At 48.4% G+C, this 140,277-nt stretch overlaps 4 protein-coding genes across 6 annotated transcripts; 2 read left to right on the top strand and 2 right to left on the bottom strand.

The window, feature by feature from the left end:
* Positions 1-9,817: 9,817 nt before the first annotated feature.
* MMGT1 (membrane magnesium transporter 1) lies at positions 9,818-12,707 on the bottom strand. Its single transcript, XM_080624685.1, has 4 exons — positions 12,584-12,707; positions 12,061-12,113; positions 11,009-11,112; positions 9,818-10,117 (listed from the first exon to the last, which is right to left on the bottom strand). The coding sequence occupies exons 1-4, from the start codon at positions 12,663-12,665 to the stop codon at positions 9,955-9,957; spliced, it is 402 nt and encodes a 133-aa protein (XP_080480811.1). The 5' UTR covers positions 12,666-12,707; the 3' UTR covers positions 9,818-9,954.
* Positions 12,708-13,888: 1,181 nt separating this feature from the next.
* Positions 13,889-33,155, top strand: SLC9A6 (solute carrier family 9 member A6; the record flags this gene model as incomplete). Its single annotated transcript, XM_080625101.1, has 16 exons — positions 13,889-14,165; positions 19,488-19,687; positions 20,048-20,125; positions 20,752-20,828; positions 21,703-21,815; positions 23,231-23,336; positions 26,358-26,499; positions 26,725-26,830; positions 27,041-27,129; positions 27,335-27,448; positions 28,963-29,074; positions 29,826-29,979; positions 30,152-30,182; positions 31,313-31,392; positions 32,003-32,108; positions 32,645-33,155. 16 exons carry the CDS (start codon positions 13,889-13,891, stop codon positions 32,918-32,920), a joined length of 2,061 nt encoding a protein of 686 aa, XP_080481227.1. The 3' UTR covers positions 32,921-33,155.
* A 32,770-nt stretch (positions 33,156-65,925) lies between these two features.
* Positions 65,926-75,589, top strand: FHL1 (four and a half LIM domains 1; the record flags this gene model as incomplete). 2 transcript variants are annotated; one of them, XM_080624397.1, is made up of 6 exons in its annotated part: positions 65,926-65,986; positions 72,525-72,706; positions 73,267-73,444; positions 73,880-74,049; positions 74,505-74,691; positions 75,432-75,589. In XM_080624397.1, the coding sequence occupies 6 exons, from the start codon at positions 65,965-65,967 to the stop codon at positions 75,587-75,589; spliced, it is 897 nt and encodes a 298-aa protein (XP_080480523.1). The 2 variants fall into 2 exon arrangements, with proteins under 2 accessions (XP_080480523.1, XP_080480522.1); XM_080624396.1 differs by having other exon boundaries at positions 65,965-65,986; positions 75,435-75,589.
* Positions 75,590-78,216: 2,627 nt separating this feature from the next.
* Positions 78,217-121,251, bottom strand: MAP7D3 (MAP7 domain containing 3). 2 transcript variants are annotated; one of them, XM_080624983.1, is made up of 19 exons: positions 121,135-121,251; positions 108,829-108,924; positions 107,933-108,013; positions 106,341-106,504; positions 103,020-103,134; positions 102,069-102,101; positions 97,750-97,851; positions 95,658-95,756; positions 94,810-94,908; positions 91,436-91,581; positions 90,557-90,687; positions 89,753-89,997; positions 85,206-85,341; positions 83,960-84,140; positions 82,661-82,765; positions 82,362-82,415; positions 81,678-81,771; positions 81,063-81,261; positions 78,217-80,152 (listed from the first exon to the last, which is right to left on the bottom strand). In XM_080624983.1, the coding sequence occupies exons 1-19, from the start codon at positions 121,217-121,219 to the stop codon at positions 79,843-79,845; spliced, it is 2,475 nt and encodes an 824-aa protein (XP_080481109.1). In that variant the 5' UTR covers positions 121,220-121,251; the 3' UTR covers positions 78,217-79,842. The 2 variants fall into 2 exon arrangements, with proteins under 2 accessions (XP_080481109.1, XP_080481110.1); XM_080624984.1 differs by having other exon boundaries at positions 91,436-91,557.
* Between the last annotated feature and the right edge of the window lie 19,026 nt (positions 121,252-140,277).

Raw genomic sequence — 140,277 nt, 5'->3', positions numbered from 1 at the left:
ATCCAAAGGTAACTTTATTATCACAAAACATAAAGAAGACTGGAGCAGCTCCATGTAATGATTTTTTTCCTTTAAAGCAGTACCATGCAGTAGTAAGCGGCTCTTCTGATAATTGTGTGTTTTCAGTTGTTCACTCCTAACATCCTCTAACAGCTTTCTTTTAAAGACAGGTTGAAGTTGTGCTCATGTTTACTAGGTCTTCACCTCCTACTGCAAGTATCCTGGGGGTTTTGATTGCCTAGCCAGCAGACAAGAGGCAGGGAAACAGCGTTTAGCTGGTGAGCCTGTACTTCTTCAGTCCTTACAGGTATTTTTAGGACTAGCCAGCCTGTGAGACAGCTTTTCCATCCGCTCTCAAGCAGTGGCCTTGTTTCTCTGGAAGATGCATTTCAAGCATTGGGATTATACCAGTGAAATTCAAGAAGGAAATGAAATCCAGCAACAGCAAATCTCTGTGGCGGTCTTATGTAAATGAAGTGACCTAAAGAAAGGCATTACTGTAAACCTGCCCTCATTCTTCTCCTAAAAACAACTTACTCATCTGTAGACTTGAACACTTAAAGAAGAATTGACACAGCAATACGTTGGAATGATGCAAAGGGAGATTCATTCCTTCAAAACTTAATGTGGAAGCTGTACGTCACCATGATAGGCCTCCCATGCCTAACGCTGGATTCTTACAAGGGAGTTTATTTACAGAGGGTCAGATACACTGTTGCATACCTCACTTTAAAAGAGGCTGGTTGCATGCATCGAGTTGCATGTAATAGGCTATTTTTGCAGTGGTACTGGTAAGAGGAGACAGCTTTCTTCCGTAGAGTTAATGGCTATTTAATTTTCTTTCCTGATTCCAGACACTCACTTGCTGATAGTGTGTCTGAGGAGGGGCTGAGGTTTTAACTACTGACCTTCTTAGGTTGTAAACCTGCTCTTTGGACGTGATGCAGTTGGCTGACAAATTAGTTACAGGAAACTGCTGGTGCCTTTCATTGTCTGGAATCTTCTGTCTCAGAAACTAGTCTATTCAAGTACAAGCAGTGAGTTTTCCCTTACCTCGCCATTATTTGAGCTGAACAAATTGAATTAGCATCAGAATATTAGAAGGGAAGAAACCTTGTAGTGAACTGGATGCGAGTCTTTGTAAGAAGAGGTGAAGATAAAGGAGCAATAGTAATTCATCTGAGTGCACACAGCCCTGTGTCCCACGTGGAGCACAAAAGGAACATTGCTTAAGAAGTAGTAAATGTTCCATGACCATGCTAAGGAGAATCTTAATGGAGACAACTCATTGCAAGACAAATTGCTGTGTTGGATCTGGTGGAACATGCATTGAACAAACAGAGCACAAGCCTTGAGTGACACACTTCACTCCAGCGTGCAACTGGGATGGCCAGGAGAGGTTACACGGGTGTCAGGACTTGCCTTTCCTGCATGGAGACCATGACCCCAGAGGCAGTGGCTGTGTTACTGAGCACACGTCCAGTCTATGTGACAGATGAACCTCTGCACAATAGGAGTGCTCCTCAGCAAGGGCCCTGGAAACAGCACAGCTCCACGGACACCTATGGATGTGTGGATGGAATTGGGAAAGCTGCACATGCTTTGCTTAAACTTAGATTTTTGAGCCTTTATCTAAGGTTGAAATAGTTTGGCACAGTTAAACTGGAATGTTGGCTGTTTCCTGTAAGGAGCATTGTTTAACAATCTGAACTAACAAATGAAGTGCTTATTCCTGCCATGGGCAGAAGGATTGTGTGGGACTTTGGAGGTGGATACCTGTATATATCCATTTGCTGACTCTCACTTAAGGAGGTATCCTCGCTGCTCATCAGTATTTTTTCCCGTGTAAGCATGAAGGAGTTTTCCTCTTCAGGCGAGCCCAGAGTCCTGGAGCTCCAGGCCTGGTCACTCATGGCAAATACCTGTTAGGTGCTGCTGTTCCCCATTTGTCTGCACAGTGCATTTACAAATGGGTTAAGGATATTCTTGCGCTGGTTTAACCAGCATCACAAAGTGATGGGCATCCTTCAGGTTGAAAGCCACCCAGGCTGTTACTGTGCTGTGCTGTGCTTGGCAGTGGTCAAGCAGTTGTGTATCTTCCTTTATAGGAAACTCACATAAAACAACAAACCAACCTATTTTTATGCCTTTTTCCCTCTTCCAGAAGTTTTCTGTAGGTTCTGCCTCTAACCTGGCTGCCTGAAATGGCAGCAATGCAGGGGCTGGAGTTTTCTGTCGCTTAATACCCACTAGGAAGCTTCTGCTGGAGAAATAGGAGTGGAAATGACTTGGCTAACAAACCAACAACGAAATAAGCTAAACTACTTCATACCAGCAACATGGCAACATCACACCTTCAGCAAATGGACTCTAGAGTGCTTGACTTGAAGAATATGCAGCCTAGTTAAGCTGAAAACAAGGCCAAAGACACTTCAGATCTGGCAGAAAGGAGGCTTGGCAGAGATCTGAAGGAAGGATGTTAGTCACTGGATTTAAAAGGAGCTGCTGCTTTCAGGTCTGCAAAAACAAGCTGAAGTCTGTCTGAAGTGGAAAAGGAAGAAATTGGAGAAGAATAATGCCTTGGGATTTAGCAAAAATCTTGTGGCCTGGAGCAATTCTTAAGCTATGCTTGTAAATGTGAATCTTGTGATTGTTTCAGGGAGGGAAGACTAAACTGAACAGGTTGGACTTGCCTGACATTCTGCATTCCAGTTCAGCTGCAACCTGGTGTATTGTTTCATCCTTCAAAGTAGACCCTTGCCTTGGCTTTAGCAGTGGTGTTTGTGACTGTCTCTTGGTGGTGGGAACCCTGTTGTCCATCAAGCAGGGAGCACAGGTAGGGGCTGTGGATAGTGCTGGTGGGACAGGCAGCCACCGCTTGCATGTGCTGAAAGCTGGTTCAGCTTCACCTGATCCACTTCAGAGCCTTCGCTTTAGAACTGTGTGAGATGCTCCTCGGGGCTGGTAGAGCAAATCTGGTAACTCGGAGTTCAGAAGGAGAGTGTGCCAAGGAAGGAGTTAAACTTGGTGCAGCTTTGTGCTGAGCTCACCAGTGGAAGAACATAGGTGCATGTGCCTTGTCTGCGTTGGCAACCACATGGGTTTGCCAGGAATGGTGACTGCTGGTGGCGTGTAAACAACATCACTTCTTAAGTACCATGAACTGGGAAGCTATTGAAGAAGCTGCAGATGCATTAAGATTCTGAGCTTGGGCTGAAGCTCTGAATTCACAGTGAAGCCCAGAAGAACAGTTTGGCCTGGGCAAGGCAGTGGAGTGGAAACCTCCAATCATGCCTTTGCTGAAGATTTATGTGTGTTTTTGAGAGCTTGAGGAAGCTTCATCTTCACATCTGCAGATGGAATTTCATGGCTGTTTCTTAGCCCTGGATCAGCTCCAGCAGCAGTGGAAGTAGCCGGATCCTTGGCATTTATATATGCTTGCCGTCGTCACTGTCACTCTGCTAATGCAGTCTTGCATAACATCCCTTAAAATATTGGGCACCTCTGGCTATTTGCTGTATCCCAACGCTCCCGTTGCCACTGCTGAGCAGCTGGGAGGAGGGATGGAGCTGTTTGTGAAGCATCCTCATGGTGGGTGCCCATTTAAAATACCTACAGGCTCACAGGGAACAGGAGGTTTATAAAGCATTACAAGGGCAACGCTCTTATTTGCGCAGTGAGATGATTTCTTGTCATTTTCTCCCAAACTGTGAGCATATTTTGACGTATTTGTAAATAGTTAATGCAGAATATATCAAAGAGAGGTTGAGCCTCTTATAAAGGACGGAGTTGGAGGGTTTTTCCCCTCTTGCTTTCTCATGCAGCTGTGACCCCAGCTTGCAGAGTCCTTGCAGAGAAGGATGCTGGACTTTGGAGCCGTCCCAGGTCCTGGGTTTGTGACAATAGGCAACTGCTTCCTGCTAGCTGGAGCTGGACTTTGGCTGGCTGTGTAGACAGGCACATTCCATCTCTTGAGGTGGTGCTGCTGTCCGGGTGCAACTTCTAAAGCTTAGAACCCTGGCAGTGTAATTGGATGTGAGTATAGATGGCTGAAGGCGTTCTAATGAGTGTTCACTGCTGTAGTAGCTGATCTCCTGGTAGTGGGTGCCTCAGGATTCAAGGGTGCTTTCATGAGCAGGACACAAACGCAAATGTGCCCTCTTCCCCAAGACTGAAAAGTGATAAAAGCACTAAAAAAAAGGGCATTTTGCTGATTGTAGATGGTTACGATGCAGCTGCTCAGCAGTGACATCCCATAGAAAAATAGCTGTTTCCCAGTCTGTACAGTGTATTAAATATCTTCACGCACAGCTGGCACATTTAGCTGTGCTGATGATGTTGGAGGGACTGATGCAAGAGCAGCCTGGATCCCAGTTGCTTGCAGAATGTGAAAACCAGGTTGTTCCAATTCATCTGCACTTGGTTCTTTCGGAAGCGAGACAAAGCTATCTTGAGGACTGGTAGGGCTGCTAATTAAAGTCTTGTGGCACTCCTCTGGGAGAGCCTTTAACGATGGATGGACTTATCCAAGGTCGTGCGCTGTGTCGCTGGCAAAGGTGGTTATAAAATCCATGCCCTAATTCGGTCTCTAACATTGAATTCTCTCCCTGGTGCTGGAAATCCCACCTCAACTCTCTTGTGTGTGTGGTGGGCTCCTGTGTTCCCTGACCAGCCTGGCTTTGGCATGTGGGGAGCATGGGGCTCCCTAGGGCTTGTTTCCATGCAGGGGTGATTGAAGTGGGTGCCTTTGGCTGGAAGTGTGCATTTGGAGCTGCAGAAAAGCAGGAGCTTGGAAAGAGGGAGTGGTAGGGCTTGTAGAGAAGTTGTGTTAAGCGAGTAAGCACTTGTGGTGGTACTGCCTTGTCTTTACAATGGAGTTCTGGCTTCTGACCTGAGCTGCTGCAGCGCCTTGCCTTCCTTTCTTAGCTGTGTAAGTGTATTTAAATGGCATCTTGGATTCAGGGCTCCTGCCTCCGCACACAAGGAGTGGGCAGAGCATAGAAGCTGCTATCCAAAGTGATGGCCAGTGGCAAAGGAGATGGTTGGGGGACTCATGAGCTCTGCAAGAAGCTGTTTTAAGTGTGTGACATTCAGACCCTCCTGTGGGAGCGTTGCTGGAAAACAAGGATCTGAACGTGTGGCACTTGCAGTGCTGCAGCAGCAGCATGGGGCTGGCAGGGAGCTGGATGCAGGAAGGGCATGCCGGGGCTCAGCTGCCATGGATGATGCTGCTGTGGTCAGGTCAGACCGGGTGAGAGCAGCTCCTGGGAACTGGCCCTGGATTCCCCTGAGGGAAGGCGGCTGCTGGTGAGTCACAGAACCCCAGCCTGGTTTGGGTTGAAGGGACCTTAAAGCTCCTCCAGCTCCAACCCCTGCCACGGGCAGGGACCCCTTCCACTGGAGCAGCTTGCTCCAAGCCCCTGTGTCCAACCTGGCCTTGAACACTGCCAGGGATGGGGCAGCCACAGCTTCTCTGGGCACCCTGTGCCAGCGCCTCAGCACCCTCACAGGGAAGAGCTTCTGCCTAAGAGCTCATCTCAGTCTCCCCTCGGGCAGGTTCAAGCCATTCCCCTTGTCCTGTCCCTACAGGCCCTTGTCCCAAGCCCCTCTCCAGGTTTCCTGCAGCCCCTTTAGGCACTGGAGCTGCTCTCAGGTCTCCCCTTCAGGAGCCTTCTCTTCTCCAGGCTGCCCCAGCCCAGCTCTCTCAGCCTGGCTCCAGAGCAGAGCTGCTCCAGCCCTCGCAGCAGCTCCATGGCCTCTTCTGCCCTCGCTCCAACAGCTCCACGTCCCTCTTGTGCTGCTGCCCCAGAGCTGGATCAGGGCTGCAGGGGGGGTCTCCCCAGAGCACAGCAGAGGGGCAGGATCCCCTCCCTCAACTGCTGCTCATGCTCTGGGGGTGCACCCAGCACACGGTTGTTGTCTTCCTGCCTCCTGTGACCTTGCATGGCCGGCCCTGAGCTGCTCCAAACGCACTCCAGAAACACCCTGGGGAAGGAGGGGGAATTTTTTCTTTCCCTGTTGTTTTGTTCCCAAGTGCCTTTGGCAAATCCCGGGGAAACCGGTTCATCCAGCCGCAGCATGGAGGGCACTGCCCAGCAGCAAGGGCTATACTGGGGACTAAACAGCCTGTGGGGGGGTCTGTGGGTGCCCCGGGATCACCAGCATAGGGTGAGCCCTTGGTTTGATGAGCCAAATGTCACCTTTGTCATGGTTTTCTCTCTCCTTTCCTTGGGCAATGGCCTGTAATCCATGACACAGCACAGCCTTCGCCCCTGCCAGGGCGCCCTGGGGCTCTGTCCCAGCTCCTGCTGCTTCCCTGTTCCCTGAGCTCCTGTTGGCCTTCCTTGGCAGGAGAAGGGATTAAGTTAGTGCAGGGAAATGAATCGGCTGCCATGTTAAGGATGTAGCTTTTGTTGCACTCTGAAGTGTTTTGAAACGACATTTGATTGCTGAGACCAACCTGGGGCTGATGGAAAGGCTTTGTACTTGCTCCAACACCAGATTGACTTTCGCTGTGGTTCTCCCCCAGGTGATGACAGCTTCAAGGTGAACCTCAAGACCAAACCCAAGGAGCGCTTTGCCTTCGCTGCCCTGGAAAGCTGGTGCCAAAGGTTCTTGTTGCTTGTTTAACAATCAAAATCACCTTTCCTCCCCCTTCCCCTGCGCAGGCAGTGTGCCAGGGCCAGCAGGGAGCGAGCTGCAGCTTCCCTGCCCTGCCAAGGCTTGGGGCTGAGGGATGGGGGGCTCCCCACTGGTGCTGTAGGAGAGCCTGAGCCTTCCCCAATGCCCTGGGGGAAAGCTGCTGCCTTTGGGTGCAGGTCCCCCCCCCAAGGAGGAGCAGAAATGGTGCTGCTCTTGAACAGGGAGGGCTGCATCCAGTTGGAAATGTCCCCATAGGATTTGGCAGTGGAGATGGGAAAGGTGAGGGAACCTGAAGCATGGGAAGCGAGTGATGAGGAAGCCAGAGTTAGAAACAAACGGCCATTCCCTGCTTTCTCCAGGGAGGAGGCTGTGTTGGTGCTCCAGAGCACTAGTATGAGGCCATAAGCCACCAGCTTTCCCAAGAAGCTTGAATCCAGCACTGGGCAGCAGTGGGAAGGAGACACACAGGCTTGGCAAAACTAATGCAGATTGAGGCAACAAATGCAAGCTATCAGCACATGTATTTTCTGTTATTTAATGCGGTAGGAACCTCACAGCCTGGAGCCACAGTGGTTCGAGGCACCATGGTCGTGAATGCTGTTGGGTGAGGCTGCAGACTTCCTCTTCAATCTAACCCAAGCAGCTCTTGGCACAAGCGGTGTTTTGCTGCTGAAGAAGGGAAGCTCCTCTGGACTGCACATTGCACGGTGAGCACGAGGGAGCTCTGGTGCTGGGGAAGGTGCCCCTGCCCTAAAACACTGATTTTTGGGGGAATTTTGCACCCTCATGTTCAGTGCTGGGTGCTGCCAGAGCACAGTGAGCACAGGGTGAATGGTGCAGTCATGCTGGATGCTGTAACGCAGCAAACTTCCCTAGTTCTTTGCTCACTTTTCAACCTCCCCCAGTGGAAAAGCAGAGCAGGGAGTGGAGAGTGATCCTGCTTCACAGACTTTAACCATTTCCAGCCCTGTGGGTAGGCTGAGAGCTTCCCCCAGCAACTGCTGCAGTACCACACCTTGCAGGAGCCTGTCCCCTGGGTTCGCAGGGGATGAGCATGTGATAGGAAAGCTTTTACTATGCTTAAATGGAAGGCAAAATATATCAGATCTGTTGACTAACAATCTTAAAGACACGCAGATCCCCAGTAACACTTCCCTCCTAGATGTTTTGCTTCCCTACTTGTAGGGATTTGATTCCTCTCTGTGATCTTTACCTCCCAGTAATGAACGCGATCGCTTCATGTCAGTCCTTGGGGGTCACTTTTAAGCACTGAGTCACCAGGGGTTTGCTGCAGCAGGCTCCAGGCTGCTCAGAAATAAGCACAACAACTCCCAACCACTTCAAGGATATCCATTTTTATTGGGCATTGTGAGATCCATAAGAAAAAATAGCTTGTACAGCTCTGTGATAGAACCATTGCTGCTGGAGAGACAGGTACATCTTGAGAAGAGACCTGATGCAGCCAGCAGGACCCGTGCTGCGGTGCAGGTTATGTTCTCCACTCACCCTGTCCCACAGCAGCAGGTCCACCCAGCCTTACGGTAGCACAAATGGGGCTTCTTAGACATGAAGGGTGAGCCCTGCCCCAAGAGACCCTTTGCCAGCTCCTGCCAACCTCAGCATCAGCCTGGTACAGTGGTACCTGACCTTCTGCTTGTTTCTCCTTCAGCTGATTCCTTCCTTTGTGCCTCCCAAGGTCACCTGGCCAATGCTCAGCCCCTTCCTCCATGCAGTGGCGGCAGCAAGCAGCTCTCTTCCCCAAGGAGAGAGCTGTCTGCAGCAGAGGGGACCTGATACTTGCTATTTTTGAGGCCTTTGGTGACAGCAGCTGGTTTGTGACAACCAGGACACCTTAGGAAGTAAGCCGGCAGCTCAGCCACTTTCAGGTGGCAGAGTAACCCTCTCTAACCAAAACCAGATGCTCAAGAGTGACTGTGGAGCAGCAGCTACAGATGTTGCTGTAGCAATGGGGCACCCACTCCATAGGACGGGCAGAGTTAGAACAAGAGGCTTCAGTTTATGCAGTATTTTTGTTAAGCCCTTTGCCTTTGACAGTTCTTAACAGGTTAAAAAGCAAAACCAGATGTTAGACAAAAAGCAGCAGCGAGACAGCCTCAGACCAGGCACAATTCTCACTTCCCCATCAGTATCTTGAGCTACCCTCCCTTTGCCATGCCAGGTAGAGGGAATGACAGACCAAGAGAGATTGTAGCATCGATTCAGCCCCAAGGGGAGGTGAGAATTGAGGCGTCAGTAAGAGTTAAAGGCTGTGTTATCTGTCCTACTACATGAAATCAAGACAGGAATCAAAAAGGGCTCAGCTGGATAAAAAAATCAGACTGAAAGGCTCTGTTGGCAGAGAAGAGGGTGGCTGTACAACTTGATTACCTGTACCAGTGCCAACAACCAGATCTGGCTGCTGGCCCCTACCCCTGGACCACAGCCAGAATGGGTATTTCTTATTGATACTTAAATACAGCTCATAGAAGACGACCTGGGACTTGTATCTGGTGCCAACAAAGCATTCAGCTGTCTGATAAAACACCCCTGTATTCACAACCAGAGAGAACAGCATTACAGTGGGCAATCAAGCCAAGATTATCTTGTGTGTATATATATCTGTATATATCATGATATATGGTAGATTATCTATGTGATCAGATGTGCGCTGCCTCCCCCAAATCAACAGCCCCATCCTCGGCAGCTTGAGGCAGCACAGGCCAGTTTACACTTAACTGAAGGAGGGCAATAAGGAGAGAATGTGATAATGGATAAAAAGCCCCAAAACCTTCACACAACTTTCTCAGCATTGTAGAAAAATAAAGATGAAGCAATCTCTTTGACTCCCCCGCCCACAGTGTGCAGGGCGCGCAGAGCAGGAGATGCTGCCCCTTTTCCTGCTGTTCACACAGTGTTTCTGAAGGCCTTCCACAAACTGTAGTGCAAGCAGAGAAAACAACCAGCACTCCACCATTCCCTCTTGTCAAAGAGCATTAAATGCAGTGCAAACCAGCGTGCTTTTTTTGTTGTAACTGGAGTTAAATCAGCTGCAACTTGATTTAATAGAGGGCAATGGGAAGGTGGGTTTCACAGCATAACTGTCGAGTGATTTACACCGCGTGGCCAATTCACAATGGAGTCGTTCTCATTAATCAGTGTACAAAGGTCATTAGTTTATATATATATATATACTTTATAAAGTCTGGAAGATCAATATAAATACTGCTCCAGAAATTAAAAAAAGTGTTTACATCCCCGACTTGAATATTACATCTCAGTGTCCTGGGTTCACCATCAGCCCCTGGGAAAGCCTCAGCGGCGCAGAGCTTCCAGCTTCCGGAATTTCAGTGCTGAGCTGGATGACAAAGCATCTTGGTTTGAAGAGGAATTCACTGTGTCTGGGGACTGGAACAATACTCTACCACGATGATTAAATACGTAAAAAGATGGATGGTTCCTTAATGTGTCAAATGTCCTTCAAAATAAAGGTAGAGAGGCAATGTTAATACTCTTTCAGACTCTTGCTCTCTTTTTATGCTTCCTAAACAAAAGCACAGAGGGAAATACAAAGGCAAGCATGAAGAACTAGTCAACAGTGAAACTAGATGATCTTAAGGTCCTTTCCAACCCTACCTATTCTATTCTAAATACTGACTGCAGAGGTTGGACAAGCTTCACTTTCCTTGAGTTCTGGGGCAGGTCTGTGGATTGCTGTCTGCAGCACCAAACGTGCCAGCTTCAGTCCAGCTGCCCCTTGTGTTAACACCTTGATGCTCTTACTGGCAGCTTTCCCTCCCTTTCTGTGCCTGAAGCTATGGGGTTTAGGTAAACACTATGAAATACAACACTGGCAATTTGTTGGCTTCCCACCCTCCCCTGTGCTCTTGGAAACAGCCAGACAGGCCATGTCTGCCCATCCAATTCCAAAATCTCCATTCCAACCCCCTTATTTTCCTCAAGTCGTTCTGAGATTCTGCCTTGAATTCAGTGTGAGATACAAATAGCTCAAACTCGTGTAAAGAAGCCAAGGCAGAGGGAGCCAGGCATACTGCCCACAGGCTGAGACCACCTCAGGACAGCTGCTTGTGGCTGCTGAGCTCTGACTTCCCATGCAGACATTGCATTCCTCTTCCAACTCTGCACAGCAGAAGTGTGGATGAGGGAAAGCAAGGAGGTGATTTAAGCTCTTCTGGTTATTGATATTGATATTATTGATATGATATTAAAGACACAGCTGGCTTTCCCAGGCGTGACTGTTCACAACATGCATTTAAGAAGAACCAAGCAGCAAAGCTCTTTGAGTGCTCAGTGTGCACAGAGAGCAGCAGATACATGTGGTTCATGAAAAGAAGAAATGAAAACATACTTATTTTTTAGTTCTGAAGTGGCATCCATGTCTTTAAACTCTCCTGCGATGTGTGCTATCCCATAGCATGTAACTGCAAAGGCTAACAGGGTCTGAAGAACTATCTGTAACAGAGGGAAGCACAACACAACACATACTTTAGAGTCTCTTTTCCTACATTACTTTCTATAATTAAATATATCTTTCAAACAGTCTTGTGCTTCTCATCCCATGCTTTACAGGGGTGGAAATCTGAGTAGGAATCAGGTATTATGGAAAGCAGTAAGAATATCTGAGTAAAATCTCAGCAGGGAAACTGAGGCACAGGAAGATGAGATACCCCCATCTATTTAGTGTGGCAAAACGGTGACAGAGCCAAGAAGAGCTTCAGCTGCCTGACAACTGGATTGCATTGCATGAGCTGAATGGATTCACAGGGCTCCTCAGTGAGCTCCTTAGAACAAACCCCTGGTTCTTGTGTACTTAAGGATGTAAATGCTCTCTCTGAGAAGCGAGCTGGCTGCCAGCACATGCTGTGCAGTGGTGGCAGCTGCTGCTCTGTCCTAATGCCATGCCCAGTTGTGGGTATTTGACTCCCCTCCCTTTCTGATTAAGCAAAACTGGAACAGACAATAATTGAAATGAGGTTCAAACCTCCAAGAAACTAAAGCAAATGAAAATGAACCCTCCCACCCTTCCTGAAGCAGGTTGCGCAGGCACACAGCCACGCTGAACACACCAACAGAAGCCAGAGGGAGGAGGATGTTCATGCTGCAAAGCAGGAGATGGAGGTGAAAGCTCTCTGGGCTAAGTTCAGGGAATTCCTGGACAAGCTGCTTCAGGGGAATGCTGAAGAAGGGGAGCAAGGTCTGTACCTGGGGTTTGTTCTGACAGACAGAACACACCGCTGGGAATCGGGATGGAAAACAGGGTTCTTAGGGTTCAAGTGAAAGCGCAGTTTAAAACCTGATTTACCTTGTATTCATGCTTATCACGTTAAAATAACAAAGCAACTGAGGAAGACTGAACAATCCACACAGCACCTTACCAACGTTGTCACAACTGAAACTTACATCTATGGGCAGCGTTTCATCTTCCTTTTCTGTTAACCTCATATAGGAGCGATCTACAGAACAGAAAGGCACACGTCAAACGCTCTGTGTAGCGAACACACAGCAGCGACACGGAGCGCACAGGGACCCGCTGCGGGGCTTCGACACGCGTCAGCCCCCACCGCACCCGAGCACCGCTCCGATCCCCAACCCCGAGCGGTCCCGGCCCCGCTGCCAGGAGGGGAACGGCACCGCGGGTGGCACATGGAAGGGGTGAAGCCGCGATCGGGCGCTGGGTTGTCCTTCCGTTCCCTTTCCCCTACCCCTTTCTCCTTCCCTTTCCCTTTCCCTTCGACTTCCTTTTCCCTTCCCGCCGCTGCGGGCCTGCCCGGGCCGAACCCCGCGCTGTGCCGGTGCGCGCCCAGCGGGGCCCAGCTCCTCTCTCCCGCACCGCGGGCGCGATGACGGTGCCGCCGCCGCCCGGCCCGGCCCCGGCAGCTCCCCGGCGGCCTCCCCGCCCGGCCCGTGCCCGCCGGTCACTCACGCTGCGCCGCTGAGAAGGCCGCGTGTGCGAGCGCGAAGAGGCCGAGCCCCACCAGCCCCTTCCACACCGAGCCCGCCGCCATCGCCGCCGCCGACAGGGGACCCCCCCCCGGCGCACGCTGATGGCGTCAGCAAGGGGGCGGAGACAGGCCGCGCCCGGGGGCGTGGCTTGCGCGGCAGGGGCGTGGCTTGCGCGGCAGGGGCGTGGCCGCGCCACCACGTTCCCAGGCGGGACCGAGGCCATTGAGAAAATCCTGGGGCGGTTTGTGTTGAAGGGACCTTAAAGCTCCTCCAGCTCCAGCCCCTGCCACGGGCAGGGACCCCTTCCACTGGAGCAGCTTGCTCCAAGCCCCTGTGTCCAACCTGGCCTTGAACACTGCCAGGGATGGGGCAGCCACAGCTTCTCTGGGCACCCTGGGCCAGCGCCTCAGCACCCTCACAGGGAAGAGCTTCTTCCCTATATCTAACCTAAACCTCCTCTGTTTCAGTCTGAACCCATCACCCCTTGTCCTATCGCTACAGCCCCTGATGAAGAGCCCCTCCCCAGCACCCTTGTAGCCCCCTTCAGACACTGGAAGGCTGCTCTGAGGTCTCCACGCAGCTTCTCTTCTCCAGGCTGAACAGCCCCAATGGTCTCAGCCTGGCTCCATACGGGAGCTGGTCCTCGTGGCCTCCTCCGGACTTGCCCCACCAAACCCAAGGGGTTGGGGTGACCTCGGGAGCCAGGCTCGTCCCAGGGGGAAGTGGACCAGCAGTGCTGGGCCGGGCTGGTCCTTCCCAGCTGAAAGCAGAGCACAGGATGCCAGGGATATTTCCCACTCTCTACATGCAAGAACAAGGGTGTCAAGGGACACCCAGGTCAGGAGCCTGATCCCAGGCCTTCCATGCGCCCGAGGTGCGCGGATGAGGGCCACAGAAGCAACTCCTTGAGGGTATCTCCTACAAATCTCCTTCCAGCTGATCCCTGTGGTGCTTAGCGCAGCCCTCACCGCCCCGCTGCACGAACCCTCCTTGTTCACCCTGACCCCGCCTCGGGGCAGGCAGACGCAAACCTCCCTGTGCTCCGACCCCCTTCCCCTTTGCACCCCCTTTCCCCGCGCTCTGCCCCCCCGCGCATCCCCTGCCCTTGTGCCTTTACACCCTCTCCCGCATCCCGCTGCCCCCGTCCCGCCGGCTTCGCTCTCCCGCCCCAGCCCCGTCCCTATCCGGGCTCCCGGCAGCGCTGGTCCCCGCCCCGCAGCGCCTGCGCCCAGCGCCGCTTCCTGGTGGTGGCGGCGGGGCCGGGGCCGGGACCGGGACCGGGGCGATGGCGGGGCCGGGGCTGGTGTTGGCGGCGGTGGCGGCGGCGGCGGGGCTGTGGGCCCCGGGAGCGGCGGGCGGGGAGGTGTCTGCGGCGGCGGCGCGTCCCGGGGCGCTGGAGGAGGAGATCGTGTCGGAGAAGGCGGCGGAGGAGAGCCACCGGCAAGACAGCGCCAACCTGCTCGTCTTCATCCTGCTGCTCACCCTCACCATCCTCACCATATGGCTCTTCAAGCACCGCCGCGCCCGCTTCCTGCACGAGACCGGACTCGCCATGATCTACGGTGAGGGGCACCGGGCATCCCCATCCCGCATCCCCCCCCCCCCCATTCCTCTGTCCGTGGGCATCGCTTGCTCGGAGCCGGTCCCGCTTTGCGTCGGGGCTGGTCCCCACGCACCGCGTCCGTGGTACCGGCAGCGGGTCCCTTCTCCGGTGGCCTCTTGCCGAGGGGGCTCGTTCCGTGGACACCCTCCCATGTGGGTGCAGGGGGGCACCCATATTCCCTGCCGGCTGCATCCCGGTCCCGCTCGCCCCGTGCTGAGCGTTACCCGGGGCTGCAGCACTGGTGAAGGTGGTGGCATCCGGGGCTACCATGTGCCAAGTGGCCTCGCAGCCGTGTCACTGAGCACTGCTCCGGGGCTGAGAGCGAGGACTCGGGGCAGCACAGACCAGGCTTTGCCCTGGTTGAGAGCCTTGTATGTGCACGCTGGGGCTGGAGGTTGCGTTTCCATCCTGTGCTTGGAGTGCCTGCGTTTCCAGAAGCTGTCCAGGAAGAGTGGAGAGGCCGTTTGGGGAGATGCTGTCACCCTTTGCTGTGCTCAGGGACCCACCGGCATAATGTCCTGCTGCTCAGGGAGGGACCTGTGTGCACGAGCTCCTACTTTTGGGGTCCCTGCTCTTGGTGAGGTGCTCCCACAAGAAGGGGAGCGGGTCTGTAGCTGGTTGGGTTTTAAGGATGAGCTGTGGCTTACTGAGGTGATGTGGGCTTGTGGAGTGGCCTGAAGTTACTGCATGGAGATGCCGTACATGGCTCTGTCCAGGTTATCTTGCATGGCTTCGAGTTCCACCAGAGCAGGGGTGGCAGTTGTGCCGGGGCAGTGATTAACACAGCCATGGATCCTCCTTCAGACAAGATGTGTTGAGTTCAGGACTGAAGAGGTGTCTTTGCTGAGCGCTGTGGTCAGTGCCTGTTCTCTGTGCCCTGCCTTGGTAGTGGTGACCAGGCTTGATCAGAGCAGTGATGTGACCGAGTCCCCTGCCCAGCAGGAAGCTTTGCTCTGAAGGCATTGACCCGCTGGGCCATTGGCTTTTATGATCCTCAGTTCCAGTTAACTGGAAGAGCCCTTCCCAATGCAGGGGAGGAGATGCCTGTGTCAGCCCAGAGGCACAGCGCAGTGCTCTGCCCTTACAGACTCCTGCAAGCCACCGCTGAGGCACTGCTGGCCTCCAGCCCAGGGCAAGGGTTGTCACCTCCCCAGGACGGGAGCACGTGCTTCCAGGATGGAAGGTCTTCCTTCTCCTTCCGCCTGGAGCTTGTCGACGCGCGGCCGTTCTATTCCTTTCATGCTTCCAAACTTGTTCTTCTCCTGGAGTTTTCTTCCTCTTGGTGCTCTGTTCTCCCTGACCCACCTGGGTGCTCCCCTTGTTCTCAGGCTGTTTGGGTCTCCTGCTGGTCTGTAAAACGCCTCTTTTCTGTCTGCTCTTTTGCAGCCTGTGCTATGGGAATTGCTGGGGAAATGTAACGTCACCCAGCTGGTCATGCAGAAAATCCCCAGCTTTCCCCCTCCTGCCAAGGCTTTTGGCATCTGCTTCTCAGGTTGTAACAGCTGCCGTAGGAAAAGGGATGTGTCATTTCCCAAGCAGGGCCGAGGTGCTGTTGCTTTAGAGTGACAAAAGCTGCAGGGAGCAAAGCAGGCGCTGCTTTGCTGTCCCTCATCCCCGGCGATGCTCTGGTCCCCTCTGTGATGCTCTGATCCCTCTGTGATCCTCTGGTCCCCCTGTGATGCTCTGATCCCTCTGTGATGCTCTGATCCTCCCTGTGATGCTCTGGTCCCCTTGGCGATGCTGTTATCCTCTCTGTGATGCTCTGGTCCCCCTGTGATGCTCTGATCCCCCCTGTGATGCTCTGGTCCCTCTGTGATCCTCTGGTCCCCCTGTGATGCTCTGATCCCTCTATGATGCTCTGATCCCCCTGCTCTCAGCCCCAGGGCAGTGCTGCAGCAGGGAAGCTGCAAAACAGACCCTGAATTCTGGGCAAGAGAAGCAATGTGTAAAAGCTTGGCTTTTTCTAATTAACCCTCCCCCAAACAACAAAATAAACCAACAAAACTAAGTCAAATGGAACTTCTGCACACATCTTCCTGCCAGAATACATCAGTGTTCCCTTGGTGGCTGTGCTTTTACTCTAAGTGAAAAGCTCTTGCTCCAGGTGGATTTATAGCTTATAAATCACCCTGTCAGCTCAGGGCTGATGTTCAAGAGCTGTATGGAAGCCAGAGTCATTACACAGTGACAGACAATAGGTGTTTAGCAGCCCCAGAGCTTCATCTGGGTGTTTAAAACGAGGCCCTCACCATTGAAGATGATTAATTGAACCACTGTGTTTCAGTTCTCGTTGGGCTCTGGTGGTGGATGTGGCAGGAGCTTCTCTAGAAGCTGTTTCCTTGTTCCCACTCGGCCCCTGGCTCACACATGTCTCCATTGCTCCTTGTCAGGATGAGTTCAGCTGCTCGCTACCTTTTCCTTTCCTCGCCTGGGGATGCTGTGTGCTTCCACTGCTGTTAAGTGCCTGCATGGCAATATATTAGTGTTCATTTAAAACCTTCCCTCGGAAACGTCCAGCAGCACCTAAAAAGTCAAAAAGAAAGCCCATGGGCTCTTGTTGTTTCTAATGGAGTTGGGAGGAGCACAATGGAAACGCGCCCTTTGCATGAAAGAACTCAATTAATTGAGCAGCTTTGCCTTTAGCTTCCCTGCTCCTTGCAACTTCTGCCTGGCAGCTTCCTCCGTGTCAGGTTCCCTGCGCCCAGCTCCCTCCCAGGGCTCAGCTTCGTGCCACTTTTGGCTGCAGGAGCATGTCCACACTGGCAGGGAGGGTCAGGGCTTGCTGCTGGGGCGGCCCTGCCAGCGCCCGGAGAGCTGGAACCGTTTCCTAATGGTTCCTTACCTGGTCCCTTGGGCTCGGGCCAGGCAGCCTGAGCCCAGCGCTGGGGTTGGTGTCTGGAAATCCTTGGCATCCGAGCTGGGTTTGTTTCAAGTGCCTCCAGCGAGCATCGTTAGATGGGGAGGGCTGGTTAGGGAGATGCTGTGGTGGGGGCATCTGCATGGGGACAGAGTGACCTGCGTGTTACAGGGCAAGGGAACATGTCTGATGTGGGGAGCCCCAAGCACAGTGCTCTTGGCAGATATTGGAGCTATCAGTCCCTTGTCTCTTATCCCACTGCAAGCCAGAGTGGGAATTCAGCTGTATCCGGAGCGTGGCTGGGAGCAGCTGCCTGGGTGAGTGAGACAGCGAGGACAAGCAGGGGTGCTATCAGATGTAGCTCTGCTTTGGGATGGGGATTAAGAGCAGAGGAGGGTGAGTCAGGATCTCTTCTGAATTCCCACCAGCAACATCCATGTCCATCGTCCCTCCTTCCTCCTACAGGGCCTCTCATCTCAAAGTGCTGAGCCTGGGCAGTAAAGGGGTCGCTGGATGGGTTTCCATCTGGGAACAGGCTCCAGCAGCTTCCTGTGTGAAAGGAACGCAAACCCAGCTCTTTAAAAAGACTTTAGAAGGCAACGGGTGATGGGTTCAAACTGAAACAGAGGAGGTTTAGGTTAGATATAGGGAAGAAGCTCTTCCCTGTGAGGGTGCTGAGGCACTGGCACAGGGTGCCCAGAGAAGCTGTGGCTGCCCCATCCCTGGCAGTGTTCAAGGCCAGGTTGGACACAGGGGCTTGGAGCAAGCTGCTCTAGCGGAAGGGGTCCCTGCCCATGGCAGGGGCTGGAGCTGGAGGAGCTTTGAGGTCCCTTCCAACCCCAACCAGGCTGGGATGCTGTGATTCTAAACCACCCCAGGGTGTGCTGCAGGGGCAGAGCACGGTGTGCCTGGTGCTGCCTGCTCCTTAGGAGCAGAGGAGCGGTTCTAAGGGCAGAAGGCAAAATCTGGGTGGGAGGTTGGGAACTGGCTGCAGGAGATGCTGAATGACTCCATGGTCTCCTGCGCAGGCTCTGCTCCCGGGGGATGGTGGCAGAGGGAGAGTTCAATGTTCCCTTCAGTCAGGGAAAGCACAGAGCATGATTTTAACTCCGAGTGAAGAAGCAGGAGTGTCCTGGGAGGCAAATGGAGAAGCCTTCTCAGCGCTGCGCTCTCTGTTTAGTCCCCACTTGTCTGAAGGCTTCTCAGGAGCGTACGGTGCAGAGGTGGGATTGAGACCCAGGATTTCTGCGGTGAGATGGGGTTGAGGATTTCTGTGGTGCCTCAGCGCTGCCTTCATCAAGGAGTTTCCAAACCCTTGAAGGTTGAAGCTGAAGGCTACGTGGAAGGGAACATTGTGGGACATCCCTCCTGCCCAGCCTGCGGATGTCAGGAAGCTCTGCCAGGAGAGCACTCTGCACAACAGGCGGGTGAGGAGCAGCCTGCACCGTGGGAATGCCATTAGTGTGGATGGGAGAGCTCCCAGCTCATCAGCCTGCTGGGAAAGTGCTCTCTGGATTGCTGGCTTGCACAGTAACCCCAGGATACCCCTGCGCAGCAGCGGGGCTGCCCTAGGGCTGCTGCTCGTGGTGCAGAGCTGAGGCTCCTAGGGGGTGAGGAGCAGACCCGGGTGCTTGGCCTGGATTGGGGAACTTCCATGGGTTTTATAGAGCAGGGATCGCTGCTGTTTGCTAAGGAAGCTCCTCAGTGCAGGAGGAGGTGGGATGGTGCTGCAGCATCTTCCGAAGGATGCTCGCCGTCCTCAAAGTGTTCGTGGTGTTCCTGGGTATCATTTTTAACCCGCTACCAAAATGAAGGGTTTCATGTATTTCTGTAGTGACAAAACGTGGTGCTGGCAGGTTCTAGGTGCAACATGCACAGCTTAGGCAGACGTAAGCAGTGCCATGCCCGGTTCCTCACCTGTGTGCCAGCAATGCCCTAAGAAAACCACTGTGCCTTCTGTGTCTGCAGTTTGCTGCTCTAGAGCAAGGGGGTCTGACTCATTGCTGGGTAACCAAAAACCTTCAGGACCAGTCCATGGCCAGGGTCACAAAGTCTGCACGAGCGTTTGCAGCTCTCCTGGAGGACACCCAGGGTTTTGTAGAATCGTGGAATCATCCAGGTTGGAAAAGCCCTTTCATCTCCTCCAGTCCAACCGTTCCCAGCCCTGCCAAGGCCACCACTACCCCATGGCACTGAGGCCTCGTCTCCACGGGCTGTGAACCCTTGCAGGGACGGTGCCTGCAGCCCTGCCCTGGGCAGCCTGTTCCAATGCCTGAGCACCCTCTGGGGCAGGAATTGTTCCTCAGCTCCATCTAAACCTGCCCTGGTGCAGCTTGAGGCCGGTTCCTCTTGCCCTATCAGAGCCTGGTCCGTGAGACCTCAAAGAGGCCATGGCTTGTCTCACTGTCACGTGTCCCTCCGCAGGGGTCCTGGTCGGCGTGGTCCTGCGCTACGGCATCCACGTGCCCAGCGATGTCAACAACGTGACGCTGAGCTGCCAAGTGCAGACCAGTCCTGCCACGCTGCTGGTGAACGTCAGCGGGAAGTACTATGAGTACACCCTGAAAGGGGAGATCAGCGCCCAGGAGCTCAATAACGTCCAGGACAATGAGATGCTGAGAAAGGTGAGGGAGCCGGTGACCGCAGAGGCGAGCGATGGTCACCTCTGTGTGGATGCGTCCTGTAGCTGCTGGGTTAAGGGGTTGTTTTCTCTCTATAATATTTAACTTCAATCAGATTATGATCAGCTATAACTTATAATTAGAACACAATGTAATGAAACTCCACTTTCAGCTGATCTTAACTTAAGCTGGTTCAGCTCTGCACTATGTCTCCAAAAGATCCCAGGGGCATCCTCAGAGTTGATCCGACAGCATCTCCTCCGGTGGGGACACAGGCTTTCCTCCGTGTGTTTTATGTGACATCCTTATCTGTGTGTTCTTGCAAAGCATTTGACTGTTGGGTTTTTTTCTCTCTCTTAACAGGTGACTTTTGATCCTGAAGTGTTCTTCAACATTTTGCTTCCTCCAATTATATTTTATGCAGGCTACAGCTTGAAAAGGGTACGTGCCTTTGCAGCTCCTGTCTTTTCAGTTCCTCTGCCTCCAGAGCATTCTTCATACTTGAACGTGCTTTACTGCTTGCTCAGCAGGCTGTGAGATGGGTACAGTTTTCCTTGGTACATGTGGGATTGTAGGAAGCAGGGCTGAGAGTACCCCAGTCCATCTTGTCCATCCCTGGGAAGGGTCAATGACTTCAACCTCTCCCAGCACGGGTTTGGCAGGGGTTTGGAGGTCAGCTCTGGCCCGTTTCAGCCTCTGAAACACATCAGAAGGTGGGAATTCAGCAGCTCTCTGGAATGCTGATTTGGAAGCAGAGGAGAATGATCCTGTTTAGCTCGCGGGGGAAGGAAGGAGGAATGCTGCTGGGTTAGGAAATCAGTTCCCAGGACTTAGAACAGCACCTTATTACGTACATGGGTATAAGAAGATGATGCATTCATGTCTATTAATGCTGCATCAACATCTGCTGGTCTGGCAGTGTACACTGATGGGCACCATTCAGCCGTGTTGGTCCAGCTCGTGGTGTCTGAGCAAGGTCCAAGTAGCTACAGAGCCTCTGTGGTGCCTGTGCAGGCTTGAAGGAAACTGTTAGCAAATGTAACTCTTCATTTTAATCCTCCTTCTAGAGGCACTTCTTCAGAAACCTGGGATCCATCCTGGCTTACGCCTTCCTTGGCACTGCAATTTCCTGCCTGGTGATCGGGTGAGTAACTGGAGCTCGTCTGGTTCTTGTGGAGGGCTTTGGAGGCTTCGAGAGCTCTGGCTGCTGATCCCAGCCCTGAAGGATCACACAGGCTCTCTGCCTCTTGCTGCTCAGCAGCAGCCAATAGTACTATTCAGAGGCCAAGCGTCTGCTGTGTGGACAGGGTGATTGCTGTCTAATTGCATAGTGCTTTCTCAGCATCCCATCTGGAGCAGTTACACACCTGGCAAGGGAAGTTTCACACGTCTCTGAAGACTGCCTTGAATCAGGAACTTCAAACTGTTGAGAGCAGAGCCCTAACAGGGAGTAGCGGGCAGGATCGTAAACTCATGTCCTGTCCTTACTTGCTGGAAGCAGGTGCCTGGTGAGCACAGATGGTGTGTCAGATTATTCATCCCTGTGTGCAGAGGGAGCTGGAGGATTCCTGCTCTGAGCAGCAGCACGCAGGCAGGTGGAGGGGGTTTTACGCTGATGAGTCCAATGGATTCAAGCAGACTCAGCGTCTGCATTACCTGTTCTTGCTGAGAGTTTCGGCCATTTCAAAGTCAGGCCAAGGTCACCCCACTGAAATGTGTTCACGTGAGACACTGCAAAGAGATCAGGAGATGCTATGAGCCTGGATGCTCCTTTTCCTGAGCCATGTTATGCTCATGGAGGACTTTCCACCCTGGCTCCTCGAATGGACGATGTACGCGCTCCAGTGTGTGATCCATGATCATGGCCCTGGGGTCTCACCATGCGCAGCTCAGTTCTTCGGTGCTCTGGCACTTGGATGGCTTCAGGGGTTAATCTGGCAAATTCAGGGGAATTGAGGCCATTGGGATGTCATTTTAATGCACTGCAGGAATGAGTAATTGCCTCTTCTAATCACCAGCTCTGTTGTCTATGGCTGCGTGGCGCTGATGAAAGTCACTGGGCAGCTCGGGGGAGACTTCTACTTCACTGACTGCCTCCTCTTCGGTGCCATTGTGTCAGCTACTGACCCAGGTATGTTAGATGAGGGTTTTTCCCCTCATTTTACCTACATTTTGGTCTGGTTTGAGTTGTGCTGAAGAGGGGAAGAAAGTCTTAAACACCTGCAAGTGTCCTCCTTCTGAATGTTGGAGTTCAATTTCTGTGTGACATTCTTAGAGGTCACATTTGCCTCCATGCCTTTTGATTTCCTTCCAATTACATGTACTAGACCTTCCAAACCTCTGCACTCCCGAATCTTTGCTTGCAGTGAAGTCCTGGCCAGTCTCTCTCTTGACTTCACTGGGTGTTGGGACAGGTCCACCATGTCTCTGCCATCCTGTGCCAGCAGCGGATGCAGCACAAGCACATGCGTCATGTTCACTTGGCAGTTTTAGTTAGTTTAGTGATAATCATAGACTGGTTTTGGGTTGCGAAGTGGGGAGCACCTCGTGGGTGTGATGGTGGTGTGGTAGACCTGATGGCAGATGGGCAGAGGGCAAGGACCGCAGGTAGAAGTAATGCCTAGAAGTGCTGTAGATGAGATGTTGGCATGGTATCCCTTCTTCAGGCTTCACAATAGGAACGTGAAGATTCCACAGGTACAAATGGAACGTTTCCCTGTGCATAAATGTGTTTAAACTCCCTTCAGTGTGCACAGCTGAGTGCCTGGATGCTATTTTAAAGGGCTATGATTGGAATTAGCTCAGCCCTCCGCAGCAGCCTGAGCTGTGCACCATGCACCACGTGTTACATCTCGCTTGCTCTAGATGTTGTGATGCTTTTGCAAGGCTGAGGCACAAAACCTGCTGTGTTTTTGTTCCCTTCTTGGAGCTGCTGGATCACGGAAGGGCTTGAGGGTTCTGTGGTCTCTGCCATGTGGCTGTAAATCACAAGACACCCTCTAATGCCTGGCTTCCTCCAGTTGGGTCTGAAATGTTCACACGTCTGTGCTGGCATTTCTACTGTGTCAACCTGTGTTGAACCCAACGATTTCCCTTGGAGTATCAGAGATGGAAGGAGGAGACAGGCATCATCCTGGGCAAGCCTGCATCCTCCTGGCCTTCTGAAGGTGGAGGATGGCTCGCCCTGATGCACCATGCCAAAGGCATCATGAAAGCTGGGTGGCTTGTGTTAGTGTGGTACTGTGGCCCAGTCCCTGAGCTCAGACCTTCAGCAAGCTCCAATTTTGCTCGTGTCTGCCTGCTAAAGACTCAATAGACCCAATGGCCAGGATGTGTTTAAAAGGAGCAGGAGGGAAATGATAAAGCAAATCCTCATCTGAAAGGGCGGAAGGAAGACTTGGTGGGAGCAGGAGGGGTGGCTGGCACTGTCGCAGCAGTGGCACAGATGTGCAGGAAGGCAGCTTTCTAAACCAGGGCGTTTTGTCTTTGATTGCACCAGAATAACGGCGCCTTTTTGAATGTCTCTCTTGTTTTTCTATTTGTCAGTGACTGTTCTTGCCATATTCCATGAGCTCCAGGTTGATGTTGAGCTGTATGCCCTGCTCTTTGGCGAGAGCGTCCTCAATGATGCCGTTGCCATAGTGCTGTCTTCGTAAGTGTGCTCTGCTTTTACTTTTAGTTGTTATCCGTGGTACGTGTCAGGTGCTGGGGAACCTCCTGAATAGGTGTTTGCAAGAGCAGCTTTCCATTTGGAGTGTCCCCAAAAGCTGTAGTGACCTCTTGACCACATTGGAGACTGCAGCTTGGGATTGCGGGCTGTCCTTACAGCTTCCCCCTGCATGATGGATAGTTTGGGTTTGCTTTTATGCCTGGTTGACCCAGTCAAGAGGAAGCTTTTCTGTCCCTCTGAAATGGAATAAGCACCAGATCTGCTTTTAAGCCCCACTGAAACTCCTTGCTGATGGCTTTGCTCCTCCCTGCCTGCCTTCCCATCCACAAATACCTGGCTTGGGTGAGGTGGGGAGAGTTTCCTTTCTCTCCCCACTTTCTGTGCATCAAGAAGATGGTGTTTCTTACCGAGTGAATACCCTGCACTGAACACGTGCTGCCTTTCTAAAGAGTATTTGCTATTCTTTAACATCTTCTGTCCTCTGCATGCAGGACGCATTTGATCTGCATTTTCACTGTGTAGTCATCGTGACAATTTGTTTGGCACTGTATAATATCTGCAGTGGTGACAGGCTCACGTATAGCTCAGACTAATGCAGGAAATAGTCCCGGAATACTTGTCACTCCAGCGTGCTGCTTGCGTGGGTTTTCCTAAGGTGGAGGCAGCAAATAGCATCTTGTGAGCTGCGTATCCCCACCCGCACGAGTTGTAGGCACCGAACTGAGTGCTTCTGTTGAGGTTTCTGGAGCTGTTTGTATTGCTCGCTCTGGTCTTTATGCTGAATGTGTCCCCACTGGGCTGAGGGTAGATGCTGCACGGCCAGGTTGTGTTGAAGAAGGGATCCCAAGTGAGGAAGGGATGGCATCTTCCAGCCTGTGCTGGGAGGTTCTGGGTGGGTTTAGCACCAGTGTGGTGCATCTCCACACATGGAGGGGATTTGCCTCTCGCCATGTTTCAGTATCAGCTTTGTAGCTGTTGCTCTGATTTCCTGCCTTCCTCTTCCCACAAGCTGAGTTCCATCCACCCCCTGCCTGAAATAGGTAATTTGCACCAAACCAGCAGCTCTGAGCTGCAGGCTGCAGCTATTTTGCTGCAAGGCTTTAGTGCAGCCCAGCCCAGCAGCATGCTGACCCCTCCAGGGCTCCTCACCAGTTAACCTGTGCCTGTTTCAGAGCTTGCCATGGTCTTTGTCTTCAGGGTCACTTTAAGCAGCATAGGGCAGCTCCATCAGCACGGTGGGTATTGGTCAGTGCAGGTGTCTCAAGGACAGCCTCGAGTCACTTGGGCACAAGCACATCTTGGGTGCAAGGAGGAGAGCTCCTCCAAGAGCAGTCCCTGTGCCAGGGGAGGACAAGGAGCTGGGACTCCTCCATTGCTTGTGCCAGGAGCTGGGTGCCCACAGGGCTCCTCTCCTCCCTGCTTGCAGTCCTGGACAAAAGTCCGGTCCTGTATTTGGGGAGCAGGATCCGCTGCTGGTTCCTGCCTTTCTGGTCCTGCCTCGTGCTGGTTTCGTGGCTGGGAGGTGGTTGCAGGATGAAGAGGAATTGAGCACAGAACCGAAAGCCAGCGGGCAGTGTGGTGCTGGGGATGCGGTTTGGGAGCAGGGAGGTGAATGCAGCTGCAAGGTCTCTGCCTGCTTCTTCCCAAGGGAGGTTTCACAGGGGCTGAATGCCACTGAGACCCCCGTGGGCAGGGACAGGGGGAATAAAGCTGGCAATGATGTCTTACTAGTGATGCAGAAAGCAGAACCAGGAGGAAAGCTGTTAAGAGGTAAAAACACAAAGCCAACATCCAAACAGTCGGTTACGGAGGGGAAATGAAACCAGTCTGGGTTTATAAGAGCAAAACCCCAAGCTCCAGAAGAAGAGCATGTTGGTGAATGGGAAGTGTCAGATGGGAGTGACAAATGCAGTTAAATCACAGTGTACATCTTGCAGTGTAAAAGACAATGCAGAAGAAGGAAAGGTGTTAAAATCAGGGAAGTTGAGCAGGGGAAGTGACCCCTGACGCTGGTGTCTAGTTAGGGGAGAAAGCTGCAGGATATGGGCATGAGGCAGTAACTTCCCGTTCCAGCAGAACTCAGGAGGTTAAACAGCAAAGGTTTAAAGTTCACATCCAAGAGTTTGAACGGAGCTGGCTGAGGGATTGCAGACTGCAAGTTAATGTTTTCTGTAAGCTTACATCCAAGAAAGTGATGTGAGGAGTCCATAAATGGGATTTAGAATCACAGAATGGTTTGAGATGGAAAGGACCTAAAGATCATCCAGTTCTATCCCCATTTAGGGGATTTAGCCCCCCTGTATCTCAACCCTTCCAAGTAAAACAGTGGGAGGGCTCAGCTCACCGGAGCTAGGAGGGAGCAAACCCATTTGCCATCTCACCACGAAGGCCTTCTGAAGTTTGGTGGGTGAAGATGAGCGTGCTGCTGCTGTGAACCAGCCCTGTGCCCTTCGACTTCCTACCCTGCCGTGTTTCACTTCAGAACTCAGAACAGTGCCAGATAAATGCAGTGCATGTTAAATGTGGTAAAACCAGAATAACTTATAGCTCTCCAGGGGATATTCACATCAGCCACCTCTGTGGAGTCAGTGGAGGCTTCCCACTGGAATGCTTTGTGGTTGCAGAGTGCCTGACTTTATAGAGCTGGTGCCAAACCCCCCAAATCCCATCATAAATGATGGACTGTCACTTAAGCAAATGCATTTGCAGGAGATCGTGCAAGAGATGGGCTTTGGTTTGATGCTCTCTAATGTCTAGAGCGAGCAAATGCAGAGCTGTGCCTAGGAGGGGTGGCTGAACAGCAGAAAGCTGGTCAGGAGCGAAGGGGATCCCAAATGCCCTGGGATAGGGTGGGAATGCTGCGATCCCAAAGGAATTGCAGTGTGGGATTTGTCTCCCTGGTTTCTCAGGGTTGATGTTGGCTTCTGTAGCTTAGTGGAGGTGCCTCTCCATCCAGACTAAGGGCTGTTTTGTTCTTGTGTGTGCTTTCCCTCTCTCTTGTAGCTCGATTGTTGCATACCAGCCAGCGGGTGACAACAGCCACACATTCGATGTCACAGCGATGTTCAAGTCCATCGGGATCTTCCTGGGGATATTCAGTGGCTCTTTTGCAATGGGAGCAGCTACCGGAGTCGTGACAGCTTTAATATCCTTTTGTTGTGTTTTTTCCGAGTGTTTGCAAAGCAGCTTCTGTTGCTGTGCTGCATCTCACCCAGATGCAGTGTTGCATGGTTCTTTGCCTTAATTCATCAAAGGCAGTGCCATAGCTTCCTTAAGGGCAGGCTGTGTAGTGCTGCTGTGATGCACAAGTGGGTTTGGTGTGCTTTTTAGCCTCCAGTTCCTCTCCAAATTGTCCTTAACCATCTGCAACGTCACCAAGTTCACCAAACTTCGGGAGTTCCCATTGCTGGAGACGGGCTTGTTCTTCTTGATGTCCTGGAGCACGTTCCTGCTGGCTGAAGCATGTGGCTTTACAGGCAAGCTCCAGCACAGCCCTGTGTCCGGGATGGAGATCTGCAGGGATGATGGGGCTGTTGAGTTCTGCTTCTCCCAGCATTGATTGCAGCCGGAGCTCTCCCTCTGCTTTATTTATTCTGGGGTTATTGCATTAAATCCCCTGTGCCGCTGGGGTGCAGCTCAGCTCCCTTTTCATGATCAGGAGTCTAACGCGATGCTCTGCTCCCCAGGTGTCGTGGCTGTCCTCTTCTGCGGGATCACACAGGCCCATTATACCTATAACAACTTATCTACAGAGTCCCAGCACAGAACTAAGCAGGTGAGAGCTCTTCACCCTCTCTGAGTTTCCAATCCAATATCTTTTCCCCCTCTCCAGCCACAATGAGGTGCAGCTGTCTTGCTACAGATGGGTTTTATGAGGGTTGCATCTGAAGAAGTATTTACTGCGCGATGGATGGGCTCCTGCGTGTTTCGTGTTAAACCTCGGTTGTCTCACTCCCTTTTAATTTGGTTTTCTTTTTCAGTTGTTTGAGCTGCTGAATTTCTTGGCAGAAAACTTCATCTTCTCCTACATGGGACTCGCACTGTTCACCTTCCAGAACCACGTCTTTAACCCTACCTTTGTGGTGGGGGCTTTCGTATCCTTTGGAGCCCACTGTATAAGATATAAATAGGAAAGGGAGGGGTTCCTCATTCCCAGGTTGTGTTTTTCTCTCCAGTGTGTGGGGTTTTCCTCAGTCAGCCTGGCTTTACGTTTAGAAGGGGATTTCTCCCATGGAGTGATGCATGTGCTGCTTATCTGAAGGAGATGGAGATTATTCTGGCAGCTTTGCTTTTCATTCCCCTGTCTTCTCTCCCTTTGTGGGCATTCAAATCAGCTGCTGCAGGGACTGGTGTTGGATGTGAACATGGTCCAAAGCTCCAGACTTTGTCATGCACCAGGAGTGGCTTTGAGAATGGGGACTGCCCATTGCAGCCATTTATTTCCTATTAACGGCTTGGTTCACCCTGAAAAAAAAGCCTTTTTTTGGTCAAATAGTACAGTTAAGGCTACAATAGTGATGTTATGAGGAAGGATTTCCCCTTCTACAAGCTGATATTAATGGAAACAAACTCTCAGCCCTGGTATGTCTCAGAAACCCAAGGATTTTGAAGGGATGTTTTCCATACCCCAGGGAAGCCAGTTCAGATGTGCAGAATGACTTGCACCCTTTGCCCGCCCTGAGGTTTATGCTGCTGAGCGTGACGTTGTTATCTCTGCCAGTGCTGGCATGTAGGCTTGCAGCAGGGTCTGCTGGATTCCCCCGGGAGCCTGGGGGATGGAGGGAGTGCAGACCATGGGGAATGCCATTTGGGTGGTTGGGCTGAAATTGTGTCCTCTTCAGCAGGAACTGACTCACTGCTGAAATAGCTCGTTCATGAGAGGGATCATGAAATGCATCTCTTATGCAAATTAACGATGCTCAGGACAGCAGATGAAAGCTGGAAGCATTTTCCATATTATTGAGGGCTGCTCTGAATACTGCCTCCAAGATTATTTTTGCCATCTGGGTGCTGGTATTAAAAGAGCCAGCTTCAGAGATAAAAAGCAATATGAAGGGGCTGGTGCTTCTCGTATCTCATGGGCTATGAAAACAAAATGGTCTTAGATTCCCTTTTTTATCCTTCTCAGCTGCTGCTGCTGCTTTCATTTTGCTGAATAATCTTTTGGAATGAGACTTGGCTTCAAGCTTCAAACCCAGCTGTGAAGTGTGGAGTGCCAGGGACTGTCAGAGGGGTTGTGGTAGCGGTGATGGCCTGAGCTTCACAGAGGACAAATAATCCTTGGGGTGGAAAAAAGCAGGGGGAGCAGCCGATGGGGAATGGTGTTTATTGTCTCCTCTCACTCCTCTATCCTGTCCTCTCATCGTTCACTTGTTTATTTGTGCTTGTCTCCATGTGATATTCCTGTCTTGCAACGTGTGCTTTGCTCTGGGGAGGCGGCAGCACGTTCTGCCCACTCTGCTGTAGCACTCAGAGCAGGGTGGTTATCTTTGCAGCCAGAGGACCAGTGCTTCTGAGGCTCCCCAGCGTTTCCGTCTGCTCTGTGTGCAGAGGTGGGTTGCGATGGGAGGCACAGGAAGAGCAATTTCCTTAATGTGTGCAAATGCAGCTTGCTATCTTCCTAGGAAGAGCTGCCAATATTTACCCACTGTCATTTTTACTGAATCTGGGGAGAAGAAATAAGATTGGAACAAATTTACAGCACATGATGATGTTTGCTGGTACGTTATCGCATCCCTGCCTCCGACCGCGTGGCCCATCTGCGCTTCCTTGTCCCTGAGCGCCTGGAAGTAGTCCTTATTCAAGTCTAAGTCTCTCACGGGCAGTGTCTGGAGAAGAGGCTGGGCAGGAAAGGGTTCTCTTTGGCTGGGTGGTGTGAATACCTTGTTTTGAGGTGTAGGAATGAGCTCTTCCTGCTTTGTGCTTCAGTGCACAGCGTGGGGCAGGAGGAGGGGTTGCCTTTCTGGGCTGGGGGTAACCCCAGCTTCACAGCGAATGCTTAAGCTTAAATCATCACTGTGAAAGTGCTGTAGTCTCCTCCAGTGGTGAATGTCACTGAATCATGGAGTGGTTTGTGTAGGAAGGGACCTTAAAGCTCCTCCAGCTCCAACCCCTGCCACGGGCAGGGACCCCTTCCACTGGAGCAGCTTGCTCCAAGCCCCTGTGTCCAACCTGGCCTTGAACACTGCCAGGGATGGGGCAGCCACAGCTTCTCTGGGCACCCTGTGCCAGCGCCTCAGCACCCTCACAGGGAAGAGCTTCTGCCTAAGAGCTCATCTCAGTCTCCCCTCGGGCAGGTTAAAGCCATGCCCCTTGGCCTGTCCCTACAGGCCCTCGTCCAAAGTCCCATCAGAGGGGTAGAACCACTTGTGGGGCAGCATCGATGTAAGCCCTGGGTGGGGAAGCCTGCAGTGGGGGCTGCTGTCAGTGCTGTGGGCTCACGCAGCTCCTCCACCATCCCTTCCCTGGCAGGGCTGCGAGGAGCCATGGCATTCGCCTTGGCCATCCGCGACACGGCCACGTACGCCCGGCAGATGATGTTCAGCACGACGCTCCTCATCGTCTTCTTCACTGTGTGGGTTTTCGGCGGGGGCACCACAGCCATGCTGTCCTGCCTGAATATCCGGTGAGTCTGGGGCTCTCTTGCTGCAGCACATCCTCTCCCTTGTCCCGCTCTCACATTAAAGGTGCTCAGTTCTAAGAGATGGGAGGAAGGACACGATCCTCCTCTTGGGACCGCAGCATGTACCCACCTGGCATCGCCTGTGCTAACCCTGTGCTTGTTGTCTCCTCCACAGAGTCGGTGTGGATGCGGATCAGGAGAACGTGGTGAGTGCGGTGCTGCTGGGCAGCCTGTGGGCAGGAATTGGCAGGGGTTACATCAAGCCTGTCCCTGCTCCGCTCCCTTCCAGCTACAGGGGACTTTTTAGCTCCTCTGGTGAAAGAGTTTGCGGTCAGTGGGAGTGAGGACGTTTCTGTGCTCTCTCTGGTTATAATGAGCCTTTCTTTTAGTCTCTTGGAAGGGAGGGCAGAGAGCAACCCTGGACTTTTTAGTCGACATTACTGCTGGGAGTAATGCTCCCACGTTGCAGGGAGAGACTGCAACAGATTCAGTCCCTCTCTGGCTGGGTTTGAAATAAACACCAAAATATGCGTGACGTGGAGGCTCTCTGCCTCATCCCAGTACCCAGAGCAGTACAGAAACACCATTTACTGCCTCATTTTATGTAGCATCCCCCCATGTTTCCTGTGGGTAGCTATGTGGCAGTTCAGGAACCACCAGCCACGCTGAGATAAATGCTGAAGCATCAGCATTTCCCTGCAGCCTGGTCATGCTGTGGCTCTACTTGATGCCAGCGTGAGTTCTGCACCTTGGAGGTGCCTTTTATTCAGAGCCATTTATTGGGCTTTTCACCTCCTGGGCAGAAAGCATCAAATGCTGAAGGCAGCCCAGAGCCATGAGTCTGAAAGCCAGATTTCTGTGGAATGTGTAATTGCGTTCACAGTCCCCTCCAAACCGTTCTGCGTTCTTTACTCTGACTAAAAGGAAGCCAGAGGTCCCCATCACACGCGGTGATTTGCATACTGAAATCTCAGGCGAGGTTTAATGGAGATTGGACCCGTCAGTCACTATGAAATGTGAAGCCTGGATGCAGCCCCTGGCTCCGAGGCACTTTAAACCTCAGGGCCAGGAACTGGAAGGCTCTAGGAGAAAGAATGCTTTGATACCACCTCCCTAAGGCTGCTCTGTGCTGCTAAATGCAGTGTGTGCTGGAAGCACCGCAGCCTGTTGTGGTGTGAGCATCCTTACGCACCCTGCAACCCGTGGGTTTCTTCTGAAGGGGTGATGGAAGGTGTGTGTCTTCCTCCATCCCCCTGGGATAAGCTGGAGCCTCCTGGCCCTGATGGAGGTTGTGGCACGTTTCCCTGCTGCTGTTTAATGTTTGACTCTCCTGCAGGGTGTCCCGGAGAGCGAGAGGAGGAGTACGAAGGCAGAAAGTGCCTGGCTCTTCCGCATGTGGTACAACTTCGATCACAAGTATCCTTCAGTGGTGGTCGGTGTGTGCTGGGTCAGGTCCTGTCTGCCCCAGCAGCTCTGCTGGCCTGCAGCATGGCTCGCTCCCTGCTCAGCAGAGGAGCCAGCGTTTGCTTTCCTGTGACACTGCTGGGTTTTGGCTTGCGCCTTCTTGTGTGGCTGTGAGAAATGGCCATTCCCATCCACCCTTAGTGGCGATGCAGCAGCAGCTCAGGCCAAAGCTCGTGTCTGCAAGGCTGGAAGCCCATGGGACCCTCGATCCTGGTGGCAGGTGGGCAGGAAGGGCAGGGGTCCTCTTGCTAGATCAGTTCCCTCTTCCCTTTCAAATGCTTTGCCATCAATTAGTGGAGGAGCAATTTGCCACAATGAGAGGCATGGGACAAGCGATGCTGCGGGGCCTTTGCTTACCAGGACTGTGTCTGGTCCACTCATGTCCCACTGTGGTTATATTCACCTTGCTCATTCCTATGATTTTTGTGCTTCCAGGGACTTGTTTTTCTTTCCTCCCTGTGATTTCCTGGTGACACGGAGTCCCTCACTGCTGCCCCTGCATCCCACCCCTCGGCTCACCAGCATCGCCCTGGTCCTCTTTCTTCCTTAACCCCCTCTGTAGCTATCTGAAGCCTCTGCTGACACACAGCGGGCCCCCGCTGACCACCACACTGCCAGGGTGCTGTGGGCCCATTGCCCGGTGCCTGACGAGTCCACAGGCGTACGAAGTGAGTCTCTTGGTGTCCTTTCTGTCATGGGGTGGGTGGGCTTCGGCATGTTCATATTTCAGTGTAGCTTTTGGATGCTGCCCTGAAGCTTCGAGCTTGGAGCCTTGGTAGGGAGGCCAGGGACTGGTGCTAAGGGGTGAGCTAATACATCGAATCCCAGCCTGGTTTGGGTTGGAAGGGACCTCAAAGCTCCTCCAGCTCCAACCCCTGCCACGGGCAGGGACCCCTTCCACTGGAGCAGCTTGCTCCAAGCCCCTGTGTCCAACCTGGCCTTGAACACTGCCAGGGATGGGGCAGCCACAGCTTCTCTGGGCACCCTTTGCCAGCGCCTCAGCACCCTCACAGGGAAGAGCTTCTGCCTAAGAGCTCATCTCAGTCTCCCCTCTGGCAGGTTCAAGCCATTCCCCTTGGCCTGTCCCTACTTACTCCTATTAAAAGCCCCTCCCCAGTAGGTTCCCTTTAGGCACTGGAAGGCTGCTGTAAACGTGAGTACTCAGGAAGAGCTAACCAGCACCTTCCCCCTGTTTGTTGCCCAGAATCAGGAGCAGCTGAAGGACGATGACTCTGACCTCATTTTGAACGACGGGGACATCAGTCTGACCTATGGGGACTCCACTGTCAACACCGACTCCGTGGCATCCAGCGGCACATCCCGGCGCTTCGTGGGAAACAGCTCTGAGGATGCGCTGGATCGGGAGCTGGCTTTTGGGGACCATGAACTCGTAATACGAGGAACACGCCTGGTCCTTCCCATGGACGATTCAGAGCCACCATCAAACGTCCTGGATAATGCAAGGCACGGTCCAGCATAAGGTTGCTTGGTTTGATTGACAGTAATAGTTGCATATATGATCAAGAAATATGTACTACCTAAAGTCTAATGCATGTCTCGAAATGTCTAAGCTGTATAAATATTATTTATATGGTGTCAGAAGAATATAAATATTCTCTGCCAAGCACTTGTAAAGAACAAGCTGCAAATTTAAGTTAAAACTGTGTTGACTGCACTGTGTAGGGTGGAACTGTTTTAGCATAAGAGTCTTTTGCACACAGTGAGCTTCTTTAATGTGTGATTTGACAAAGGGTTTAGTTCCCACCGGGGTGAGTGAAGGAGCTGACTCCCTGTTCATCCTTTGAGGCGGGCAGAGGAGGGTAGGGGAGAGGTGAGCGGTGGAAATCGCTTTCTGTTCAGATGAGGCTTGTTAGCTTTTATTTTGGTCTCAGATCTTTGGGGAGTCAACGTTTGATGTTTGAGCCGGGCAGTAGCTGGTGCTCAACTTGTTACAAACTTGTTCACTTTGTGGGAACCTGAGCTGGGATGGGGAAACCTCCTGCTTTTTGGTGCCCTGCTGCCCAAGCCCTGCTTTATTCAGCAGGCTAATGGCACGCACTGGCCAAAGCTGATAGCAAGGGCTGTGAGAGCCTGGCTGCTCGGATGCGAGCAGGAGGGGGGGATGGTTTGTGCCTGTGGTCGTGTAGAGGAGAAGGAGCTGATCCCACAGATGTTAGGGCTGAGTCCATCTTTCAGCTGGGGCTCAACCCACCATCAAGTCCTCAACCGGCAGCGCCATTCCACACTTTGGGAAGCGACCGTGTCTTTGTGTGCGCCAAGCTCTCCTCCTGCAGTCACAGGTGTAGCTGAGATGTGCAGAGCTGCGCCCCAGGGCTGTGGAGCTTGGCCAGCCTCAAACACAAGCTTTACAGCTACAGATTGACACGGTGCCTCCGGCCCTCTCCAGAGGCATCCACTGAGCGTCGAGGTGGTACTTGAAGGGGAGTTGCCCATCCGTCCTCCTGTAGAGTCAAAAACCAGTGCACTTTGTGTCATAACTCCTTAGCATGCTGCGTGTCTGCAGTGCCCACCTCATCTCGCTCGTGTCTCTTACCATTGAATGAGAAATGTTTGCAAGTTGATGGGTTTGGGTTTGAGTTTTCGTTTTAATTCTTCTTTTCCAAGGAAGAGCACGGAACGATTGGCGATTCCACACTCGTGTTGAAGGATTTACTCTGTCGCTATGGGAAATGGCTAAAGGTGCAGTGAAATTAACCCTGACGTCCTTCTTTTTCTCCTGACAAGGGGGAATCACAGCAGTCTCCTGTATGTAATGTTGTCTGGTTTAGCTCCTGTTTGGCTATACAAACCAGTCAGGGTTACCGGTGCACTAGAGGCCTGTTCTAGAGTTAACCCTTTCCAGAGGGCTTCAACGGAGCTGTTTAAAAAGAGACTATATGGAAAAGAGGCGGGCAAGTCCGAGCACTCCCATTAGGTTTCCTTGGAACAAACTGCACCTCTTGGGATGTGACCTTGAGACCTCACAGCAGTGTCCCTGTGGCTGTTTTCCCCAGCACCACCTGAGAGCTGGAGGAGACAGGAAGTTTCAAGTGTGTGTGTATATATATATATATACACTTGAGATGTATATATATGTATATATACACACTATATATATATATATATAGTTGAGAAAAGAAACTTACACTTTCTGTTTGCTTTTTCATTTTCTCAGGTCTCAGTAACATTGCCTTAAATTGACGGATGTGAAACTGAATGATTTTGGCAGTTTAACCCCAAGAAAATGCTTTCTTTTTCCTTCGGAACAAAACGTCTCAGTGTTGCCATAGGACTCCTCTAAAGAAGGGGGGAGGCTCTGTTAATATATAGGTAGGGCATCTTCCTTGCACCGGTAAGCGGCAGTCTCGCTGTTAACATAGCTGTTGGATTAGTGCTAGCCTCTTTGTTTCCTACTATGCAGGAATTCCACAAAGTGTGTGTTTTCTATGATGTCTGTAACTTAACTTCATGTGTTTAAAAAAAAAAACAACCCAGAAAAAAAAAACCCAAAAAAGTAAAAAAAACCCCAAAAAGTAGAAAAAAACCCCACCGTAGGTACCTGTTGCCTTTAGGTTCACTGCATCACTTCGACATCCTTTTCCTTGTTCGTTTTGCCTTTTCACAGAGGTATGATAAAGAACTACCTCTTGGTTTTTCCTGGAGCATCTGGCTGTGAATTCCATTTACAAAGCTGGCGCTGGTGCAGGATGGTTCTGCTCTGGTTCTGTGAACTTAGATCCGTAGAACCAGGACTGTTGTGAATAGTCCTGGTGCAGGAATGAATCTAAGCCGAAATTCAGGAATGATTTAATAAATGACTTGAATTCCTCCTCAGCTGGGTATTTTCTTTATCCTGCTGCAGCAGAGAACACTCGAGTGCCTGATTTCCAGAGGCACTGATGGGTTGTGCTGCAGGTGAAGTTAGGGGTACCTTGAAGACCTTTTGCCAAATGGATAAGACAGCCCCGAGGAGGCAGTGACAGCACCCACAAAGAAGAAGGTGCCCTTCTGTAAATTGAGTTTTCATGGCTTTTTGCACATGAAAAAGCATTGTAGGCAAAGTTCTGATTTGTCCTGGTACTGTCGATGTGTGTGGTAATGGCATTAACTCCGTAGTTGTGGTGTTTGTGCAGCTGATGTGTGATAGCTGATGATCACTATTGGACCTTCTGTTTACACTGACTAAATCCTTTCCTGTTGCGTTGTACTGTGAAAGAAGGATTATGGGCTATAAAAGATGATGATGATGATTATTTTTTCTGGAATTGTGTGTACAGTTTCATTAATTCCCACGGAAATAAATCTGTAGCAAAGTGATGACGTGCTGCTTGGCCTTCTCAGCTCTTTGTTCACGGCCTTTGGCCAATGGGTAAGGCAGAACATAGGGTGTTTGCAGGCTCGAGGCTGCTGAGCTCTTGTGGGCTTTCATGTCCTGTGTTCTTGTTGAATTTGTAGGTGGTTCCAGCCTCATCTGAACCATCCTTTTGATGCTATGGGCTGTCAGAGCAGCTGAAGAGGTTAGTTATACAAATGCTTTACAATCCTTCAATATAGAAGGCACCTAAACCTGGTTTTGAGGCCTGTGATTCAAAAAGGACAACTTCTGGCGTTTGGATGGTGTAAAAAGACATTGTTCGTGGCTCGGTATCACTGCAGCAGGATAGCCCCTGAAACCTCCTTGAACACTTGTCTCCCATCCATAGCAGCAGACAGTGAGGGGGTTCGGTTCTGCTTTCCAAAGGGACTGTGGTCCTCATGTGGGAGGCTGAGTCCTGAGCTCTCAGGCTGGGCTTTGCCAAAGCCTTGGCTGCAGCTCACAAAGGTACCATGAGTCTGCGAGCGAGAAGGGCTTGTCCAGCATCCTGCTGGTCATGGGTGCTCTGTGCTCCTCAAGTCACAGGAGCGGGACAAGAGACAACGGTGTTTATCTTATACTGTTAAATGATGCTAATCACACACCCCAAAACCCTGGCAATCAGGGTAAACACCGGTAATCCTGCTGCACACACACTGTGCGTCGTACTTGGGCATGTAACTAAACCAAGGACCAGAGGATGCAGGCAGGTATCCTCCGGGATGGGCTTGCTGTGCCCATGTCATTTCAGCCAAGGTAAAAGGGTTCTGGATAGGTGCTGTCCAAAGGCACTGGAAGAAGGAATGAGGCAGATCTCTGCATACCCTGGGGAGGGGATGCACTGCAGGTTGGTGGGTAGAGCCGCCACTCGCTGACTCGTCCCCATTACATCAGTTCAGTTGAGGTTGAGCTGATGAAGGACAGCTTGCAGTCAAGCTATCGCACCACGTGGTTCATGTGGGGATCACTAAAGTGCTGGGAAATGGGAGAATGCTGGGTATCTATAGCCCCAAAAAAGCACAGGGCTGTTTCTAAAGCGATGCTGTATCCTCACACCAAAGGCACGGACAGCGTTTGGCTGCTCTCTGCCTTTGTGATGTGCTGGGGAAGCATTTATGGGAGGGAAACTAAAGCAGCAAGCTTTTGATTCCTCTTCCTTACCTCATGCAATGAGCTCTTGTCCTTGCTAGCTCCTCTAGGTGGCAATATTGGAGAGGACAGTAGTTGTCCATCACCACCGTGTCCCTGCAGGCCCTGTGTCCACCATCCCGAGGCCTCCTCCATCCCCTCCATGTTTGCTCTGCCTTACACACCATCCATCTCAAGGCTTTATCTGCAGAAAGGAGAAGAGACCCTGCTGCCCCTCTGACTGCTCTTCCACCCCGAGCCCCTTTGCAGCCACAGTCTGGAGGCAGTTGAGATGATCTTGTGTCAAAGACTGTACCTAGGGATCATAGAAGAGTTTGGGTTGGAAAGAGCCTTCAAGGGTCATCTAATCAAGGTGTGTATGGATGACCATAGCTGTGGTGCTGCAGCTCAAGAGAGCAGAAAACAGGAGACATGCAGAGTATTTGAACAGGAATTGGGCCTATATTCTATATTCTTTTGCCATTTGCAGCATCTAGATGCAAACTAATGAAGCAAAGGTCCTATCCATGCAACCAAAATGAGGACTGAGCAAGGAGAAAACTAAGGACATCCCCCCTGCAATCCTGCATTCCCCTTTAAGGCCAGCTGCTTGTTGGTGTTCTTTCCCCACTGTTAGGCTTTCAGAATCAGGAGTTTAAGGTTAGTGGTCATAAGCTCATTGCAGGAACAGTTTTAGCCCCTCAGAGGTGAGCTGCAGCCCTTGCTGGAGGTGCTGGTGGATATCAGAGCTGATTCAACCCTCACTCACAGCATCAGCATCAAAGAAGAGATATTGCTCTTATTGACAATCATGACAACATCAGCACCAAAGGTGTGCCAAGGTCTGCCCTTGTTCTGGGAGCCAGGGGCTCTGGAGCATGTTATCTGGGACATGCAGCCCTTGTACAGCTGCATCTTGGTGCTCTTCCTCACTCCATGCTGGGCACTTAGAGCCTGAGTCAGAGGCTACAAGATCCCTTAATGACTGCAGGAGACTCTGTAAGGGTTGGGACCCTGGGGTAGCAGAGCCTGGAATTTGCTGTCCAATATTGAGACGTGCACATATACAGAAGGATTTGGTCTCCATTAATTGGCTTTTCATAGGGAATTCCAGCAGCTTTCCTCCTGCCAGCGATGCTCCAGCCCCAGGAGCCCATTTATGGTTGCAATCTCCTATCCCTGCATGGTTCACAGCATAGTGTGGGCACAGCTGCTCTGAAGGACACGTGTGAACGTTGCTCCCTTTCCTGCATGCATAAGCTCCCAGGAATGCAGACAAAGATAAGGAGTTATAAGTTAAAGCCGTCATCTTCATGCCTCCTCTCAGCTCTCCCACCTGCAGCAGCAGCAGGGTTAGTTATTGCAGCTACACACACGGGCACTGTGCTGAACTAGGAAGGCACCACAGTGCAAAGGATGCTTTGGGAATAGGAAAACACCACCCGGCCGAGCATCAAAGTGTTTTGCCATGTAAATGTGCCCAGGCTGAGGCAGCAGCAGATATATTTTCCCTTGCCCTATAAGCACGTGCTAAACTATGTCCAAGAGCTGCAGGTACCCTCAGCCCTTCTTGTCCTTCAGCAGCCTGAATTCTGCCTGATCCTTCTGCCTGGGACATCTTTTCCCTCCTACCTCCCTCTGTGTCCTGGTGTCCACAGCCCATGGTTAGCCCATGGATGGCTGAATCTGTTCTCCTGTGATACGGCTCCTGAAACTCCCAGGGGCACAAGAGGAAGGAGAACAACAGATGCAGCATCACTCGCTTTTCCCTTCTCCCAGGCAGTTAATATTAATCATCAGTGCTTTTGGATATATTGTGTGAATTCTCCCAGCCTTTGAAGTTTTGGAGATGTGTATTAAGAGGGAATTGGGAATGCCTCTGGCTCTCAGTGACAGAAGGGCTGGATTTAATACAGATTTCTTCCCTTCTCCAGAGAGTCTGGCATGGGTTTTAGCTTTGGAAGAGACACAAACATCCTCAAGCTGTTTAGCTAAATCATTGCGAGGTCTGAGGTCACTGTTTGCATTGGTGTCCATTGCTCAAAGTGCAAAACCCTCTGATGAGGAGGATCAAGTGATACAGCGCTGCAAATGCACCAGGTATGTCTGGATCCTGGTTTCCACCCTGGAGCTTCAGAGCTGTGTCTGCTGCTCACATGAGAAGGTCCAAATCCTCACTAAAGGCAAATGGGTTTCCTTTGTGACTCCGTTTCTGCTTTGCATGGGCCGGTTCCCCAGCCTGAGCTTTGCTGCTGGGAGATCTGCTGTCGATAAAATGCCTTTGCTCTGGGTCAGATGCCTTAAAGGGCTCAATGCTATTGTCCTGCCAGAGAGAAGCCAGGGCTGCTTGGCACGGTTACACGCCTGAACTCAGCTCCCATCAGTGACTTGATGCTTCAGCTGAAATCTGTGCTCTGATGGCAGAGCTGATAATAGACGGATGGCACTCGTGACAGGGGTGGAGGGGTTGAGTAAATATCCCCTGGAAAAAATGGATCAGCCTGGCTTGACAGACACTTGATTTGAGATCCCATTGCCAACACTGGGCCTCAGCCATGCTTGCGAGGCTGGATTTCATTGCCCTAAGGAGGAGAGTCCAGCTGGGGGCCTGGCACTCCCGTCAGGATAACATGGGAGCAGTTGTGTTTGCAGCAGCACAGAGCTTGGCTGGGCTACAGAGCTCTGCTGATGGGGGAGCGGAGGGCAAACCTAACCCTGCGGATTCACCCGGACCAGAGCAGGATGTGTTGGCACCATTGGCTGGGATAAGGATCATCCGTTGCCCCCCGGGAGTGGATCTGATCCAGGACACTGAGACGGTGGGGATTATGGAAGTCCTGGACCACACCAAGCAGCACAGTTAATACCTGGACTCATGGGGCTGGCCGGGCTCCTGGTGCAGCAGCAGGAGTAAAGCCGAGGCACAGGGTGTAAATATTTATAGCCCAGTTACCAGGGTTCGTGTTTGGCTCCTACCATTGATGTTTGTGGCTCCCAGTTGCCAAGGACACTCATGGCATTGCTCGAGGGGCAGGAGCCTCTCTGAAGGGAGGCAGGGGCATCACTGAGCAATGGGTCCAGCCTGGCAGCACCCAGGCAACTGGGTTGTGTGCTTCAGCAGGCAGAGCTGGTCCTGGCTGTGCCCTGTCCCCTGCGGGATGGCTCTGGGCCCCCTCGCTGCTGTGTGTTGCTCTCTTGAGAGGCTCCTTCCTCTGTACCTAAATCTCTTCCTAACTCTCGTGTTCTTCCTCACATCCAAAGTCTCTAATGCCAAATATTTTTCCCCGCTGTTGGTTCAGTTTCTTCTGTTCCCAACCCTTGCTGGAGCTGCCAAGGGGAAATAAATACCTTTCAGTTTGGAAGTGGCAGGAACACAGCTTCTCTATAGCCAGAGATACAGAGAAGAGATTTTCTCTTGGGTCTCTTTCAGCTTTGCTTTCAAACCATCTTTGAATCCCTTTTCTCCAGCAGAATTCAGCAGTGAGCGCTCTCATTTTCACCTAAGGAATATTCCCAGCAAGCTCAGTTTAACCCCAAAGGAAACACACCCGTGCTCCCTTCGTGCCAGCTGAGCTGAATCCATTGAAAATCCCATCTGCTATGGAAGGAGGGCGAAAGTTCAGCCCAGACAAATCTCCTCCATAGCTGGGTATCGTGTCCAAAATCTTTTAGCACTGAAAGCTGCCTGACAGCTATTTACTGCAGCCCCTCCAGCACACCCAGCTCAGGAAATTGCATTCATCGTTTCCTTAGTGCCAAGCTGGTTGTAATGTTCCCATGATGATTCCTTTCTTTTGTTGTTTGTGAAACAGAGCTTTTTTGAAGCATATGCAGGTTTACTTCTTGCCTATGAAGCTAACACGAGCATACAGCTTAAGGGGGTGCTGCTCACTCGATGTGTTTGATACCGGGTGACAAAGGCTACCAGGAAGAGCATTATCAGTTTACCCCAATCCTTTTTAGCAAAGGGAAAATGGATCTGACAGAGAAAGCAAAACCGCTGTTGGACACAAGGAACAAGCAGAAGAGACAGAAAGGTGTGAGCTGGTTTGTAGGCATTATCATCAGTGTAGACCTGAGCAGTTAGCATCTGAATGGGCTACAAGAAATGTGGGGCTTTGGGCAAGGTGTGCATGAGTCTTGTGTCCTGTCCCACGTGTGAGCAGAGCAGACTGGAGGAAGCTGTGGCAGCAGAGGTTTGTGTGAGTCCCTTGCAGTGGTGCCATGTCTTCAGCTCTGCTTTTTGAACCTGAGTCTTCTCCACGGGATGCTTTTGTGCCTGGAATCTTGTCCTCTTTCACCCTGTGGTTGCAAAGCCTGCATTTGAAACAGAAGCCAAGGTGCTCACCCATCTTTGATAACATTCATCCCTAGGAAACATGAGGGAAGCAAAAGATGCTCTTGTGTCTTTCTATGCACAGGGGAAGCCAAGGCACCGTGGGACAAGGTGGCCCCCTCCAGCCTGCTGATGGACAGGGTGAAGGCAGCCACAAACCAGCTCAGAGAGGGGCTGCATGCACTGAGCACAACTGCTCCTGTCTGGACCATAGCAGAGCCAGCAGCGCTGGGGCCAGGCAGGTAGCACCCAAGGGACTGGTGTTTTGTGGCTCAGCCAAAGCCAAGCAAGAAGCTCATACCAGGATGAGGAATTTGGTCCCCTGAGCTGCAGGCAATTGCTGTAAGTCCCAGACCGTGCTATGCCTATTGCTTTTCATGTTCATTGCAGGATCTAATCCAGTTGTGTGTGTTTCTTCATGGTCCTCAGGTTTCTAATTGATTTGATTCTAGCTGCAGACTCAAGCAAGATGAAATCTGTCATGCTTCAAAAACCTCTGCAAGGAGACCCCTGGTTTCACTGGTGTCAGCCTCTGGGCACCTTGAATTCCTTTCTTTCTGAGACTGAAATCTAAAGCTGAGGTTAATAAAGGAGCCTAATTTCAATGTGATGCCTGGAAGCCATCTTTTCAAACAGGGCACATGAACCTCCTGGTAAGCCTCACACCAAAGACCATTGCTAGGCTAATTATGCATAGTAAGATAATGCTAAACATGTTTTAGGTGTCTCTGACACATACCATCACGAATCCCTTTGTTCTGTTAAGGAAAACCTTGTATTATAGTGCTATCACTTTACCTTATTCCTATTGCAATCCTTTGTTTGTCAGAGCTCCCTGGGTATGGATCCACCCCGTAACTGCTAAATACCAAGCTGCCCGAATGACAGAACCAAGAACCAAACCTTGCCTCAATTTTTATCTGTTTTCCTTATGCAAATACTCAAATATTTGACGTATTCCTCTCATACTGAACGGCTGGCCACGGTGTTTGCTGGAAGGGCCAGCCTGGAAACACTTAAGCAAATTGTGATCCAGCACTTGTTGAAGTCAATGGAAACTTGCTTGACTTCAGCAGATGGTGGCTGAAACCTTTTAGTTATAGCATGAATTCTGCAGGAGCAAAGCTATGTATTTGCTCAGCCTGTTCCCCGTGCTTCGGTCTGTGGGCTCTGGTCAGGATTAGGCAGGGTTTACACAAACCATGAGGCCAGGCAAGGCTGGGGAGCGGAGGGCTGGAGCAGCTCTGCTCTGGAGCCAGGCTGAGAGAGCTGGGCTGGGGCAGCCTGGAGAAGAGAAGGCTCCTGAAGGGGAGACCTGAGAGCAGCTCCAGTGCCTAAAGGGGCTGCAGGAAACCTGGAGAGGGGCTTGGGACAAGGGCCTGTAGGGACAGGCCAAGGGGAATGGCTTGAACCTGCCCGAGGGGAGACTGAGATGAGCTCTTAGGCAGAAGCTCTTCCCTGTGAGGGTGCTGAGGCGCTGGCCCAGGGTGCCCAGAGAAGCTGTGGCTGCCCCATCCCTGGCAGTGTTCAAGGCCAGGTTGGACACAGGGGCTTGGAGCAAGCTGCTCCAGTGGAAGGGGTCCCTGCCCGTGGCAGGGGTTGGAGCTGGAGGAGCTTCCAACCCAAACCAGGCTGGGGTTCTATGGTTCCATGGTTTCTCTACCCATGCCCCTATAGGTGCATGCCCAGGTGAAGCAATGCCTGTGGCACAAGCTGCCTGTTGCTTCCACATCCCTGCCTGTGATCCAGCAGGCAGAGGAAACACCAGGACCCAGGGCTTGAATATGGATGGAATTGCTGAGGTTCAAATGGACCGTAGAGCAGAAAACCTCCAGCTCTCTCCTTGGCAGAAACCTGCTGTTTGAATAGACCCCTGCAGGCTGCAGATAAACAGCTGTGACTGCTGCCAACATTCCTTGAACACATTTTGTTGCTGGAAAGATGGTTGGAACCCTTTGCTTCCGTTGCCTTTTCCAAAGGCAGCCTTGCAGGGCCAGAGGGTCAAGAGATGGGTCCAGTTCTGCGGGGTCCTGGTGCCTCATCTTTTATAAATGGGAGTCACCTTTGTAATTTTCCATGAACAGAAGGAGCAACTTGTACTGGGAGAAGCAATTTGGCCTCTGCCAAAGGCCGCCGAGCGGGCTGACATGGCTGCTCCCCTTCATCTGATAGCTGAGCCATCCCTGCAGCTGCTTTCGAGAGGTGCAAACAGTCTCCGGCTCGATCCCTTCTCAAAGTGCAGATCCCGGTGTCACTCCGGAAAATCTGAGTCGCGGTGATGCCTCGGGTAATGAGTCACTGTGGTTACTCACAGGCGCATTTGGCAGTGGTCTCAGCAGGTGACTGTCCACTTCTTGACAATCTCTTTTGATCTGTTGATCCAGGTTTGCTGATGGCATTGTAGGGCTATGCTACGCGTGTATCTTGACACTACATGGTGGAAAGCTGAGTAGTTTCATGCATGTCACCCAGCACAACCACAATCCTTTGTTTGTGCCTTGCTGTTTGCCCACTAAATTCAGGAGAACTTCTTACTTTATCCTTTGCTGGTTTGCATGACCGTCAATGAAGATGAATCCACTGATGTCTATCAGCAGCAATTTAACCCTTCTCTCCCGTGCATGCATACAATTTTCAAACCACACTGATAGGAAGAATTCATAGAATCATAGAATAGTTAGGGTTGGAAAGGACCTTAAGATCATCCAGTTCCAACCCCCCTGCCATGGGCAGGGACACCTCACACTAAACCATGGCACCCAAGGCTCTGTCCAACCTGGCCTTGAACACCGCCAGGGATGGAGCATTCACAACCTCCCTGGGCAACCCATTCCAGTGCCTCACCACCCTCACAGTAAAGAATTTCTTCCTTATAGCCAGTCTAAACTTCAATCTGAATTGCAGCAGATTCAAAGCTGACTGATGCCTGCTTTTGGGCTCCCCCCTGGGGATCACAGCACTCCTGTGGTCCATAGCCGACAGGTTGCGATGCTCTGATTTACATCTGCTTGGAAAGCAGCGCGTGATGTGTTTAAACTCCATGGAAAAAGGGTTTGCATCGCTGATGCTTTAACCACACTGTTATAAACCTCCCATAACCCCACCCTTGCTCCCCCAGAGGAATGACTCTGACACCTCTCAGCTTTTCCATTACTTCGCCTGCATGGAGACTGTTTGCTAATGGCCTCTGGGTAATTAGCCCATTGCAGGTGAGCCCCAGCTGCCTGTAGGGTGGGGGCTCAAGCTGGACACAAGTTATCCCCCATGGCACCAAAATGGGGTGGTTTAGGGGGGTGGAGGATGCTGGATCTCTTTCCCTGTTTCTTGTTCTACTTTCCCCTTCCTCTTCACTCAGATCTCTTGAGATAGAATCGTGGAGTAGTTAAGGTTGTAAAGGACCTTAAGATCATCCGGTTCCATGGGAAGGGACACCTCACACTAGACTGTGTCACCTGAGACTCTGTCCAACCTGGCCTTGAACACTGCCAGGGATGGAGCATTCACAACATCCTTGGGCACCCTGTGCCAGCGCCTCAGCACCCTCACAGTAAAGAACTTCTTCCTTGTATCCAACCTGAACTTCCCCTGGTTAAGTCTTCCTCGGTGCATCTGGGGCTAAAAACAGCCTTTGGAGAAGTCAGAGGGCAGCTCGAGGAGGGAGCCATCACCAGGGCCTTCAGGGATCAGCTTTCCAATGGGACTCTTTTCAGCTGTGAGGGAGGTCTTGCATGGGCCATCAGGGCTTGATATACATATATGCATATATATAGATATATGCATATATGTGCTTTATGTACATATGTAGTTCATGTATATATATGCATATATATATTAAACAACCAGTCCAGAACAGGGCACAACTCTGACTTCCACATGCACAGGAGCAGCCCATGTGTGAGTCCAACTCTATTGGGCAGGCTCCCCACCCTCAGAGGCTGGTGAAAGCAGGTGCTTGTGCTCCCACTGATGAAGCCTTCCTGTTAATTAGGCAAATAACAGGGCAGTGACCCCAGGGAACCAGTGTGGGCTGGGAGACCAGAAGGTTTGTGGTGGTACCTTGCCCTGACATGGCTGCATTCCTTAGGTTGTGCTTTGGAAAGGTAGATAATCACTTCCCGATGTTGCTTGAGGAGTTCTGTTTGGATTGGTTAATGAGGGGAGTGGTAAATACCCTCACCTGGGGCTGATGAGGAAGTGGAGGCAGCTGAGGGAAGGGATGAGAGAAGAAGGGCTGAGATACTGGCTTTGTGTGCTGAGAGGAGAGCTCTGAAGGGCCAGTGTTGGTTATGGTTCTCATTACCCGTTGTCATTATCATCACCATCATCATCATCCCTGTTGTTGTGTGGAGCTGCTGTGGTTTGTCCAGCCCTGATGTCCCACAAAGGGCAGGTAAGTAGGGCAGCCTTACCTCCTCACCCTGCCAACCCTGGCACGGGGACACCATGGGTGAGCACGTCACCCCCAGCCTGGCCCACAGAAACCAGGACAGCCAAACGCCCCCAGGGGCACGTGGATGCTGTTCTGCATGGATTCCCCCAACAATGCATGTGGCTTCCTTCTGCAGGGCATCAACTTGCCAAAATGGACCCCTCCATGTGGAAGACTTTTCCCCTCAGTGGCTGCAGAGTGACTTCGTGGAGGCCCAAAGGAGGATGGAAACGTCTCTGTCTCTGCTGTATGGACAAGCTCTTGCTCTGAGGTGAGCCCTTTGCTTTGGGGTAGTGTCCTGCTCCGTGGGGTTTCTTGCAGGGCAGCCTCCCTGCGTGCCAGTGAGCTCCACCATTTCCAAATAAAGCTTCCTAGCACTTCAATGGGAGTGAGTAATCCAACCGAGTGCTTTGCTCACGGCTCGCTTTGTTTGGATAACTGGGCAGGAATACATTGGAGCATTGGAATCCTTTTTTTTTTTTTGCTGTAATTTACCATGTTTGCCAAAAATCAATGCGCAGGGTAAGAGTTATCTTCCTTAGCGAGCGGCGGAGATAGCACAGGGTTGACTCAGAGTTGCCTCAAGCCTTTAAAATGAGTTGTTTCATTCTTGCAGTTTATTCTTGTTTAATCCAGTGCTTTGGCAGAGACTTTTATAGTGCCATGTTGTATCTGTAATGCAGCAATGCATGAGGGCCTCTTCCTTGACTAGTTACGTGCTGTCCTTGATCTCTAAGTCTTCTTTTCCAGACAGGATAAAGCTGCAGTTGTGATATGTGTGAGGTTAAGAGCTCTTAATTCTTCTCTGTTGGGTATAGTGGTCATTTTAAGTCTGCAGTTTTAAGGTGTGATCCTGCCATCACTCTTGTTGTCAGGAGCAGCAGGATTCAAGGTTGGGTAGAGTCATTTCTCTATGCTCCATGCCTTTGCAAACCTTCAGTCTGCTGCTGTATTCTGGATGGGACCTTGTGCCCGTGGAGCTGGCTGGGGGAAGCCAAAGGGAATCTGGAGGATGCAGCAAGTGTAGGATCAAGCCTTGAGCTGCAATCCAGCAAGAGTAATGAGGTACTCAAATGACAACTTGTTCTGCTGTAATCAGTGAGAGGCATCTTAATAAGATCAATCTGTTATTTACCAGCTACTCCATTAGGCTGATCGACACAACTGCCTTAGAGCAGGCTTTCAGGAGAGCTGCTGTTTGGGATTTGACAGTGTAATCTCTAGTTTGTGTTGTATGTGGAAGGCATCTAACGGCTTAAATGAGAGGCAGAGGATCCTGACAGCAGCATGCTGATGTTCTCTAAGGATATGGGGTGCTTGTTAAGTTGTTGGTGGACTGCAGGTACCAGTTCTTAGGCTTGTTTGCTGACAAGCACACTTGTGCTACCCCAGGGTGCACAATCATAGGATGGTTTGGGTTGGGAGGGATCTTAAAGCTCCTCCAGCTCCAACCCCCTGCCATGGGCAGGGACACCTTCCACTGGAGCAGCTTGCTGTGGTTGTGATCTTCCAAGATGTATCTGCAAAGGTGCAAGGCTGGTTCCCAGATGCTCCTGTGGTGGCAGGGGCAGTGACTGGTGAAGAGGTATTAACTAAGCTCCTCTGGTGCAGGTGCTCCTGGGTTCATGCTGATCTTATGTCTTTCTACTTCTGCTTATGGCCAGAAGCAGGAAGGCTCCTTCATGTGAAGGCAGAAACCCTGCGTGAGGTTGTTGCACAGTAACTTGTCCCTGGGGGTGTTTCCCTATACCTGTGCAACACTTAGATTGTCTCTAGTCTAGAACTTGTTTCTCCTGGAGCTCTTGGCTTGGTTTATCTAATTGGGAATGTTCTATCTGAATGCCCCTTCCTTGAGAGGTCTCAGTCTCTGCTATTTCTCATGAGCCCTAAAGCTCTGCAGCTGCAATCATAGAAGGGACAGGAGGCTTCAGCTGTTCCTGTTGGTCTGATGGCTGGTTACAGACAGCCCCAAAGGAACAGCTCTTGCTGATGGTAAAGAAGTTTTATGCTTGTTGGGAGAGCTGTTGGGAAATGCTGGAAATGGGTGTTTGGATTCCTTTGCAAATCAAATGTAAACTTGAGTCCACAATGACAAATAATGGTGGTGCTTCACATCTGTGTTCCATGCATGCTGGAAGTTGCTCTTAGCAAGCAGTGATGGACTGAGCCTTGAACCTCAGGGCAGCCCAGTGTTCTGGTTCCTGCTAGGGATGCTGTTAATAGGGATGATGCAGTGTTAGAAGGATCCGTGGGGTTTACCTGTTGAAAGAGTAGAGACACACAGCAATACAAATGCTTTTGTAAAGAGGGGATGTTTGCTCTCAGACAGGGTCTGTTAGCTTCTACTGAACAAGCACAGATTCCTTGGCCCAAGTGTAATGCTCTGCTTTCCAGGGACACCAGTGGGGTATCCAGCATATACCCGCCAGGACACCCAGCCTCTCCTGCCACCAGGCAGAAGCTCTGTTGCTCTCCAAGGCACCATGAAAGCCTATTTGTGTAGTGCAAGGGCTCCAATCAAGCTATAAAAACCCCCAAACTTAATTGCCAGGCCATGTATCTGATAGCAGAAGTATGGAAGCAAGTAAGGCAAACTTGGAATCGTTATACTAATGAAGAACAAAAATCCTCCCCAAAATGGGATAAAGGATGGAGAAAGCAGTGGAGAAAATAAAACAGATGTAGATGTTGTCAGGTTTGTCTGATGTGGTGCAGCACAAGCAGGCAGATTTGTTTGCAAATAGGGAAGGCTTGCTACCTGATAGTGCTTTTTCTCCTGTCTACTTTGATGAATTCCTCCTTTTGGCATCACTCTTGTCATGCTCTCTTCAGCTGGGTTCCTTCCTTCCCCACAGCTTGCTGACTTGAAATGCACCCCTTCTGTTTTCCATCCTGGAAACTGCCTCTGTGAACCTGAAGGTGACACATGTTGTAACAGAGCTGCCAGGAAAAGCTTTGAGATAGGGTGGCTTGGACAGGATGGAAGGGGGGAGCTGGAGACAAATCCACCCACAAACAGAGCTTTTGTGCCACGTTTTCCTTGTGTGGAATGTGGAACAGCCTGGGAGTGTGACTTTGGGGACAGCAGGGCTATACCCAGCCTGGTGGGTCCCATGTGCCCCAGCACCACTGCAGTGGGGAAGCAGGGGATCAGCTCTGCCGGTCCAGTGCTGCTGCTGGTTGGGTTTTTCCCCATGGCCAGTGCAGAGGCCCTGGGAGGAGCAGGCTGCTCCCTTCCAGCAGCTCCCCGGGCAGGAGCGGTGCCATTGGCTGCACTCACTTTTATGTGCTTTTTTTTTCCATCCCGCCTCCCTGCTATAAGTGGCCGAGCAGCCGGACAGCATCGCCTCTGCCAGGCTGGAAGCACAGCCCTGGACCAAAGCGCTCCCAGCGCTGAGGTGCATCCCTTCCCTCCTGGGCAGCAGCTCTCCCTCCGGCAGCCCGTAAGCACATGCCTCTGCCTCTCTCCCTCTTGAGCATCCCCTTGCTGAGTGCAGGGGGCTTGTGCTTTGCCTTTGCTCTGCTAGGGAAGGGTTTGTGAGAGCAGGGTGGGGAGAAATGGGAAGTCTGTTGGTGTATTATATATATGTATATATGGTGTATGTGTATACATATAATGTGCTTCTGAAATGCTCTTTCTAGCAAGCAGTTTTGTTGTGGCTCAGAGTTAACCTCGGGAACCGTCTCTGTTTTATGAGTGCTTTGGGGTGGGATTTATCTACATTCTTGCTTCTGAGTCCGCTTGCATCCTCTTTTCCCCATAAGTGCAGGTGGTGCTTTTGAAAGTACATTTGGGTATAAAGGGAGCTTTTCTCTTTGCTTCCCAGCTGAGCGGGTGCTTTGGGAGTGTTTGCAGGGGTACAAGCTGTGTAAGAGCTGTCAGCTCTCCCAGGCAGGTGAGCAGATGTGCCTGTTGGAAGCTTCTAATGGCAGCTGGGGAGGAAATAGCTGAAGAAGTGGCTGTTTGTGGGCTCTCGGGTGATGTGATGCTCGGAGAGTGGGGAACGACTCCTTCTCAATTGTGGGAGCTGGCAGTGACAGAACTGGGAATGTGGAAACGCTTTTCCCTGATAATTATCACATCTTCCTTTTTCTTTCTGTATTATGGAATATTGGGCAGTTTGTGACAAGCTGTCCCCATGTGACTGCAAACGCCTGTATCTTTATAAATCACTGCACCCTTGTATCTTATCTAGATGTATGGAATCACTTGCATACGTGAAACTCTTCTCCCATGTGTTTGCAAGCTGGGTGTTTCTGGCACTGATCTTTAAGCGGTCTAAAGATAAGTTAATGCCTGTGACTCTGGTCCAGTTTGCGTTGAGTAAGCAGGAGCTAGGCTGTGGCTTAGAAATGGATGTGGCTGCTTTTCAAATCACTGCAATCCAGCTTGTGATAAGGGGGGAGGAAACGATAAAAATAATCCACCTACCAAACAGTCCTGTACCTTGTTTTGAGAGGAAGAGCATTTTTGTAACAGCAAAAACCCTTCCGAAAGGAAACTGATGAAATCCTTCAGCCAGGATGTACAAAGCAAGGAGCTGACCAAGCCACCAAACATGGCTTGAAGATCACAGCTTCTCTTTTCTAATGATGAAAGCATCCCCATCACTTCACTGACAACATCCTCCTCTCTTCCTCTTTTCCTTTTCTTCCCCCAGGTTCAACATTCTTGAATAGAAACCAGTCCTTGATTTCTCCTTAAAGAGCTCAGGAGGTGGAAACTCATTCAGGACTAATGCCTACTCGTGTATTAGTCCACTTGGGTGATGGAGCAAACTCCACAAGTGCCAAAACCCCGTTAATGGCTCAGATTTTGGGCTGTGGCTCTGATGAACAAGCTCAAGGCTGGGTTTTTACAGCTGGTTTAGGACCTGCGCTGCTCTTACGGAGTTTGGGCTGGGAGAGGTTTGTAGGATTGGGTCCTTGGAGTGTTTCTACCAGGAGAAGTTGGTTCCTGCTGTGAGTGATGGCTTGCTCCATGCATAGATCTCTGGCTGATCTAGCTAACAGCAGCAGGTCGAAAGGAGGCAGGGTTTAGGGTACTCAGACACTTGAAAACAAACACTCCCCAGCCCATCTGTGCTGGCCTTTAGTCTGGAAACAGCCTTTCCATCAGTCTGTGAATGGAAAAATCCAGACAGCGTCTGAAGCAGCTGTTGGGAGCCCTGTCAGGTGCCTCTCCGTGTCCATGAATAGGGATTGATGCTGTAAGATGCACTTTATCTCTGACCTAAACCTATATCAGGTGAATATCTTAATGATCTTAAAGGTGTTTTCTAACCTAGTTGATTCTATGACTACGGACTGACAATCCACACCATTGCATTAGGATGTGATAAATGCTTTAAGTAACTGCACTCATTGCCCTGAAGAAGCAACTTATTCCCCTTTGTGTAATACCTATGTGACAAAGCGGTTGTTCCATGTTACAGGATATCCCACAGCCCTTTCTGTGCTGATGGAAATCTATGCTCCTTTGGTGTGGATTTTGGTGCTGTGGCTGTGAATTACCTTCCCCAATTTCACCTTACAATCACTATCAGTAAATAATGTCCTAGCACTGGGAAGGAGCTGGGACACGGCTGCAACCTCCAGTGCTACAGTGGAGACAACTGGCGATGTAAGCCAGGAAGAACATTGTTCCCTCAGTAGTAGCCTGTGGGAATTGCATCCCTTTAAGTTTACTCTCTGTCCAGGGGATGTCCTGGGGATTTAGGTGTCAATTCCTTAAAGAACCTGGGAAAATTCCTCTGATCTTGGCAGATGAGACAATCCATGGAAACACAGGCTCATGGAGTGGTTTGGGTTGGAAGGGACCTCAAAGCTCCTCCAGCTCCAACCCCTGCCACGGGCAGGGACCCCTTCCACTGGAGCAGCTTGCTCCAAGCCTCTGTGTCCAACCTGGCCTTGAACACTGCCAGGGATGGGGCAGCCACAGCTTCTCTGGGCACCCTGTGCCAGCGCCTCAGCACCCTCACAGGGAAGAGCTTCTGCCTAAGAGCTCATCTCAGTCTCCCCTCTGGCAGGTTAAAGCCATTCCCCCCTATAAAGTCCCTTAAGGAAAGATTGAGTCGCTCAGTGCAGGAAATTAGTCTTGTGCCTAGAGGCAGTCACAAAGTTGGGCTAAAATGCTGTCTGTGCCCTGTAGCCTAAAGTCTCCTATTAGAGAGTTGCTGCTTGAACAATTTCCCACAGCAGCTTTGCTCTGTCCAAGCTGGTTTGTGGAAAGCACAAAAAAGCCTTCTTAATGGGGCAGTGTTCACCTTTCCTGTGCATCCCTGCACTGTATCCAGAAGTATGATTTGGTCCTTGATGGTCTGAGTGATTCAGGTGTGTGTGTGGTGCCAAGGGCACTACCAGGGTGTATTGGCACTGTTGGAGTGCAGCGTGGTCCCAGGGGTGGATGGATGGATGTATATTTCTGAGCCTTTTTATCCCCTTTGATGGGATGAAAAATGGGGTTTGTGTCCTATGGTAAGACAGGGCTAAAATGACATTTTGGGGCTTTGGATCTATTAGAAAGCAGGGCACGGGCTGTATTATAGCCCTGTTGGAATAGGATAAACAGGGTCCTGAGGGAAGCATGCTTTTAAAAAGCCTGACTTAAAGAGGTTGGAGAAGAAGGATGGGGCCTGTGGCAGCAACAGAGCTGCCCCGGGGTGGAAGGGCTGGCATCTTGCTGTGCGCCTGCCTGGAAACGTGAAGGCAGAGTTTCAGTTCTGGTTTGGCTGTTGTTCTAAACCTGCCTTATTTCTATAAATAGGAAATTCATAACCTCCCATCTTCAGAGTGATGCTTCCAGGAGCCCCACTCCTGCCCTTAAGGTGACTGATACAATGTGGGATGCATCCCTCTTCCTCCTGCTCGGCAGAGCTGGCTGTTTGGCACATGAGTAGGCAGCCTACAGCCGCTAACTGGGAGGGATGTGTGTGCACGGATGCACTTGTGGCCTGTTTGGATGAGAACAGCAGTTGTCACTCACACCCCTAATGAAGAGCAGGAAAAGCTATTCCAGCTGGGAACAGGCATTGCAGGGTGGCTTTTTGGCTTCCTTGTTTCTAGTATCTTTCCACCCCTGGGAAGGGGAAACTGGAGCAGAGTGGAAAGAGGAGACTAAAACCTGTGTCACAGGAGACAGCCATAGAGGTTTAATGACTTGATCGATATGTTTCAGAGCCATTTCATTTGTTGAACTGCAGAGCTGCAGTGAAATGAGTCTGTTCTGATGCACCTACTGTGGTACAGAGATGCGGATGGGGAGGAAGAACAGGAGAAATAGCTAATAGTACTAACCAAAGGCCTTTCTTCCTGGGAAACCTCCCACTTGTCTTGAAGACATCAGAGCACTTCATGCTTTATGCTGGTGGAGCTTCAAATCAGATGATGGCTGGTTCCAGCAGCGTCTGCCTATTAAAATAGGTTTGAAACCACTGTCAACCAGCAATTGCACATGCTAGGTTTGCTGAGGGCCTCCTGTTGGAGTCTTGGCTGGTACAGAGACCTGTAACCCTGAACCAGCTGCCAGTGTATGAAGGTTCTGGTGTTCCACCAGCATCTAAGCAGCAGAGGACTGCTGAGCTTCTGGCAGAGCAAGAATTGCTCTCCACTGCTTCACTTGGCCAGGATAGCAAAGCAACCCACTCACTCCTCCAAAGCCCTGCCTTATGAACCAGGGTGCTGCATGTGCCCTTCTTCCTTCGCTAAGGAAAACAGAAGTGGTTCCTCACCCTAAACCCATGGCTGGACCAGCCCACAGTGGTTGCCGCTTAGCTTTCCTGCAGGGAATTGGCTTCCAGCTCTTTCCCAATGCTTTCATTCAGGGTTATTCAGTTTTCATGTGCTTCCAGTGGTCCCTGACCAGAGATCCCCTTAGGAGTAAGTATGAAGCCACCCTAAATATAGCTTCCCCACTGGCGACAGGATGCTGGGGTGGGAGAAAACCAGATCCTTTCTCTTCAAGGAGGGCCCCAGGTTGTGGGAACCATTCTGACTTGGCAGGCTACTTGCAAGGCATTTGCTATTTGTTTAGCTTGGGACTAGCTGCCCCTGGCAGTTGTCACCATCAGCTGCATTTCTTATCTGCTCTTTCCTATAATAAACACTGGAGCAGAGGTTTGGAATTAGTCACTTCTGAGGCACTGCCTGTCTCCAGCTTCTGTCTTATCGTCTCGGTTTTGTTCTCTCGAGCCTTTTCCACTCTGTTCTGTGCCTCTTGGTTTGCCCTTTGTCTCTTTACATTGCTACAGCAAAGAGGTCTTGGGTATATCCCATAGGTAAGTCATTCCCAGCACTGCCTGCATCCCAGAAGATGCGCTGCCCTGGGACAGCTGCTGGGTACTACAGGCATTTTCCAGTCTGACTTACCTAATCCATCAGATGGGCTGGATGAGTTGTTCTGGCTGATGGCTGCTCAGACGACAGCACTGGGGGCAGTGTTAGGATCCTGGCAGCATCCTGAGGGCTTGGCACCGTGTCCCGCTCTTTAGCGCAGCATTAACCGCAGGGCAGTTGGTTGGAGGGATGCAGACACAGGAGCACCTCCAGAAGCACAGGTTTGTGTGGTCCTTATTCTGCTCTGAGTCATGCCTCCTGGTTTGCTCCTACCTCAGAATGCCCTGGTGATCTCTAAGCGCTGCCTCGACACGATCTTGCCGCTGTCAGTACCGCAGGAGAGCAGCAATGGGCAGTGCAGGGTGCAAGAATTTCTCCCTCTCTCTGGGCTCATCTCACACTCAGAGCTATATATTTCACTCAGCACATGCAAATACCATTTCCTCGCTGCTCATTGAAAGCCAGGCACGCTCTGGGACAGCCTGCCAGGTAAATGCCACTTGATGAAGAACGTATTTCAGTGCTGCTTGTGGCAATGAGCTGGGTGGCAGCATTGGAGCAGGGGTGACAGCATCAGAGCAGCCCATACTCACCCTGCACAGCACAGAGGCACTGGGGGGGGGGGGGTTTGATGCAAATCTGGTTGGTTCTGTTCGGATTTGTGTATCTGGGTGTCATCCACCTCGTGCCATCATCTTCCCTTCTCTCTTCTGCCATTATCATCAACGATTTTCAGAGTTGCTCTGCCTTGCAAAAACACATTCAATAAAAAACCCACCCCAAAACAAAACCCCAACCCCTTTGCTCGATGTCAGAGGTGATTTGGGCAATTCTGAGCTGTACCTTGCCTCGGGTCTAGGTGGGACAGAAAACTGAGCTCTTTCAAGGACTCTGCACGTTGCAGATCAGAGCAGGCAAAGACCCTGGGGTTGGTCGTGCTTCCCTGGCTTCTCAGTGCCCTTCATGATGATGTGTGTGATGATGAATGCGAGGAAATTCCTGGCCAAGAGCATAAGCAGGCAGCAAGCCCTATAACTGTCCTCATAGTCCTGTCATGTGAGGTGAAGCTGATGAAGGCTGATGTCAGTGGATAGGGTAGTGTCAGACCCTCCCAATACCTCATGCTGGCTGGAGAGGATTGCAAACAGCACCTCTCTGGTTGTCGTGATGTGCTGGAGGAGCCTATACTGGTGTTTGGGATGGCAGGGGGCTGCCATGCAGGGTCTCCTGTGCTGTGTGTGAGTAAAGACCATGCCTTCAGCCTCCTTTTGCCACTTTCACCTTGCTGGGGTGAGGCCTGAAGCCAGCTTTCCCTCTGCCCTAGCAGAGCCCATCTCCACAGCACTGCCTGTAGGCGCTGCCCCCATTCTCGCCCCCAGGCAGTGTCGGCGCTGGGATGCGGTGAAGCTCTCTGTGTACTTCACCAGACACTGAAGCAAACAACCAATAAATCCGTTCTAAACTAACGAGGAATTTGTTTTGGTTACCAGGGAGATTGCCAAGGGCAAGTTCAACCTGAAATAGGGATGAGCTCATCCTCTGAGCAGTGGCGGTGCTGAGCTGGAGCAGCCGGATGGAAAGGGAGCCAGCGCCGGCAATGTCTGCTCCAATGACATCTGGATGCTGTGGGAGATGAGCTTTTGCCTTGTAAACGAGATCATGCAGGGGATGCTGCGAGAGGCTGGCTGCTGAGCGTGGGCTTTGATAATTCCTGGAAGTGGTGATGACATTCCTGATGGGACCATGGGCTGGAGAGCCCTAGGGCTGGGTTAAAGTGCTGCAGAGGTTCTCTTAGCTCAGAAACCTCTCCCTGTGCTGGGATTGTGGGGAATACTGAGGTGCTTGACTCATGGCTTTCTGGAGCAAGGGATGGAGGCTGTGTCTATATAAAGGGCACTGGTTTCAGCAGCAGGGGTATTTTGGAAGTCTTTTATTATGGTTTTACAAGCATGGGGTGATTTGTGGCTGTTCTTGCAAGTCCTGCCAGGCCTAGGGATGGATTTCTTCCAGCTCCTTTCCAGTGTGGTGAAGCAGTGGATGTTGGTGTTTGGGAGTGGGACAGACGTCCCTGCAGGTCTGCAATGTCTCTTCTCCCCATAGGATTAACTGGGACCTTTAAGATCACTGATTCCAACCATTCCCCCATGTCCTCGCTAGCAGCCTATCCCCACCCCAATGCTCCACCTACTTGGTATCGAGGCGTGTTTGCTTTTTGGCTGTTTCTGGGTAACTAAAAACACTGCTGTGATTTCCACAGCTTGGACTTGGCCAGGACCAAGCCTATCCTTGCTCAGCGCTGGCACAAAGCAGGCAAGGCTTCTGCTGCAAGGCTTGCTACCAGCCTTGCGTTAGCACAGTTGGGAAGAGAGTTCAGCTCAAGGGGTGCAACGTTATCCAAGGGGCAGCCCTTACTATTGCAGGAAAAGTCCTCACTGATTTGGAAACCTCACCCTTTCCCCATTGTCCTGCAGCATTCCCAGAGGGACGCGGGTGATTGTGGGCTCTCGGCTGCACAAACTGGGTTGAAAGCCACTGTTTTACATCTGCTTTAGCTTTCTGACAGCTTTCTCTGGCTCTTGTGTGCAATTAGCACTGCTTTTCTGTTACATGGGGCCGAGCCTCTAACAGCTTGCTTTGGACGGTAGCTTGACAGCAAGCAGCAGTTGTATTGGGAAGGGCTGTTTCTCTTTGCAGACTGTGACTTCTTGTCCCTGCGTTTATTGTCTTGAAAAAGAAAGCAGAATCATTTCTTGGGCCTGGAGCCACGTTGCAGAGGATGGATTAATCAAACCCCTCCGTGCCCGTACCAGCTCCAGTTGGTTTATTTCTGTTCTTAAAACCAAGCACTCTTCTAAGTGGTTTTTCATACTCTGAAGCCTGCGGGTGCCAAATGTAACAGCCCATAGCCTGTGCCCATTGCTCCCTGATGGAGATGCTGTGGTGTGCTGCTGGGAGACCCTCGGTGGGAGCATGGGACAGGAGAGGGACCTTCTCCTGCCTCCCCACACCCTGGCCTGGCCCTATGGAGGTGGGGGATGAAGGTATTTGCTGTTTCAGCAAATGAAAGGCAGATTCAATTTGGCAGCTTAAGTAACCTCCACTCCCCATCCTGCCTTGCTCCAGGCGGTCTCTTGCCAAGTTTACTGATCCCAGCATTTCCAAGACACCCGAGCAACTCGGGATTTGCTGGGATACCCGAAAACTAGGGTGGGAGGAGAATTCCCCTGCCTCCCTCTTCAAAACCTGCCCATAGACTTTATCTGTGCAGATGAGGACACTCAGGTGGGATGTGGGAGCCTGCAAGCATGCTGGAGAGGGGCTCTTCATTAGGAACTGTAGTGATAGGACAAGAGGTGATGGGCTCAAACTGAAACAGGGGATGTTTAGACTGGATCTAAGGCAGAAGCTCTTCCCTGTGAGGGTGCTGAGGCGCTGGCACAGGGTGCCCAGAGAAGCTGTGGCTGCCCCATCCCTGGCAGTGTTCAAGGCCAGGTTGGACACAGGGGCTTGGAGCAAGCTGCTCTAGTGGAAGGGGTCCCTGCCCATGGCAGGGGGATGGAGGTTAAGGATGGATCTAGGGATGGATGTCGGGGATGGATGTTAAGGATGGGTCTGGGGATGGATTTGGTGATCTTAAGATCCTTTCCAACCCAAACCATTCCATGACTCTATGCCATAAAGCAGAGCAGGGCCCAGAATGCTGTTCTGGGCTGGGTCTCTCTGGTTTTGGCCGAAACCGAATCCTGACCCTGATGAAAGACTTGAGGAGATTGGTTCATTTTCTGGTTTTCACATTTGAATCAGTGTTTTCCAACTGACCCCATGGCAAATGCTTTGCGGTGTAGTCCTCACCCTGCTCTGATCCCACATGATTTCCAGGGGGACCCAGAATCCTTATTCCTTTATGCAAAATGAGCTTTCCATCCGTGTACCACACAGGCACTTTGAAAGCATCATCCCTGACTCCCAAGAAATGGCTCCTCCGTTTTAATGCTGTTATTAGGAATTGAATTGACAGCATTTATCCTCAGTGGGATTTGCTGAGCAGCTCGGGGGTGAGAACCTGCAGAAAGCACTGGTGGAGGCTTCAGAGAGCTCTCATCACCATGAAATGTGTGCTCTTGGTGCAGGGCTTCTGCTGGATGGAAAGGCCAAGGTTTGATGAGCACCAGAGAAAGGGGAAAGCACAAGTGTGTGGAGCAGTGGTGAGGCAGCAATGGGGCTCAAAGCATCAGGACAGCTTCTGGACTGAAAGGCAGAGGGGGCCGCAGACCATGCCTGGTGGTGGGGAGATGTGGGTTTGTCCCAGGGTGTTGTGTGCCTCTCTGGAGACGTTCCTGTGTGCCCTGCTCTGCATGGCCCTGCCTTAGCAGGGGCATTGGACTGGATGATCTCGAGGTCCCTTCCAACACCAATGGTCCTGTGATTCTGCTGTGGAGGTGTTGCTTTATTTGCTGTCTGAAGTGCAGGGAAACTGAGGTGGATGAGGGCTGGCTTCAGCTGGTGCGGGAGTGAAGCGCTCTTTGAGGTGCCCAAATTGGTGAAGCAGCAGCAAAAAAACCCAAACCTTAAAATAAAGGTTTAAAATGAACCTTTTAAAATCAACCACTCCTTTTGGTGGCAAATGAACCTGTAAGAGCCACCCGACCTCTGCCCCTTTCGGGGCACTGAGGTACCCGTCCCCACACTGAAGGCCAGTTTGGGAAAGGGCAACCAAGGCAAGTTCAGTGGGATCGGTGTGAGTGGTTTCCAATGCAAAAGGAGAGAGGAAAAGAGCCTGGCTGAGCAGTGTGGCTGTGAGATGAGCAGGGCTTTAAGTAGAGGCTTGATGGGCTGATTTGCAAAGCATCAACATGGATGGTGGCTGAAGTCAACTCTGCCATAGACTAAGCCTGGAGAAGAGAAGGCTGCATGGAGACCTCAGAGCAGCTTCCAGTATCTGAAAGGCGGCCCATAAGGATGCTGGGGATGGACTCTTCATCAGGGACTGTAGTGACAGGACAAGGGGTAACGGGTTCAAACTGAAACAGGGGAAGTTTAGATTGGATCTAAGGAAGAAATTCTTTACTGAGAGGGTGGTGAGGCACTGGAATGGGTTGCCCAGGGAGGTTGTGAATGCTCCATCCCTGGTGGTGTTCAAGGCCAGGTTGGACAGAGCCTTGGGTGGCATGGTTTAGTGTGAGGTGTCCCTGCCCATGGCAGGGGAGTTGGAACTGGATGACCTTAAGGTCCTTTCCAACCCTAACTATTCCATGGTTCTATGAAGCCTGAGCAAAGGGGGAAGTTAAATGGCATCAGTTTGAACAGAGCAAAACCAGCTCCATCTCACAAGTGAGTGGTTCCTGTGGGTCTCGTCACCCTGCTCTGGTGTGTGTCTTCTCCTTGCCTTGTCCTGGAGCATGGCCAGTCAATGCCCATGTGATGTGGTGCCAAAAGAGCAGTTGTGGGTTTGAAGCCACTCCAAGGCAAAGGGTTTTCACTTCTGCTGCCCTTGCTGTTGTTCAGCCTGGCTGAACCTTCATTGTGAGGAAGTTGCCCCCTTCTTTCATGTTAAAACACACTTAAACTGGAGTTAAAATCAAACCCTCCTAAAGCAGAGGTCTCTGAGGATAACTTCAGTGACTAATCCAACCCCCCAGGCCTCACTGCAGGGGACTTTGCAGCTTTGATTTTCCTTGTACAGAATGCCCAGCATATGTGCTGACAATTAGTCAGAGCACCCAAAAATACCCGTCAGCCCTGCAAGCTGATCTCCTTCGGCTCCTGGAGCTGAGACAGACACAGGGGTATGCACCGGGGGGCTTTGGGATGGGCTATTTTTAACGTGGCTACATAACAAGGGTGATCTGGTCCTCGCAGCCCCCAGCACTGTCTAACAAGTGAAGGTGCACATAGCCAAGAGCTAATGTTGCTTGAGACGACCGTCCCTTGGCCAGGGGAATGGGCTCGTTGTCCTGCTAAACCCATGTGCCAGGGCTGGCTCCTGTCAGCAATAAATCACTGCTCAGGACATGGCCCTGTGGCCTGTGCCAAGTGCAGGCAGTGCTTTGATGCTGTGCTGGATGGCAGGGAGTCTTCCCAACCAGCATGACAGTGCTCGGAAGGGCATGTCCTTCTCATTGGAGCCATGGCCCCTCTTTGCCCGTAGCCAGGCAGGTGCTTCTGCCCATCCCTTTGCTGTGAAGCTTTTGCTTTACCCTTCTCTGACCGCCCGAGCTGGTTTCCTATCCTCGGTGTATCCCACATGATGAGTTTCTGGAGGATGCTTTGCCTGAATCCCAGCCCATCCACAAACAGCCCCTTTTCCTCCTCCCATGGGGATAAAGCTCTTTAAGGGGAGCACTTCCTTGGCCTTGCAGAGCATTGCTTGTGTGGGGTTTTGGCTTGACCCACTGCGCTGTGTGGGCAAAGGAATGAGATCTGCAGCACCATCTGCCCTGCAGCTTCCCAGAAACAGGGTGTTTTGCTAGGAAACATCACTCCAAAAGCATTCCCAGCCTTTGTAGGAAGATCTTGGGCATAGCACATAGCACCCACCTTGGGAATCTTGCTGTCAGGCCCTGTTGAATGAAGGCAGGAGGATGGCAGGGCTGCAGGAAACCCATGTGGGGATGCTGGAGAGCAAGTGTGTTGTAGCTGATGCCTAGGTAGCTGCTAGTTTCTGACTTGTGGTGAGCAGATTTCCAGGGAAGGTGAATGACCCAGATGCAAGCTAACAGCTGAACCTCTTTTTGTGCTCTCCTCAGTAAGCCGTTTAGCATCACTGAGAGCATCACTCAGCCAGCTGCTCTATGGGAAGCCATTGAAAGCAATGAGGAGTGTAGTGGAGGCTGGGGAACACATCATTCCAGTGCTGGCTCACTCACAACTTGGTGAAGCCCTGACATGAACTTTTATTGTGTGGGCATGGTGGGATTATAGTGCTATGAGTGTTCAGACCTCATCCGTCCTGGGGAAGGCTGCCATGCTGCCTGCCTGGGATCGCTGCGGTATTTGTTTGACAGGGACTTAAGTTGCTTTCCTGACCTCTGAAGCCAGGGCTGAGCCGTGGGGGCAGAGCTGTGACTGGCAAACCCTTGAACGGGCAAGAACCAGCTCATTTCTGCTCTTCTCATGGCAGGTGACCTCTGAGGAGGACTTCACATCTGGCTGTGGTGCATTGGGGCTGCTTTGCTCTGCTGGGTGGATCTGTGTGTGGTGCATCCGTAAGGCTGCAGGAAGGACGAGGTGAAGGCTGTGTTTTGAGGCTTTTTAACCCAGTTATGGGCTTGATGCTCTTACAAAGCATCTGGATCAGACCAGTCTTGGCAGTGCAATGTGGATCTTCCTCCCTAGAGGAACAAAGGAAGCCTGAGCGTCCCCTTAGGGGTTGGCTGGTGTCCAGGCACATTCAGACCTGTGCAGTTCGTGTCAGGGGTGCTGTAGGCAGGCTGCAGAGCCTCCCAATTCGCTGTCTGCACAGTGAGCCAAGGCACTAGGATATGGGAGACTGAGCTGAAGCATGGCCCGGTTTTAACCCAGTGCATTTCAGGCGAATACATTTGTCTTTCTAAGAGACTTTAAAAGAAATCTTCAGCCTTTTGGGCCTGTCCCTTTCTGAGCTTGTACTGAAGGTCCAAATGTAATGGCAGGGACCGCAGCAGGCTCTCAGCATCCTTCCTGCTGGAAGATAGTCTTGGCATCTTATCTGTAGTACAGCAAAGAGCCACGGGGAGGAGGGAGCAGGAGCAAACGGACTTCCTTGTGCTGTCGATTCAAAGCCAGCCCTGTCTGTATCTCTGCGGTGCCCGTGCAGCTCCTGTTCCCCACCCTGACACAGGCAGGAGCGGGGCCAGGACCTCAGCAAAGCCTTGGGTCTAGAAAGCAGCTCTTGATTTATGCACCGCTGGTCCCCGAGGCCTTTGTGTCACCGCTGTCAGCACAGGCAGGGCTCTGCCACCTCGGCAACAGGTGATGGGAAGAGGCCCCAGCCGGGAGCGTGTGTGCAGGGCAGCGCAGATGGCAGCAGGGGAATAAACCGGGAGCTGCCGTGGGAATAGTGCTGGGACCGCGCCAGCCTGGGGATGGAGGCAGATGGGAACAACCCTGTTCGGGTCTCTTCCCGGTTTGCTGCTTTCCAGGTGTCTTTATTTCCAGCTCGGGTCTCTCTTGACCATCCTTTCCTGTCCATTTCTATACCCTCACCCTTGTCTCTTCTTATCCTGCTTTATTTCCCCTCTTTTGTGTCTACTCCCACTATACCTGAGTTCATGAAGGGCTACACAGCCTGTGTCTGCTTCCTTAGAAATCCATTCCCAGTTCCTCTATCCCTGCCTCCGGAGCTGACCCTAAAGCTTCCCCTTCTTCCCTCAGCACACTGATGTGACCCAGCTGTGGAAACAGGGAGGAATGGAAAGCTCCCTGTGTGCCTTTGCCATGTGCTGCCCATTTCCTTCCCCACCATCCCTCTGAGACCGTTGCGTTGCCCGATGGCTGCTCTTTGTCCCCTCTGTCACTGCAGTGATGCCCTTGCTGGTTTTGCTCTGGATGTGGGTACACCCTGTGTGAATCATGGGTTGGAAAAGACCTTTCAGATCATCAAGTGCAATGTGAAGCAGGGGATCTCTGCCTTGGGCTCATGTGAGTGCCTGCAGGATGCTTCAGGTGTGTGTAGGCTCATCCCTGTGTGCAGAACAGGAGAACAGAGCCAGGGCTGAGTCTTGTGAAGCAGTTTTGTGATACTTCAAATAGAAACTGTCCAGTTTTGAACTGAACTCTGCTTGAAAGGCCTGGGTGTCCTCTCTCCTCTTACCTCTGCTGCTTCTTGGTTGGCTTCCTGCAAACTCTGTCCTTATGTTATAAAAAGGAGAAAAGTTTATTGTGTTTAGTTTCTGCCTCAGAAGAGCCAAGGGAAATGTAATGGGGGTCTGCATTCAGTTGCTCTCTATGGGAGAATATCACATGCAACCCAACATAGATGTCAACTTAAACTAAACACATAAGAAGCATCTTCTGTGCTGTTACTTGAAAAGAAAGAAGGGGTGAGCATCTGTATGTGGAGGTCTAACTGCATGCATGCTGCAAATCACAGCCCTGTGCTACGGCAGCAGCAACCTCAAGCCAGAATAAGAGCATGGCAAGGTGGGGAGCAGCAACACAGGGCTTTGTATAGTGGGGAGCCCATAAAACATTCCCCGTTAGAGGGAATGGCCAGTGTGTGTTTCTGTGCAGGGTTACTGGGCTTTGCTGAGCAGGGTGCATGGGCACAGGAGGCACAGCGTTACCCCAAGAGCTGGGCAGGTGCTCCCCTCCTGCTCCTGTTTACTGCTGCTTTCTTTGATGACGGTGACTAATAGTGCATCAATGCCTGGGTTCTATGGGCTCTATTTAGGACCTTGTGCCCCTTGAGTGACAGCAGGATGTGTGAGCAAGCTGAGACTCCCAGGCCTTTTCTGGCAGGATTGTTGGGGCAAGAAAATACTCTGGAAACCACAATGTGAATCATTTGTCTATCCAGGCGGATGACACTATGGCCCAGCCATGCTGCTCTGCACTCAGACCCCTGTGGTGGGCTCAGTGTGTCCAGACCTGCTCCCTGGAGTCCTCAGAATCTATAGGGCAGGTTCGAAGACATGAAAGCCCAAGCCTGCGTTACTGCTGTGCACTCAGCGTGTCTGCAGCACCCATTCTTATGGGAGCTGTGGGTGCATGGTGCCTGCGTAGCAGAGAAGGGCTCAGCCAGGGCTGACATCCTTTGTTTCATGGAAGGGACCTCAAAGCTCATCCAGCTCCAACCCCTGCCACGGATAGGGACACCTTCCATTAGAGCAGTTTGCTCACAGGGCAACAATGTCCCTCCTTGGCACTCGTGCTCTACCTTGCAGGCACTTGGCTTGTGTGGACAGAGAGGTTTGGGAAGGAGATGGGAATTGCCCAAGCTCATGCAGCTAAAAGCAGCCTTATCCTCTCAGTCATTCCTCAGCCCATTCCTGCTGTGCTGGCCCAGGAGGCCACAGATTCAAACAAAACGCCCTTTTCCCTGCAGCCTGCACTGGGAAATCACAAGTGAGCTGTGCCATGCAGTGCTTCCCATGTTGATCCATGGTGAAGCTTCACGGGCATCAGCAGGGCTGAGTCTTCCTCCTGCTTTCGGCTGTGCTGTCTCCATCCCGTGCTGCAAACCCATGTGCATCTGTGCATGTGAAACGCTTTGGTGGCCAAGTGTCCATCCCTGCTCTCCGCATGCCTCTGCAGTGCTTCCAGACCACTGCTGGGCTGGGATTGGTGGGACGTGGCAGCTGCTGCCATGGCACTGCAGAGCTATTCGGCCTTTTGGGATGGGGAGAAAAGGAGAGTGTTTCTAATGGGAACACGAGGGTGTTCTGGGGGAAGTAGGAAGTGACTGGGGGTGGGAAGGGTGCCAGAGCTTTGTGTAGGGAGCTGGAAAGGAATGAGAACGGTTAAAGGTGCAAGCGCCGCGTGCGTTGCCAAAACTGAACTCATGTCTGAATGCTACACTGAGATTAGCACAGGAAAGCACCAGTTGTGAGGGCTCCTGTTACCAACTGAATTATGCAAACAATTTGCTGGAGTTTATAGATGAGCTGGGGCAGAGCAACACTGGGTGTTTCCTAGCCAAAGGGTTTCGGTGTGCTGGTAACTTAGCACGTTTCCCAGCCTCAATCTGCTGCCCGAGTAGATCCATGCTGTTAAGTGTGGCTTTCTCCAAGCCATGGTGGAGATGCTGATGTTGTGTGTGTGATACCTGGGAGCCCAGGGCACCACGGAGCCCAGTGCTGGGGCTGGAGCTCCCAGGACCAGTGATGGGAAGGGGCGATGCTCCCGGTTCCTGGCTGTCGCAGGGATGGAGATGCCGTTTGCTGCTTGGAGGCCGGACACCACGGCGATGGGCTCGCTGGGAGGAATGATAAACATTGGCTCTTCCCAGTGGCTGTGAGGGAGGTGAGTGACTTTCCCATGGCTGTGCAGTGAGTCAGTGTCGAGGCAGGATTAGCAGCTGGGTGTCCCTGGCCCCCGGCCCTGAGCGCGCCTCGCCTCCAATTGCATAACCCGGAGCTGCTGCATCCCCAAGGGAGCCCTCAACCAGAGCTCCTGGCCTCAACCCGGTGCAGATAGATGGGTTGGTTGGAGCTGGGGTCTGCCAGGGAGGTTTGTGGGCACTTGGGAGACACCAGCCGGTGTCCTCTATAAGCCACGTGCTAGGGAATGAGCCCTTCCGTAGTGTTAGATGTTGGGGAGCATCCTTAACCATGAAACCCCGCTTTCCAATTGCTCACTTTGAACTACTGATGCCTTGTGCTTCCTTAGGGGAAAAGCTGAAGGAGGAGCAGGGATGGTGGTTTCAGTGGCAGTAAAACCTCAGTGTGACCCTCGTCTTGGGAGCACATTGAACCCATCCATGAACTTGTCTTCTGGTACCCCTATGGGCTGCCAGCTGCATCCCCAGGGGTACAACCCACACTCTGCTTGGAGTGCAGCCCTTCCAGCTCCCATGGGGCTGTGATCCACCTCTTCCCTTCAGCAATGGCAGTGCAGAACTAACACTGGGGCTGTAATTCAGCTCAGGACTGTTTTGAGACACAATCTAGCTCTAAGGCCAAGGCCAAATAGCACTAGCGCAGGGTCAGGTTCCTCAGGCGCACTCTGCCTTTGCGACTAATTTGGGTGCTGAGTAGCTGGGCAGGTATTTACATGTGGCCTACGGAGACCTAGAGGTCTCTGGGTCCTATTCTTCTCCCTTGGATCACCTAAAATGGTAAGAATTTTCAAGGGGGATTAAGGTTGTGATCTCTGTGGAGGGGAGTGGACATCTGCTAGGAGTCCCGTCCGTATTAATAGCCTCCCTTTACATGTATGTTATCAAAGGGGGGCAGCTCCTCATCAGCCCAAGAGACTGGGAACTCTGTTACCTAAGGGGCTGCTGGTGACTTTGGGCTCCTCATCATGGCTTTCCACAGGCACACAGGTAAAGGGGAGGTGGGAGAGCTACCTGGACCCCTGCTACACGGGCAGGAAGGGTTTGCTAACAGGCTCCTGCACCAGAGAAAGAGCTTGATTCCAGGCTCCAGCCTCGGTGATTTCAGCTTGACCGAATGATGGCAAATGGGCTTCTAACCAGTGTGGGGACTGGTGCTGGGAGCACGGTGGTGGTGGCCGGCCCCATTTATGCTGTGAAGTGCATCAGGTATTAAGCGCTTTTGTATTTGCTGCTGTTAGGCTGGGGCTCAGCTGGTCTTTGAGGAAGGCTATAGGTGAAAACCAGGGTGATGCTCCTTGCAGCAGGCTTGCTACAGCAGTGATTGCAGTGAGGAGGGGAAACCCATAGCAAAGGGGGCCCTGCAGAAGTCCAGGTGCTTTGTCCTTCTCTGGTGGGAAGATTGTGCTTGCTCCCCCTTTGTCTTGTAGATAAAACAGCCTGACCCTCCCCACAAATAGGAAAGTGTTCACTTTTCCTTCCCATTAACATTGATTGGAATCTCGAGAGCATCCCCATGGCACAGGGTGTGTTGTGTCTTCCAGCCCTGCCTAATCTCCTCTAGCCCTGCAATTGCAGACAATGGAAAGCTCTTGGGGGGTTTATAGCAGCTTATCTGATTCTTAGGAGCTAACCCTGTGTGTGTGTGTGTGTCCAGCATGCATTTACAGTCCTACAGCACAAGGGACCTTGTACAGGGCCATCACATCTCTTGGTGAGATGTAGCCCAAGGGGTGGATGCTCCAGGGGAGAAGGTGTCGAGTCTGGGACACAGCTCCTGTGGGCATCGAACCAAGCTCGGGCACAGCAGGAGCCAGGGGACAGGGATGCTCCTGGGATGTGGTTGGGAACATAGAGACTCTTTAGAACTAGGGAGGAAAGTCACAATGTGCTGTTTAACTTCACACTCAGCCTCCCAGAACAAGGCAAGAGCGCGATGGCATGGAGCTGCCTGGGCTTTGTGTGACACAGATGGGCATTAAGCAAGACACGTTTCTGAGTAAAACATCCCAGCTGTATCTTTGATTTCCTTCTCATCTTCCTTAGTGGAGCATTTTCTGGGCAAGGACCTGTGGGTTTGGTGTTGTGCTGCAATACAGAATAAGTGTCCCCATAGAATCCCAGCCTGGTTTGGGTTGGAAGGGATCTCAAAGCTCCTCCAGCTCCAACCCCTGCCACGGGCAGGGACCCCTTCCACTGGAGCAGCTTGCTCCAAGCCTCTGTGTCCAACCTGGCCTTGAACACTGCCAGGGATGGGGCAGCCACAGCTTCTCTGGGCACCCTGGGCCAGCGCCTCAGCACCCTCACAGGGAAGAGCTTCTGCCTAAGAGCTCATCTCAGTCTCCCCTCGGGCAGGTTCAAGCCATTCCCCTTGGCCTGTCCCTACAGGCCCTTGTCCCAAGCCCCTCTCCAGGTTTCCTGCAGCCCCTTTAGGCACTGGAGCTGCTCTGAGGTCTCCCCTTCAGGAGCCTTCTCTTCTCCAGGCTGACCCAGCCCAGCTCTCTCAGCCTGGCTCCAGAGCAGAGCTGCTCCAGCCCTTGCAGCATCTCCATGGCCTCCTCTGGCCTCATTCCAACAGCTCCACGTCCCTCCTGTGTTGGACCCTTTGTCTCCAGAGCAGATGCTGCAGTTGAAGTGCTGCTGCCACCAAGTTAGAGCAGGCGCTGTGCCGGGGTTGAGTCCTCCTCAGCAGGAGAAAGCGCTCAGACACTGTGGCAATGAGACCCTGGGGAATGGCTTTGGGGCCCGTCTGAGAAGCTTGGAGCTCTTCTTGCTCTATATAAAGAAACTTCCATGTTATCAACAGACTCATTATAGAGTGAGCCCCACACGTGCCCCAGCCTGGCAATGGGAGAGCAGCACTGACAGCCCTCCCGGCACATCATTGCTTCCTTTCCTTTGGCATTGCAAACGCTTGTTGTGCCAATGACCTTGAGGTGCAGGCTGGGGTGGCACCTCCTGTCTTGGATGAAGGAGACCCTTCTTTTAAGGGTATTCCCTGGTATTTATAGCAAAGCATGCACAGAGGAACGCTAGGACAGAGCGGGGGTGCCAGGTCCTGAGCTGAAGTAGGTGTCTGGATCCGCATGGGATGCATGTGCTCAGTCTGCTGAGGAAAAGAAAACTGATGGAGAGTCAAAGAGCACATCTCTCCTTTCCTTCCACATTGCCAGAGGATGCAGTTGTGTGTAGGGCAGAGGGAGCAGCTTCGGCTTCTGAAGTGGCAGAATCATCCGTTAAGGTTAAGTTCCAGTTTCCCTGGTTGTTTTTAGATCCCTGCTTCAAGCTCTTCCTTAGTGGCTTATCCCATTTAGCCATATTCCCCAGGGACATTAACACATATCCCCTGCTAAGTGCTTTGCTTATCAGCTCCGCTTCAGCTCCCTTTGCTGAGTGCTTCGGTTTCACTTCTTGTGCAAACCACTGAGATGCTGCCTTGTGGGATGCAGCTGAACGGGGAGGACCCAGCGCAGGGGCGACGGGAGAGGCAGGGCCGTGTGTTAATGCGATAGCTTTAGTGGGGTGGCACTTCTCAGGTCTGTACCCTTTACATAGAATCATAGCATCATAGAACAGTTTGGGCTGGAAAGGACCTTAAGACCATCCAGCTCCAACCCCAGTGCCATGGGCAGGGACACCTCACACTGCATCCCAAAGCTTGCTGTGCTGCGGGGTGTAGGGGCAGCCCTGACCTGTGACTGCTCCACAGCACGGTGCCAGTGTAACCTGGGGTGCATGGAAGCCAATGGAGCCCCAGTGTCTGGAAGATGGAAGGAATGGGTTGTGAGGAGCTGCATGGTGGAAAGCAGCAGATGCTCCCTGGGGGCAAATGGCAAACGGGGCCCCTCTGTGGTCAGGTAAATGAGAGGGTTTGGATTCCAATGGGTCTTTGTGCCAAATACCCTGACACTCGAGAAGGCCACCGGTCTGCCTGGCCCCCTCCAGCTGCAGCCAGAGCCATCAGGGAGCTGCATTTAGAGAGCACCCTGCCAGGGCTGGTGGCACAGGGACACCTTGCTAAAGGGGGATTCTCTTGTGGGAGCATTGCTGGGTTTCTCTTGAGCTCTTGTTCTTATTGAGGGTCCTTTAGGCTGTGTAAGGATGGGCACATACCCCACTTACCCCTCTCCCCAGCTCCCCTGTGCATGGATCATGGAATGGTTTGGGTTGGAAGGGACCTCAAAGCTCCTCCAGCTCCATCCCCTGCCACAGGCAGGGACCCCTTCCACTGGAGCAGCTTGCTCCAAGCCCCTGTGTCCAACCTGGCCTTGAGCAGTGCCAGGGGGTTGTGGAGCAGTTCCAGTCTGTCCTTACCTTTCCTTTGTGTTCTAAATCCCATCCTGTGGCTCCAGAGTGAAGCCGAAATGGGGTTTGGGTCAGTGCATGTCCCCAGGGCACGTGATTCTCCTGGGGTTAAACAAGAGCCTCTGGACCAGGCTGTCAGCTCAGAGGCACTGTGGGTCTGGGTGTGATGCTACAGCCAAACAGCTTCCAAGCTGCCCCAGCGGAGTGCACTGGGCTTGTTTCAAGCACACGGCTGTGAACAGAAGCACAAAGGTGCAGTGCTTCGGGGGCTGGTTTGGTCAGGGCTCACCCTGAACTCCAAGCTCTGTTGCTGTAGCGTGGCTGCGCCACCGAGGTGAAGGGGCCAGAGCATCAGCTTTTGTGGCCCTTGTGCCCCATTCTCTGGGTGGGCTGTTCCCATGGGAGGGTTGTAGGAGATGCTCTGGGCATGGAATGGGTGAGCAGAGATTGAGCAGCCAGCGCATTGAATGGGCACTGATCAGTGCATCTGCATTGCAGACAAGGGCATAGAGGTGCCTTTCCCGGGTCTGGCTCAGGAATGCCACTGCTGAGGGCAGAAAGCTCCTGGGGAAAACTGGAAGCAAATGAATTCCATGGCCTATGTGTGATGAAAGGGGCACTTTGGTGCGGGAGATGGCAGGAGGCAGCAGCAGCTCTGTGTGCGTGGCTGCCAGTCCCAGTGCTCACTTGTCTATGGCACTGCTGTGATAAATGTGGGTCTCACTTTAGTGCAGGAGGCATTCCATGGGGACACAGGGTTATGTTACCCCCCGAGCCATGTGTTCTCGACTATGTGTTCTGGTTGAGAGCAACCCTAAACCTGAGAGCAGGAGCGTTTCGATGCCATGCGCCCTGGGCTCTGTGCAACTGCATTGCTGCTAAATAAAGCCCCCCCTGCTTGCTGGGGCCCTGCATAGTTTCCATGTTTCCCAGCTGTTTGTTTGTGGCTTGAACTGGTACCAACACAGCCCTCGCTGGAGGCTGGCAGCAGGACGTGGCCATCTCCTGACCTCGGTCCCCATGCAGTGCAACTCCTCAGCCTCCAGCCGGCTCCCGGGAGGTTCAGGATGGGATCCCGGTCCTCGCCTCTGCTGCAGCCGCCCTGTGTGATGCGATGCGATGCTCCAGGACTGCCCTGCCTTCTGGAGCGCTCCAACTTGTTCTGGCCTGGTGCTATTGGAAGGGTGACAAGGAAGGGAGGTGACTCCTGGATTTTACATGCAAAGGAACAGTGTGAGGGGCATCTCCTGCCCCAGCATCTTCCAGTGCCCATCGGCAGCTTCCTGAGCCCTGACACGGGGCAGAATGGTGCTGAAATAACAGCAAAGCATCCACTTGCAGGCAGGCACTGCCCTGGGCTTTGCCTGCGGCTGTGTCAGGGCTGCTCGTGGTGCTGCCAGCTCAAAGGGAAGAAGCCTTGGGTTGGCAAAGGAGGTGAAGGCAGCAGCCACCCTCAGGTCTCGCTGGTGGGGACCTGTGGGGTTTGATGTGCACTGCTCCTCGGGGGCAGCAGCAATGGTCCTCATGCCAGCATGGGGATTTCTCCTCCTGCCAGGCTGGGCCATGCACTTGGTGGTGGACCCAGGGTTGCTGATACGGGCAGTAGGAGAAAGCGGTGTGAGCAGGTCCTTGTGCTGTAACGACACAGCATCCTCTGTGGCTAAGGGGGAGCCCAACAGGGTCCCACTGACCTTCTTGTGCTGTGGGCACAGGCAGGAGCAGTGTACCCCAAGACCCTCATGCCCTGTTCCTGTTAATAAGGGTGATGTGCTGGCGCTTGCAGCAGCCTGGCTGTTGTGCTGCTGAGCTCTGCTATGAACAGCAAAGCAGCCTCTAAACTCCAGGGCTTGGTGGGGATGGCCTGAGTGAGGCTTTTTCCCAGTGGAAAAGGACCTGGGGGTGCTGACTGATGGAGTTGAACACGAGCAGCTTGTGCCCAGGCAGCCAGGAAGCCACCAGCATCCTGGCCTGGATCAGCACCAGTGCAGCAGCAGGGCCAGGGCAGGGATTGTGCCCCTGTGCTGGGCACTGGTGAGGCTGCACCTTGAATCCTGTGTTCAGCTCTGAGCTCCTCACTGCAAGAGAGACATTGAGGGGCTGGAGCGGGGCCAGAGAAGGGAACGGAGCTGGTGCAGGGCCTGGAGCACAGTGTGATGGGGAAGGGCTGAGGGACCTGGGGGGTTCAGTGTGGAGAAGAGAAGGCTCGGGAGGACCTGATGGCTCAGTGCCATGGGTTAGTGGTGGCCTTGGCAGTGCTGGGGAATGGTTGATCTTAAAGGTCTTTTCCAACCTGGTTGATTCGATGGAGGGGGAGGCCTGTTCTTGTTCGTTGGTCTTGACTCTATGTGAAAGCCTGGTTAAAGAGGCAGCTGGAAGGTGCACAATTCTCCAGCACCAGAGGCCTTGGAGGGCTGCAGCTGGGAACATGGGACCTATCCTGCTGTGCTCATGGCCGGGGGGATTTCTGCACACAGACTACAGAGCTGGGGCTGCAGTGGGTCTGGCCATGATGAACCAGGTGGCTCTTGCTATGGAGTGGTTGGGTATCATCATCCCTGCTTGATGTCATATAGGACAATAAACGCGTCTGGTATCCTTCCTCTGCAGAAGGTGATGGGGAAGGGCTCATGTGGGACTTTGCTCTCCTTGGCCACAGCATTCACCCTGCCTCTGTAGACAGGTATTTTGTACCTTGTATGCCTATTAAGGGAACTGATGGGATTTGTGTTACTGATGTGTTGCATGGGGTTTGTGTGGCAAGGTTTTGGTAACGGGAGGGCTACAGCTGTGGCTCCTGGGTGAAGCTGCCAGAACTCCCTTGTCCAGTGGAGCCAGTGCCAGGCTCTGAGTTGGCCCCACCACTGGTGGTGATGGTGATAGTGCTTGTGATAATGTATTTAAGGTGAGGGGAAACACCTGCACAAAAGCAACTGCAGCAGAGGAGAGGAGTGAGGATATAAGTGGTACAGCCAGCAGCCCCCAGTGCTGGTGCAGGAGGAGGGCACAAGGTGCTTCCCTGTATTGTGTGCTATAAGACATTGAGCTGATACAACAATTGCCCCATCACTGCTGCTTTCTCTACCACCAAGCTCTCGAGGAGCCTGACCCCATCACCCGCTCACTGCTGAGCCACCTTCCTGATACTCCTGATGTGCACAGAGCCGGGAAGCCGGAGCAGTTATCGGGGTTTCAGTGCTTGGGTTCATGCTGGTTCCTCCTGCAGGGCCTGGCAGTTACACCGTGGGCACCATGTCTGAGCGCTTCGACTGCTTCTACTGCCGCGACTCGCTGCAGGGGAAGAAGTACGTGCAGAAGGAGGGCCGGCACTGCTGCGTCAAGTGCTTCGACAAGATCTGTGCCAACACCTGCATCGAGTGCAAGAAACCCATCGGTGCTGACTCCAAGGTGAGAAGGAGATGGGGATGCTGATGAGCCTCCTCTCTGGTTGAGAGCTTCTGTGTCCTCGGGTGAGTCCCCCCCCGATTGGGCCATGAACTGGCACTCTGTAATACGGGTGCTCAAGGCCAAGCTCATTTCAGAATCTCAATTCAGCCACATCCTGAGCAGAGCCCTGCAGGCAACCCAGCCTGTACAGGATGCGTAGAAAACCCATCTCTGGGCAAAGCGCTTGGGAAGCAAGGGGCTGATTGCTGTCTGTTTGCCAATCATTTATTGCTTCATGCTTATGGCAATAACAACGTACACCTGAGCTAGAGGGAATGTGACAACCAGAGGAGCCCCCACTTACAGAACCTGCAGCCTCAAAGCTGTTGGTTTGAAGCATCTTTTGCTACCCTGAAAGCCCACAGTCAATGTGACTGTTGTGAGTTTGGTTCAATGTCCCTTTAACTGCTTGCAGCTCCAAGCACTGAATGCAGCTGTGCTCAGGTGCTGAGGCTGATGGCTTTAGGGCTGCCCAGTGAGTGAGAAGTGCTTATTGCTCCCTGCACCTCTGTCCATCCCAGGAGCTGCACTTCAAGAACCGGTACTGGCACGACACTTGTTTCCGCTGCGTCAAGTGCTACAAGTCCCTGGTGGATGAGCCCTTCATGCTAAGGGAGAACAACAAGGTTTGGTGTGGCGACTGCACCACCAATGAGGATGCACCCAAGTGTAAGGGCTGCTTCAAGCCTATTATTGCAGGTACTGGTGCTGGGATGGGGTGTAACTGCTCTAGGGCTGTGGCAGCTGCAGCTGGGGGTATGGGCATCAAGGGGGAAGGCTGGAGCACCACCCCATGGGGCAAGTTCTCAGTGTGGCTCTCCTTTGTCCATTTTACTCAAGTGCTGAAAGGCTGCGTTGCAGTTAACCCTCATGTAGAGAGCTCACCTTAGCAATTAGTCTTAAACCATGTAGTACCAAAAGCTTTGCTCTGTAAATCAGGGCCTCTTCTCAGGCTCCTGTCTGATGAACATGGCAAGTGAACCTACAAGGTACAGAAATTAACAGCTCATCCCTTATCTGCATTACAGTGGAATCCGTATGGCCAGGTCTTGCCTATGGGTACGTCACCGCATGGGGGGGGAGTTAGCCACAAGCCTGAAATCCCATGTAATGAGTTACCTCTGTCTGTTGTAGGAGACCAAAACGTTGAGTACAAGAAGATGGTCTGGCACAAGGACTGCTTCACCTGCAGCCAGTGCAAGAAAGTGATCGGATCCGGGAGCTTCTTCCCCAAGGGTGATGACTTCTACTGCGTCTCCTGCCACGAGAACAAGTTTGCCAAGACCTGTGCTAAATGCAAGAATGTAAGTCCGGCCCCTCTGCAAAGGCAATGCCGGAACTCGCTGTCCTGGGTCTTCTGGAAGCTGGGAGAGTAGAACGGGAGGCAGATGTACCAATGCTGATGTTCCTTCCTTGAGATCCTGGTGCAAGCTAATGGTCCTTGTGCAGTGCACTATCTGAGCAGGGAGACACAGCTTCTCTGGGCACCCTGTGTCAGCGCCTCAGCACCCTCACAGGGAAGAGCTTCTGCCTAAGAGCTCATCTCAGTCTCCCCTCTGGCAGGTTAAAGCCATTCCCCTTGCCTGTCCAAAGCCCCTTTCCAGGTTTCCTGTAGCCCTTTTAGGTATTGGAAGACTGCAGGATTTCAGGCCAAAGGAACTCCATTGTGCTGCATTGTTTAACTTTCATGAAACCCCTCCAGCATCATCTCTCTTCCTCCCTGCCACCTCTAAACCCATCCCTGCTCTTTGACCCCTAGCCCATCACTTCTGGAGGCCTCACTTACCAGGAACAGCCTTGGCATTCCGAGTGTTTCATTTGCTCCAACTGCAAGAGGCAACTGGGTGGGAAGCGCTTCACGGCTGTAGAGGATGAGTTCTACTGTGTCGAATGCTACAAGGAATGTGTTGCCAAGAAGTGTGCTGGCTGCAAGAACCCTATCACAGGTATGCTGGAGTAAATGGAGCTTGAAGGCAGTGGGGGCTTGAGGTTGGAACAGGGATCCGCACAGAGCTGCTCACACCAGAAGTAGGTCCAGTACCCCAGGCACAATCCCAGCAATTCACATGTGATCTAATGCTAAGCTGTGTGCTTCTTGCTGGATGGAAACTGAATTGGTGACTGAGCTCTTCACCCTTTGCATGCCTCAACTTTATCTCCTTCAGAACTTCCCCATCTAGAATGGTTCCATCTATACCAGTCTGGGAACCTTATGTCTACAAATGCAGTGTTTTATTGCCCCAAAGTGACATTTGCTTCTCTTCCCATGTATTTTACTGGATTACAAAGCTCAGCCCTGAAACGTGGGGCTGCCTCTCCTGCCAGTCCCATGACACTTACATTCTAGTCTGAGCCCGTACCACCCGAGCAGGATGTTCTGCCCAACTGCTCCTTGCTTTATATCTTAATCCTTCCTTCGGCTTGACCATTCCCTGGAGAAAGGATCCAAGGGGAAAGGCTTATTGTAGAAATGAACCCCACAAGTCTTAAGCTACTAAGAGCAGTGACACTGAGCAGCCAACAGTGTAGTTCCTGTGCAATTTTGGCTACTACTTTCGGCACACAAATACAGGTTGTGAGACTGCAGGAGCATGGGATGCAGTTAGAATGGGAGTTGTTGCTTGGTGGGCGATCCCAGCCATGGGAACTACTACTATCGCCGTCCTATAATTGTTTTCTCTCCTAGCAGGATTTGGAAGAGGAACCAGTGTGGTTAACTACGAAGATGAGTCCTGGCACGATTACTGTTTCAAATGCACAAAGTGTGCCCGTGGCCTGGCCAACAAGCGCTTTGTTCGCCATAACGGAAAGATTTACTGTGCTGAGTGTCCCAAACGACTGTAAGGAGCAGCCTAGAACAGAGTTTAGAGCCCTGCTTTCCAAACCAGGCCTGCAAAAGGAGGTTTTTGCATGTTAAGCATTTAAACTTATTCCATTTTAGTATAAAAACTAAAGTAGCCTCAATAGCCTGGGTTTGACTTTTGAAGCTCCTGCAGTATAAAAGCATGAAGCACTGCAAAGATCTAACCTTGTTTCTAAGTAACTCGTAGTGTAAAGACTTGAAATGCTGGTAGATTTAGCAATCCACACACTACATAACCTGTGTGTGGCTTAAATTAGAACAAAGCTGGTTTTAAAGTTGCCCGCTGAATGTTTAAGCTTGGCACTGAAATGAAGTGGGTTTGACAAGGCATGCAGTTCAGAAACAGAGATGTAAAGGTTGCACCTTGGCTCAGAGATGATGATTATGATGCTTTTACAAGTACATCACATACATGCATTAACACGTTACATACATCACATCATTAATAGCAGATCAATAATGAATCCCTTAGCTTAGCTACTGCAGCACGTGTATGGAACGGCTTCACCTTACATATAACGATGTTTTGGCAATATGATTTAGCTGTAGTTGAGTTTCCATCAACTTGTTTTAGTCTTGCTTTCTGCATGGTTTGCCCCCAAGTTTTACTCCTCAGCTTTTTTATATCCTTGTTTAAATGAGGCTGTCCAGCTACAATTCTTAATCCATTAACACAAAGGAAATCTTTCCACCAAAATGCACATGCATTTCAGAAATGCCTTTAAAATAGCTCAGATGATGATAGCTCTCCTATCAGTGTATGGTTTATGATTTAATAAACATGAGACTTGTGCCTGCTTGGAGTCCTGCAGTCTCGAAAACTGGTTTTCCACTTACACAGTTGACACCTCTTGGGGCTGAGCTATTGAAATCGAGTCTCATGCATTGATACTGGCAAAGTCAAGAGTCAGCTGTTGCACCATAGCACCCTTAAAGAGCTGAGAACCAAAGCACCAATTTCCATATACTTATCTTCTGAATATATAACTGACACGGGACCATCTGCCAGGAACAGCCTGTGTGAAAAAGCCCTTTGGAGAACATATGCGCTGGGACTGTCCATGCACAGATTTACTGCCCTTCAACACTGGCTAAGGATGAGGTTTTTTCCACAGTAATGAAATACAGAAATACTCATCAACTGGATGCTGCTCCAGTTCTTCATCCCCTTTTGTTCACAAGCACCTACCAGAAACAGAGAGTCCTTGCAAGAAAACAAGGCAGCACCTTGCTGTATTCTTGATGGTCACTGTTGGACAAACAGCCTTACAGGTTGGTGCTGCAAGTGAAAGGCAAGAGCTTGCAGTGAAAAGCAAGTTAAAGAGCTCAAGTTATGACCATGCTCTCAGCATGTGCAAACACAGCAAGGTCCAGAGGTGTTTGTTAGGACAAATAACTTCCCAACCACACAAACACAATCACCAAAGAGGCTACTGCTAGTTTTGGGATGCTGCAGTGTATTTACCAGGGCACATCCCAAGGCAGGGATTGGAGACTCCTAGTGAGGTAACATTTAGCACTAAAGAAATAAAGCATAGTTCAACTGCAAAGTTTATTTAACAGGGTGCATGTATTTACACAGAGCTGTAACAGACAACAAACAGTATCAGCACAGAGAAAAATCCCAGCATCTTTGTTGTTAGAATGATTGTCTCTGCCAGAGGAAACAGCTATCGTACAAAAATACATCTGTCCTTTTACCTAAGGCACTGCTCTAAAGGCTAAAACAGTTCTACTGCACTCAGAGGAGCAAAGAGAGAGTAAGAAGGCTCAGTGAGGGCTTCCCGTTGCAACTGCAATGTCAAATGTGTTTAGTTCCAGCGAAACCAGTTGTGTTTCACCACTGCAAGCATAGCTGCCTCTTGGCTGCTTCATGGGAACGGAAGGATCAGCCCATGGGTTAGAGCAGGATTTGAGACAGCTATCCTGTAATCACTTATCCAGGATCTCTCTTACAGGAACAAGGCTGCATTCTTACTTTTAGTAGCAATTTGTCAGGAGATGCTTAGTCAATCTCTTCATGCTGTAAAAAAGCAGCCCAGCTGAGGTTAAACGTTACTCAATGCAGGCTTTAGGGGACGGGAAATACATTTGCAGCTTGCAGCCACTGTTACAAAGCTAGAACAGGAACACATCAAATAACTAACATGGACAAAACATGACTTCAGTGGTCTAATACTGTTATGTACACAATAAAATAATACTTCCATAAGTGTAGATAAATAAGGAATTCAAAAGGAAACAGTTTTAAAAGCAGGACGTGTTAAACTGCACGATGACAGACATCTCTAGGTACTCAATGTAATACATTAGTGCACATGCTGTAAAATGTTCTGATGGTTGCCAATAGATTAAAACGTATTAGTGATGGTCCAAAAATACATCTGGAAACTGCCAATATTTTCATCCCAGGAAATAACGAATTTTGCACCTCCATTCAAAACTGAAGATATTCAATTCTGCAGTTTTAAACAGCACCTGAACCAGTGAGGAACGGCATTGTTGTAGGATGCTACAAAGGGAGTTCAGCTTTAACCACACACTCAATGAGTCTTATTTCATCAAGTGCCAGTTTAGGAAGATGCAAAATGCAGCCAGGATCTAAGTAGAGAGCCTCCAGTGGCACACTGTTGTACATGATAGGAAAACTAAACCAGAGCCAGGTTACTGTGAAGGGAAACAAGTGATACTGGAACCAGGAAAGCTTCTCTAAACACTTAGCTAAACGAATGGAAAAGGAACATCAGCACGGGTTTCCCTGAACTGTTTCAAGGTGCAAAGCAGAGGTTTGGCATCCCTCTCCCTGGTGGTTTTTGGATGGTTTTGCAAACTTGAAGCTGGATAAAGGTAAAGAAGCAGCTTTTCAAAACAAGGCCCTCGGTACTTGGTAAAACACTGGGTTACTGAAGTGCAATCAGGTTAGTTCTGGGGCTCTAGTGTGTGTTCACAGTTCTGTCCAAAGAGCAAAGAGAAGAAAACATTTAACCATCGTAACTGTGCACGCCACACGGTCTATCAGCGCTGGTAGAGGCTACAGCCAGGCAGTGAGCACTGAGCCCCTTGGTTACTTACAGTCCAAAACCAGTGCGGTAGCTTTTCCTTTTCTATATATGCATTATGTATTAAACCATATCATGTCTAACCATTTTCAAGTTCACCATTAAAAGGCAACACTTCCTTTACTAAGAAGTTAATGACTGATCAGAACAAAATGCCATCAGCAGCACCACACTGAATCCAGTTAGTCATGGCCTCAAGGGAAGTCTCGCTAAGGCTGTGCCCATGGGACGACAAGACGCAGAGTGACAGAGGAGACTCAGGAAACAGTTCAGGCTAGAAAAGTGCTACACTTTAATCAGAGCCAGTGCTACACATCACTGAGAGAAAATGTGGAGAGCAAGTCTTACTTCTTCAGCTACCATTCATTTCCACTGTTCACACAGTCATTTCTCTCCTGCAAAGAGATCTCCTGCTGTGAGCACATCCATTTGGGCTTTTGCTCCAACACCAGACAAGTTTAGTCCTACATGAACTAGCTTGCTGAAGCCTCTCTGACACGCTATGCTGTACTGCATCAGGGTTTGGCTTCTCAAGTATGTGTGGCTTCAGATGCAGCCCTGCTTCTTTCAGGAAAATCCAGACTATTGTGTGTGCAGCTTTATTGCTCCTCCCAAATGTAACACAACCATCTGTGGAATTCAAGGTTGGTGTTACCCCTCCTCTGTGAAGGGAAAGGCTATTCTACAGTAAGTAGAGAAGACAGCTAGTACCTTGCCAGAGACCTTTATAAGACCATGCAGGTCAGCATCATGAAGTTACAGAACATGGCTAGGAGGGGAAAGGTCTTGTCTGTAGAGTTACATCAGACACCTTTCAAACTGTTAGCATCTTCAAAAGTAACATGTGCCATTTAAGATATCTTAGAAACAGCCTAAAATACCACAGATGGGCTTGAGTGCTGGTAGGAGATATAGGAGCTTCACAGGGCCTCGGCTGTGTCTTTGGAAGAGCCTTAATGACGGGCCTTAGTTGCTGTCTAGAGCAAGTCCCTAAAAAGGCATCAGTTGGTGACTCCTTTTGACAGGGTTCCAGTTACAAGCACTAAAGAAAGAGCTTTCCCTCCAGTCTACACAGTGGAAAAAGTGCCTTGAAAATAGGAAGCTGTAGTTAAGGCAAGGAGAGTAAAAAGCAAGGAAGTTAATTACCTAGCCAGAGGAGGAGAGAGATAGGGAAGTCAGCTTGGATTACCTGATGAAGCATCTATAGGTTTGGTCAATGAATTCACTGTACCATCTTCCTCAAAAGCCAATTTGGGACTAGAAGGTATTGTAGCAGCATCATTCAAGTTTTGATTACAGTTACCAGCAGAGATGCTGTCCAAGCTCAGTTTGGGTGACTTGGAATGTACTCCAATGTCAATAAACTCCTCAAAAGTCCATGAACTGGCTTTGCCATTAAGGTTCTGAGTAAGTCCAACTGTATGATCAGCTTCAATAACACCCAACTCCACCGAGGCATCCATAACCATTTCTTTTGCAGGATGGCTAGGGAAAAGAAAGAGAAGGGATACTTGGATTATCATCTCTGCATGTTTAACCTTTAGATTGATTACAGGCCAGCCAATAGCAGCCTGCACACTTTGCAGATCCCTGAGTATCGTGAAGGGCAGTCCCAGACAAGCTGCCACACAGGATCTCCTATTCAAGAGCCAATTGGGGAAGAACGACTCACCAACGCAGAGCCACTATGCTGATAGCCTGCAGGTAAGGTCTGGCTCCAGAAATTTCCTTTAAGAAAGCCCTGCACCATTAAACTTCTATTATAATACCGTGACTTTTGACTTTCTGCTCCAGTTAAGATGTTTTAAAAACAAAACTGAGCCTCAGAGGAAAATTTAAGACAGATTCAAAATCTGACCCCAAATCAGAGCGATCCATTTTCATTCATTCTTCAGAAAAATCAGGAAAATGGCTTTATATTGCATCACTGAAGGAATGAGATTCGTTTATCATCACTTAAAAGAGTTCACAATGTCATTTTGAAATCATCAGCATTTAGATAAGCAATTGGGACAAGCATCAGAGCACAGATTTTCCAGTAGTAAATGGAAATGCTTTATGTTCAAAAAGATCAAATTTGGAATACTAAAACCAATTCCAATTAAGGGAGGCTTTTATAGTGTATCTGGTGTTTCAGCACAACTGAAGATGTTTTAGAGCTTTCTATAGGTTATTCTTCCTTGTCAGGTTTGTCCCCTTCCTTTCAAGGTTTGTCCCCCTCCTTTCAAGGTTTGTCCCCCATTAACAAAGCACCTTGTTTAATGCTTTGTTAATGACAGAAGGGTGCAAAATTTGAGGCAAGGCTACATACACCATATTTAACTTTAACAGAGAGATGTTTCTTGTGTGATGGATAATTGCTCTGACAGTAAAGCAGCCACCTAGGTGGACTCACCTGGAATCCTTTAGTTCAGGAACAAGTAGAGACATCTCATCACTTTTCAAATCACTTCCATTCATAAACACTTCACTGGCCTTCACCCCAAACACCTCTTGCTCCTCAGACTCTGCCGAGATCAAGCTATGTGCAGTCTCTAAGCAACCCTCTGCTTCCCCCTTGACTTCCTGGAGCAGGTCAATGCCATTCAGCTTTCCTGGAAGTGGGGGGAAAACAAAGAAGAGTTAAAAAAGAGCTTCAGTAACAGAATTGCTATTGAAATTGAATAAACCCCAAGTGCCAAATGACCTTTTCCAGACAAAACTTGAGGCACTTGGCTTCAACAAGCAGCCTCTAACAACATGAAATGAACTGTCCATCTTTAAAAATACACTTGTAAAATGAAAGCATGCTGCCTGCATTTCACTCCCAAATCATTGTTGCATTTAATCCTTTTGCCTGTCTCTGGTGGTAGGGAACAGGCAATGATCTACTCTCTGTACTACCAGAGCCTCCCTGGCATTGCTGGGACATGTGTCTCAAATGGTTACAATGCTATTACACAAGTGACCTTTTAAACATCACTAAGACACTGAGACAGCCACTTATAACTGGCTCATCAAGTTTCCTTACCTGGTTGATCAGATTTCTCCAGGCCCAGCTCTTCCTCCTCTTCAATATCCTCTCCCTCCATAGCCTCCGAAGGAGACTTCCCTTCATTCTGCAACTGAATTGCCAGAGTGTCACTCGGAATAACTCACTACCCTCTAGCGTTTCATAGACAATTCAACCATAGCTCCTGTGCAGGCCTGGTCCAAAGGCTAACAGACACCCAGCAACACATGCTCTGCTGAGACAGAGCCTGCAAAGGAACGTGTGGGACCCACTGCCACCTCCTGCCCACCAGGTGTTCCTGAGCTCTTTTCCCTTCCTTTCCCCAAGGTGTATACTAAATTGCCTTTCAGCTATATGAAGACTTGGGTCTTTGAATGTCCAGAGAAAACCAGCTACTCCTCAATGTAATATGCACGATTCAACATGAACCTTAGGTCACTACATTAACCAAAACGTATCCATTAATAACCAGATTTGCTTAACCAATCTGCAGCTGCTAATGTCAGATCACACTGTTTTATAAGCCTTGAACACGAATGCAAAGACTTGGTCAGAACAAGCAAAGCAGAAGAATGTGTGCAATGGGAAGCTACTGAAAAGTCCTTTTGGTGCATCAAGACTTTGCACTTCACATGGAAGCCAGTTAGGGTAAGGGTAAGAAAGGAAGACAGAGTACAAGGCAAAGCCTTCTCTGGGAAGTACCTTGGATTCATTTTGATCTGATTTTCGTGTTCTTTTCATTATTTCTTCGATTCTCTGTTAAAAGAGGGAAAAGATTCACAATGACATAAGAGAGCTTTAGATTTCAGCATTCAGGGTTCCGTTTTCAATCATACGTTCTCCTATTTCATATATTTACTACTTTATTCCCCCTTTTTAAAGCTCACAAGCCAGAGCTGGCTTTTGTAACAAGTCCACATTACTTCTATTTAAATTCACTTTAACACCTCAGCCACCATTTCAGGCTGAGGAACCTCTCTGTGCTTTCAAAGCAGTTGTACCTTCTTCCTTTCAAGCCTTTCCTGCATATTTTGCTGCATAATTCTCTCTCTTTCCAGCCTTTGTCTTTCAGCCTCTTCTTGAGCTTTTGCTTCGGCTTCTTCTCTCTGAAAATAAAGCAAAAAGGTGAGAGCACCCAATGCACAACTCACTCCCAAGAGTCAAAACCAGAGATTCTGGTTCAACAGAGACAGGAATATCAGACAATCTCTATTTAATACTCCCATACACTGGAGCTAAATGCCAATTACCCAGCCACTGCCCTGAAACAGTGATATTACTATGACATTCAGAAACTCATTTGAAAAGAAACACTATGGGCATGGAAGTATTATGAGTATGCAAATGTTCTGAATGTTGTTGAGCTACTCAGGGTTCCAACTATGCTGCAGGAGGAAGATCTGTCTCCAAGTGTTCAAGGCCAGGAAGAACAGAGCCTTGGGAGACAGGGTCTAGTGTGAGGTGTCCCTGCTCATGGCAGAGGGTTGGTAACAGGACAGTGATTAAACCCTAAATGTGGCAAAACTAACTTAAAATTCTTGGCAGTCAGGTATTGCTACCAAGATACTTGGTGCTGAGCATCTTCTGTTCCTTCTACACAGGAAAATCTGCTCCAGTATGGTCAGAAAGAAGACAGAAGCATAGTTAACACTGGATAATTGTTATAAACTTAAACATAAGCTTGGAAAGAAATGTTTAGACACATGTCAATGCCACCCAGCTCTTGAAACACAAAGAATTTAATTGTAAAACTGCTTTAATTTTCAACATTCATCGTATTTAAAGAAAGTCCACTCGCTGTAAACTAGCTTCCTTCAGTTAGAAGGATGCCTTTGTAAAGGTACTAACTGTTTAAGACTATTTAGCAACAGGAAAAGCAGACTTGGAAACACTACTCATCTTTCTTTGAAAGGAATCGAGCAAGCCAGATGACTTTCCAGACAGACAACCTCCTTGCAATCCACAGCAGTAAGCTGGTGAAGTGGGCTCAATACAATTAGTATGTGTGCACCAAATAGCATCCCACATGGTCAAAAACACTTCTCAAAAACCTGCTTCTGCCCCACGCTTGAATTCATGAAATGCTGACAGAAATATAAATCAGATCATATACTCTAGAGCATGGAAATGACTTCAAGACATTCTCAAATCCATCTCAGACAGGATGAATTCAGTTTTACATCATTCCTGACAAGAGATTTGTCACAACTGTTCTGTGAAAGAGAATCAAAGCCAACCCCCTTGAAAATGCATCAGCAGCTTGTGTGAGGAGCACAGCTGGAGCCTACAGATAAGCAGACCTGGTGCTGGAGCTCTGCAAGTTTGTCCTGCTCTTCCTGCTCTTGGCGGATCCTCTCCTCTTCCGCTTGTCTCTGTTGTTCCTCATTAGCCAATCTCTTCTCTTCCTCCTGCTTGCAGAGCTCCTCCTCCCGTCGTGCTTTTTCCTCGGTTGCTCTCTTGGCCATTTCTTCTCTGATTCTACTGTTCCCAAGATACAGGTTACCAAGGGGGTATTTATCTCTTGGAAAGTGTGCATGCACATGACAGAACAGGAAAGCAAAACAGTTCTAAAGTATCCAATCACTAAATACCTGCACAAGGATACTTGCTGGTGTGGATTTACAAACGCCACCATCCAGACCAAAGGAGAAAGCAGAGTAACTTGGAAGAAACTATCTCTGAATACATAAATGCTCTTTGCTGACGAAGTCAAGGTTGCTCCCATAACAGAAGTCTGACTGAGAACTGGATTAAGCAACGACTATTTAATAAATACCACCAGTATCCATGACATGAATGAAGCTTTTAATCACTGCCAAACGTAAATTTAGTTGGATGTCCTGAAAGACAGTTTCTTCTATAGTGTGAATTCCAGAGGTACACTGAAGGTGTCCACTGCCTGATCACAGACATATCTGACACAACATCCATAGCAGACTATATGCAAGTTTACGATAGTTTTATACCCATGAGTGAAACACAGACAAAAACTGATGTTCCACCCTGTTCAGAGAAGCACTGACTGGTGACTCCTGATCTGGAATGAAGTTAGTTAGCACAAAGTTAAAAATTGCTTTTTAACAACTTCTATGCAGTGAGCCAAATACCCACTGATTTATCACCTTGAGTCAGGCTGCAACATTTCTGATTCAGATTTTGGATCACTAATATGAGATTTAATGTACATCAAACCTCTGTCCGAGTCCATCAAAGGGAAGTTTAATGCAGAGAGGTTGACTACTTCAAGACAAATACAAACAAAACAAACACCAGTGGTGTAAAAAGCACATTCTCATTCCACTGGTGCCTGGAAGGAAAAAGCAGCAGTGATTTTCCCAGGGCCTACGCATTACATATATACTGAGATACAGATTAACTATACGCATAGCAACCTGCCCTATCTCCAACGGTGCTAGTGCCTGTGTCTGCTTCAGGAACTGCATGAAGACTTATAGGAACTTAAAGCTTAGAAAACACTCAGCTGGAGTGCCCATTCCAACCACACCCCAGCACTGAAAGCATCCCTTCCTTTTCCTGAATTATTACCTTTCCTCTTCCTGTCTCTGAACTCTTTCTTGGTCTTCACGCTCTCTTTGCTCCCGTGCCAGACGCCGTTTCTCTGCCAAGATTTTAGCAGCTTCTTCAGCTGTGGTGGTCCCTGCTACTGTTTTGCTACTGGATTCTGCAAAGGTGAAGAGAAACTGCTGTCAAAAAAAGTCCCAGAAACATACAGTTAAGACGTTATCACTGTGAGATGAGATCTTTCTTTTGGCCACTTCACTTATCTTTTCAATCAGCGCTCATCACTCAGCAAGTATATCTCGTTATCTAAAGGCCCACAAGAGCCAAAAGGAGTCCTAAAGAGATACAAAACCACAGTATCTCACTGACACATGATTACAACTCATCTCAACTACACTGATCCAGCCATTTTCCAGATGATACAGTTATACTCCAATTACTACAGTACTTAAAACCATGTTTCTGAAGAGACACGTTTACTCTGTAACACTTACAAACACTTTAAAGAAAACTGAAGAAAATACTGCACTAGAAAATGCACTTCTGCCTTCTAATAAAACTGAACACACATGACCCTAAAGAGCAAATATTTTCTTCTCTGGTTCCATAACATTATCATTCATGCCTTTATATTCATAGAGTATCTTAGGGTACAAATAATCACCATTTTATCTGGCCCCAAAGGCACACACTAGTGACTTCAGTAATACTATAGTTCTATACACTCGAGCAACAAATTAATTCCCAATTTACATGGAGATTGAAACAGCTCCAACCACCAGGTTAGCAGCTATTTGCCCAGGCCCACGGTTTATGTTTCATCGTGTCCTGCCTGGTGTTATGGTGTCTGAACATCAAAGATACCGTTATAAATTAACATTAGGAAAACAATAAACACACACTCTTGCCATTAGTGGCTCTCAATATATATTGAAAGAACTCTGATTTTTATCAGTTATTCCCACTTGGAATAACTTGGAATAACTGTTTACTGTACAAACTCTACTACTGTTTGTAATGTGAGTTAAGAACTCATCTGAATACCCAGAGAATTAGCTTTTGCTGTGAGTAGAGCAACAGCATCACAATGCATCAGACCTGCCTTGCTTCTTTTTAGTATTTCACCAATCAGCACATATGTATTTGCTTAACACTTACAAAGCCTTCAAGTTGAGGTAATTTTAATGAACACTGACATCGGGGTTTGATCAGTTATTTTGCTTCTGACCTCAAGGCAAATAATTCAAAACACAATGCCATCATTAGGAACTTAAATACCTGAAAAGCTGCTTAAGCCTCATAGACACGTAATCACTGCCTGCAGCTGTAGGGCATAATTACAGAGTAAACCCTCAGTGGCTGAGTCACAGCAGTGTTTTGTGCCTGAACATCGCTCCTGAAGCCCTAGGAAAAGCAGTCCAGCTCTAATGGGGTACAGTCACAGAGCTGTTTTCTACCATTTAGATTTATCCAATGCTGAAAAATCAGCACCTCCCCAGAACACACATTCTGATTTGGGCAAAAGAACAGTCAAGTTGGTGCAAACAAGAATCAGCCACAAGAGCCTCAAATCTGAACTCAGCCAAAAGGGGTCCTGGTCCTCCTCCCTGAGCAGGAAAGGCCACTCCTTTGCAGTTATAAGAACCATCAGCAGGACCTGCCTACTCGAGACCTGCATGTGCTTTTCTTCCCATATTCTGCACCTTCCACTGTTATTTAAAGAAGAGAGGTTTCATTTAGTGTTGCCAGTATAACCATGAAGAAATCAAGCTGCCTCTCCTCTCCTCCACCACTTGAGTGTCTTGCCAGTTTGGACAAGTCTTGCCAGTTTGGACAAGCCACTTTTCATAGCAGAGGTCATCTTCTATAGCACACTTACACAGGAACCAACGCAGCAGTCCTGGTTTAACACTGCTGTAATCTCAGCTGTATCAATAATTGGCTGACATTTTACATGTCAGGTTTAATCTATTTTCCCCCTCCTCAAAATTGACCCTAATTAAGACAACTCAATGCTCAACAAGAAGCCTAAAGGTTTTAGGCTTTTAAGTTACAGGGTTATAACATGATAATGATAGCTTGAAATATCTGGTATTGAAAACAACAGAAGAAATCAGTCACAGCTATTCAGAACACCTCAGATATGGAAAGAACAGGGGGCATAAAGACAAAAGAGAGGGTAGGAGACCTCAAGTCTATGGGGAACCTCCCCATTGCATGTTGACTTTTGAAGCTTTACTGATGTTTTCCATATAGTTACTTCAATAGTGCTTTCATTTCCAAGCACCCCTTGTACAGTCTGCTTCCACAGGGCAGGACATGGGACTTCCCAATATAATTGCTATCATGCCTTAAGCATTTTATACTCAGCTCTATTTCCTTGGCTCCCAGACATGCCCAATGAGAACTGTCTTTTTCTCAAAGGACCTTTTAGTGATGGAAGCAGAGAGAGGGAAGCAGGCAAGAGAAATGTCTCAGAACAACTGTGAAATGTCCAATTAACTGGATGGAGAGAAGATTCCAACACATTTCAAGGCAAACCATTTATTCACAATCAATCTAGGAATCATATCCCAAAACCTTCACTACCCCAACACAAAAAAGTGAGGCTCCATGATAGTTCATTACCTATCATCATGCATAAGGTGAGAGCTCATGAAGGAGCACTTCTTATGCTTTAAGTTGAAACAAGCCTTTTAACTCTGAGAGAAGCTGTGAAAGGCTGTGCCAGAAGTGACAACTGCTCCAAGTCACTGAAAAATAAGAAGTGTTTTACTGCAGAACAGCATATTTCAGTTGGAAGACACAAAACCCAAGACACAGACTTGATTGCTGTCTGTCAGCAACAAGCAATCAAGTTCAGTTTGAAGGAGAAGAGATGGTATGAATGTACAAGTGCACAAAGCTGAAATCAGGTTGAACCTACAGCACCTAGAGACTGATTTGCCACATGCCATTCATCAATGTACTCTGACTTCAGAAGCTGCCTGGAACATGGTATTGCACCAATCCACAGGGTAAACTGCCTGCATAGAGGTGTAAAATGAGAACCGGCTTGAAAATTGAAAGCAACTTTTTAAGAACAGAGATTTTTGCCTCACTTGGCAATATTGCAGTGTACCAAAACGTTCAAAGAGATAATGAAATCATCTCTATGTTGAAGAACATGCCCACTATTTCTTTATCTTCTGTGTGTCAAAGAAAAAGAGCTTTGCCAGCCCCAGTATGAATCACTACCAAGATGAGTAGCTTGAGAATTAGCAATAAAATAGAAACAGATAAACTGGGTTAGTACAGTTCCAGAAGTCAGTGTAGAGGAGACAAGGTGGGGCATCCAAGGAACAAGGACGGGCGTTCTTGTTCCAGAACAACTGGAAGTTACAGAAATAGGACATATTGTTATGGAGATTTCAACCAACCAATGACATAGATCACAACTGGTTTTGCCTCCTCTGAGGCATGCAAGACATTTGTCACAGTCACGGAGCACACTGAAGGATGAACAGTCTGACTGCAAAGATAAGCTATGTGACACTGAAGACGGATGTGCAACTTCATACAAACATCCACATTGGGCTACGACATCCAGGCTTCCTTCTAGAGGAACACATGCTCAAAGAACTGTACCATAAATGAGTTCTTCAGCTGACTAACACCACTTCACATCCTGAGCAGTGTCAGGAAGAGCCTCAGAAATAACAGACAACTGCAGCAGCAGACGAACGCACAACAGGAACGTACATGCAGTAACATGCAGCAAGCATGTGTTCCCACTTACCTGCTGTCTGAAGGATTTCCACCCCCAGTACTGCCCACTGGCTGTAACTTACAGTCCAGAGATCCCTCCTTTTCCTGTTAAGTCTCCCCTAAGTTCTCCAAAGAGAAACCTCATCAGAAGGCTCTCCCAGATTCTGTTCTGGAGATAGGAGATGGCATTCTTCCAGTAAAAGGGACAGAGGCTGTGCTTACTTGTCATGATGAAGAGGACTAGGAAACTAACTGCTTATCTGGTGTATGTCTCTCCTTAACCTACCATGATAATCTCTCAGTGCGCCTTGTGAACTGGCCACTGTTTCCTGAGGCAGCAATGATTATAGGAACCAAGACTTAGGCAGCCTTGTAGCTTTGTGAGAACCAGCTCTGAGTCCATCATGCACCAATAGCTGATTTCTCCTCCAAGCAGGTCCTCTACACAAGCAATTTTAATAACTACCAACTGGACCTTTGCATAGTTAAACCACTGACTTGGCAAACCTGAGCTAGGAGATCCCTCAGCCAGTGTGGCTGAAATCCAAAAGGCAAACAGGATTTCTGCTTTCCTTAAAATTACAGTGCAAACAGTAACATTGAAAGCTCCTGCCTTAAATCTCCAAGTGCTCCAACCACTGCACTAAAACCCACACCCAAATGTCAACCACATAAAATTATTGTATAGATAATTAGCAATGAACAGCTTCTGCCTTAAAGCATCTTTCCCTCCAGTGCTCTGCCTCACAAACAAATGACTTCACCACTCCTAGCCCACAATGGAGGTGTCTTGAATAAGGTGTCAGTCATGGAGAAACACTCACCTTCTTTGGTCTTTGTGCTAGCTGCTACCACATCCCTGTCCACGGCTGGTGAAACGCCTTGGTCTTGTCCTGTTTCTTCTGTGCTCTTATCCTTTGGTTTGCTCTCTGCTTCAGTTTTCTTTTTGGTAATGTTCATGACACCAGGCGTGAGAGGTGGACGTTGGACGGGTGCTGATTTAGAGACCAGACTAGGAGAGGGTGGCCTCTGTTTTGACAAGCCAGGGGAAGGTGGGCGAGTCTTCTGCCTGTTGAAATAAGCAGTACTTTTCAGGGCTAACACACAACTGAGGCCAGCAGTGTACTTTGGTTAGTTTAGGTCACCCACCTCACTTCTAAATGTACATCCACCCACAAACTACTTCTGCCTTCCTCATAAAACTCAAATACAGGATTCCAAAATACCCTGGGCACCCAGACTCACTATTTGTGGGCCAAGATCAAATCAGGTTTGCAAGCCATGATGTCCATTTAACTCCACATCACCCTGTGATTCCACTCCAAGAACCTTCCTACACTAATAGAGGCAGATGACTCTATTCAGAAGCTCACACGCTTCCCATTGCTTTTAGTGCGCACACTGGACAGAAAACCAGGGTGCATGGTGTCTGCACAGAACAGACAAAGGTTCAAGTAAGAGCTGCAGCCCTAATGCGGAAAAGAGAAATCAGACCCAAAAATGACATACGTGCTTATGTGTATAACATAACATTGGTCATCCACATTCTAACAGCACAGCTGTCTTGAGACAGGAAGCATCCTTCCTTTAGTTCTGAATAAAAGGAGATATTTAACCTGGATGCATACCTAACTGTAGAAGGTGATGGAGGACGCTTCACAAGATTAGCAGGAGAGGGGGATCTTCTTCGGGCAGACACAGATGGCGAGGGAGGGCGTCTTAAACCAGAACTTGGAGATGGTTTGTCTGTCTCTGATTTCTAAGGTGACACATCGAAACAAAACAATGCTCACTCTCTTGAGCACAGTACAGAGGAGTTGCTACCCCCAAGCCCATACAACTTCTCAACAAAATGTACTTTACATTTTCTTTATGTCTCAAAAGAGAGACCCAGTCAACATGTTACCTAAATTAAACTCTGGGAGCCATAAACAGCAAACAAGAGAGATCAAGGACCACAAAATCCCAACTTGATCTCAATACTGTGGTTTTTTAAGTCATAGAATCCCAGACTGGTCTGGGCAGGAAGGGATCTCAAAGCTCACCCAGTTCCAATCCCCTGCCACAGGCAGGGACCCCTTCCACTAGAGCAGCTTGCTCCAAGCCCCTGCGTCCAGCCTGGCCTTGAACACTGCCAGGGATGGGGCAGCCACAGCTTCTCTGGGCACCCTGGGCCAGCGCCTCAGCACCCTCACAGGGAAGAGCTTCTGCCTAAGAGCTCATCTCAGTCTCCCCTCTGGCAGGTTCAAGCCATTCCCCTTGGCCTGTCCCTACAGGCCCTTGTCCCAGGCCCCTCTCCAGGTTTCCTGGAGCCCCTTTAGGCACTGGAGCTGCTCTCAGGTCTCCCCTTCAGGAGTCTTCTCTTCTCCAGGCTGACCCAGCCCAGCTCTCTCAACTACTACGATCATTTCAGTAAGCAATCGAAGTATTGAAACAGGATCCAATCTTGAGCTGTTTTCCCCCCTCCTGATCAATACAAACTTAATTCCTGTGGATTTTCAACAAACCTGGGTTGAATCTGGTGAACTTGCATCAGATGAAGATACAGAGGACTTCAATCTGTCAATGCTACGACTGCGCACGGGCACTTTAGGAGCTGGGACTGGGGAACTGATGGAACTGGCTGAAGCTGAACGAGGACAGAGGTGAGATTCTATAAAAGTTAGGAATTTGACAAGACAAAACGAGAACCAAGTGCACAGCATAAGAACAGGAGAAAAGGAAGAGGGAGAAAGACAGAAAGAAAGATTGTGTGTGTTAGAAACCATACAGAGAAACACCACAGGCAGCGCACATTGCAATGGGTCACGGACACGGACACCACCACCACCACACAATTAGTACTTTGGAAGCAACAGCACCAAGAATCAAACCATTCTGAAAGCAGCAGTCTGGAGTAGATAAAAACAAAATGCTTTTCCAAAACTTGCCTGGATTTGTATACAGCAGTGTTTAACCTTAGTTAGGCTGCATCTAATCACAAATACTTCAGTTTTAATGGCTTAGCACCCTTCTTTACGAGTTCTTCGTGACAGGTTCAAATGTGAAGCATGTTTCCCTCACTCAAGGAGGAAATCTTCCTTCTTTCTAATGAGTAAATACTTGAGTAAATCACTGCGATTATTGCGATAAAGCAGCATCACATTAGGAATCTGGGCATTACTTTACAACCTTTCCTTGTGATATAAGCATTTGTGCAACACTGTTCTACTTTCCCTCTCTAATCCCTTTATCATTATGTGTGTGCCCTTGATCCAAGTTAACAAATCAAAATAGGTGGTGTAAAAGAAACCTATGGAGAGGAAAATATCAACCATTAAACTAAACTACCTTTCCTACCTGAAGTATCTTCAGACATAAGACACTGAAAGCAACTGTACCTTTTAATTGCTTTTTCACTAGCATGACATAGATAAGCATACATAGATGTAAAGATAAGAGACTGGAGTTTTCTACAGCCTGAATAAATGGTGACAGATGCAGCATTTAGTTCTGTAACTTGGAAAATGCATTTTATTTTTATATGTACAGCATTTGTGCAAGAATTGCATTCTGTGTGTGCAGAGCTTGTGCTAAAGCACAGGTACTTTCTACTGAAGTGAAGAAAGTGCCTTTAAGTAAACTGATGAAACCATGGAAGTGATCTTTAATTCAGCAAAAGTGAATAAGTCACATGCTGTCAGTAGCAGTGAAAAAGATGGGATTTCCCCACATGACATGAACTGAACTATTCATGGTAAAATAAAAGTGGCACAGAGATAGGTGTGCAAAAACATGACCACTGACCACAAACCAGTACATGAAAAACTGATGATTACACAAGGGGAGCAGTGCAGAAATGGTCCTTGTTGGTACCAGGGACAAGATCAAAAATCAAGAGGGAATAACATACTTCAGAGGAAACAAGCAAAACTGGAATGCAAGTTGTAAGGTAAGAGAGGAGAAAGGACTCCACATGGGTTCCAGGTACGCATTTACTGGGGCATTATTGCAACCAGTAACAATTATCAGACATGTGGGATGCAGCTAGGGCTTGCCCAGGAGGCAAATTCCTGTGTTAGTATTAAGTTGAGCCACAGGGTGGGTTTATCAGCTCAGTCTGGACCACTATAAAATTGCTTGAGCCAACAAGGGCTTCTCTATGACACCTACAGCATCTTCTCCTGCTAGCATACCTCTACTTTGACAGTCAGCCTGAGTGAAGCCAGCTCAGGGCTCCCTGTTAAGATAACCCCTTTGCCATCCTCTTCCAAGAGTTTCTCCACCCAAATAAATTTAGGCTTTGCACTTATTCCTTGGAGCCTCCTCTGAAATTAGACACTTGCTTGGGTTTTTCCCCTCCCTTTCATTTCTTAGCACTGATGTCTGACCAGGATGTCTCAGATTCACCTGAGACTACACTCAAGTGCTAAAGTCAGCTAAAAAAACTAAACCCAACCCCAGCATCTGCTTCTCTGCAGATCAGTTAAACTGGCACTGGAGTTTTAAAGCCAGTATTACTCTGTGGCTTTGTAAACTAAACATGCAACATAGCATACGAATTGGTTATTATACTGACCAAAGAAAACCTTGGGTAAGTTCTATTACACATAACCATGTATTAAGTGTCTGATTCACACTGAAGTGTAGCACGGTTAGCAACTGTCATGCAAGTTCTTTCAACTGCATAGGACTTCGAGGCTTTGCTGCCCTCCTGTTACCTGAGGGATCCTGTCCATCAGCCGATAATGTAGCAGCACTTTTACTCCTAGCTAAAGAGGCCTGTGTAGGGGCGAGGAGGCGACTGAGTACGCTACTGTCCAGAGGACTGAGCTGGGAGCGACGAGCTAAATGATGGGAACAAATCAAAAAGGATCCAACATGAAATCATATAATGAAAAAGACAAGCAGTACAAAGCAAAGGAAGGCTGTGAGCATTGCTGCAAATCATAACAGGTTTGGAAGAAAAACACTGAAGTCATGGAGAGGGAAATCCAAACTGAAAGCACAGCAGGGTTAAACACTGCAATCTTATGTTGCACTTCTTGTCCTTGGCTTGCTTAACACCAACGTGCAAAGACTGGCATGTGTACAACAGAGGTGAATGCTGAAGTCAGTCAAAGTACAAGAAGTTTCCGACCTAGCTTTCAGAGCTATATGCTCTGAATTGCAGGAAAGGCTGCTCTGGCATCATGAACAGAAGACTTGCAAGTCAAAGTGCATAGTTATTGTCAGGCATCGTTTGCACACACAGATTCACACAGACAGCATCCCACCACCCTCCCATACAGGAAAGATTCTAAAGCAGAATATCATTTCCACCGCTGGCAAGGGCTGCTAAAAGGAAGGGTTCAGAATTGTTAACTCAAAGGGAAAACAAGTTTTAGAAAAGTTGCTAGTCTTCAGCTTTAGGAAGAGTTCCTAGAAGAGAGGTTATCTGTAATCTAGTGGGGAATACACAGACCAAAGGAGACTGAAGTGAGAACAGGTTTCTTCCTTTACTTGCATGCACAAAGTTTAGGCCAGCAGCTGGGACAGAGAAGTTGCTTTTAGACTGAATAATGAAAGAGAGCTTAAAAGCAAAGGTAAGATTTAACTAAGAAGTGTACACAGCAGTGATATTTTTACTCTTATATTTAAACCTATCAGCTTTCAAATACATCTCTCTCAAGCAGAGAGACATTTTACTACCTGCTTAACAGTGCCAGTTAACAAAGTCTTTGGTCCAAAGGGAGAAATTTATCCTTTACCATTTACAACTCCATCTTCACCACTGAGTAACTAAAATGCCATTAAAGAGTCCTAAAAACATAAGAACCACGGAAGCCAGTGAAACGTAACCTATCCAAACTTGACTGTGAACGCCTTTAAAAAGAAGTAGTCAGCTTTAGGAAACAACCACCTGGTTTTTCTTCCTTTTTCACTTTTTCTAGTTCTGGAGAGGACTGGGGTTTACTATTCACTCTATTCAAAGATGTGCTCCTCTTCTTGTCTGTTCCTCCTAGAGACCAAGCGTAAGGAAGATTATTTGTAACAAGACATTTAGATATATGATTCTCTAAACTACCATTCCCATCCTTTGCACTTGCCAGTCTAAACCCACTGCTCTATCATTATGAAACACTACTTTCTCACGAGTTCAATGGTTTGCCTACCATGTATCTACTCTCCCCCCACCCTTTCACTTTCCAGAGGAATAATGCTGCTTTATACACACAGTTACCCAATATCTGGCACTGCAACGTGCATAACAATATTTATGCCACAGTGCACTGACTACGTGCACAGCAATGAAAACCTGAGTAAAAACACTTATAATGAAACCGGGACATGGTTTGAAGTCACAGAATCCCAGCCTGGTTTGTGTCGGAAGAGACCTTACAGCTCCAGCTCCAACCCCTGCCACGGGCAGGGACCCCTTCCACTAGAGCAGCTTGCTCCAAGCCCCTGTGTCCAACCTGGCCTTGAGCAGTGCCAGGGATGGGGCAGCCACAGCTTCTCTGGGCACCCTGTGCCAGCGCCTCAGCACCCTCACAGGGAAGAGCTTCTGCCTAAGAGCTCATCTCAGTCTCCCCTCTGGCAGGTTAAAGCCATTCCCCTTGGCCTGTCCCTACAGGCCCTTGTCCAAAGCCCCCCTCCAGGTTTCCTGTAGCCCCTTTAGGTTTTGGAAGAGCTCAAATATCAAAACCATCAACTTCAAACATCCCATTTACTGCCTCCCAATTCTCAAAACAAACTGGTTGCTAGCACCTTTCTGTTCCACCTGTGCACCTTTGAGTGCTGACTGCTGGGAATGCGAAGGAACTTTGTTATTCAGTCTGTTTAATGAGGCACTTCTCTTTGTGGTACCTGGAAGTGAAAGTGCATTTATTAAGCATGTTGAAAACCCCAGAAGTCCCCTCCAGCACTTGCCCCACTTCCCTAAGAAACACAGTCATTAAGTCACTTTGTAGTATGAATCCTTCAGAAGCAGGAAAACTGGACAGGGGAAGAATTACTCTATATAAAGCATTAATTCTGAGAGTGAATCTTCTGTCATCTGATTCCAGCCATCTTTTACCAACCAGCCATTTCTTCTTCAGTGCCAGAGCAAGAATCACTCTTGGGGTGATCTAAATGAACTCTACATCCTGACCATGTGGACCAGTCGAAGTCCTGTCCAAATATCTTGTATTTCAGGCCACCTGGGATTTTCTCCTCCAAAGCAAACAAAGATTCAAAGGATTTCAAGTAAATTTGACGGCAATCCCAATTAGTTCATAATTAGTGACTTTGTTAGCAGCTTCATTTGTATTTTACAGCCCTGTTTCTGACTCATACTCAGAGCTGAACCCTGCAGACACATGATATATAAATATCATTTGAAATCAAAAGCAGTGACTCAGAGCCCTTGCCAATATAGATATAGTCACTGATTTCCCTACCAGGCCTACAGAGTAGGAGGACAAGTTTTAATGCTGCATCACCTTCCTGCATGAACCAGCAAAATCACTGTGAGCTGTGGCCATGGTAGGGATTCTTCCAGCACACCTCAGTGGATCCAAGGCTGCAGATGGGCAGAACACCGCAGCACAGCCCTAGGAGAACCTGGTTTTGTATTAAACAACACTTAGCTTGTTAATATTCTGAATCGTTTTGGAGAAACAAAACCAAAAGCATCTGGGATACAGATGAAACATTGGGAAGAATTCCCATAGGGAAATCTTAGGCTAAAACAAATTGATATGCGCTCATGCGAATAGTTTTTAGCTTTCTTAATAAGTACATTAGGACAATTCCTTGTGCTTCCTAATTTCTTTAGGGTTTTATTTGGAGAAGGCAAATTGCCATGATTTATAGAACGTACTGGGATGGGCACAGGGGAGAAGGCAGAGAGGACACACACATGTTCAGGGTGGGAAAACCGGAGCTCTCATTCTCTACATCCCTGTTTAGCTGTGTGGTGCTGTTTTAAACATGACAAGCTGCGATCAGGAGCTTAATCCACCCTGAAGTGCAATTCAAAATGAGGTTGGAAGTCACAGAAATTGGTAAATGATCTCTAGAGTGCAAAAGCTCCAATAAAAGTAAAGAAACAGCTGGCTTCTGGGCCATTTCTATTCCTTGGTAGTCACTGGCACACAGTAACCCACCCAGAATGCTTGTGAGCAGGGGTGTGCACTAACAGTTTGAGTATCAATATCAAGATTACACTCATTTATTGGGCTGAGGAATGGTGTCAGAGCTGCACGCTACAGCTGCAGTCATGCTAGAGCTCCAGGTCACAAGAAAACAATCTCCCACCCAAAACACTTCCACAGGTGCCAGGGGTTTTCCTGCGTCCTCTATTTGGTTAAGTTACAATTGTAGTATGAAAGTGTGTGTCTACAGAGTACAGGACTGGCACAAGAGAAAGACGTCAAACCCAAGTTGATTTTTAACTTCCCCCAGGCAATCAAATGACTGAAGCTATCTAACAAAAGGCAGCAAACTTCAGTTTTGTACTATTTCTCTTTTGTTGAGATTTCAGGGTGTGATTTGAGGCATGCAAACCCCTCAAGATGACGTGAAATAATTCGTGGATCAATATTTCACCCAAATTTGACTTTCGTAAAATAATTTCAGATACAAAAAGAAAAAGCCAGGAGTCTTTACCGTTGCTCTTCTCCTTTTAACAGAGATTCACATCAACTGGGTCAAAGCCCTCAACAGTTCAAGCTGGATTAACAAACTGCATGGAACGCATTTGAGATCAAGACATGAAGCGAGTTACACAGCAAGGGAGGAAGAGGAGTGTCACTGCACCTCCTGCCTCCTCCCCAGTAGCAGCTCCCCTGCCACCAGGAGACAGAGAAGCACTTACTTTGATGAGAAGCGTTTAAAAGCGCTGCGGATGATGACAACCGTTTATCCATGACAGCTTCTGCCTGTTTGAGGTTTGCTGTGGAGGTAGACCGCTTGCTGGCTGTGTGAACAAGTGCTTGCTTTAGAATTGAGCTTCATACCTCAGGAAGGACCTTTCACTCATTGCTGGGAGCTCACTGGGGAAGCGTCACATCCTGAAAGCCAGTTCCACTTTTGCTTAAGGAGAAGCACACATTACATGTTTTGATCCAACCAGCGCCAGTTGTAATGGGCACAGAAAAGACACGTAGCTCGGTGGAGGCATTCCAGGGTTTTGTGCCTATGTATGAAACATGAATCTTAAACCCTGTGCTCCTAACATATAAAGGCAAAACCTACTGAGATTGTGTGTTGTTACCAGAGAAAGTAACAACAAAATGGATACGGTAAAACAGTTTTCTAATCACTAGTTAACAAAACCAAACACTTTTGGATGGATAAAGGCAAAAAGTACTCCCATTTCTGATTCTTTCTCAAGGGCTGCTGTGAGTATTTTAGAATTTCCAATTTTCCCTGTTATCTAATCCATAAGTTCATGTTTTCCATTAATTTTGCAACTCTTTGGGAAAAAAAAACCCTGCTACAACAGGCATTAATTGTTCCTTTGTATGTGTATACACACAGACATATAAATCCACATAGAAATCATCTCCCACACGGCACTACAAGCCAGATAAATACCTGCTTTTTAATGTCAAATAATGTACTTTCAGGATGAACACTACTCCAGAGCGTAAAAGCCTTGCAAAAGCATATACCCGTTGCTGTGGGAACTCAAGAAGCAGAAAACAGTTGCACACAAAGCAGGGAGGACTTAGCAGGATAACCACAAGGAATTCCATACATCAGAAGCAATTAATCGATTTTCCTGGCACACTGCACAGCAAAGAAGATTAATGTGAACTCATTAGTGCATAAGTACCAAAGGAAAAGCAGCACTACTCACCACAGAGGCAGCACCTTTTCCCTTTGGCCAGCATGCTACAGCATCTTCACAGCAAGCACAAGGACATAGGAATCCTATGTAGAGCCCTGTCTTTGTAGAGTACTTTTGACACCTATACTCAACCTTCGCGAGCTTAGGGCCTCCTGCAGAACCATGTCAACTGAAAACCAGATTTTGGAGCTGAAGCTACACAAGTGGCAAGCTCTTGTGCAGTGAACAAGAGCCAAGTTCCCATGGGGCTTATCCCATGGAGAAATGAGGGATCTACTGAACCTAGTTAAGAAATAAAGATCTGAGCTTAGCTTACCTTCCCAACGCAACAAAAAAGAGCATTTTAGGAATGAAACACGAGTATTGGGATAACTAAAACAGCCTTGAGAGGTTTTGTATATACAGAAATCAGCAAGCTCCCAATCCATGTATATGGGTGTTTCGGAAGGCGAAGACTACCCTCTAGTGTCTGCTCTGAAAAGCAAGCCTGGCTCCTGCCTCAACTCAGGCGTGGGAGCCTGAGGCCTCCAAGCATCATGGAGATGCTTCATACAGGTTTCGCTTGGTTCAGATTAGGACTTCTGCACTTGCCTGAAATGTGAGATTTCATCTATCCCCCGCTGAGACCCAGAGAGCACGAAAGTAAATCTCACATTAAGAAAAATTACACTGAGCAAAGTAATTCTATTCCAGCAAGTTGTGGGGTGGGCTGTGCTGTGTGTTAGAGACAAGGGATGAAACTTCCAACAAAGTATCACAGAATCCCAGATTGCTTTGTGTTGGAAGGGACCTTAAAGCTCATCCAGTTCCAATCCCCTGCCACAGGCAGGGACACCTTCCACCAGAGCAGGTTGCTCCAAGCCCATGTCCAACCTGGCCTCGAACGCTTTTCAGTTTGCTTTAATTGCCCAAGACCTTGAGAAGTCACAGCTTTCTTGATCAATACATTCACAAATGTCTCAAATACCTTTTCTGGGGAGAAAATACTTGTATGAAGGGATTTGAGATGCGAGCAGCACACAGCATCAATCCCGTGTGATACCAAATAGAAGCGGGGAAGCAAACTGCAGCAGCAAAGCCAAAGCAAGCACAGGACTGCCTTCCAGCAAGGCTTGCCATGGGGTAAGGAGCTGGGAAACGTGGTACCTTAAAGAAACCATTATGAGAGCAAGCAGCTCTCAATCCTAGCTTCTCACTGAGCTTCACTGAGAAAGGGTCATGCAGCACTGCCTCACTGAGGTTGGATAAAATGAGGCTAAATAAAGGAAGATTACCAGCCTCTCACTTCCTCCCAAGCTTCTGCTAGAACAAGGAAGCTCTTTATTTAGAAAGGAGAGACTCTAGCAGCCCAATTTCTATTCTAATGGCACGTCTCCACTACAGATGCACCTGAACATCTCATTTTGCTTAGCAGTCATCACTAAACCTCCCTCATTTACAAGGGCTCTGTCATCAAAGAGGCTTTATTCCCCAGCCTTGCCATTTCTCCTGGCAGACCCACACCCTGCATGTTTCATCTCAGCACTGACAACAATGCATTAATGTAATGTTTGACTTGGGGGCTTCCATCAGTTTCAAGCCATCAGTGGAGTACTTGGTGCAGTCTCAGTGAATCACATTCTGTACATAACACAGAATGGCTGATGGTTGGTGAAATGTTCGCTTTCCAGAGCACACTGCCTTTATCACCCACAACTGCTCCTTTACCAGTCCATGTTCTTAAATATTACTGTTGACACAGCCAGTTCATGGATTCAAACACAAATTTCACACTGTGTGGATGCACAAGTCTAAAACAGATACTGTAGTGTTTGACTGTCTCCATGTTTTCCGAACTGGTGCCAAGTTATCCACATTGATCCACCACAGCTGAATGTATCTGCTCCTCCTATTGCCACTTTATGATGCACAAGGTACAGCTTAAGTGCCTGCTGTTACATCAGGAGAATGTTTGTTGGGAGGCACTTCAATGTGCTTCATAGAATGGTTTGGGTTGGAAAGGACCTTAAGATCATCCAATTCCAACCCCCTGCCACGGGCAGGGACACCTCACACTAGGCCATGTCACCCAAGGCTCTGTCCAACCTCAGCAGCACTGAAGATCATCTTCCACAATCAAAAAGGACAGACAAGACTCATTTTGTCATGTAAATTGAGAGAGCAAAGAACATTGTTTGTTATGAAGTTTAGCTTTAAAATTAGGTAAGGTAGAAAAGAATGGAGGAGGGGAGAAAGAAGAGTGCTTTCTATACGTTAGGCAAATGTGATTTCCTAGATTCAAGGTTGAATGGCATTTGGTAATGTAAAATAAACTAATTGGATTTATATACGTATCCAAGCAACCCATGTTGAACAGGTAAATCAATCCAGTCAAACTGGCTAATTCTGAGGAAAATTAGGGATTCATGCTGTGCAGAGGAAGGGAAGAGAGAAGTTAAATAAAATACACATGCTTCTGCTGTGTTGCCAGGATAAGCCACAGTAGTTAAATCATACTCAGTCAGACTTTCATTGCATTTTCAAGTCCCATATTGTCAGCATTAGGAGGCAGCTGGATTGAGTTAGTAATGCTGTGAGTATGCACACATTGTCACTATTTAGCTGGGTCTCAGCTATCATCTTAAACTAGCTGCAAGAACCAGTTTTGCTTAGTAAACATAGAGGCTTAACAGATATATCAGTGATCCAAAATGCTTCTCTGAACGACACATTGGAAGTGCCAGAAATCCACAGAATCATAACATAGTTAATGTCTAGAATGATGCTTAGATAACAGACAGATCTGATTTGACATGGAAGAGTATCAAACTGCACAAAGGACCCATTCCCTTACATGTAGTTACAGCAGAACACCATTTGATTTTGCAAATGTTACTTCAATTGCTGGTGAAACAAAGCAAAAGGAAACCAAACCAAGCTCTCCCATGTACTTTGTGCAAATTAGGAAACAATGAAAGGGTTCAAAATTGCCCTGAAAATAAATAAAAGCTGAAGACTACTGAGCTAATCTGCATTCAAATACATGCCACGAAGAATTTCACTTCTCCTCCCCCATGCTGCATCCAGGCATCTTGGAAAACCCACACGCACATATCCTTTCCCTGCAAATTCCCTCAGGATGCCATGACTTAAGCCGTAGCTTAATTAGCTGGGAGGGGAAGTTCAAAACATAGGGGACTGCTTTCTGCTTAGGGATCACAGTTGTTGCACAGCTGGCCAGGGTCCAGGAAAAGATCTATAAGGAGATGGTTTTCCTTAGTTTCCGAGATACAAGAACTCAAGTTTAAAAGGTTAGTAGTGAGTGTAAAGCAACAGAAAAAGAACAGTTTAGAAATCAATACCACCAGTTCCACCTTCAGCTGCGGTCTGTTGTTCTGCAGAAGAAGAAGGGTTGTAAGTAAAGTCACAAGGTCAAACAGGAAACAATACAAGTTAACCAAAACCTGGGGGAGCTGGGTATCCTAATTATAACTTATATCAAAGTACTTTCAAACATGTTCTAAGTAAACATTAAAAGTCAAGCAAGCAGACAAAACACAACAGTACTAAACCACACTTAGTACCAATCCATCAGTTCAGAAGATCGGCTGAACCAAAGCATTTTATGTTTCATTTTATTCCTGGACAATAACTTACATGAAGTTACTTATTGTTGGGCTCTTCTAGTTAGCTAATAACAGGAAAAGATCCCTTCCATTGCAATCCTGATTTGCTGGTCTGATTTCAGAATGCTTACAAGCAGAAACAGTTATTGTGTGAAATAGGAAGCAATCTGAGCTCAAATAAAGGAGTGTTAAAATGCATCACCTAATCTAGAATAGAGCTAGTGTCTGGACACTCCCCACTGCATCTCCTTACCCAGTACTGGTCATTCACATCATCAGTGAGCATTCTGTAACTTTAAGGGTGTGTTTAAAACATTTTAGATGTAATATTACAACTGGGTAATAGTACAACTGGGTTTTTCCTTCTGTTTATCATCAGTCTTATCACACCATCACATGTGCTGCATTTGAAGGACTCTATTTTAGCATCACACATTACAATTCCCCTCATCTGATGACTGAGGGCTGGCAACACAATGCTGCCAGGTGTTTTCCCACGTGGCTTCTCTCAAGCTCTTCCCAAAGTTAAAAATAGCTCTAAGTCAGAGCAGCATTTCAGGGCAAGCACAGATAGGATCCTTTCCCTGACAGCTACACATAGATCCTGTTGTAAGATCCAAGATAGGAAAGGATGCCCAGGTTCCTGTGAGCAATGCTGCACTTGCCAGTGTGGTTTCAGCCACTTACCCGTTTTGCTCTCTGAGTCTGGAGTTACAGACCCTCCCCAGGACCATCTCTTCTGTCGTGTTTCCAGTCGCTGATTCCGTTCCAAAGTACGATGCAGAACTGCTTCGTATCGCTCCTATCATCAAACAACAGCTCTATGAAGCTTATAACTATAAAGTACAGCTATGCCAGCAGACGGATTCTCCCCCTCCCAGTATAATTTGAAATCTGTTTCATCTATACTGCCTGGTAACAAGCTTTTGTTACAAAAACTATGATGCAAAGAACATTGAGGGCAATTAATGGTTTCAAAACACTGCAAGCATGATTAGGTTGAGCTAAAGCACAGATAATCTATTCTACTCTTGACTTAAAATAGCCACCCAACAGATTTCCTATTCAGTAAACAGCATGACTGATTTTCTAAATAGGGATGAGCCCCAAAGTGAGCAAAAATAAGTGCTTACCCTTCAAGCTATTTATATTGTGGAGTTATTTCTAAAAGGTGGCAAGAATTCTCCACTATAAAATAACAACTATAAGGTTATTTGTTTTCCAAACAACTATATAAGCACTGACCAAGTCTTAACAGATACTGGCATTAACAGACCAGAACCAGCAAGACATGAAGGCAAAGCTGTACAAAACACCAGTCAACTCCAGACCTCAGCAACCACTGCTGGCAGGACAAAGAGGATGGAAAAAAGCTTTTGTTCCTAGTCTCCAGGAACTGCTGATGGGGGCACTTGAGCTCTGAAGGTGAGCTGTAACCATGCCAGATTGCTGCTTCTCAGCCAGGTTTCCACACGTGTCAACAACAGATTTCTCCTCTGGAATAGTCATATCCCAAGTGATCTTTTGAAGCAGTATTTACTGCTGATACACTAGTGCAAGATGCCAAGGGATTCGTTACCCAAACTTTTCTCCCTCTTGAGGACACAGGAGTTTTGCAGTCTTTCAACACCATTTCACAACACAAACTACAAAGCAAACTTGGAAGGAAGGGAGGAACGATTCTGTCCCCTGACAAAAGATATATCTGTTTGAAATATAAAGCTGAGCTTTCCCTCTTACAGAAACCTGAACTGGAGCTAACCTAAGTGCCAAAGTACCCAGACATTAGGTAATCTGTAGATGATATTTCCATGGAGGTAGCTGCAGTGCGGTAATCTTCAAAGTCATAGCTAGAGACATAGGCTTCACTTTACAAACAACAGAAATCAGCCATCAGCTCAAGACATAGGCATAGTAAGTTGCACAGCTGTACAGAATAACTGGGTAACTGTTAAGACAGGTATCACAATCCTAGTCAAGATTCTCTTAGGCAGAGAGCCACTTCTTTTTCCACAGGATTTGCTATTGAAGACGATTAACTCGACTTGGCGGAAGTACCAAACAAGAACGTTGGCGATTTATGTATGTTTTGATGCACTTCTATCTACTAAATTTACAACCGCAGATGGCATCTTCCTGGCAAGTATCGTCCTAAGATCACAGAATCATGGGTCTCTATAGTTTGGAGAAGAGGAGACTGCGGGGGGACCTTATTAGTGTATATAAATATATAAAGGGGGAGTGTTATGAGGATGGAGCCAGGCTCTTCTCAATGGCAAACAATGATAAGACAAGGGGTAATGGGTATAAACTGGAACACAAGAGGTTCCACTTAAACTTGAGAAGAAACTTCTTCTCAGTGAGGGTGACAGAACATTGGAACAGGCTGCCTAGGGAGGTTGTGGAGTCTCCTTCTCTGGAGACATTCAAAACCCGCCTGGACACATTCCTGTGTAACCTTATCTAGGTGTTCCTGCTCTGGCAGGGGGATTGGACTAGATGATCTTTTGAGGTCCCTTCCAATCTCTAACATACTGTGATACTGTGATACTGTGAATCATCAGGGGTTGGAAGGGACCTCTGGAGACTATCTAGTCCAACCAGGGAGGTTGCCAAGGCAGGGCCACCTAGAGCACAGCTTAGCTGTTTTGAAAGTGATAGTTTTCTAATGTCAGAGTACCAAAGCCAAGATCTGCTTCCACTTTCTGGTTGAAAGCAAGGTTTACAGGTCAAGTGTGCACTATTTTCCCCACCTGTTGGATTCTTCATGTGTAACTCTATGGACAAGGTCAACTTCCTCCAGGGACTCGGTAAAAGACAAGGTTAACACCAATCAAACACTCACCAGCTAGTCCTTGTCTTCCACTCCCAGTGGCCACTTAAAACATACCCACCATCCTCCAAATTACATGAATAAATGTACTATATAGCCTGAGGGGTAACACGTTCTGAAGCAAAAGGGATGCTTTTTACTTCAAGTAGTTGCTTAAAGGGATGAGACGGCACTGGACTGGATACTGCAGTCAAGGCCCACCCAAACATTTCTGTTTGTTCCCCAGCAATGTGAACCATTCCATGAAGTCCAAATGGAGTATCAGTCTGAACACACCCAGAAGCCAATTACAGATAACCAAACACCAGTGTAGAACACTGCCGGTCAAAGAGGGTAAAACAGATGTATTGGTAGAACAATGCAACAACAGCTGGACTCCAAGGGCACAGCCAGGCCCTTCATCAATGACCCACAGCAGCTTCTTACTACCAGCCTATGAAAGCACACATGCATGTCATGCCTTTATTGCTGACACCCTGGAATGAACCCTTTCAGCATCTGCATCACATTTAACACACACTAGCAAATCTGCTCTTCAAAAGGGATGGCATAACTTCGCATATTTCTTTCTACTTTCAGCTTCTACCAAACTGCAATGAGCTCTGCAACTCAAATACCGCTCTGGTGGTCCACATGCAGTCAAAGCAAAGGCAAATTGCCAAGTAAGAACAGTCAATACACAGATCAAAGCAGCAAATGGCAACTACACATATAATATTATCAACTGCTCAACATACACAACAAACTGTAATTGAGAAGTGAAAGAACATGAGCCTCTTGGACCACAATGGGGCTCCCAGGAAGCAAGACACAGAACTAAGGAAAGCCTGAGACCTGCCAGCCAGGCTGATTTACAAACAGGATCTACAAAATACACTGAAAGGAATGTAGAAATCTGGGAATATGGGGTGAGATTTTTGCTCATGTGAAAAATAACCAGTGGCCAAATGCAGCTCCTGAAGGCCTGAGTGCCTCACATACAGCTAAACCTAGGCATGGGATGGGAAAGGAGGACATGCATCTATACAGCCCACTGCACAGATATGCACATATTTTTATGTTCCAATACATTCCTCATTTCCATAACTTCCTATTTCAAATCACTTCAGAGCACAGTAATGCAGGAAGACAATGGAGGATTTTCTTTCCAGCTACAGAACTTTGACCTGTAGTACCTTTTCCTCCTCGATCTTTTGTTTCCTCTTTTCTTCTACTGCTGCCCTCCGTTGTTCCTCTTTCTGCTTCTGTTCTTTTAGCTTTCTTTGCCTTTCTTCTAGCTGTTTTTCATACTGGAGTTTTGCTTTTCTCTCCTTCTCCAGGATCTGTGTCTCTCTGGCAGCTGTAGGTTTTTAAGAAAGAATTAGAATCAAACTTAACTATTCATTGATATTACAACACAACTTACAGGCAAGAGACTACCAAGGAAAACTATCACCACTTAAAGCTAGAACATACAGCAAGATTAGCTTGCAGAGCCGGATGACACTGCACGTGACAACAGTGGAGTCTAATTCTGTCCCCAGGTTAGGCTGGAATTAGAGCCTTTCCTGCCATTAGACTTTACTGCCTAGACAGGAATGTCAGGAAACACATATACCCTGTATTAAGCATGTATTTTTCTTCCCATCCTAGTAGTAAAGTCTTTGCCATTAAGTAGCGAATACCAAAAGACAGAATTTTCTATGTTGTGCTTTTCCTTTCTTTTTATAGAACAAAATACAGTGGAAAGCTTTAGAGCACTGAGATAGATGGGAACCCCCTCCCCCCAGTTACTGCACCAGAGTTCAAAAGAGTTGGGTCACTATTCTCCACAGCCTCCACCTAGGAGCAGCTGCGTGCAGTTCAACAGGAAGCTGCAAGCCCTGTGACAAAAAGCTCGTGGTTGAATACACACAGTGGAAGTATTTTCCATGGCTATGCAGATTAAACGACCCAAGAGACCAGATACTGCACTGTTGGTGTAATTATCTAGATATAAGATAGAGATACAGATATAAGGCACCCAAAATACTTGTGAATTTATCTGTGTCCTAGTTCTATTCTATCTCCATGTTAGGATAGCTATCATTCTCACTGCTTGGCATTCATGTTAAGAAACAAACATACTGGCCAGGGAGAAACCATTCCTCACAAGCTGGGAGACCAAGAACCAGAACTGCAGGGCATCCTGTGACCCTTTCATCTCTTGCTGCACATACATGCACCAATTCACATCACAAACAGCATAAAGCTGGGCAAGTTCATGCTCTTCTCTGGGTCTCTGATTCTTTGCTAAGATAAAGTGTATACTGCTGACACTTCAATAGAGGAGCCACTGCAGCGTGCTAGGAAACAAGGGAAACAGTGTCCAAGGCAATCAGGGCATTCAGCTAGCTAAACCTTTTTGATCTACTCTGAATCAGCGCTCCCCAAACCTCAGTCTTCAGAGCTACAGGAAGCAGTTCTAAAGCTAAAAGTTTTACTTTGAGAAGTGTTTTTGGTAAGGCTTTCAGTAAGAAACTGGCTAAATTTATTTGCTGGTCACTCAGAAATGGAAGCTCAGAAGTGACATACAGCTTTAAGAAGCCAGAAATCTTTAGAATGCTTTCCCCTCAAATCTAATACTTCTTCATTCAGGTTCACAGATGGCCACTGATGCAAGACCAAGAGCAGACCTTGCCTCTTGTCCCCAGCAACCTGGAAAATGTGACTGAACAAGGAGTAAGGAAGTTACTCCTTTATCATAGACATTGAAGGAAATGGTGTTTGAAATGGAACATGAAAATACCTTGTTGCTTTTCCCGCTCTTCTCTACGCTCCCTGGCCAGTCTTTGTCTTTCTTCTGTTCTTAGAATGGAACCATCTATCACTGTCAAAAGGAAAAATGAACACACACAATTGTCAGTCACTTCAAACGTTCAAATTTAAGTAAAGGAAAAAATGAAAGTCTTCACTGTCAAAAGGATAATGGAGCTTCCCAAGAGGGACATACAGCACCAAAGCACTGCACACTCTATACAGAGAGAGAGTCAAGATGTAATCTGGAAAGTTCATAGGAAGCTGAATACCCTCCTTTTTCCCTTTTCCATTCCCTCAAAACAACCAATCCACTATTCTTACTAGGTACAGCAGAAAGTAGCCACAATATTAGAAGGCCCAATGCGTACAGCCAAAAGAAAGCCTGAGCAGAAGTCAGGTGTGTGAGAACACACCCATTCCAAAGCCACTTCTGATCCTCATTCTTGTACATATTAATTCCTGTGATCAAGAATTACAGGAATCCAGGACAACTCAACCTGAGAACAGATAGTTCACCCAGAATAACCAATTCAAAGTGCTGTGGGATAGCTAGTTGGCAGGCTAAGCAGAACCAAGATTCCTTAAGTCTCCGTAGGTATTAAGACTAAGATTTCAGCAAGAAGTGAACTGGTAACCTAATGAGAGCACAAACCCAACCCCATTTATCTTTGTTGTTATGCTCTGCTGAAAAGACAGGCAACTTCACCAACTGAACTGTGAGCAAGTCAAGAGTAAAGACCTTCCATGAATCCCTGAACCACTGATGAGGTGCTTTGTGCTCTGATGCCTCCTGAAGAAAGAGCATCAAACTTCTTTTTAAAAGAAGTTTTATTCATTCCCTTGTGAACCCAGTACTTCATTAAGAACAATGACCCTTAATTATACCTGGTTTAGTTGCTGTCTTTATTGAGGTCTGAACTGCAATAGGGCTAATGCCACTTTGGCTTCTTCTTTCTTCTGCTATGGCTTGGGCTGCAGCAACTGTGAGAAAGAAGAATTCCACAGTAAGAAAAGCTTTACAACCAAAACTGATTAAATAAATAGCTCAAATAAAGGCATCAATTTCTATCTGAGGGTGCAAATACTTTTATTAAATAACTATCCTGAGGCTGATCAACTTGTAAGGGGAAAAAACATGTTAAATGAGCCTTCAGACCTGGAACAGCTTTTCTAACACCAGTTACAAACCCTTATGTTTGAAGATGTAGCAAAGGACTAGAGAGTTTCCAAACTTGTATAAGGAAAGAAACAGGATTTAGCAGTTATGAGTCTGACTTACACTTAATAATAAAAGCTCTTTGCTACCATACACATATTTGCAGACTGAACACACAGATGTAACAGTCGATTAGCACTGGTAGAATCATCTTCTTATGAAGACCTTTCATTATTTCATGCCATGAAACAGAAAGCGGCTTAGCTGCCGAAAGGAAACCATTAAGGGATGCTTACAGTGAACTTCTACACTGGATCTTCAAAAATAAATTCTAAGTCTAAATTAAGACTCCAAACCAGTAATTGGAGCATTTGTGCAGAGACCCATTCACCTTAGGGGAGTTTCACCAAGGTGAGCACACTGAACTGCGGCTCACAGCTCATCACAGAGAAATGAAATGCTGGCAATATTAATTCTGCTAAATAATTAAATAAACCCATTATGAAGTCAGAGAGACTGATTTATACATCACTTTCCACAGATTTTCTTTATTTTGGCATCAACTTCCACTTTAACTGATCACCTTTTAGGGTGGGAAGGTGAAGTGTGACAGGGAAAGCAGGCAAGGTAAGACAGCATCACCCCATTTTCCTGCACAACTTTGACTGGGAACATCCTTACAGCAGTGCCACCTTGTCCTCACCTTGGCTGGCAGATATGGGGAAGTCAACTTGATTCTCACAGAGGAAGCAAGAGAACACACCATGCAATCAGCGAACACAAGACAGAAGTTGATGCCTGTCTTAAACATAAAAGGCAACCCACAAAAGCTACCTATAACACACCAGGATTTCAACCATAACGTGAAGGAGGAATGGTGTTACTTTAAATGTAACACCAAATTCTACAAGGACAGCTTTGCCAATGATCTCAGGCTTCCCTTTAATAGAGTAGGGCAGAATGCAAAGGAGGAAGGGTCTCCCTCTTCTCCATGCATTGCCATGACAACTAGTTGTGTCATGGTAAAAACCCTCCCTAAAGCTGTGCCCAAGAACAATCACCTCAAAGTGTTTAATCCCATGTGATGTCAGTGATAAATGCAGATTACAATCCTTATTCAGCAACTCTAAGTTGTCATCCGCAGCTGTTGCCATGTCTTGAATTCATTTTTCATTGCAGCACCAAACAAAACTCTTCCTCAGTTCCATCCCATGCATCTCAGAGCTCTTTTCAGACACGTCAAGAGACCAGATACACTGCGACACACTAAGATTATCAACTGGCAAAGAGAACAGCTAAAAAGGCTCACTGTAATTAGTCAAAAAGCTGATTCACACACTGTTGCATGTCACATAGATGGGCATCTAGCCCAAAAATGTTACCAACAAAACTATATATTCTCAACACAATTAGATGTGAAAACAGCCTGAGAAAAACTGGCCTACTGCAGGCTTTTCTGAAAGCAAAACCATACAGCCAGGGCACTTACAACCAATGGCACCTTTATAGATCAAGAAAGGACGAAAGAACACGAGCTGCTTTAAATCCCATTTCAAGTGAAGCCAATCCCAGAAACCCAGTTGCATCTTCACTGTCCAGCAGGAAGGGAGGAGACTGAGGGTGTATAGGGAGACAAGCCCAAAAGAATAAACTCACCCTACACCTACCCCAGGCTTAGTTAAGACCAACACTGGGATTTTGCCTCAACTCTCCAAGTTTAAGCATCCAAATTAACCACAAGAAGCAAGCTGCAATTTAAAGAGATGCAACATTCACCTTATTTTACTTGCAGAAGTAGTTTATGATGAGAAATCTCGCTGAATAAACCAGTCGTAAAGGATGCGGGGATTATGTATTTATTTATTCATTTAAAAACAAACAAACACGTGACTAATGGTCATGATTAGAAGGCACTCATTTAAAAATGTGTCATACCTGCAAAGCAATTAGGCAGTTCATCTTAATTAATTAAGGTTGCAAAAAAGTACTATAGAACAGGAAAGTGGGTTACGGAAACAGTACAGCTCGCAAAGGACACAGAGGTGAAAAGAGGCTGCAACTACTTAGCCAAAGGATTTTGTATGTCAGGGGTTTTTTGTATGTCAGTCAAAACAGTCGATGTTCAATGCTTCATTATTTGCATAGAAACAGGGCACTTACAAATTGGGAAGGAGCAGATTTCAAGGCACCTTCGTGTCACACAAGCAATCCATAAGGTTAGAATGAAAAATGAACTGGGGACGAGAAGAAAAGATTCTTAGAAGGGGAACAGCCATCCCCCCAGATAAAGAGCTCAGTTTCACCAAGCCTGGGGTCAGCAGACAGGCTTTACAGCCCTTGTCAATTCGATGGTAAATCTACAATATGAAACTGTGATTTCCTAACTCCACGTTCGCCTACAGCATGAGAAAACGAACTGCACACTGTTGTACCCTGCAACCTTGAAGAGAGATTTAGTTTTAATATAATAAAAGAAATCTGCATTTTTAATACATTTAAATATTCTTTGGCACAGATGCCACTTTTTGGCTTTTTGGCCTAGTTTTCCATTATGAAAGTTGCATTTTCTATACTGAAAGCAGCATTTTCCATACTGAAAGCAGCATTTTCCATACTGAAAGCAGCATTTTCCATACTGAAAGCAGCATTTTCCATACTGAAAGCAGCAGCCTTCAACTGAGCAAAGCTCCTCTGCAAAGAATTCTCCACAAACTCTTGACCAGCTCTGTAAAATAAGCCTAAGACTTCCGTAATTAAACAGGATAGCCCAGGATGGGAAACCAGTTAACAACCGTTTCACTACAACCTGTATTACTGAGGGGTGCCTTCATGGCCATACTCAGCAAACTTCCTGAAGAAGTCTCTTAGAGGCAAACATAAATCTCACTTCTATTCTGAGCTGCCCCTCCCACAGCAGTCACTAAAGGCTTTCACAGCTATAATTTGTGATCTGTATAGTGTGTGTGCTTGTTTTACTGTGGTCTAGCTTTAAATACTGATATTAATAAAAGTACAAGCCACACATGTGGCCAATAATACTATCTGTATTCATGCATAATACAACAGGTATATAAAATGGTCAGGTAATTTGGGAAGCAGTTTTCCTCCTGCACCCTCATCACTGTTTAGCACTACGTGTGGGGCCCAAGCATATCATGAATAAACCACGGCAAGGGAAGCAGCAGGAACTGGCTGCTGCAGGAGGCAACGTGCCAGACAAAGCTGACTCCCAATTCCACCTCCCAGCTCAAGCTCAGGCTGGAAGTCCCACGCAGGTACAGCAGTGCATCCCTCACTGAGCATGACAGCACTTCCCTTTGCTGATCAGGTTACCAATATGCCCTAAGAGACCAGTGCTAAAAATAAAACTTTATTCCTATTTCAATCCTTGTACTGAGTTAATACCCTTGGCCCTTGCCAAAGCTGCCAAAGGACCCACACAGTTGCTGTTCTTAAACCTCCTTAAGGACTGAAACAACTCCATCCCTTCATCTAGCAAGGTTTAGGGCTTCCATCTTGGTACCCACGACCCAGCCAGGCACTGCTTCCCATGCCAAAGCAGAAGGGAGAGCAAAACATGCTGGCTTTCACAGCAATCCTTCTGGTTCTTTTGATTTAATGACTCATTATGCAAAGCCAACAACCAAAACAATCCCAGACTAAGCCTTTGAAACAAAAGGTAGGAGGTTTCCTGAATGTAAAGCATTGTTGTGAATCTGTTTTCATAAAAGTTGAAAGCAGGTAACAAAAAGCCAGTAAGAAATCCATAAACCAAAAGTAAGCTTCCAAGCAAAATGCCGCTTGATTTTATAGCAAATTGGTAAACATTTTCATCTAATGCTTGTCTAGCCGATGGCAATCCTTGCCAGTAACACTGTTCAAATCCTTTTTCTTCCAATCATTTTTGTCCATGCTTTCAGGAATGATGAGGGAAGTCAGCATCCAACTTGGAGATTTCTGTGTGCTGTCTTTTAAGCTGATTTCCACTCATTAATTAATACCGGTTAAGCCAAACGGATGCAAGATCATGTCAGATGCTATCAAAATTGGGTACCAGTTTTACACCATTACTCCTTGTTTAAAGGACACTAGAAGGATCCACCCTCATATAAGGTAGACAACACCATCTCCCTAATGATGAACAGCAAAGCCCCCTCTGCATGCACTCCTCCTCTCCCTGCTCTCCCCCTTCTTTCCGAGTTGATCCTCACATCCCATCTCAGGGCTGCAAGGACTGACAGGATCCATACCCAAACACTGAGCCTCCCAGTAGGCACCCTCTGACGGACCAGCTGGAAAGCAGATGGTTCTCCTGTTTTGTCTGGGCAGCCACCAGATGGAAAGCACACGGATCTCCAGAAACCAGTGCCTGTTGTCTCTCAGCTTCAGCAGGCCTGAAGAGCTTCCTGTTGTCTCATCCTTACTCCAGGCCCCATTCGCACCCTTCCATTCTATATTTATTCCCTGCAGGGGATACCTGTTTTGTTACCTTTATGTGCTTTTCTCTCCTTAAGCCAATTATTGCAACTACTTCTGTACAACAATCTGGTTTTCTTCCCGATGTCTAAGGCAGTTTGGGACGGTTTCTTCAGTTCATCACAAGTATCAGTCCCACTGGAAAACTCCTGACACAAGCATTCCTTTGTGGTACCTGAATGAGCAGCTCCACAAATAAGTATTTGAGACCTATTTGCACGAATATAAGTTTTTACTTAAACATCCACACTCAGATTAAGAGCTGGAAACATTTAAGAACCCCCCACATCATCAACAAAACACACTGTATTTCCAAGAAGGAAGCCTACAAAGATAGCAATCTCAAAGCCACATTACCATATTCGTTCAGCCTAGGGCACAATCACAGAGGCACCAGGAAGGTTGCTAGTTAATTTGTGGGTTGATCTCTGTACACTTTTCCTTAGGGGAAGCACATAATCTAAACCAGACTTGAATGTAACACAAGCACAGACCAAAGAATCACAATTTGTCCTTGGAAGAATTGGCAGTCATCTCCAAACACTCTGTACAGTCAGAGATGCTGTATCACTGTCAGACAGCCACATTAGGTGAGCACCATCCTTAGTCCAAATGCTACTCTCTCTACGTAAGGGGAGAAATAACTTTGCCTTCTGCTGCATTCACTTTCCCCTTTGCCACGCTCTTCTTCCCCAGGGTTCTTCCTCACCATCCCAAAGAAACATGGAAAGGCTTTACATCACCCTGCACGATCCACTGTTTGGGGTTTTTAATCTTTCACCGTCTGTTTTGATGTGATCACATCATTTGTACAGAAAGGCCCTCCAAAGGAGCCACTTCTCCAATTCACACATTGCCAACTCTCTGTGAGCTTTAACTCGGATCATTTCCTTGTTCAACCTGGCATTAGTTAATCTGTTTATTGCATCGTGCTTACCAAGCTTATCTGCAGTGACTCTGCTTAGAGCTGATGTTTCCTGCACGAAGGACATCCAAGCCTCACAGTCCCAAGTGTGTTCATTAGCAGCCATGCATTGCTGCCCTGTCTTTGCTGTCTGGAAGCACAGTCTTAGTAAGACACAGCCACAGGGAAGCCAGAGCTTTGGAACGGTTGGAGCACTCATTATGTTTCCCAGTGAAAGAGCAAGGCACTGAGGTTGGGTAAAATTCTCCACCAGAATAAATTAAGGCTGCATTTTAGATGTAAAGAGAATTATTTCTGCACAGTTTCTGTGGGTTGGCAACTACAAACTCCTCTCACCAAGTGAAAAACAAACAGGAATTGCTTTCATCCACCTTGAGTGATTTCTTTGAAAGATATATTAGACACTGACTGCAATGCTGATGCAATATATAATGACTAAAACTCCCTTGTGAACCTTCCCAAGTGTAACATAAATCGGTAGTTACCTGCTTCTACATAGAAAAAATTCCAAAGTAGCCTAATACACTGGACTGAAATGAAAGCAGTTCATAGAATAAATATGGTCTTAATTTCAAATGGATTCACTGTGAAACTTAGTAGTTACATAAGTTAAATTCTTATATACGGGTGTACGCAGATTAAACACTCCAAAACTGACAGAATTAAGACACAGGTTTAACAGCTACAGAAGGATCAAACAGGTAAAATGGTGGAGCTTTAAAGAGAGTGGAAGGTTATTAGTACCCACTCTGATGTACATGTAATTTTCTTTCTTTAACAACACCTTCTGATGCCTCAGGAGTATGTGTTTTGTCCCTCACATTGGGCTGGTTTAACACATGTCAGAGCAGTCTCACTTCTTACCTGCTCTGAGCAGTTTAGTTCCTATTATCATTCCAGCCCAAGGGTCAGCGAAAGCTGGACAGACAGAAATCAGCATCTCTGCTTTATTTCTCCAACACTGGAGGCTGCCTTCAACTGACTCCTGTTAACCCTCCTGCACTGCCACTGCAAAAAGTAACTTCAAGACAAACTCCTGCTCCCATCTCCTCCTTCACATCTGTTTTCCCCATTGTATTTCTTTCTCTTATACTGCACTAGCCCTAACACTGGAAATCAGCTAACTTCCATCCACTACTTCCCCCTTTCCTGAGCAGCCTGATTGCTTTTGCTTGCTCCAACCATGTTCTTCTAAATGCTTTTGTCCTCTTTGTTTGCAGGCTGGCTATTGTTTAATACACACAGCCCAAACAATGCCAGCAGAGAACACAGCCTAGCACTACAAGTCACAACAAACTTGAGACAAACTCCGTGAAAACACCATTTGGAGATTTCTTTAGCTGGAAGGATAACAGCTTCTTCACAGGACAGCAGTGAAAACTACTGCTTTTGCCTTCCACACTTGATGAATTTCTTAATGGCAACGTCCGAGCTCATTCAGACACTGTCTCTGCCTCAGAAAAAGAGGGACCGTGTTCGCATTCACCCCCAAGAGACCAGCCTCCAGACTCAAATCAAATCACTGAATGCACCAGAACAGTGCTATAAGATACCAATAGGTCCGCAGCGCACGTAATGCAGCAAATGCACTAACGCAGAACAGCGGTGCAAAATGGATACAGGGCAAAAGAGACCAATAAAGAGACTCTATTTTTGCTTAATTCATTATCTACTGGCAGAGCTTTCAGAGAAATCTGAAAGTAAGGGGACACTTGCTGATGTGCTCTGGAGATGACTGTCCTTGGTTTTGAACGTCCAGAACCCAACCTACACATCACTGATCAGCACCGTGCTGCAAAACCACAGTCCTTTAAGAAATTCTCTTGACAAAACTAAGCAGAGGATAAACTTTCAAAGGAGTAAATGTGTTCTATTAAATATGTTCTTTAAGCATAAAGATCTCTATGGGATTTCTGTATTCTTGTAGCCAATCCCTCTTGGACTTGCGAGAACACTTGGAAGCTTTAAATCACTTGCCCAGAGAAGGCAATTCACAAGCCACTACAGTATCTTTGCTCCCTCCCAAGATTCAGGTCAGTGCATTCAAACAGTAGAGACTGTCTGTAAATTAAGAGCCAGTTAAGTACTCAAAGCAGTATTTTAAGAGTTCCCTGTGAATTATGAAGGCATAAAACACCGTGAGGAAAGACCCCTCGGCTAGTGGTAACAGTGTTCTTCAAAGCCAACTTCTGCTGTGGATCCTCCACCTAGAAAGCAGAAGTTTCCAACTGACTGGAAAAGAAAAGTAACTTAGAAGAAAACAAGTGTCAAGCAGCAGCCTTCTTGAAAAGCAAACGCTTGTGGCCGTTTCTGTACACTTTGAGCAGCACAGGAACACAGGATAGGTGTGCTGAGGCACTATGCGGGCAGCTGAGGCTTCTCTTTCAAACAGGAACACTTGGAGCAACATTTGATTTTTCTTATGTGAATCCCATAGTCCCAGTTCATCCCCAGCAACTAGAACAGTCTGGATTTACTGGCCAGGCATACGCGAACACATTGAAAGCCTACCATCAGTTAAGAATTACCTGGTTGTAAGATGCATAACTGGAAGCTACATGGCACTAAGTTATTTGTGGCAGACCAGGAATTTGAAGACCCTGGTTTGTTTCTAATATCATCAGTCAGATGCAGAGAATATTAAAACACCATTAAAACTGCATGCTCAGAATTGTATTTGTCAGGGTATCCTTTCACAACAGGGCTGCAAGTACCTCCGAGTATTTAATGAAGTTTAAAAACAGAGAGCAGCATTTGATACGCCTAATGACCAACCCAGAGTATTTCTTCCATTTATCTCATAGTAACCCAGGGCTTTTCTTCTTAACTCTTTTATCACTTTGAACCACTGAGAATTAATAATAACATAAGTACTGATACGTACTTTAAATACTCCTATCTGCCTTCTTTTTTTTTTATACACCAGTGTATAAAGAAGCAACAGTCCTTAATTCTAGTCACATTTTAAGGCTATGCACAATCAGGCATAGTACAAGCCACAGTATCTCTGGGCTCTCACCATTAGTTATGATCCTTACAACTCATTATTTGTTGGATACTTCCATCTGAATTGAAGCATGGAATCCAAATTTATCTTTTGGAATTTTAACACATGAAGAACTATGTCGAGAATGGAACATTCTGTATAAGCCATTTCAAAAAACAGGCTGCATATACACATGGTTTTGATTTTTCTTTCCAGCAAGGAGGATATCCTTATCTTTCCTGGATGAAATTGGAGAAATCTCAAGAATTTAAAGGTTTCAATTAGAATAAAACCATTTTTATAAACCATTTACAACTGCAAGTAGACTTCAAAACGTTAAGCACCTAATATGCAGCATACATCTTTATGAATCAGCATGAAATTATCCCTACTCTGTGCTATTGCATTTCCATGAACAAGAAGAAAATGAAATTAAGGCTCACAGTCATCACAATTACATTAAGTTCTCAGCCTGACTTGGGAATGTTCTCTCTCACCACTGGGATCTACATGAAACCCAGCTGCTGAGCTGTCCTCTGCATTGACTGCCTTGGCACTCCGTAACGCACTCTAACTTCTACTTCCACATGGGGGAAAAAGACATAGCACAGAAAAACCTTAAAGACCTTCAACAAAGTTATTAGGAGTTGGACAGAAGAAGAAACGGAAGCCAGACCTAGCAAATGCCAGCTGAATGCCCGAGTCACTGGGCTCACTTTGCTCCACAGATGGAACATGTACAAGTCATTCACACAAACACCACCAAGATGACAACTCCATGCCTTCTTTTCCTGTCAATTCTGCATATATGTGTTTGGTAAAGAAGCTACCAGGAACTGTGCTCCAGGCAAGGCAGACAAAGCCAGTCTCACTGACACAGGAAGAAACAACTGATTAGATGGAATGAAGCTGTTATTTTATCAGACAGCTTCCAACACAACCAGGCTAGGCCATGCAGGTCATGGAAATGATGCCTGCAGCTAGGTTTGTTAAAAAAGGCACTTCATTTTTGTCCCATGTCCTGAGACAGGTTTCCCAAAAGATCATTTAGGTCTTGGAAAGGAAGATATACATGCAGCATTTTAATATACTGTTTTGAACAACCTTCACAACAGTGATGCAGTATCCTAGTGGAAATCCTAGCTACAGTGAAGCTGGGCTCTGGCAAAAGCAAGTACACATTCCCTACTGTTCATATTACAAAGGACATAATCACAGATGTTAGTATTTCAGTGAAAGTAAAGATAAAACAATAAATGTAGGCTACAACAGCCTAAATCAGAGATGGTTTTATTCTGATTACCCATATTGTTCAAGAAAAACCACTCACTGGGTAAACCACAAGTAAATGCCTATTCCCCTCTTCGCAAATCTTGACAAGCTCAGCAGTGCTTATGGTATTAGAATAAGAGTAGAAATTCCTCTTCATCCCCGATGGATGATAGCAGCAAGCACGGATCACCAGAATGGAGTAAGCAACTGCTGTTTCTGCACTGCTGTTTCACAGCATACAATCATAACTCATTGCTAATGTTAAGTGATGTTCATGCATCACTGACAGAAATGTTAACTGGCTTCTAGTTGTAGTAGGAATTGTACTCTTTGTAGAATTTCTGCTTTTTCTTATCTACCTGAAGGAAATAAGATCAGACAGGTGTGTAAGAGCAGAAAATTACTGCAAAGGAATCACAGAACTGACACAGCAGGCATGATTTGGCCTGCAGAATCTTAATTACAGTTGATATTCAAGAAAGAGAAGCACCTTTTCTTTACTCAATAGTAGCTTTAAATGGCAAGAAAAAGAGTCTCTTTAAACTTCCCCCTTTGGCGCAGAAGTTAGTAACAAGCGGCACCGTGGGATTCTACACTTTCAAGGCCTAAAAGCCTTAACAAGCACCACATCAAACCAGCATCAAGAGGCTGGTAACAGAGAGGCTGAATGGCAGTGTGGACCAAACCAGGTTCCTCCTGCTGCCTTTTCACATCTCCAAACAGCCGATATCAGACTTGGTTGCTGCCTGCACCCTCTCTAAACAGCAGCAAATACAGTGGTAATTATCTGGCAAACTCCACTGTTAACCACGGGATGCCAAGGACCATTTCTAAACATCATTTGCTTTCCCCACAGGGCGAGGGAGTGCTACTGACAAGCAGTTAGGAGCAGAACTGCAGCAGCCTGTACACTCGCAGGCAGTACTGCCTCACATCAGCAGCGAGTTCATCCTCTAGCATGTAACTGCTGGAAATGCTTTTAATGTAAAGTGAAGTTCAGATTCTGGTTCAGTGACTTCTACCCCCTCAGGGGAAAAAAATCAAGGTGTAGCCTTGCCAGGATCCAGTGAGGGGCTTTGGTTTTGGTTTCTAACATGATGTGCATATTAGAACATGTGCATATCTAATAGGAGATGGAGCTCAAGGCACGCTTCACCTCTGATTCTGGGACTAAATCAAGGTCATGATAGCTGTCAGCAAATGTGGGTGCCCACTTTTAGAAGAGCTCAGGAGCCACGATGCAACTGCACCCAATGCACAAAAGAAAGCTCAGCAGTTCCAGCAGGCAGGATAAGGATCAAACAGACACAGCCTGTGCAGGTGAGATGTGCTATCATTTGGCCAGTGTTCCTTCTGGAGCACTAAACTGTCTTCACTTGGAAACAGAAATAAAGAGTAATTCAGTGCTATTTCTGACAAACACACTGAAGAATAAAGGCTGCCAGACAAGAGTTGTGCATTCAGAACCTTTTGCCAGCACTCTTCTTTATGTAATTACACAGGTACATTGAAAAGAATCAAGTAAGAAGCTATCAGAGCAGCTTCTCTACGTAGTCCAAATTAGTTTAGATCAAACCACACTTCTCTTGCCTGATTTTTGTCTCGGATAAGAAAACGTTTATCTTTGCTAATGGCTCATCCACAAAGCTAACGCGTGGAGATGTGCCATGAAATTATGCTTGGAACATGTATCAAGGATGCACAATACTCATTTATGGTATTAAAGGGCCTAAAGTATAAACAGGCACATAAACACACCCAAATCAAAGTGTCTTTAGCTCTCTTAAGACACCAGTTAAACAAAAAGTAAGGTATAAAGGCATTATCCAGTCTCTGATTAGGAATCAATGCCGCAGACTGCCCCAGCCTTGTACACCTGGGCTCGGAGGTGCCACCGGCCGCACCGCACGGACAAACTGGCTGCAAACGCTGCCTGTCTGCAGCGAACTCAGGAGCCCCCCCAAGGAAACCGGTTAGTTCGGACCGCCAAGAAGCGGTGAACGCCGGGCTATTGGGGTAACGAAGCCGCCCTGCAGCAGCTCGCTGCTGCCCACAAGCTGCAGAGGTCCCAAGTCAGCCCTTAACGCCCGGAGGAGGAGAGGAGGCTCCACCGCCCCACAGACCCTTCCGGGCGGGCGAGGGGCCGGGCTGCGCTTCTCCCTCATCCCACCGGACACAAAGACCGGCTGCTCGCGGGCCCCACATCCCGCTCCCGATGCCCGTCCACCCCGCCCCGGGAAGGGGGCCGGGCGTACCGCGCGGCGGAAGGCGACTGGGGAAGGGGAGGGGGGGACACCCGGCCCCAACGGCAGCCCCGGGACCGCCCCGCCGGGACAGACCCCCCCCCCACAGCGCCCTTCCCCTGCCCGCTCTCACCCATCTGCTCCCGCAGCCCCTTCAAGGAGGAAGAGGAGGAGGAAGAGCAGGAGGGGGGAGCCGCGCCGCCGCCGCCCTCCGCCATCTTCAGCGCCGGGACGCGCGAGTGCCGGCCGGGCAAAGGGGGACGCGGGAGCGCAGTGCGCACGCTCCGAGCCGCCCGGCAGCGCCGCCGCGGGGCAGGGCCGAGACAGGGCGGGGGACGGCGGGCGGGGCCTGCCGGGGCCCGGTAGCGCGGCTGGGTGCTGCCCCACCGCTACCTCCACCGGCGGCAGTGAGGAGAGCGGCCTGTCCCTGGCTCCATCCCCATCCCCATCCCCGTCCGCATCCCCGTTCGCCTGGAGCTGGCCTCCGGTGGCGAGTGGGGAACGCCGCGGAAACGGGTGTCGGAGCCGTCGTGGGCCCGGCACTGAGAGGGACCCAGCTCCCGAGGTCACCTCAGAGCACCACAGGGCAGGGGATGCCAGCTCGCAACTGGCCCACATGGCTGTGTGTGGCGGGTGATTTATGGCCCCACAACAACCGCAAATGTTATCCTGCCATTAAAGATGATGAATCGGCTCCCGATCACCTCCGGCAGCTGTCTGGGGTGATGAGATACTCTAAACGGTAAAGTCACTTGTCTAGCAGAGGCTCAAGCAGAGGCGAAGCAGGATACATCAGGTCCCAGCTTGGAAGAGAATAAACCCAGTTTAGTCTCAACTTGGATGAGTTGGGGATGGTTCGGCGGAGTTACCTCGATGTAGTTAATGCAGTGTTGGCCTGAAGCCGTGAAAACACACACAGTTGGATGAGCTCACATCGGTTGCAGCTGTCAGTGCTGCAGGGTGCTGCATCTGCCGGGCTTGAGTGGCCCACGGTCTAAAGGTGAGCCACATCCCGTCTATTGGTGCTGTGGAAACAGAGGATCGCTGGATTCAGAAGAAAGAAGCACCACAAATCTATGGGTTTAGTTCATAGAATCCCAGCCTGGTTTGTGATAGAAAGGACCTCAAAGCTCCTCCAGCTCCAACCCCTGCCATGGGCAGGGACACCTTCCACTAGAGCAGCTTGCTCCAAGCCCCTGTGTCCAACCTGGCCTTGAACACTGCCAGGGATGGGGCAGCCACAGCTTCTCTGGGCACCCTGTGCCAGCGCCTCAGCACCCTCACAGGGAAGAGCTTCTGCCTCAGAGCTCATCTCAGTCTCCCCTCTGGCAGGTTAAAGCCATTCCCCTTGGCCTGTCCCTACAGGCCCTTGTCCCAAGCCCCTCTCCAGGTTTCCTGCAGCCCCTTTAGGCACTGGAGCTGCTCTAAGGTCTCCCCTTCAGGAGCCTTCTCTTGTCCAGGCTGCCCCAGCCCAGCTCTCTCAGCCTGGCTCCAGAGCAGAGCTGCTCCAGCCCTCGCAGCATCTCCATGGCCATCTCTGCACTCGCTCCATCAGCTCCACGTCCCTCTTGTGCTGCTGCCCCAGAGCTGGATCAGGGCTGCAGGGGGGTATCCCCAGAGCACAGCAGAGGGGCAGGATCCCCTTCCAGTGAGCTGCACCCACTGTGTAACTGAGTGCTCACTGGCTTGCAACAGCGCTGGGAGTTGCGTCCTGTGCTTCAAATACCCCTGGTTTTGTACATTTCTCCATAAGAAGACAAAAAACCCCAACAGGTGAAGTGGTCCAGCCAGTAAGGAAACAACATAATGAAACCCCACTGATGGAATCCTAGATTCTATTCTATGTTAACTTGAATTCGCCACTCGATTGTTATTGTGCTGCCTCGTTGGTTGTCAGTGAATTCTGAAACTCTTCTCCTTTTGTCTCTGGTTTTCTGCTCCACGAAGGGTCAGGATAAAATAGTATGGTATGGCCATAGGAAAGGGTAGATTCTTTGGGCCTTGTGTGGAAAACTCCCTCTGAAATCATATATGGGAAGTTTACCTGTCAGCAAGCCAAAAAACACCCCCAAAATGAGAAGAATCCAGGAAAAAGTAGCACTGAGGTCACTTTGTGCTTCAAGAGAGCAAAAAGGAACCTTAGGAAAATTCAGAGCAGGGCTCCATTTTAACTTGAGTCTTCAGACCACAAATTTGCCCTCTTCTTTGTTTCTTGTTTGTTATATTGGCTTTCCCCTCTTAAGCGTGTGTGTACAGAGAATCCTTTGTCTGTTGCTTCCTCTCAGTGTCAATAGAATGCCAATTATTAGTAGTATTATTTAAAACAAAAGCTAAAGGCTAGAAAACCCTGAAGAGTTGGTGCCAGATTTCCCAAGTTTGTTGTTACACTCCGCAGGAATACCTTCCCTCTTTGCAGTCTCAATGTGCTTTATACACATGCTGAAATTGAATTGCATCATTCCACGGAGAGGCATTCAGATGTTATCCTCATTTTACAGATGAGAGAACTGAGTCACTGAAATCAAAGTCTCCAGTTAGGTCATGGACAAAGCAGCACAGCAAAAAATAACCCCAGCACGGAGTCCTTGACTCCTTGCTCTGTATCCACATCTTTTTCCATCGTCCTTTTATCCTCAGCTATCAAAAAATACCACCAAAATGGTTTATATTGGTTCTGTACAGCATGAAGTACAGTCGGTGAGGTACAAATAAATGGTCAAACTACCTAATAGAATGTAATTCTGATGTTGTTTGCAAGCTCCATAAGTAATGTGTAGTTATGACACTGTCCCTTCGATATCTGTAACAATAAAGTGCTTATGAGTGTTTTGAGGTGCCTTTGAATTTTGATTAGGTTCCATCTATTTCCCTTAACTCACAGTATTTCTTTACCACACTTTGCAATAAAAGGTGCCAGTGCCTATTTATCCATTTTGGTTCCTCAGATTATAAATGAAGACAATTGGCATGGGAGCAATCACTGCTGAAGAGAAGGCTTCAGAATAGAACGGGCAGCTACAATCAATCTTCAAATGAAATGGTATTTGCTGTTCTTTCTATTTCAGCAGGCACATATGCAAACTTGCAATGTAACATGTCTGATATTCTGTACATAGAAAGCTCCAGAGCAGAAGGTATAAATCACAGGAAGGAAAATAAAGCTGGTGCTGCACACTCGGGATGTTTGTGGTAGGACAGTGGAGGCTGTAGACTGAAAATATAAAGACCAAGCACATAGAAATTCATGAGAGATAAAAGCACTCTGGAGGTAGAATTGGGGCACTGTCCTTTCCTGCTCTCCATACATATCCATATTGCTTGATATGCATAGCTTTTATCTTTAGGCACACAGGAACTGAGCTGGGAAAATCTGCCCCAGTGTGGAACATGTGTTATCTCTGTCTCTGATGAGCAGTTCAGGAAGGTTTGAGCTAATGTTTTAGCAATTGGAACTGTAACTTCCATCTTTCCTGTTTAACCTTGTTTCACAGATTTTCGGTCATGCAATTACTGCTTATGCATTTTTAGTGGAACTTCATTACAGTTTTGACCTTGCAGCACTCGTAATCATCTTTCAGTCCTGCAGCATTTGCAGATTTGATTGCAGGAGTGATTTATTCTAATCCTTTAAAGACTGCCTTTTTTTTTTACCCCATTGTCCCTGTGGAAAAGTGAAGAATTTAATTTCACAGTCATTTCTTCCAGCCTTTTAGTTTTCAGATCATAGTTTGTGACAAATCTCTCAGCAATGTTTCAGGCCAAACCCCTGACTGGCATTATCACAATCCCATATTGGCATTATGAGATGAGAATCAATAGAGCCCTGGCAGTGCGTACACTCTGAGATTCCAGGGGTTCTATACCAGCCATTTCGGTTAAGAAACACCAAAATTAGTTGAATTAATAGTAGCTGAAATAAGTCAAGTGGAAGCTTGCACATGTGATGACCCAGATGGAAAAAATCAAGCTTGGAAACCACTTAAGCCATTGGTAGATCTGGGGAGGGTGTTAGAGGAAGAAGCACCCACCCATCAATCTATTTCTTATCCTGTTTCCCAACTATCCAGTGTCCCACAGTATTAGATGTTGTGCTTGACTGGACTTAGTCTGAAATCTGGTATAAAAAAAGCAGTGCCTGAGCCTACAGATCCTGATTGCTTTGATCACTGAAGTGTCTAATACCAAAATGTTCATGTGTATTCAACTTCACTTATGTCGCAGTCTCGCTGAGTAAGAGCTGAACTAAGACAGCAGGTAAATTAGATGGACCGGTGTATTTATATCTGCCCGTAGGAGGCTGAAAAATGGTGGAAAAGTATTTCAAAACGGGCTAAATCCAAAAGCTAAGGTGTTTATTGTGACAGATTATAGTGGGCTTCCTGTGGTGAATGGAACTGCCATGGCATGGCTGCTGGAAAGAAAACTGGTGGCGTGAAAATGACTGTAGCTGTACAATCTTCTTTCCAAATGGGCTTTAACTGCACATTCTTGTTTATTACTCTCCTGCTGGGGCAAGTACCTGCAACAGTCTGTGTTACTAATGCATTTATACTCTAAAGGGCCTCATTTCTCTGTCCTGGCTCAAGCTGACCTGTATTTATATGGGTGAATAATCCTTAGACGGAAAGTTATGTACTCCCTAAAGGGAGCTACAAGATACCCAGAAAGGGGCTTTTGACAAGGGCATACAGCAATAGGACAAGGGGGAATGGCTTTAAACTGAAACAGGGGAAGTTCAGGTTAGATCTAAGGCAGAAGCTCTTCCCTGTGAGGGTGCTGAGGCGCTGGCACAGGGTGCCCAGAGAAGCTGTGGCTGCCCCATCCCTGGCAGTGTTCAAGGCCAGGTTGGACACAGGGGCTTGGAGCAAGCTGCTCCAGTGGAAGGGGTCCCTGCCCGTGGCAGGGGTTGGAGCTGGAGGAGCTTTGAGGTCCTTTTCAACCCAAACCAGGCTGGAATTCTATGACTGAATACTGCTTAATATAAAAGATACAGAATCAAGCCTTTAGTTTGTCTTTGGCCCACTGTATTTATTAGTTACCTGGGTGATGGATGGAAAGCATTCCTACAACATTTGCATGCACTGCTTATGTGTTAGACGGCAAGCTTAGAATTCAAACTGACCTAGAAAGTTAGAAATGTAGTGCAGGAGAAAATGAGGATAAATAGGGACAGATGCAAGATAAAACATTTAGACAGGAATAATTAACTGCAGAAAGCCAAGCCAGAGAACAGCCTGGGAAATAGCAGATAGAGCAGAAAATGATCTGGGATGTTGCAAGCTGAGCATGAGTCAACAGTGCCATGGTACTGGGAAAAGGGAAGCACCCCGCCTGCAAGAAGGGTAGCCTCTTGGACACACAGCAGTCCTCCACTCAGCAAAGACTTTGGACTTGATTTTAATCAGGGAAGATTAATGCTTCACTTTAAGCAAAACATTATCAGGTAGGGATAGAGAAGCATGGTGGGATACATTGCCATTGAAGAGGTAGAGGTCCAACATGGGCAACCTGTGGCTGGATGTGTATCAGCCCAGAAAGGCAGGTCTGGTCAGAGGGCAGGAGAAAGGACTGCATGACCTCGTGAGGTCTCTTCCAGCTCTGTGTTTCTGCACTCCTACAATTCCTGCTGGTGGGTTTGGGGAATATTGACCAGAACAAGCAATATTCAATGCAAGGATTGCAGAACTGCCTGCTAAATTTAGACAGAGCACACTAAGCAGTGACAGGAGTTAAATGAGTTCAAGGGAAGACACTATGATCATGGAGCTACCTTGGGTGGCTGTCAGAAAAGGTTTGACACTTCCGTGCCTGACACCAGTTCTGTACCTTAGATCATCCTTTGTTGTATAATAGTTTAGTAAGGGCAGGAGACCAATTTGTACAGGAAGGAATAAAGTGAGAAAGAACATGCACGTGTAATACATGTGGAAACAGGTCCACTCCTTTCCTGTCTGTAATCCTGTGCATGCCCACCAGTTCTCATTTCATAGAATAACACCTCTGTGTTGCCTTAGCATATGTATTCCCATCCAAATTTTAGCTATTACTGGGCTCAAAATGGGGATATAAAAGTCTCTTCTCATCTCTTGTCTTTTCAGTGTTTCTGTATCTCCTTGTTTCTTCTATGGCTTTTCATCAAGCAGAAGCTGTCTCTGAGATTGACAGTTACTGTATTTATGTGTGTATGTGTGTATCTGGTAGGTTGAGCAGCCTGAAGATAGTGAAATAACAGTAAATAATAGAAGTTAAGCTCTTGGGCCAATTTTGTGAAGGTCATTGCCTAAAGAGTGTGTGTAAAAGCTGCATCTGTGCAACTAAACTGAGATCCTCTGTGCTCAAGTGCTCAATGTGTGTGTAAACACCTATTGCTGTCATCACCAGCTGTTTATTTGTATTGCCATAGTGTCTAGGAGCCTCCAGTAACAGCAGCTAAACAAGGCAGTAGTCTACCCCTTGCCCCAAAGAGCCTAAGTGTGCTCCAGAATGTGGGATCTGTGAAGAAGCTGGCTAATTGTTAAAGTCATTTTATTGCTTGTTTCTATCTTATTCTTATTCTTAAGAATTTCTTCCTTATATGCAATCTAAACTTCCCGGGGTTAAATCTTAGATTGGATATAAGGAAGAAATTCTTTACTGTAAGGGTGGTGAGGCACTGGAATGGGTTGCCCAAGGAGGTTGTGAATGCTCCATCCTTGGCGGTGTTCAAGGCCAGGTTGGATGAGGCTTTGGGTGCCATGGTTTAGTGTGAGGTGTCCCTGCGCATGGCAGGGGGGTTGGAACTGGATGATCTCAAGGTACTTTCCAACCCAAACTATTCTATGATTCTATGATTATCCTGCTCTGATTTGGAGCAGTACATTTCTCAAAGTAAAGATTAAAGTGAATCAGCTCACTCAATTTTCTTAAGGTACCAATCCTATCGCACGAAGCCATTGCACAAATGCCTCCAGCACAATCTGGTAATTATTACTGAATCACTTGAAATGATCCCCAATTTCGATGTGATTACCATCAATGGCGCTAAGTAATACAATTCCAACGAGCTCGACACTGATATGGCAATCCTTATCACTTCTAACACGAAACAGTTTAATCAGAGCATCATGTGCTGATGAGATGATATATTCCAGCAGTGCCTCTTTGTGGATGTTGTGTTGTTTCAAGTGGTGTTGAGATAAAACACCACCAGCGTGCAGAGCTGCAGTATCATGCCAACAGTGCTGTGCGTTTGACTGAGAGGACATCTTGGATGGCTCCTCAAGCCTATGTAACTAAAACTCCTTCTGATTGATCCCTGCCTAGAAGTGAGTACTTAAGGGAAATTTGAGGATACAGAATCGTTTTCCAGTTATCTGAGCATGAAAACACTTCTCCGTAACTGAACGCTGTGCAGGTATTTCTCTTTCTAACAGCTCAAAGGTGGCTCCTGTTGAAAGATCAGTTTCCAAAGAAGTCTCCTTGGACACAGAAGAAGAGCACTCAGTCAGCCTGACTGTATTATGTACAAAGCTCCTTGGCAGAGCAGAGGAGAGGCCCTGAGAGCTGCCTCACTGCCTTTGGAAAAGGCCCAAATAGAGAGCAGGTTGTAGTGAGTGATGGCTCTCAGCGCAAGGATGGAGGCCTTGTCTGAACTCTTTGCTTTCCTGAGTTGATGTTAAGGTGTTTGCTTGGAGTTTGAGTAGTGCCTATAGTAAGAATGAGATTTGCTGAGAGCAGCTCCCATTTCCCAAGCTCCATTTAGACCTTTTGCTTGATATTGCCTCCTGCTCTTCCTAGGTCTCTTGGCAGGCCTACATTTAATAGCCTCATTGCATTGATTTCTTGTGCAGTTTCATTATAGGCAATGTTCACTTTCCTTTGGGAACAGCCTTTGCCTGGCAAAGGAGAACCAAGGCAAGAACCCAGGCAGTGATGCTCGTGCTGCACCACTCACAAAGGGGAAGGGAGGGAAGAAACTGCTTTTGAGCAGCAATGACAAAACCCCTCCAAACCCCCCAAATCCAATAATGATTTTACAAACACACTTAATAGCTGGAGCTAATTTAATCCAACTTTCAACTTCCTGCAGTATGTGGGGATTTACCTGCCTGAAAATCTTTCCCTTATCCCAATGCCATCGAGCTGCTGTTCCAAGGAGTTTGTAAGGGGAATCTTCCCCTAAACGTGGGATTGGGCACCAACAAGTTGTGTTTTAAGATGACTGCATCTAGTTTGCTTTCCTCTCTGTCAGAAGCCAAAGATGCTCTTGATGTGAGGTGGATGCTGTTAGGGCTGCACAGTAAGAGACCATATGTGTGTCTGACACAGATGGGTGCTGGCTACATTCACGGTGTCGAGAAGCTGTGCTTCCATTTCTTGTCTGGGAGTTTCAATCTGTTTATTCTGCTGCTGACTTTGCCTCTCCCCGTTCAATCAATCCAACTTTACCAAGTTCAATATGGGGTAAAGGCTGGGGTATCAGCAGTACCAAGAAAGAGTTTTAGCTCTTGGATTACTTAATCCATTTTCAAAGACCAATTTCATACTGAAATAACACTTGGGCCAACACAGTAGTTCCTTTCTGTAAGAAAAGCGTTTAGAGAAGAGGCTTTAGGAGTATGGTTGTGACTGAAATCTACGGCGTTCCTTCCTGGTTTGGTTTGGAGATTGCTGCTTTGGCAATTCCCACCGGCTTCTTACATGGCTTGGAAAGACCCTGCTCTCACAGGCTGCTTCGCCATAGACCCTACCTTGTCCTGCCGTGAAACGGGCCCTTACTCCTGAGCAGCTGAACAAACTGGAGTGGGATTCTGCAGGGACACTGGGAGGCCCCTCCGTGGTTTTAGACTGTAACACTGTGAAGCTCCTGTATTCCAGCACAGAAAGAGGGCAAGGAGATAAATGACTCCAGTGTTTGTTTGTTTGTTTTGCCTAAAGAAGCTTCTTTGTACGCGTATTCCACATGAGTATTCTTCTGTCTGTGTAAAATAGATCCCTTGTGTCTGAATTTGAGCCTCTGTAGATTGTTACTTAGGCAATGGCTTAGAAATACTTTAGAGGCATTATCTAGGAGCTTTTCTGACTTCTCTCACATATTTCCTCTGCCTCCCTGCACCCACACATCCGTGCACACACAGTGAGAGATGCAGGGTCAGATTCTCGTCAGACTTCTGCTCATTTTACACAAACAAAACTCTCTTTTTGCGCCTTTTTTTTCCCCCTGAATTTAGCCCCAAAGTCCATTTTGGACCGATGAGACAGCTCTTGGTAAACACCAGCCCAACAAGAAGCGTGATAAATGGCTAGACTTGGAGCTGAGAGCCTTAAAACATGCGCATCAGCCCAGCTGTGGCTCTGGTTTTCTGGGAGTTAATGGCTTTCAGTATGACTGCTGTTAGCAAAGGTGCTAATAGAGTTCCTACCAGTTTATTTGCCATGACTTCTGCCTTCATGTGTGAAGGTTTCTGGCTCAAGTCAACGATGGTGAGCCTTAAGTGGTTTGAAATCCTGTGGTAAGTGGCCTAGGGTAAATCACTATGAGCGCAGGGTGATAATACCCGTATGTGGGTAAGCTCAGCTGCAAGCATGTTGTTGAGGTCGCATGGCTTGTCCAGTGAAGAAGAAAGAGGGAGAGAAGTTTTCTCTGGGGATGCAGCCCAGCACACACCATGGGGAGCCAGGCCATGGGGAGCTTCTCCTCACCCAACACCCCCAAATCCTTCTCCTCAAGGCTGCTCCATCCAATCTCTGCCCAGCAAAGAAGCACCCAGTGCCTTGGTGGATCTGAGCATTCAGTGCTCACTTTCCACCATCAGGACTGGTTCTTCTCAGTACGACAAGAACCTGCCCAGTGTACCAGGTCTGGAGTCCGCAGTGGGTTCCTGAGGGCATGATTTCCAGCACTCCATCGACCCAAGGTGGTAATAGGGCTGCATAACTCATGTGAAAGGAAGTGACTAGTCCCGCAGTGGTAGGTAGCCCTTTAGCTGTACAGCTTCTGCTAGCAAGTGGGTGGAAGAGTGGATGGGGCTGGGGGGTTTCCATTTGAGGTTTCCCTTTAGACAGTGACATTTGCCAGTTATTACTGTTCTGTTTGCATCTGAGCAAACTCAATCATTTTGGTGTTCCATACCTGGAAATATAACTACTGTATTTCAGACCTCAGGGTAGTAAGCGTTGGCTGCTACTTGCTTAGTTAGTTTCTTATCTGCTTAAAGGTGATGTCATGAACCTCAGTTAGTTGGTGGTTATGTGGTGCTTTGAAATCTACACTATCTAGCTTTTAGTGTTATAATAGTTCTATAAGGTATTGTAACAGTACACAGCAGCACACTCAGCTGTAAGCCTGAAATGCTTCCTAAGCGATAGAATCGGGGACATTGTGTTCCCGTGACACAAGGAAATCAAGGAAAATCTTCATCAGTTCTAAATTTACCTTTAGAACATGGAAAGCCCTGGTCAGAAAACCAAGCATGGTACAAATAGCTGTGGAATAGAACAGTGATGGGGATAGTGCAAAGCTTAAGTACAATTTGGTCAGAGAGCAGCGTACTGTGTAGAGCAGGACTGGAGGAGGATGGGGCTGGTAGAGCATCATCAGCCTGCTCTAGTGGAAGGTGTCCCTGCCCCTGGCAGGGATTTGGAACTGAATGAGCTTTAAGGTCCCTTCCAACACAAACCAGGCTGGGATTCTATGATTTCTATGATGCATTTCCAATTACTTCCTTCAGTGTCCAGCCCAGGAGCTCCTGGTTGCTCTGAGTGTGACTGTGCCGTGCTATGGCTGTTCTTTTACTTTGATGTATTGGAGACAAGGGTGAATGTGACTTCCTCATTTTGCTCTTCAGCTAATGCTGCCAGTGGTGAATAAAACGCATTGCTAAATTAATAAGTCATAAAGTTTTTGGGCTCGGGCCACTAAGCTGTCTCTGTGCTTTGCATGCAAGTATGGGAGATATGTTAGCCTGGGGATAAAGTAGCAGCTCCAAAAGGCTGCAGTGAAATGCAATCTGGTTCTGACACAATGCAGCCAGCCAGGCCATCTGTGAGAAGGAGCACCCAAAAAGGTAACTGGCAAAGACTGATAATCCCCAACTGAGCCTTGAAAACTCAAAGCACCCGGCCTAGCTGGAGAGGAGCTTACGATGTGCAAGTGTGAGTTGTGGCTGTGGCACTGGGGTGTTACAGTGATGGCAAATGGTTAGGAATATGGGTATTTAGCTTGTATTTCCACTCTTAGTGGGGTCCACTTTTAGTCCTGAGTCTTTCCCTGGTTCATCAGATAAGGAGATGTGTACCAGTGAGCCAGAGCTGTCGTGGAACAGGACCCTGGTGTGGTCTGAGCACGCGTCTGTGCAGGCCTCCCTGGCCATGCAGTACCAGCCCTTCGGTGTCTCTGAGGGATTCAATCAGCAGCAAACTGACCCTGTGGAACATAAAACCCCAGACTGGTTTGGGTTGGAAGGGAGCTTAAAGCTCATCCAGTCCCAACTCTGCCACAGGCAGGGACACCTTCCACTGGAGCAGGTTGATCCAAGCCCCTTCCAACCTGGCCTTGAACACTGCCAGGGATGGGGCAGCCACAGCTCCTATGGGAAGGGCACAGCTTCCCGTAGCAGGATGGGTGGATGGTGTGAGGCATGGGGATGAGGGACTAGTGATGATCCCCCTGCCTGGGTGCAGCAAGCTGTTGGCCTCCCTCAGCTGTAATCCCATACTCACTCATGCCACTGGCTTGTGTCCAGCCCTCCCCCTGGCAGGGGCTATCTATGCCTCACACCTCGGTTCCCACTGCAGTGCCGGAGACAACAGGGATTGATGGGGAACCACTGACCAGCTGGGGCTGGAGAAGAGCCCATGTGCTGTGCAGCCCCTGGGGGTGTGCAGATGAACAGGGTACTTCACTGCAAGAGGCTCTGTGCAGTGCAGCACAACAGGCTTGCCTCTAGATATCCTTATAATGTGGTTTCTCTACCTCTGTGTGCCTTACATTACACAGGTACGTATCCAAGAGGGAAGGCTGCACTGTTTCATCATTCCCCTGTGCCCTTCATTCCTCTCCTCAGCTAAAGTGAAGTTTTGATCTCATGCACTGTGCATGGAGAAGCTGGGGCAAAGCAGGTCTCACCATGAGACCTTGCCATGATCCAACTGACACATCCCAGCTGTGCCCGGCTGTGATGTTCATCAGTCAGGGAGTGCTTCTTGTGCAGATCAGCTCCTAGGGAGCAAAGCAGAGAAATGAGGGCCTGAAACTAAGAGAAAATGCAGATTTTGGTAAGTAAAACAAGGCTGGTAAGGGTGTACGAAGAGAACCCTGCAGATAGGACTGGGGTCTGGCACGGAGCAGAGAGCTGGTGGAAAACGGGCTGCATCACCTCAGTGAGATGTACCTAATGTCACCACCATCTAGGGATGAAGGTCACAACATACCCTGTTACCTTGCCTGTGCATCATTCTAGCATATCCATTGTGATGTATATACTAGCCCCATTTAGACAAGCTCAGATCTGTCCAGCCCAGTGAGGCCCAGTTCAGCCCACTTCAGCCACTCCAGCCCACTTCAGCCCAGTTTAGCCCACTTCGGCCCACTTCAGCCCAGTTTAGCCTTGTCCAGCCCAGTTTACCCAGTATAGCCCAGCCTAGCCTAGCCTCGTTTACCCCCGTTAAACCTAGTTTGGCTCAGTTCAGACCAGTCCAGCCCAGTTTAGCCCAGTCCAGTGCATTTTAGCCCAGTTCAGACCTCTCCAGCCCAGTTTAGCCCACTCCAGCCCAATGAAGCCCAGCCAAGAACAGTTCAGCCCACTTTAGCCCAGTTTGGCTCAGTCCAGCCCAGCCCAGCTCAGTTTAGCACAGATCAGCCCAGTCCAGCCCAGTTTAGCCCACTTAAGGCCAGTCCATTTAGCCCAGTCCAGACAAGTTTAGCCCAGTTCAGCTCATTTTAGACTCGTTCAGCCAGGCTCAGACAGGTCCAACCCAGTTCAGCCCAATGGAGCCAAGCCAGCCCACTTTAGCCTAGCCCAGGCCAGTTTGGTCCAGCTCAGCCCAGTTTAGTCCAGTTCAGCCCAGTTTAATCCAGTACAGCTCAGTTTAGCCCAATGTAGCCCAGCACACTTTAGCTTAGTCCAGCCCAGCTCAGAACAGTCCAGGCCATTTTACCCCTGCCCAGCCTAGTTTAGACCAGCCCAGCCCAGCTTAGCCCAGCCCAGCTCAGTTTAGCCCACTCCACACCAGTCCAGCCCAGTTTATCTCAGTTCATGCACTTCACCCCAGTTCAACCCAGCCCAGTTATCCCTGTCCAGCCCATTCCAGCTCATCCCAGCCCATTTAGCCCACTTTATCCCAGCGCAACCAACTTTAGCACAGTCCGTTCCAGTTTAGCCCAGCCCACTTTAGCCCAATTCAGCGCAGTTTAGCCCCGTCCAGCCCAATTTAGCCCAGCTTAGCCCAGTTCTGCCCAGTTTAGCCCAATTCAGACCTGTCCAGACCAATTTAGCACAGTTCAGCAAGGTTTAGCCCAATTCAGACCAGTCCAGCACGCCTTAGCCCTCTTGAGCCCAGTTTAGCTCACTTCAGCCCCGTTTAGCCCATGGGAAGGGTTGGTAGAGTGGCACAGAGAGCATCTTTCTGCCATTCAAAATAGCTTCAAAGGAACAAATGTGTTTTAGCACTAAATGCTTGGTGCCACCAGCAGAACCAGGGAACTGCTTGTGCCTGCTTGTTGCTTTTCTGACAAACACCTCATTTCCAGAGAGAAGCGGTACAAGCACAAAGCTGTGTTCTGCATTCAGCCTTCATCCTGCTTTCCTTAGAAGCCTTTGATGCAGTACAGCCCTTGAGAAACCATTCACTTGAACACGCTCTGCAGTTTAACACTAGGCATGAAATCAGGTGCCAGGCTGTGGAGTGACTAAATATAGGATACGGCACAGAAGGATGCTATACAGCATCCGAGCTGGAATTTATCTCCAGGAGGCCATGGCAGAACAGGGTAAATCATGACTTATGAATGCTTCATGTATGGTGGAGGGTGCATCAACTGCAGCCTTGGTTCAAGCTGGTGGTTCACTTACCACTGTGCTCTTGGAAACTGAAGAAAAAGACCAATTACCACCTATTTCTGTAATGGCAGCTGAGGGTTGATGTTCCTCTTTGGTTTCTCAGCCAAAGCAATGGGCTGCGTGTCAAAGCTTGTACTTACAAAGGTAAAGGCAAGAGGATTTGAGGCGATGGTTTGTGTGTCGCTGAGTAAATGAGACATCTAATGGGCTCCTGAACTAACAAGAGCCTGTCTTGGGTTCAGGCCATGCTAATGACCCTGCTTTGGAAATGGTGAATAGTAGAAGCCTTGCTTGGTTTTCTTCTTCTGTGTTCAAGGAGACAAAGCTCAATATTGTAAATACCTGACTTCTCTTCCCAATGGGAATAAACCCGTGAGGCCCTGGATACTGCCCGCTATAAAGCAGCTGAACGCACACACTTCTGACTGGAGCAGGGGCCCCCTCCCTTTCCATCACCACTCCTTCTCGGGCACAAATGTGCAGCAAAACTCAATTAGAAGTGAGCTGGCAGAGCCCAATTAAAAGCCCCAGCTCCCAAATGCCCTGAGCAGCGCAGATCCAGTGTCCTGAGGGGCTGCAGAGGCACATCCCTTCAGCAGAGCTCAGCTCAAGGGTTGGGTTGAAGCATCTCCAGCAGTTTCAGACACACTTTTGGCCATGCTCTGAGCAATGCCCTTGCCCTGAAATGGAACAGGGTCGCCTTTTCCTTACAGCACCTGGTAAATCCCAGACTCCTTCTTTACCTAAAACCAGGGCTATTTCCCCCGCGACAAAATGATTTTGATTGATTGCCACAGCACATCTTGTCCCTTTGTGTAGTTCCAGGGTCTGGGCTTTCACATACTGCAATTTAGGTATCTCTTTACAGCAACCCCCTCCAACTTTATATTAGGACAGTTCTAGGTGATAGTTACTGCGTAAACTAGTGTAGAAAAGTGCATCAAAACCTTGACTATCCTCCAGGCATCTGGGGCAAATGCAAAGATAGCACAAAGCTGTCATCCCTTCAGTCTGTTTTCCCTGCTCTGGTTAACGCCAATGTGATTTCAGGAGTATTTCAAAGCAAATCTGAATTATGTTGAAGGTGTTGATACGTTTACAAAGATTTTGGTTCTTTTTAGGGCTGCTCGAATGCCAAAATCCTTCCTCTTGCCTTAAGACTTCGCAGTAATTGTACAACTGAAAATGGAACGATTCTGAGGAGGAGCCGAAGGAGACCTCTGGGGTGCCAGGACTGGTTTTACAACCACCCAGTGCAATCCTGGTGCTGTTTTTGGCCGCCTGCCTCAGCTCAAAAAGGAAAGAATAGCAGAAGATGTAGAAAACGCGAAGAGGAAGTTCTGCAGAGTGAGCCCAGAGGACTGCGCAGAGAGGAAATGAGTCAGGCAGTTGCTAAGTTAAGGCAATTGCCTATTTACAGAGGAATTACAAGAGTTAAAGGGGTGCCTTACGAAATTCCCGGTCAGAATATGGTGAGCAGAGTGCAGATGGCATGGGGATGCACTTAGAATAAATGTGTCTGGATTAAACCACTGAGGTTTGCGCTGTGCTAGCACAGACAATACAGTCAGCCACAGGCATTGGTGAGAGTCAGAAGCCACAGGACAAACCCGTTTCTACCCTCATCAGACACTGGTGATGTGCTATAAAGCAAGCTCAGTTCAATAAGGTGCAATCTTCCTTTTCTCCCTTTGTAGGCCACCTGCAACCCTAGCCTGGAGGAACTTCTATTGGGAAGGGATAGGCATGGCTCATCTTTCTGGCTTGTGAAATGGGGAATGATGGGAATCTGCTGGCAGAGTGGTGCACACTGTCTGCATGAGAGGTGCACCGGCATCACCAGCACCTTCAAGGCAAGATGTTCCAATCTGCCAGGCTCTACCTCTGCATGGCTGTTCCTCATTCTCACCAGGTACACGTGGTTAACTGGCTGGAATGGAAAGAAAGCAAAAGTTCTTCCTCCCACTCGCCTCTCCTGCCCACAATTAATGGTCAAAATCCATTTCTCTCTGGTAAGTAAGAGAGCAAGTAAAAAGACTCAGAACATTGCTCAGTAGTAGAATAAAATCTAGTAACAAATCACAGCCTGTAAGGTGTTACAGAGCAGGGCTGCTGCCTCTCAGCAGCTCAGGCTGATGTGACAGTGCATTCTCCTGCTGTGGTTTGGGTATCTGACTGCACTACCAGGTCTAGTGTAAGCAGAGGGAGGAATTTATATCCACTCAGGTAACAATCACACGCTATTATGAACTGCAAAGCTTCACAGGGTTTTGGTCCATGTCAAGTGAAAATGTTATTATCGCTTTAAGACATTCCCCAGTCATAGGGAATGAGAATAGCAAGGATGACGTGACGCTGAATTCAGGCTGTGGAAAACATCTTGGCTATGACACTTATCTGTTGGAGTTTCTGTGTCATCTGGACTTCCCTAGCAGAACAGTTCACATAGCGCAGGCAGCTGGATGGATGCAGTGGCTGCGGAGGAAATGCTGCCACTGATGGGCTGCTCTCTTCCACATCTGCAGCCATATGGCCGTGAGTTGTGATGGAACAAGATTTCTTCCTACTGCTTTTGTCTGTTCTGGCCCCGGCTAACAGTCTGAAATAGCCTGTGATCACTGAGCCGCCCAGGTTTGGTGGCTCTCAGGGTAACCAGCACATCACAAACCATGTAGAAATCCTTGAGTCATGGAGGTTTCCAGCCTTTAAGTAACTTCTACACCGGGATCAGGGTTTTCCTCCATTCACATGCATTGAGAGAAGCTCAATGGCCAGGTTGGATGGGGCTTGGAGCAAGCTGCTGTAGCAGAAGGTGTCCCTGCCTGTGGCAGGGGGCTGGAACTGGATGAGCCGTAAGGTCTCTTCCAACCCAAACCAGGCTGGGATTCTGTGATAAGCCATAAATGCAGGAGACTTTATGAATCCCAGCAGGAGCCCTGTTTGGGAATACCACTGATTAATGCCCTCCTGCAGGGTGGATGGAGCAGACTGAACAGAAAGGGCAGGAGGGAAACTTCCGTGGCGCTTGGGGAGGAACAGGCAGAGAGTGGGTCCAGGGCATGTTTCCAATGCAAATGGTCCAATGTAGGGCAGGGGATCCTTTATCCTGAAACCACAACCACCAGGCAGGGAAAAGTCAGAGAAGACTCAGACCTCAGTGACTTGAAGAGAGCTCCTTCTCCAGGCTATTATGGACATCCTTATCTTTCTGAACAAATCCTGCCTGGACATGGGTGTTGAGCTCAGATGAGAACCATTACTCCATCCTACTTATGTGAATATCCCAAAGATAGGAAGAGGGCATCTACAGTGTAACCTGGCACAGATTAAAAGCACAGGGCCTGGTTTGTGGCTTGGGTGTTCTTGTGCAAGAGAGGCTCTGTTTCCCTGGCACAAATGATTTTAAAGGTAACTTCAAGAGATGCCTGAGCCCGGTTTATGGTCCTTACTTCTCTTTGAGGTGGTGTTCCTGCCTTGTGGAGGAATGAGTGAAAATGATCAACCACTGGACAATGTTGTGGTTGTCTGGTTTTGTTCCTGCACTGTACATGTGGCCAGGACTTACTTAGGACCATATTTAAGAAGGAGCTGAAGAAGTGGAGGACTGAGCGATGCTGCAATCAGCTCTCCTGTTCTGCAGATGGATTACAGCGCACTGTGAGCCGGGCTCCAGTCTCTGGGGCTCATACATTAAGCAGTAATGTGTACCTGACAGGGATGCAATCCGGCTCTCCTTCCAGCTTGGCACACGGTACCTTCTCCAGGGCAGTGTGTGAGTGCCTGGCTGGGCTCGGAGCTCACACAGCTGCAAAGCCAAGGCGATGAGCTTGGATCACCCTCGGCTCAATAAATTTCCCTCCCTGCTCCTTGCGATGTTCCTCCTTCTTTTTAAGGCTGCTTTTGAACAAGATAAGCGGCTTTCTGCCTTTTTTATGCTGCTTTTACTCTGCCTTCAATGACAGCATTTTCCTTGCAGGTCCATCTGCACAACTTGTGTGAGGCAACAGTGACATCCAGTGGTCCCCACGGTCTGCAAACATCTGCAGCATCGCTCTGATTCACGCCGTGTGATGAGCAAACGGTCTCCAGTGATATCAAAGGATGCTTTTCACTTCTTTAATAGAGCTGCTACATGGGGTTCTTCAGTGTAATTAAGCCCTTGCATGCCTTGTCCTGGCTGGAACATGGTTACACCTTTGACAAAGGAAGGATAAGAACTTGCCCAGAATAAGATATAAATGAAATTCCATGAGAAATATTCCCCCTTATGTGTCACAAATACCTTAAAAAAGTTGTGTTGGTGGCTTATCTGCACAACTGCTATGGGATGTGGCTGTAGGCCCTTCTGCTGTTGTATGTTTTTGCTGTGCTCACCTACTAGGAGGCTGAACCCTTACTTTAATGACCCATTCTCTGTGCTTCTCAAGCCAAAGTTTAAAGTCACTGAGTTCTGCAGGTAAAAAGTATCTGGGGATGTATTTAAACAAGTTTTGTGGCAAAAAAGGACCACCACTTCTTATCTCCTAGTAAGTACGTGCCTGGGGTGGAGATTCCAGTGGGGAAAACTGAAGAAGCTAGGGAAAGGAGGGAATAGTCCCTCCATCCCGCTCCCCAGGCCAATCTGTGCATGTGTGTCCAGGAGCATCCCCTTCTCCTGGGAGCTGGGGAAGCACTAAAGGCAAAGATAGCTTCATCAAGAGCAGTTAAATGCACCCAAGTACTTCACATGGTGACGACTGCAGTGACAGAGGTGAGAGGATTTGATCAGGGTCCCTATCAGAGGCTCACATCAGCCTTGTGGATATGCTTGGGGCTTCTGATCCATCCTGTGCTCCAGTGTGGTAAATCAGCTTGTGCAGAGCAGCTCTTTCAGAGCAGACCAGGTGTCTTTGAGAGCACCACGTTGTGGAGACAAGCCAGGTTTACACAGGCCATTTGAGAAGCTCTCTTTTCATTTCACACAGGTTTTGCTACAAATCTATTTCTCCATCATTTAAACTCCCACCACAGCCGCTCATACCTACCCCAGCTTGCCTTCCATTTCCTCTTTCATTACTTAAACATCCCACAATGTGAGTCTAACACCACATTAACCACTCAAGCCATAAAGGACCTGTTCCAAGCCTCATAACACCAAATCACTTTCGAGGCAATTTTCCCAATCCATAATTCCAGAGGATAAGGAGGTGACAGCACTAATAAAATCAGTTCTGAGATTGACATTGCAATCTGTGTCC

This window comes from Psittacula echo (genome assembly GCF_963264785.1).
Source record: "Psittacula echo genome assembly, chromosome: 8".
NCBI lineage: Eukaryota > Metazoa > Chordata > Aves > Psittaciformes > Psittacidae > Psittacula > Psittacula echo.
The sequence above is the reverse complement of the archived record's forward strand: the minus strand, read 5'-3'. Positions and strand labels throughout refer to the sequence as shown.

What these genes read in the sequence shown, in the direction of transcription:
- MMGT1 (XM_080624685.1), bottom strand. Translation starts at nt 12,665, where the DNA reads ATGGCGGCGGGCTCGGTGTGGAAGGGGCTGGTGGGGCTCGGCCTCTTC. An exon ending in ATGAAACGCTGCCCATAGAT is followed by an intron (nt 11,113 to 12,060) that starts GTAAGTTTCAGT and finishes CCTCTGTTACAG; the next exon opens with ATAGTTCTTCAGACCCTGTT. An exon ending in ACTTCAGAACTAAAAAATAA is followed by an intron (nt 10,118 to 11,008) that starts GTATGTTTTCAT and finishes TTTATTTTGAAG; the next exon opens with GACATTTGACACATTAAGGA.
- MAP7D3 (XM_080624983.1), bottom strand. Translation starts at nt 121,219, where the DNA reads ATGGCGGAGGGCGGCGGCGGCGCGGCTCCCCCCTCCTGCTCTTCCTCC. An exon ending in AAAAGATCGAGGAGGAAAAG is followed by an intron (nt 103,135 to 106,340) that starts GTACTACAGGTC and finishes GTTTGATGATAG; the next exon opens with GAGCGATACGAAGCAGTTCT. An exon ending in CCATCACCTTCTACAGTTAG is followed by an intron (nt 89,998 to 90,556) that starts GTATGCATCCAG and finishes TTATTTCAACAG; the next exon opens with GCAGAAGACTCGCCCACCTT.